Genomic DNA, 128,533 nt, shown 5'->3' on the forward strand with positions numbered 1-128,533 from the left:
TTCGTCTTGGCCATCTGTGATTTTGATCGATTCAACGTACAAGACAAACAAGTACAAGTTCCCACTGGTTGAGATGGTTGGGATGGCTCCAACGAACCAGAACTTTCTGATTGGTTATGCAGTCATGAAGGATGAGACGGCTGCGAGTTACCGTTGGGTGTTGGAAAAGTTGAGAAACTACATCGGCCCAAATGTACAGCCATCGGCCATCGTAAGTGATTGTGAGGGAGGTCTTTTTGCCCCTATAGCGGAGCTGTTTCCGGAGTCGAGCCATTTACTGTGCACATGGCACATCAACAACTGCGTGAAAGTCAAAGCCTACAATCTTTTCAACAAGAATTTAGTAACAGCAGAGACATTGGTAAATGGTAAGTGGCGGAAGATCATGCAAGCTACCACAGAGGCAGAGTACGATCGAGCCTTGGAAAACTTCAAGGATGCGTACAAGTGGTGCCCGCCAATCGTAGACTATGTGATGCATCAGTGGGTACCTCAGAGGGAAAAGTTTGTCAAATATTGGACGAACCAAGTTCTTCATTTTGGGAACACTACGACATGCAGAGTCGAGAGCGCTCATAGAGCTTTGAAGGACTGGATTGATTCTTCCACGGCTGCTCTGGATACACTGTTCGAGAGAATAAACAAGGCTATTGATACTCAGAGGAACGGCATCAAGAACTATCTTGAGGACTCCAGACGACGACATGGCATGTTGTATGGCCATTTCATATTTAAGATTCTCCACGGTCGTGTGTCACACCACTGTCTGGGCCCCGAGCTCTCCATTGAGTAGATCGTACTCCTCACGACGTCAATACTCTTCCCCGCACCAGGTCTAAATTGCGATGCCTAACTCCAAGTAAATAACGAAACATAATAACGAAAACAAATTAAAAAAAGTCGAAAATAAACACAAAAGCAAATAAACAAGTCACGGAAATAAAATTATAAACATAAAAAATATAAATATATACAAGACAATATACATATAAACATAAGAAATATAAACATAAACATATACCAAAAACAAAAAATATAAACTACAAACAAAAAAAAAACAAACATAAACAAAAACAAAAACAAAAAATATTACCAAAAACAAAAAATATAAATACAAAAAAGGACGAAAATAAACACAAAAGCAAATAAACAAGTAACGGAAATAAAATTATAAACATAAAAAATAAAAATATAAACAACACAATATAAATAAAAACATAAAAAATATAAATATAAACATAAAAAAATATAAATATGAACAAAACAATATACCAAAAACAAAATATATAACCAAAAACAAAAAATATAAACAACAAACTAAAAAATGAAAAACATAAACAAAAACAAAAAATCAAAAATGCAAAGAAAAAACCAAAAACAAAAAACTAACAAAACTTAAAAAATTTAAAATTGCAAAAACTTAAAAAAAGAAGAACATCAAAATTTTAAAGAAAATTTATAAAAAAAAAAGGGAACTTATAATTTTTTTACATACAAAAATATAATTCAAAAAAAAAAAAAAATACATAGGAACATAAAATTAAAAATTAAAACCAGATACAATTTTTTTTTTTTTTTTTTAAAAAAAAATAGAACATAAAATTAAAACAAATAAAAAAACAAAATTTAAAAAAAAAAAGATAAAAAAAAAAAGGGAACATACAATTTAAAAAAAAGAAAAACAAATTTTTTTAAAAAAAAAAAAAAAAATTCGAAAATAAAATTTAAAATTAAAAAAAAACAAAAAAAAAATTTAAAAAAAAAAAAAGAAGGAGGCGCCTAGGCAAGACGCCCGTACGGTGGTGGCGGCGCCTAGCCCAGACGCCACTACCACGGCCGTGGCGCCTAGCCTCTGCGCCGCCGCCGTGGTAGTGGCGTCTGGGCTAGGCGCCGCCACCACCGTATGGGCGTCTTGCCTAGGCGCTTCCTCCGTGGTGGTGGCGTCTCGCCTTGGCGCCCCACCGTCGCCGGAGGTTTTTTTTTTAAAAAAAAAATTACAAAAATTAAAAAAATTACCTTCTGGCCGGCAAACCGCCTTCCGCCCACCGCCGGTGCCGCCACTTCCTTGCCGGGCCGCCTCGACATAGCTCTGGAAATAATTTAGAGAGAGAAAGTGGAAGTAGAGAGTAGAGAGAGAAATTGTGTGTTTTTTAGTATGAGGGCAAAAGTGTCATTTCACTCTTATTTTGTGGGCTTTATGTAGGAATTTGCGGGCGATGTTTAACAGTTCACAGTCGTTAACCCCAACCCTTACGTCAACCCTCCGACAGCCTTCCCCCGGAACGCCAGTCAACCCAACATCTTCCCTAGCGCCGGCCGACCCATCCTCCTCCACCGCTTAGGCTGATCCACCACCCCTCTTTATTTCCCACCGCGACCACCCACATCTCTCTAAATCCTAATTCCCGACAGCCCTCCCCCCTCCCTTCCACCACCACCAAATGGATCGGATGTTGTTATGCCTTCTTTGATCTTTTCTTTTGATTGAATGCATAGCCTCCTGCGCATATTAATAGCAACAATAGAACGGAAAATCCGATCCATTTGGTGGTGCTGAAAGGGAGGGGGAAGGCTACAGTGGTTAGGGTTTAGAGAAAGATGGGTGGTCGCGACAGGGGTAAGGGGGGTTGGGTCGGCCGGCGCGGGGGGAAGAGGCTGGGTTGGCAGGTGCGAGGGAGTGGTCTGGTCAGTCGGCGCTCCGGGAAAAGGCTACCGGGGGGTTGGTGTGGGGGGTTGGGGTGGGTTAGTTATTTTCTTAATTTTTTTTTTTTGGGTTTAAGTTTTATTATTTTTTAAAAAATATTTTTCACCAATCACAAAAGTGACACGTAGACTTTAACCTATCAAAACTGGTTACCAACAGGTTAAGGACCAATAGAAGAAAATGTCCTATAAAGGTGGGATTATTAGATAATAATCAAAAGGTGAGATTATTAATAGCCAACCAATCAAAGGTGGGATTATTAGAATCAATTTTTCCTATTTTATTTCATTCATCCAATCAAATTTCTCTCATTTAAAATCTCTCACAACACTTTTTATTTTCATCACTATTTTATTTAAATTATTATATAAAACATTTAACATTTTTTTAATTTTTATTTTAGCAACTTGAGAATAAATTTTTCATGGCACAAAGATAATCATAGAGTACCAGTCACCAAAAAAAAAAAGGTACCATACTACCATTGTCCAATATTGCATGTGTAAAATTAAGTTATTTTTTTCATGCTTTGTGTTGGCTAAGTGCCTAAGTGTTAGCATACTATTTTGCTTGTTTTGTTAGCATCTCATTTTGCCAAAACTCTTCTGATGATGCTAGATTTGTAATTTGGACCCTTGTTTAAAGGGTTTTAATTTATCTTCCTTTTTATGTTAAAAAAAAGGTGCCTAAGTGTTAGAATCCGACTCCTTTTGATGTATTAAATGTCCTTTCAATGCTTTCCTAGAGTTTACTTATGATTTCTAGGTCCTAGATCCCATTATTGTGTTATTGTCAGTTCAATGTTTACTAGAGATTCTTTATGTAAACCATTTAAAGCTCTTTAGAGGGCGAATGATTAATGAAATCCAAAAGCCTTCTACCAAGTGTTGTTAAACCTTTATAGATATTGTGTCTTACTTGCATAATAGCTCCCCTCCACACCAACTTGATGCTATAAGAACTTGTGGTTCGGACCTGCTTGTGCGGCTGCACAAGCCTCGACCACCCGCACTCCGTCGCCAAAAGACGTGAGTGCTCTCGAGATTTAATTGCCCGCTTGTATTGCTTTGTTTTCACAAGCCCCACTTCCACACTTAGGCTAGCGTTCTTGCCGCCAAAAGGCTAAAGCGCGCTGCATATTCTGGTGTTCAAAATCCCGGACCGTGACACAAAGCCTGACCTACAAGTTACTTGAAGTATCACAATTTAGGGTAGACCAAGCATGACGTCATTTCACGTGCCTATCGTGTTAGATTGTGTCGTATATTCAGTCTTATCTTATTTATCCAAAATTAAAGGGCCTTAGAATGTTTATGTGCTCAAATAGTTATAAGATTATTTCTTAATTTACCTGTTATGTTGTTAAATAAAAGTAGAATATAAGAATCTCTATAAAATAAATTTATTACGTTATATTAATAGGAATAATTAATATGATTCCAATGATACCAACTCTTAAGTTTTAGGAAGAAATCTAATACTCTGTGATAAGATTAAACTAACTGTAACTAATAGAAAACAAACATAAATTGAATACGAAATCTCTCAACTGCACATGCACCTTAAATTTTAGTTACTTCCTTTTATTTTGAAGATTATATCACATAAATCCTTGACAAAAGTATCAAATTATAAAATCATCAAAAATAGCAGAGTCCCCATTTTCACAAGCAAAGCCCAATAAGAAGTTTCAAAAAACTTCAAAATTATAAAATCAGCAAAATACATTAAAATTGCAGTATTTTCTAAAGAAAAAAAATGAGAACACATTGGAAAAAAAAAGAAGAAAAAAAAAAACCGGAAAAGATCGCATTAAGGCTTCTTGTCGTTCAAGTTTGAAGCTTCGAAATTCTCTCTCATCCCTTTCCCCACTTCCAACCAAAACACTCAAGAACCCACCTTTAATCTGTCCTTTCAATTTCACCCAGGTATTTCGCTCCTTTTTTTTTTTTTATTTTTTATTTTTTTTTTAATTTTATTTTAAATCAATTTTTTTATAATAATAAAAAAACAAAAACCCTTTTCCCTTTAATTTTTTTTTTTTTTTTTTTTTTTAATTTTTTTTTTGATGATTCTGGTTGTTTTTATTTCTAAATTTTAATTTTTGCCTTGTTGATTGAAGGTTTTGGTTGTTTTTTATCTATGCTTTGAATTTTGAAATACGAAGTATAGACCTAAAATTCTCTTGATTGCCGTTATTCATTTTTGGATTGTGATTGTTTTGTTGATTCAATTAGGTTTTTCTTTTCAGGTTCATGAATTGTATCATCATTTGCGTTATGCAGAAATTGGAGTAGTCAATTTTAAAATCCAATGATAATTTTACTCTTGGTTTGGAAATATGGTTTAGTTTGAGCACTTGGGTTATGATTAATTTTGGGTTTGAGTGAAGTTGGCATTTGCATTGTTATAGTTTGTCATTTGATCGGAATTTTAGCAAGTTTTTGATTGATGGGTATTCGTTAAAAGATGGATTCTTTTTAGTTTGATGTTGGGTTGATGGGTCCTGAAGTAGATATGAGTGGGAAATTCGATACTCCGATGGAGGTTTCGCCGGTCAGTATGAAGGATAATAGTACTGTTAAGTTGTCTGAGGAGAAGTTGGTTGTTTGTACTAGTAACTGTGAGGATCACGGGTTCGTTGATGCTCCTGTTGCTAAAACCCCGGAAGAGAACCCGATTACGACGTGTGCTAGTAGCTATGAGGATAGTGGTTTTCACATGGATGTTTCTGGGGTTGACTGTGATCAAGGTATGGCTTCTAATGGGAATAATGTGGATGTGGAGGTTGATATTGTGGAGAATGTGGAATCCGATGAGGAAATGGTGTCCGAGAGGGAATCTTTGGATGCAACAGAGAACTCGAGCTCATTCGGGTGTACAGATTCTGAGACTGGAACTGCTGGGGCATCAAATGATGTTGAAGTTGAGTCTGAAGTGCGGAATGATAATTCATCATTGATGGAATTCGATGGATTTAATGATCTGTTTAAAACCAGGTATAGCTCTTGCGTGATGACATATATGAAATTTTATGAGAAACAAGCGAAGTTGGAGGAGATAGAAAATCTCTTGATGTTTTGTTGCTTAATATCTCCTCTCTGCCTATTTATTAATCTGTTTTTATTTTGCGAGTATGTAAACATGAAATACTTGGTAAGTGGTCTTTTTTCTTCTTCTATATGTCCTTGCATTGATTATCAATATGACACTTTTTTGTGATGAAGTGTAAATAAATTTAATATTTCTGCCTGGATAGTCATTTTGAGATTCACCATTGCATATGTTGGGATCTAATTGACATTGTAGAGTCGATCTGGTCATTCAAGAACAAAAGAGTTATGTTTTGTTGGATCTTTTTGGTTTCTTACACAGATCACCATCTCCGAGCACGTTTCCTGCAGTCCTTCTGACTTAGCATGTGATGATTGTCTAACTCTTTCATCTTAGGACTATATCCATTTGATACCCCTTTTATATGAGGCTTACGCAGATTGCGATTAAGTGGCTGTCTTATATTAGGACTTGTAGCTCTGATCCTTCCCCTACCTTGCTGTATCCATGTTGTACCAGTCTCATTCTCGTGTAGGACATGGGTGTGACCCTTTATTTAGCAGGACACCTTGGGAAAACTAGACATGATAATTTTCAGAAACCATGTTCGAGTCCGACACTTTTGGTGAGCAGTATCATAGAAAGATGTGATGGACCTTATGGGTTAACATAAGGGAATGGAAGTTGCTGTGCTACGGACCAAATCATTTTGCTATTTATCTCTTTATCACTAATTTAGACTGGCTGAAGCAGGGCATTAATTTGCGGGCGTATCACCACATCACGACCGCATTGTAAAGTTTTTGACTTTGGCAAGACTGTACTATTAGGCCCCGGCAGCCGGAGTCACAGACTACATTTCCTGTGAAAGTGGCTTTATGACCATAATTGCAAATCAATTACATCCGAGATTTAAATTCCTGAGATCACGTGAATCTCTATTTGGCAAGATTTTGCGGAGTAATTTTTGAGCGTATGTGCTGGAAATATTCATTTACCATACATAGCTCCTTGGGAGAGGGCTGGGTTGATCCTTCTTGCAACTCATCTCAAGCTTGGGATAAGACAAGGGGTGAGCCACTCTATTGTCTTTCAGTTAATCTTACTTATCCTAGAAAGTGGCTCTGACTTCTGAGACCTTAGTTTCCTCTGGTTCTTAGGGTTTTGAAGCTTAATCCACACCTGTCTCGCTAATAAGGACGCTGATGCTCAAAAGTCCCTTTCTCTCAATTTCACAGCTTATGTTGATTAATATGAACTGTTTGTCAGATCTGGGAAGAACTTGTGTTTTTAACTAGAATTTGCTCTGAATTCAATGACCTGTTACCAATCTGCTACTTATCTTTGATAATCTTCATGATATGAAGGGTCCTCTGCCTTTTTTTTTTCCCCTTTCTCTCTTCCTTCCTTCCTTCATTTCTTTCTTTCTGTTTAACATTTTTTTAAAGAAGTTTATTATGTTGATGACTGATCATATCTATTGGCCCCAATATGTACTAGATTTTTATTGTATCTCCATGTGTTAGGATGTTATGGTGTAATTCTTGTTCTTCACATGCTCAGGAAGAAGAAATTAACAGCTCAGTGGAGAAAGTTTGTGCGCCCACTGATGTGGCGGTGTAAATGGGTTGAGCTACAGATTAGGGAACTACGCTCCCAAGCTTCCAAGTATGACCGTGAGCTTGCAGAATGTGCTAAAACAAAGCAGTGTGAGTTGGAGAAATATGCTACTGAAGACCTTGCAGTGAAGTCAGCTCCTTCTGTTTGCCAGAATCGGCCAGTAAGGGTTATGAAGAGGAAGAAACGGAAAAGAGTTGAAGAAACAACAGACTTGGCTGCCTACTCATCATGTCATAGCTTGTTCTCATATTTTGGTATAGCTATATTTTTTAAATATTAATATGGTTTTTAGGGAAGGTAAGGATGGCCTCTAACCCCATCAGTAACTTACATCATGAGGTTGAGTTACATGGGATTTTAGACCCCTTACTGAAACTCATTTTTCGCTCCTGACTCTTATACAAAATTTCTTTTGCAGTAAATAAGAGGCGTTCTGGTGATTCAGCTTATTTGGATGATGATCATGGCAATACTGGTGAGTATAAAACTTGTGTTAATAAATTGTGGCTTAGATGAGTATGGTTCTGCTCTCTATACAAACTTGTGATATATGTGGAATCTTTTGTTCAGAATGATCCATGGTGTTGTGTTAGACTTGTATGTTAATCATTTATCAGTGATGAAAAGCATCATGTCTTTCCCTCTTTGAAGCTTCATAGACCTTTCTGTGAGGTGTTTAATTTGGATGAAAATATAAGTTTTTGGATTTTTTGTTCTTTATGAAGCATCCTGTGAAGTAAAATCCAAAGCTTTTTTTAATTAGAAAACTGCTTCCCATTGTGACTTTTTGGCGTTCTCGCTTTGGCCCATGATTTCTTGCACTTCTACCCCATTGTGACTTTTTGGTGTTCTCGCTTTGGCCCATGATTTCTTGCACTTCTACCCCATTGTGACTTTTTGGTGTTCTCGCTTTGGCCCATGATTTCTTGCACTTCTATAATCTTATCTTGATCTTTGGATGGAAGTTTTTTGTTGGGATTGAAATATGGAATTTTAAAGTGACCTTTTCTGCCATATATATATTTTTTTTAAAAATAATGTTTCATATTTCTTCTTAAGATGGGCTGCTTGTCCTTTCATCTTTGCCATGCTACTCTTCTTTTCCAGATAAATGTGATCTTTTGCTATTTTTTACTACTAATTACTCATACATTTCATTAATTAACTTCATCCTGTCTTCCCAAACTCTTGTGACTTGTGAATTAAACTGGCTTTGGTTATTCTTTGTATGTTCTCTGCAGAAAAGACTACTTCTGGCGTTGGTGAATTTGGCATTAATGGTGAATGGTCATTCCTTGATTTCAAGGATAGTGATTCCTTTGAAAATATATTACGGAATATTGAAGTGGCTCAAATGCATGTCCGCCAGCTGAGATCAAGAATTGATAAGGTGGTCAGGGAAACTGCTGAAATTTCAAGCTTTGCTCCTGGTAAAGCATTGGTAAATTCTGGCCCTAGTTCAATTTTGGCCCAAGTAGATGGTGAAAATTTTCAGATAGGATCTCTGCCTACTACTACTCGGCAGACATTGGAAAATAAGATGATCATGCCTGAAAATGTAGTCTCTGGCCATAGGGAAGTAAACCCGGCTAACATGATTGCAACTGCTGACCAGCAGCAATTTGGGAGGAAATGTGGCAAGGTTAGTCATATACTCATCTTTATCATGAATATTCGTTATGGTCATGTTTGCATGGATATCAGGAAAATGTTAGTGCCAAGATTGCAAATTATAATTTAGCAACTGGGAAGTTCTTAAACTATTTGCATGACAGTAGGACTTGACAAGCTGTTTATAATGATAGTCTTCTCTCATGCTGATTAACTTTTATGTAATGTTTGTCTGTAGATTGATAAGAAGATTCTTGTCGCTAATCAACCAGTGAAGAAAGAGTTTAATCATACTGAAGTTGTTGGGACTCGACCTACTGCAGAACTTCATTCGGGAACTGAAGTGAAACCAGAGAATGTTGAACATGTCCCAGATCCCAACTCTCCCAGCAAAATGACAGTAAGTCAAGAGCAACTGGCTGTAAAAGTACGGTCCAAGTTGACTACCCCCAAGAACAAAAAAAAGCGTGGGAGACGCAAGGCTCGAACTGGTAGGTGGAGCCGAAAATCATCTGGTTAATGATAAGTAAATAATAGGCAATTGCTATTTGATTTTATATTATAGTAGTTGGTTAGTGTTCTACTTTTAGATATAACCTGAAAGAAAGACCTGGAGATGAAGGATAGAAAGTGCGGGCGGTATAAGAAGGCTGAATCTATCGCTTTTCCTTGATCCAGGCATTTGTACATGCTTTTTGAATCTCTTCAAATACCAAATACCTCCTCCATGTTAAATTAAGTAAATTCTTTTTTACAGGCATGATGGGTACGGTGTTCCCCTCTCTCTCTCTCTCTCGCGATAAAATATTGCTGTTTATTCTAATGCAGGGTAATATTATACCGAAAAAGTTGATGTAATTATCTTATAAATCTAGAAACTTAAAAGTTAATTGTATTACTTGAAACTTAAAGTTAATTGTATTTCTTAAGTGCTCTAACATAGTGGTAAAAATTTGCACTTGGGTATTTGACCTATACCTCTTTTTACTTACAACACTTCTCATTTTACGCATGATAATGCATTATTTTAATCACTAATATTTTAAAGTAAAAACATAGAAATTTGATACTTGTATTATATATTGAGACGAATATTGCAATATCCCACATAAACATATTCTTCATTAATTGTGAAATTATTAAAACTAGTCCGAGCATGTGTAGTGCGTATTCAGAGTGTTGCAAGTGAAAAAACGGAGCAACTATATCTTAATACTCCGTAGAATTTGTTAAGTGTTAACTAAAACATCTATTGTTATGAAGTTGGTTGAATAAAGTAATATGAAAGGCAGTTTTTGATCAAATTTCCCAAATACATGAGTGTACAAACAGATGTTTTTATTAATGCTAGAAAGGTAGATATATACATGAACTACTGCTCAGTTCACAAGTGGACAAGAAAAACAATCAACCTAGGTGTTTTGTTGCCCTCTTTGTTCATTTCGGCGAACCATTCTCCTGTGTAACACATTCCTTGATACCTGGGCTGAGATGATAGCCAAAAATGTAGCAGTCGGAACAAAGAGGACATCAGGTACTACTTTGATGATCTTAAGTGCCGGGACTCTCTCTCCGGCTTTCTTTGCTACCATGGCAGCTGGTGGCGTCACCAAACCTGTTATTAGTGTCATTTTTTGTGGCTTGTTGAGGCTTACCGTTCTGCTTATAAAGTCTACAAAGATTTGCTTCTTCTTTTCTGCATTATCACCAGCAGCTGTCCATTCATCGTAGCATTTCTGCTTTTGAAGTTTTTGTTAATATCATGGATGACGTGGTATAAACTATCTACGGAGTAACAATATGAGATGAGAATCATGAGAATAGCGTTCATTTACCTTTATCTCCTGGTTAGAGGGTACATCATAATGTTTACCAGGCAATGCCGAGTTGAAAGTGCTGTTGAGATCATTAAGGGACAGGTTAATCATCTTATATAGTAGTAATGAACAATTTAATTTAATCCTCTGTTTGGAAATTCACATTTCAAAAGCTTGTTTGATATAAAAGGTAGGCTTTGGTACGTACTTGTATATATCAAGAAATGCTATGTGGAATTGTGAAAATTCACTGGTTTCCTTCGTAATAAAACTGTTGTAGAGTGATCCCGTAATCAAGTTCACCATCTGTGTTGTTGGTGACCCTAACATTTATCATAGATTTAAAGCAAGTACAAAATCAGAATAGAAAGAGATTAAACCACATAATAGAATTGATATGCTTTACTGAGGAAAAATAATTGATTGCATGAACATTCCGATGAAAATCAGGGTAGCGTGGGAAGGAGCAGACCTTTTCCCAATAAGAAGCTAGTAGCAAGACCCATTTTTGCGCTAAATTGTACAAACTTGAGGAGATGACGATAATAAGAAATCCCTAAACAAAGATAAAGAAGACATGGGAGGGATAGATTAATATAAAAGGGAAACTTTTATGGAGAAAATGGTATGTTACACTTACGGGTTTAGTTTAAGAAAGGAATCCCATTCCCATCTTTTAGTTCTAGTTATCTGATTCCTGGCCTTTGGCTTGAAGGCAGGATCAAGGAAAGAATTTTTCAAGTGTCTTTTGACATCTTACCTCAGGTTATTCCTATCTCAAAGAAAGGATTTTACAGAAAGTGAGACCAAAGCAAACTATTGTTCCAATACCGCAAAAAAAGAGACAGAACACTTGTATTACAACATCAAGAGAAAAGAAGATAGTAATGCGAGTTATCAGTAAGATTTGAATGCATATGCAGAACTTCAGAAAGCATAACATACCAGCTAATAAGTTGTGATGTCCAGTTTTCCTCCATTCCACACTGCAACTTTCTTGCTAAGGTAAGCAAAAATCATAATATTAACTTCAAAAGATGGTATCCAGCGTAAGGGTATGCAGATTACAAGCAAGCATGTATGCATAATCACAATTAGACAAACTCACTTCTGTCAATAATGAAATGGTTATTGGTTGTAAAAGCGATGATCAGCTCCACTTATACTTCACCACCTTCATTCACCACTATAATCGGTCTAGCCATCTAACTACATCTGTTCTTTTAAAATCTTAGATCATAGAGAGGACATTACCAGAAATCAAGTGTGTAAAGAACTAATGAACAGTTTACTGACCAAACATTATCAAGTTTGCAACGTTACTTCAGCAATACACGATTCCAACATGTTCTCGTCATCTATCTTCTTCATGTGCATTTGAAGCTGCTTTAATACTGGAAGTATATTCTCCTGATGAGGGTGCATTATGCTCCCTGACATAAACTCACAAACCATGCCATCAGCTTCAATAGCACTGCAACCAGCTTCCTTTTTTACACCAATTGTTCTCATATACCCTTTTATTTCCCGCATTTCTATCCATTTTCTTTCCATGGCATACAAGTTCCTTAGTAAAACATAGTTCCCAGAACTTAATGAGTTCTTTTCAACTGCTCGTTTCAAAACTCTCACTGCACTAGGCAAATCTTTCCAGTTCACACAACCAGAAAGGAAGGAACTAATGACTATCTCATTCGCCTCATATGGCATGAATTCTAACAATTTCTCAGCTTCATCCAAACTACCTATCCTACACAAAAGATCTATCACACAGCCATAGTGCTCAATTGTAGGGGCTAGTCCGAAGCTCTCCATTGCATTGAGCCACTTCTTTCCCTCCTCAACCAAACCACTATGGCTGCAAGCTGACAAAACACCAATCATTGTTATTGCATTTGGTGTGTAACCTCTATATATCATGTTCTCAAACTCATTTACTGCTTCCCTTCCCTTGCCATTGACTGCAAGCCCATTTATAATAGCATTCCAACAAGAAGTTGCCTTCTCAGGAATCTCTTCAAAAACACGTCTGGCTTTGTCTATATCTCCACATTTTGCATACATATCTATCAGTGAAGTGCATATCTTGATAGATTTGTCAAGCCTTTTCCTTTTCACATATTGATGAACCCAGCATCCGAAATCTAATGCACCCAATTCAGCTACTGCCGGAAGAATGCTGATGATAGTGACTTCATCAGCTTCAAGCACTGCATTCAACTGCAATTCACGGAACAACTTCACAGCTTCGCGTGGTTGTTTGTTCCTGCAATAACCACTAATCATCGCGTTCCAAGAAACAAGACTCTTCCTAGGCATAGAGTCAAAAAACAACCTAGCCGACTCAATGTCATCATTTTCACAAAACCCAGAAATCATACTCGTCCACGAGATCACATTCCTTTCCGGCATTGCATTAAACAAACTCCGAGCCAAATTCATGTCACCGACCTTGACAAATGCACCAATTATCGCGTTATAACCTGATGCATCCTTCCCAGGCATCTCATCAAAATATTTCCAAGCATTGTCAATATCCTCTACCCTTGCAAACCCACAAACCATAGCAGTCCAAGACACAACATTTCTCACAGACATTTCATCAAACACCTTCCTTGCAGAAACCATATCACACATTTTCCCATACATATCAACCATAGACGTCGAAACAAACAAATCCAATCCACACCCAGTTCTAATTACATGATTATGAAGCTGTTGACCTTCCCAATTGTACAAATTCAACCCACAAGATTTCGTCAAAAACAAATATGTATAATTATCAGGAACAAATTGCGTCGTTCTCCTCAAATCTCTAAAAAGAATCAAAGCATCAGTAACTTGATGATTATCAATATGGGATTTAATCATGACATTACAAAGAAAAGAATCGTTTCTTTGAGGAATTTGATCGAACACTTGGCGTGCATGTCGAATGCCGGGACTTGCTGATGAAGGTGAAGAACAGGCAGCTATGAATTTGGTGAGTATACTTAGATTAGAATCAAGGGTATTGCGGAGAATGAAAGCATGGATTTGAAGGAGTGATCGAGCATTCTGCCATTGTTGGAGGAAAGAGAAACATTTTCTTTCTTTGGGACTCCATAACCCAGAAACTGAGTTCATCACTCTCTTTAACTGCTTTAAGCGGGAAAGTTTTGAACCTTTGTGTATGAGTTGATACTTATAAAATTGTTTTTGAAAAAATAAAATAAAGAAGTGGTCATTTCTGTTGAGAAACATGATTGAATTGAACTTCACATGTGGTAATTAAAGTCAATGAAGACTTTACTAAGTACAATAATTTGTATAAAGTACAATAATGTATATTATTATATTCAATTATTTTGGCTATATAAATGAAAGTTCACGTATTGTGAACTCAAGTTGAAAAACAAGAAAAGAGTTTTCCTACCATTCTACTACTTACTTCCTATCTTCATCCCTTCACTGATAAATATCTTACCATCAGTAAAATATTTTTAACACGTTATCAGCACGAGCTTTCAGTCAGGTATATTTATACCTACTTCTAAAAATTTATAACAAATAATACTATCTACTTCTAAATGTTTCGAGGAGTATGCTCTATAGTTGCCCATATTTGGGATCCTCTATACCAGAAACTCAAACATTTGTTGTATTATATATACCTCAAAAACAACGGTGAAAGTTCTCTTTTGTTTATTCATGTTGATATTTCTTTGTTTGATCCATGTTGATATTACATACTCATTTTACGTAAATTTTTATCTTAGTTATTATAATTGCTAAGTAGTAGCTTTGCATGCATATTATTATTAACTAGATTAACAAAAAGATGCAGCCTTTTTATACTTATTATTTTTCTTACTTTTACATACTTTTTGTGTTTCTTTCCGTTTTCGAACCCATGATCTTTTATAAATATTAGGGCTCTCGGACCACTATGGCTTGCATTCCCAGTGTGATAACCTTTTACAATTATAAATATATATATTTAGACCATAATTTTTGTCAGTATATTAGATTGTTATATGATATTTTTACAGTTGTACAGAACAGTAACGGATAAACCTACCTCTATAAAAGACGGATTTTCCCCCCAATTTCACCACAAATCCTTTATCTCTTCCCACTTTTTATCCAAAAATCACCTAATTTTTTTTTTCACCCCCTTCTTCTCCGATATGTTCCCCGACGACGGCAACCAAAACACCCACAACTTCACTTTTGAGGAAGATTTAATGAAGATAAAACAATATTTCCTTCTAATTACGGCGCTTGTAATTTTATTAGTAGCAATATTAATTTTTGTCATTATGTATAAGTAAAACTCACTTATTTTGTCGTTTTAGTATATTAAAAGCTTGTTTTTGTTTTATTATGTATGTTTGTTGTTATTAATCATCATTGTATAATATTACCGTTATCATTATAATTATTGTTACTACTGTCATTGTTGTCGTTTTGCTGTTTTTTTTTTTGCAACTAACATGATTAATTTTTGTCTAATCATATAATTACTCACAATAATAAATCAAGGGGGAGAAAAGACTATATTACTTATGGTTTATTATTATTAAATTTAATTATCACGTGTCTTATTAACTTAAATATAAATATGGAAGAACTAAACATGTGAGTTGTACATATAATTTGTTATTATAATCTAATTATCACGAAATTTGTTGTAGCTAAAATGGGAGACCTTATGAAAAGACAGTTCAGCATCTTAGATTTATCTGGAAAGAAATTTCTGGAATGGAAAGTGGACGCAATGATGAATTTGAAAGCTCAAGGCTTGGAGCACACTGTTAAAGAAAATAAAAGTCCCCCTGGTCAAACAACTGATACTACCACTTCTGCAATGACGGTTGAAAAACCCATTACCGAACAAGAAAAGGCAAAAGTCTTAGTGTTACTAAGGCATCATTTACATGAAGGCCTTAAAACTGAGTACATGATGGTTGAAGATCCCAAAGAATTATGGGATTGCCTTAATGAAAGATTTGGACACCACAAAAGGGTGCTCCTTCCTAAGGCATTATTTGACTGGACAAATTTACGGTTCCAGGATTTCAAATCTGTAATAGATTACAATTCAACCATACATGAGATAGTATCTATATTGAGATACTGTGATCATCCAGTCACCGATGAACAAATGATTGAAAAAAACACTCACTACCTTTCATGCAAGCAACATACTGTTGCAAGAACAATATCGTGAAAGAGGTTTTAAGAAGTTTAATGAATTAATGAGTGTATTGCTTGTTGCGGAACAAAATAGCGATCTTTTGTTGAAAAATCATAATCTCAGACCAACTGGGTCTTTGGCCACTCATCATGAGGCAAATGCAACAAATTCCTATCCACCCGAGTCAAATGCTACAAGAAGAGGTGGACGTGGAAATTACAATGGCCGTGGAAGAGGTCGTGGAAATTATCGCGGACGCGGCCGTGGTCGTGGTAGAAATAATTTTCAAAGAAACAGTAATTTCAAAAATTTTGAAAAACAGAAGGGACAGTTATCTGGAAGCCACAAACAAACTCCTTCGAAAGGAAAAGACACATGTTACAGATGTGGCATGACAGGACATTGGGGACGTACTTGTCGAACGGCCAAACATTTGGTAGACCTTTACCAGGCTTCTGTAAAAGGCAAAGAGAAAAATGCAGAAGCAAATTATGTTAATGAGGAAAATGCTCCTTGTCCCAGCCTTGATGTGTCTGATTATTTCATGGATATACTGAAATTGGAAATGATTTCATTCTCGGAGAAAACAACAATACTTAGGTTTCTCATCTACTAATGTAACATATGCTATGTTTTAATGTATTTTCTTAGTTCCCTGTATTTTAATGTACTTTTAATCTCTATCATCAATAAAAGTTTGTATGATATTATTCTAAACTAATCTCAAATTTATTTTATGAAGATATGGATCTACCTGAAGTTAGTTCCGAATATCAATGCCTTTTGGACAGGGGAACAACGCACACTATCTTAAAAGATAGAAATTATTTTTCACAACTAAAGTTGTTTCAAGCAAATGTAAACACCATTTCCGGGTCAGCAAAATTAATTGAAGGATCTGGAAAGGCTTGTATAATGCTTCCAAATGGAACAAAATTAATAATCAATAATTCTTTATATTTGAGTAAATCTCGAAGAAATCTCATAAGCTTTAAAGATGTACGCCAAAATGGCTATCATCTAGAAACAATGACAACAGATCAAAAAGAGTATGTATGCCTCACGGCAGAAAAACATGGCAAGAAACATATATATGAGAAATTGCCAGCATATTCTTCGGGGTTATATCGTATAAACATACGACCCGTGGAAATCAATATGGTATCTAACCAGAAGTTAGATGACAAACATTTGATTATTTTATGGCATGATCGTTTGGGACATCCAGCAACTGGGATGATGCAAAGAATAGTAGCACATTCAGTTGGACATTCAATAAGAAATGTCAAAATTCCCCGATCAGATGAATTAACATGCTCTGCATGTTCACTTGGCAAATTAATAATAAGGCCATCTATGAACAAAATTGCTACTGAATCTCCAAAATTCTTGGAAAGAATTCAGGGAGATATATGTGGGCCAATTAATCCAGCATGTGGACCATTTCGATATTTCATGGTTTTAATTGATGGCTCTACACGATGGTCACATGTTAGTCTACTTTCAAGTAGAAATGTTGCCTTTGCAAAATTACTTGCCCAAATCATCAAATTAAGAGCACAATTCCCAGATCATACAATAAAGAAAATAAGACTTGACAATGCTGGGGAATTTACATCCCAAACATTTAATGATTATTGTATGTCAATTGGAATTGATGTTGAACACCCAGTAGCTCATGTTCATACACAAAATGGTCTAGCTGAATCACTAATTAAGAGATTACAATTGATTGCAAGACCATTATTAATGAGGTCAAGATTGCCATCATCTGCTTGGGGACATGCTATAATACATGCAGCAGCGCTAATTAGATTGAGACCTACAGCTTATCATAAATTCTCATCACTACAACTTGTTTGTGGTCGAGAACCAAGTATCTCACATCTAAAAATCTTTGGTTGTGCTGTATATGTTCCCATTGCTCCACCCCAACGAACAAAAATGGGTCCACAAAGAAGGCTGGGAATTTATGTCGGGTTTGAATCCCCCTCTATAATTAAATACCTTGAACCATGGACTGGTGACTTATTTACGGCTAGATTTGCGGACTGTCACTTTAATGAAACAGTATTCCCAGCCTTAGGGGGAGAGAAAGTGGACCCACATAAGAAAGAAATTGAACTCATTTGGAATGCAACACAACTGTTGATGTTAGACCCACGAACAAATATGTGTGAACAAGAAGTTAAGAAAATTGTTCATTTACAAAGTGTTGCAAATCAATTGCCTGATGCATTTGTAGACACAAAGAAGGTGACAAAATCACATATACCAGCAGAAAATGCCCCTGCACGTATTGAAATCCCAACTGGTAATAAGGCCATAGAAAATGAATCTTAGGCACGCAGAAAGCGTGGAAGACCACTTGGTTCAAAAGATTCTAAGCCAAGAAAATTGAAAAGATTGGATGTAATAGAAAATGAGACTAATGATGTTCCCCCGTCAGAAGGTCAAGAAAAACCAAATGTGGATGAAAGTAAAGAAAATGATGATAATCCAAAAGGGGACGAACAAGAAGACAACCCTACGGGGAATGAACAAGATGTTCAAAACATCGATAACAATGAAATTTCAATGAATTACGTCTCTACAAAGACTCAGTGGAATAGGAAAGATGTTATCGTTAATGAAACATTTGCAAATTCCATCGTAATCGACATCGTGTCTGATGAAAATGATGTTGAACCAAGAACTGTAGAAGAATGTCGACGTAGGAGTGATTGGCCAAAGTGGAAGGAGGCAATGCTGGCTGAGTTAAAGTCACTTGAAAAACGAGAAGTTTTTGGGAAAATAACCCTTACACCAGCAGGTATAAAACCCGTTGGATACAAATGGGTATTTGTGAGAAAACGTAATGAGAAAAATGAAATAGTTAGATACAAGGCAAGACTTGTAGCCCAAGGATTTTCTCAAATTCCAGGGATTGATTATGAAGAAACATATTCTCCAGTGGTTGATGCAACTACATTAAGATTTCTGGTAAGTTTGACAGTCACAAAAGGACTGCAAATGCGATTAATGGATGTAGTGACTGCGTATTTGTATGGGTCACTCGATACGGACATTTACATGAAATTCCCCGAAGGACTAAGACTACCAGAAAACCACAAGCCTAGACAACTGCTTTCCATAAAACTAAAAAGGTCACTTTATGGATTGAAACAATCTGGAAGGATGTAGTACAACCGTCTGAGTGAATACCTTATGAGAGAAGGATTCAAAAACAACCAAGTTAGTCCCTGTGTTTTCATAAAGCGATCACAATCAGGATTCGCTATCATTGCAGTTTATGTTGATGATTTAAATATCATCGGAACCCCAAATGAACTTGAGAAAACTGCAAAATACTTGATGAAAGAATTTGAGATGAAAGACCTTGGGAAAACTAAATTTTGCCTTGGACTACAAATTGAGCACTTGAGTCATGGCATTTTTTTCCATCAATCAAACTATACAGAAAGAGTTTTGAAACGTTTCTTCATGGACAAAGCAACCCCAACCAACTTCCCAATGGTTGTTCGTTCTTTGAATATGAAAAATGATCCATTTAGATCCCGAGAAGAAAATGAAGAGATTTTTGGTCCAGAAGTACCATACTTAAGTGCAATTGGAGCCTTAATGTACTTAGCTAACAATACTAGACCCGACATAGCTTTCTCTGTGAATTTGTTAGCCAGACACAGCAATGCACCAACATATAGGCATTGGAAGGGAGTTCGACACTTACTCCGGTACCTACGAGGGACACAAGACCTTGGTTTATATTACCAACCAAAACAAGATGCTGCTCTCATTGGGTATGCAGACGCTGGATACTTATCAGATCCTCAAAATGCCAAGTCACAAAATGGATATGTGTTCACTTATGGCGGCACTGCAATATCATGGAAATCAACAAAGCAGACATTGACCGCGACATCATCAAATCATGCAGAGTTGATAGCCCTTCGATCAGGTTTTTATCCCACCGGGTTTTTCCTGACAAGGTTTTTAACGAGGCAGTATACCAAAGCATATAATACTATATCGTTGTACTCTTTTTCCCTAGCTATGGTATTTACCCCATAAGGGTTTTACCTAGCAAGGTTTTTAATGAGGCAACTTGTACCCCATTCCATGTGAACGTTCAAAGGGGGAGTGTTGAGAAACATGATTGAATTGAACTTCACATGTGGTAATTAAAGTCAATGAAGACTTTACTAAGTACAATAATTTGTATAAAGTACAATAATGTATATTATTATATTCAATTATTTTGGCTATATAAATGAAAGTTCACGTATTGTGAACTCAAGTTGAAAAACAAGAAAAGAGTTTTCCTACCATTCTACTACTTACTTCCTATCTTCATCCTTTCACTGATAAATATCTTACCATCAGTAAAATATTTTTAACAATTTCATTATATTCAATTATTTTTCACTACTTTCAGAAATAAAGTATATTATAAAATATTAATATATGACTGAAAAAGTCTTGGCGTATTGACAAAGATTGAGGGCTTGTATATGATATGATAGGTTACAGGTTCGAGTCTCCTTTAATTCTTCCATTTGTAATTTGTAATGTGTTTGTGACTCATTCGCATAAAAAAAAACTACTAATACATAACATATTCTATATTGTATTCATATTTCACAATTTCCGTCTTATATGGCATTACATTCAATCTCCTCCCTGGCCCATTGATGTAATTTTATATCAAAGGTATAATTTGGACACCTTGTTATATTTGCAAGATGTCAACCATAGTTCAAATTACTCTTCAAGGACTTCAACTACTTGTTAGTTACTAGTTTACTACCAACACATATTGTATGTGAGGCTGTAGCGTTTTAGTACAAAGTAGAGCATGCATACAAATCATTTGTTGGTAAGAGAAACTCTATCATTCCTTCAATTCTTTAACTGTTAGTAATTGAATTATTGTAGTATAAGTACAAAAGGGACAAAAAAGTCAACATTAAAGGCTATATATATTATTACGTTGACTTAGATTGAGGGAATGTTTCATCGTTTATTTTAGACTTTGACTTCAACTTCTTATAGTAATATTCATGTCCACTGAATTTACAGTAAATTTTGTAAACATCCCAAAATAATAGTCAAGGAGCTAGCTTAGCTAGCTACTAGCTTGGACAACTTGGACTACTATATAAAGACATGCAATTATATGCATCAATGCATGCATTAATGCATATATTATAATTTTGCAAGCATCACAAAACTCTTAATAGTTCTGATTTCTCCCCTATAGTATGTAATTATCAAATAAAATGAAGGATTTTATAGCAAAGATAGCTAGGAAGAAGGGCGAAAACTCGTCGAGATCATTGTCTCGATATTCAAGGTTATCTTGTGATATTGCTAGGGATGGTGATGCTAGACATGAAATTAGAAGAGGGTATGTGCCGGTTATGGTAGGCTTTAGTGAGGAGCAACAAGAAAGGTTTATGGTGCCTTGTGGGTGGATGAACCATCCTTGTATTGTAGAGTTGCTTCAATTATCTGCTAATGAGTTTGGGTATCAACAACAAGGTGTTATTCATATACCTTATGAACCAAGTCATTTTAGAGTTATTATGGAGAATATATCATCTTCGAAAAAGTAAGTGACCATATAATCTATAATGGATCGCAATATGAGTTGGGTAGTTTAATTCGTGTAAAAATCATTAGATATAAATTTAATTAGCGTTTATAAAGGGGATTAGACGACTTTTAGCGCATTTATCGCTTTTACGAGTTTTTTTATAATTGACTCGTTTGACTAGTTGTATAGTTTTTGTGAATTATAATATATAGGAATGACACTTCTAGTGTTAGTTGTTCCTTCGTCATTAATTATCTTTTATCTTCTTTTTATTTCGTCAAATCATTCAGTTTATAGATCATCATTGATGTAAAAATGTTGATCAACAGATGATTGATCAATCAAGATGCATGATCGTTATAAAATATGTGCGCCTTTTTTTTTTTTTTTTTTTTTTTTTAAGGCATGTGCACCTTTATTGTATATATGCTTTATTGTGCAAAAAATGTGGTCGAACCTTGAGCTCAACATCACAATTCACAACTTTGCATCCTCACCATTGTCCCATGCCACGACTTTTATTGTTTCAGGTTGTGTCACTAGCCGGCCCTATTCATTGTCAATATTTAACTTGTACGTGGACAAACTCTTCTCCAACATTCTTAAGTAGGATTTGTTCAACTCCAAGAAGATTTATTATTCCACGTGTCCTTGAAACATATCACGTGCAGCTACTTGGTTAATATCTGCATGGCCCAAGATTGCAAATTGCTTTGGGCCATACCCGCTACTTGGGCTAACTCCATGGCCCAATGGCAGCAGACTCAAATGCAAAATGGAGACACTGACATACCGACATACATACATCAACATAATGCGCTTTTACAATTAAAAAAATTAATCATCAATTTTTATTTATTTATTTATTTTTACCTTTGTGGTTTAAAATGTTAACGTTTCAACCAGTGAATTCTTTTAATATTGTTAGAAATAGGAAGACTTTTCAATGACTACATAAAAATTTAGCCATTATAACTACTTTCAATCTCAATCGTTTAAATATCAATGATTAATATTGTCCATTTATATATTTGAGTTCTTAATTATAAAGAATTTTTTAAACTACTTTATTTTTACCCCAAAAAAAAAAAAAAAAACTGCTTGTTGCCGCCGTTGATGTAATTCCAACATCCAAGGTTTCAACCTTCAACCTAAATCTCCATTAAATAGGTATGGAGGAACAATATAATTAACATGGATAACATTAAAGTATAACCAAACAATCAATGGGAAACTGCCAAACAAACTTGAAAAAAGGGATACGATTTTATACATATACGAACTATATGGGTAATTGTAGAGCTGGACATCGTGTCGTGTCGGGTCGTCACGAGTCGTGCCGGGCCTAGGTGATGGCGGACTATGCCACCAAATGGCACACCCCAATCCACGGCCCGGCCCACGTACCTAGCGGGCCGGGTCGCGTGCCAGCCTTTTATTTTTATTATTAATTAATTAATTTTAATATTTTTATTATTTTTATTTTTATTATTTATAGTTCTTTATATTATTATGGTTCTTTTTATTATTTTTTTAGTTTTATAATATTTATTTTTATTATTTATAGTTTTTTTTTTAATTATTTTCATTATTATGAGTCGTGCTGGCGGGTCAAAAGTTCGTGCCGCGCGCGCGCTTGTGCCTATTTTTTTTTCTCACGGCCCGGCCCATCCCTCGTTCCTCGTACCGTGTCGTGCCGCTAGCAGGCTCATGTCGTGTTGGGCCGCTAATGTGTCGTGCCCATGCCACCCGCGGGCTGCCCCGGCCCATGCCCAACTCTAGGTAATTGGATAGGATAATTACACAATTCGTAATTATTTAATTATTGCTCTCCATAACTCTCCCCGATCATTCTTGCACTTATTGGTAGATTTCATGTTTTGTTACTCATATACATACTTTGCAAAAAATCATCAATGGAGTAGTTTATTGTGTAGAGGATTATGAAAAAACAGTTAAAGAATATTTTTGGGTATTTTTATGGTCAATTTAAATCAATGATCCTAATTAATATAATGATAATCAAGGGTGCAAATTTTGTTTTTGCAGTGACTACAATAATTGCAAAATTGTCTCTTAGAAATATATGAAGTACATTGTATTCTTTTATGTAAGCACTTTTTGAAAAACCTTTTTACTCAATATTGATTTTTATTTAATACATGTGCGTTCATAATATTTTTTCTTAAAATCATTACTTTTACGAAATAAAATAAGTGTAAAAATTTTGCCCTCACAAATCCCATAAAAATGCAAATGAAAAGATACATGGGTCGAAGTATATAGCTAGATTACGTTTACAGTAAAAATTAATGAAATGCTAAATAGCGCCATAAAAAAATTATCAAATCGTCAAACATTTCATGTAAAGAAACATTCTTGTCCTTACTAAAAAACATTCCCATTTTCTTTCTTTAACAGTAGTCCATCCACCACAACCAAGCTAAGTCAACCATCACCAATCACGACACCAGTACAACCCACGCTACTAAGTCGACCACCACAACCCACAACAACCGTGTCAACCACCACCATCTACACCGGATTGCCACCACGACCGCGAAAGTCCACGAGAAATAATGGATCGTGATCAAGGTGGCTCATCGAAGAATGAACCGGAAACACCATAGTCGGCTTTTCAGCAGGTACGGCTTTTTTCTAGGGGTTTATAGGGGTTTGATTGGCCGGAGAAAAACCGGGAGTCACAAAGTGATTAACCGTCATAGTAACCAGTTTTGGGCTCCGGTTACCGTGGTCAACCGGAGCTAAAAACCAGTTACTGTCCACGGTAATCGGTTTTGACCTAGGGTTATCGTGACCGAACGCCTGCTTATGTGCCGCCGCTGGCTTTCGCCGCTACCAACTGCAGCCGGTAGCCTCTACTATTTGGTTGTGGTGGTTGGGGAGAAAAAATGGGTTAGGGTTTAAAAAGGGCAATAATGACCCTTTTCTTGAAATGATGCGGTTTTGATAAATTTAAATGGCAATGATATTTAACACTCCCAAATAAGACCATTAGTCAAAGTTCAATAATTATGCAAAAAGGTGATTATTAATAAATGAATGAAGTCGTTGAAGTTCATGTAATATGAAAAGTAGATCAAGCATCACATACGGAGCATAACAATTATAACATCTTTAACGTCTAACTCATAGTATAAGTGTATAACGTTTTTACTTGTTTAAAAGTCGGCTAACTGTTAGAAAATTAGCATCAAGCTAAGCGTGACATGTCCACTAAAAATCGATTTTCCAGTACTTAATCCACTAGGGCCAGTGGATAGCAAGTAATCTCACTTCCATAATCACTTTCTCCATTTAAGATTAATTTAGCACGTGGTTATTAGAAGGAGTTAATCATCATTAGAACATGATAACTTTATAACTTAATGTTTAGAAAAGTAAAAAAGTGCACAAGTCGACATTGATTGGGATGATTAGAGCAGTCGAAGACTAGAAGCCTGCTATATTTGACTCATGAAGTAAGATCCAGTTACTTTCTATAAATATATACTTGTAAAAAGTCAATAGACCAATAATCTTACTCAGAAATTTACATACAAGTATTTATTTAATAAGTGAAATACAATTGGCTAACAATTTTTCCAAATAAGTGGCAAGAATTTTAATATACATCGCTATCTACGTCTAAACAAGACTCAAAATCTCAAATAACGAGGAAAGGTAGGTTGTAATTTGGTGCTATGTCGATAGAGAGACTTTTGCGTGACACCGGACTCACCGCGAGTCTAATATATCTGACAATAGTATTCTAATATCTGACAATAATATTCTAATATCTGACATTAATAATCTAATGTCATATATTAGATTATTAATGTCAAATATTAGATTATTAATGTTAGATATTAGAATATTAATGTCATATATTAGCATATTATTGTCAGATATTAGATTATTATTATTGTCAGATATATTGGACTCACCGTGAGTCCGACTCACCCAATTTTAATCGATGTCAATAAGATATTGATATACGAAATTACGAAGTTCTCGAAGTTAATAGGATAGTTGGATCAAACAATAATATACTTCCTTTGTTCCATAAATAATGCACCATTTGAATGGTTGACATTATTCAATTTACTCAACCATTTTTAATTACATATTTACATATTATTATATTCATTTTAGTATAGTTTTTATAATATTACAAAAATTATAATTGAAATTTCACATATAATTAAAGATTTGGAATTTAAATTGTGCATTAGGATGCGTAAAGTAGTATGAATGATAATACTTCAATTGTTTATTTTGTTGTTCCCGTTTCATATTCTATACAATGTCTAATGTTCGCATGCATATAAGCTTATTAAAGATGAATTGTTTTTTTGTATTGTTTTTTAACATATGGTTTTTACACTATTTATATATTAATTTTAACCAGAATTTATTGTTTATATAAAAATAATGAATGTTATAGTATATACGTAGTATGTAGTAGGCCGGCGTGTGATTAGTGTCAATGTTTGTCTTAAAAAAAAATTCTTCATATTATAATTTTTAAAATAACGAAATAAATCCATGATCAAAGCTTTGCATGAAATAGCATATAAGTGTAAGAAAATTGTACTAAAAAAAATAAAACGGATGAAGTATTGCTCTTATAATATAAATGGTTCATCTTTAAATTTGAGTGTATAGTATAGATGAAATGTTCTATACGGGCAAATATTAGAGAAACATAGGAAGTATAAAATTTTCATCAAAAACATACTTCCTCCGTTTTTAAATACTTGCAAGTCATTTATAAAAACTTGTAACACTTTCCTAAAATGGAAATGTCACAACACTTGGAAGTTGGAACACACTATAACTGGAAAGTTAATTATTTTGAGGAAAAGTTGTACAGTTTCCCTTATTTAAAGTACAAGCACGACCCACTAAATTATACTTCTAACAATCTCTCACCCCCATTTTAAAGTATATTAAATCATGTAAACCCCAATTTCTTAAATACCGTAAAAAGGTGTGTGTTGCAACTATTAAAAAAATGGAGGAAGTATATTATAAAGTACCAAGAAATATGAGAAGTTATCATAATAGAATGTGTTACTATTAGCTAACTAATTACAATAAAGGGTTTTTCCCCTTTTGATCCGTTGGATGCTTGATGTCGAAATTAGTGAATACTTTTATATATTTTGTTCATCTTTGACTAGATTTCTTCAAACTTGTAAGCTATGCATTTCAACAAAGCAGTAATACTAATACATCTAACTTAATCTCTATTTGTATATACAAGAAAACGACATATATATCCAAGTGGCAATTTTTAAATCGACTCCTCTATATATATATATACAACAAACATGCACTCATTTTTCAAACAACTAACACAAAAACAAAAACACATTCATTCCTTTTCTTCTTCGATCACTATCAAGTATCAACTACTATCACCAACTATGAAGAACTTGATAAGAAGGATAAGTAGGAAGAAGGAGCAATCTTCATCTATGTCGCCACCTCGATACTCAAGATTAAGTTGTGAGGAAGTGATGAATAATAATCATCCTAGACGTGAAACTCGAAAAGGGCGTGTGCCTATTATGGTAGGCAAGTGTGAGGAAGAAGAAGAGAGATTTATGTTACCTCTTGGTTGGATGAATCATCCTATTATTGTTGATTTGCTTCAATTATCTGCCAATGAATTTGGTTATCATCAAGAAGGTGTTATTCATATACCTTGTGAAACATGTCATTTTAGACTTCTTTTGGAAAATATTTCTTCCAATTAATAAGGGAGTAATATATTTATGATTAGCTTAATCATTAGATCGACTATGGTACATATATTTTTATGGTAATTAGGTTTTTTTTTCCTCCTAATCAAGATAATTTTTGTAATATTTCTATTTAAAATTGAAGCACAGGCGCACAATGATTGGAGATCATCCTTGTTCCTTTCTTTGTATATTGGAGTAGTGCAATATATAAAGTCTCTACCAAATATGTAGAATTGAACTACAATGATGAATTTTTCATCTTCTCTTATATTATTGGTTCACCTTATTTCATGCTTTGTTCACCTTATTTCAGCATATTTACTTAATATAATAAGTCCGAATAAATTCACAGCAGAGTATATGACAAGTATATATATACGGTGCATTTAAGTTCAAATTTGTTTTTCACATGAGTAATGAGCTAGCTAGTAAGACAAATTGAATTTACAACTGAATAAATTACGGATCATATCGGAGTATAATATGTACAGTTTTGCTAAGTTTAGACATTTTAAGTACATTCAGATAAGTTTAATTAAATTCAAATAATTAAGTTAAATTAAGTGAAAATCAAGTAAATAGACCATATACTTAGTTTTACATTAGAGGAAAAAATACCACTTAATTATCAGTGTATTATAACTAATTAGTTATAATATTACGATCGAGTTAAACTGAACAAGAAACTTGAACAACTCAATAATTATGACATGCAAATAAAATACTTTGAGTTTTTCAATTCTAATGAGATAACACAAATTCTTGATTAAGGCTGACTTTCAATAAGTTATTGTAAGACGGGTAAAGTTACCCTTAAAATCTTATATATTACAAAAGTTACCATTTTCCTAATATACATTCTACCCGTAAAAAATACTTATAAATTTATATAACGCATTAGATTAATCATATTAGCCTTCATGACATGCATGTATTCATTAAAAATTACACATTATTAAAATACAATCAAATTCATTATAATTAAAAGTCAACCTTAAAGGGATTAAAGTTACCATAGAAACTGTGAAAGTTACCCTTAAATTAATCGTCTTACAATAAAATTAAAGTAAGTTTGCTTTATACAAGACTTATTGATATGATATATCCTAAAATTCAAATAAGATAGTTATGTATTTACTCCTAGAGAAAATGTTGATTTGTAAGAGAATCGAACTTTCCTTCTTATTGGGTTTTCTAATTTAATTAAGACACATATTTTACTCTAGCTGCTAATGTGATAGATATGGGTTGGACTTCATCGATCATTAGAAGAGAGAGTGTAGTTCATAAAACGACCAAATTAAAAAAAGTTCCATCCCTAACAATATGATATTTGGGGCTTCCTAGCACTCGTACTAATTCAGTCAAATATTCCCTTACTAAACGCTGTTTTTATTATCTTCTCCGTATTAGGGAAACACCAAACATTCAGTCAAATATAAGTAGATGTTTTCGACCCATATAAAAAATAATTCCCGTGGTTATGTGAAAAACTAAAACTTTGTGAGTGAAATTTGTTAAACTTACGCACACGTATTTTCCTAGTATCACCTAATATTTTTATAATCTATAATATGGCACATGCACTAAATTAAAATTTAGATTTAGGTGCGTGGATGACCTGATAAGCTGATATGTTTGATATAAGAATATACTTCCCTTACTTCGTTTAACATTTATAACTTGGGATTCAAGATTGGTGGTATGTTGACTGGGCTATGCCGGCTATCAATGCTCCATGACATAGGTTTTAACTTCTAAGCTAATTCCATTAGATTAGTTGAGTAATGTTTTGAGATGATTTCGTGATATTCAAAAGCTGAGATCAAATCTTATTGACATTACTTATCCACTTGACTTTTCATACCCCAAAAAAATTTATACCAAGTATTCAAGATTGTGTAAAAGCAAATTAAACCTTCCTTTATCCCTATTTATTGTGACCACGTATAATTAGTCTGAAAGTAGAATTGTGATATGCTACAACTAACCAAAAATCATATAGAGAAAAATATAATTAATAGACTATAAAGAAAAGTAGCACAAACGTTAAAAGACGAAGAAGTAATTCCTAAAAAAAAAAAAAAAAAAAAAAGAAAGAAAGGACGAAGAAGTAACAAACAAAACACTTCGCCCCACGAATGAAGGCTATGGCCTCTCAGGCCCACAATAGATGCCCTTATGTAATTACGTTGCAATTGTGAATTTTCCCATATTGGCAATAAAATCTAAAGCAGCTGAAAAAAGTTCAAATTAGATGACTACATAAGACTAAATAACGATGGTGAGCTAAGAATGATTTTTATTCAAATAACGATGGTGAGAATGATTTTTAATTGACTGTTTATTTGTTCTTGGTATTTGACTCGGACCACTTCATCTTTCAAACTTGTGAGCTATGCGATTCCACAAAATATTATTTTATATGCGCGACGACAATATTATATTATTATACACAAAGTATTTAATTTATTTATATATAAGCCTAAGGTTGAGATCAAACTCGAGAATTGTAACATAAATTTATAAACTAAGCTATATATAAAACACATGCATGCATATTTTTTTTTTCTATCCTTCATTCAACAAATATAAACTAAGGACGACTAATAGATCATCGTCATTCCTACCAATACTACTACTATACGATCATATTAATGTCGAGGACTCGATATTCAAGGGTATGTTGTGAAGAAGTTGATCATAGAAAACATGAAGTTAGAAAAGGGTATGTGCCGGTTATGGTAGGGAAGTGTGTGGAGGAAGAAGACAGGTTTATGGTGCCTCTTGGGTGGATGAACCATCCTTGTATTGTTTCTTTGCTTCAATTATCGGCTAATGAGTTCGGGTATCATCAACAAGGTGTCATTCAAATTCCTTGTGAGCCAAGTTACTTTATACTTGTTTTGGAGAATATTTCTTCCAATTCAAAGGGATTTTAAGATTCATTATTTGGTTAGTTTAATTTAGTTAAATTAGTTATTTGGTCTCGTTAATTTTGGTGTTATTCACATGCATTAGATCAGACAATTTACTAGCTAATTTGTAAAGTTGAGATAATTAGTAATAGGTGTTTTGTATAAGAGATAGGGATATCGATCATTGAAAGCCATCTTTGTAAATTGTATGTTGTATCATCATACATATACTCTTATACCTAGTCATATGTGTGTAGTTTATATGGAAACATATTTATTTATTATTTTTGTTAGTACTTCATTTTTCTCTTTTAATAATATCGAGCATAATTTCTTTTACTTTGTAACATATATACGGTGAGCCTTTTTCTCTTTTACTAATATAATAATTAGCTCTTTTTACTCTCTTCGTTTCGAAATAAGTGACGCACGCAATTTCCAAGATATAATAGATTATTAGATTTATTGCTAGCTTATTAAGCAACCCTGGCTTAAGTTGTTCTGTCTTTTATTTAAAGATGTACGTTCCATTGTAATTTTTTATGTCAAACTTTAAAAACTTTAGCACTAATTCTTAAGAAATTAAATAATAGTCATATGAGATATTGTCAGATTCATTTTAATAATGTCTACTAGTATGATATCAAAGTTTTACAATTTTTACGAGTATATTAATTAAAAGTATTTATTATGTATTAAACGGGTCATCTAAAAGATAATAGATGAAGAAAAATGATGTATCTTTGAACGACAAAGGGAGTAGTAGTGAGTTGCCACACATTTGTCGGACATGTAGCAAATTTTAATTCTAGGTTTAAATTCATCAAAATCTTTGACTCGGACTTCAAAAATTTGAAACCAAGGTGTACATTACATAATACTTCGTATTACAATTAAATATGGACAAGATAAAGACAACAAAGGGACTATTTTGACGGCTATATATGACAAGAAAAAAGACGCTAAATTTAATTGAATTAACAAATATGAAATATGGAAACTACATACTCAATAGGCCAAAACCCATTTCATTCTTTCTCTCCTCCATAATTATCAACCAAAACCGGTTTGATAGAATTTGATACTATTATAACACCATTATATACTTGTATATATTACTGTTGATGATAATGATCACACTGATGATCAAGCCTCTGCCACGTAGGAGGCATTCTGTTACAAGCATGCTGACATGGAAAGATTACTCGGATCTAGAAGAAGTTTGTCAGAGCAAATTAGTTTGTTACAGCAAGTTGCAAGTTGTAATAGTTTGTATACATACACTTCTCTTGTAATGATTTCATTTTCAATCTAATGAAAATCAAACGCTCTATTTTCTCTTTCTTCTTCCTCATTTTACTGTAATTTCAGCAGACTTCAATAATTACCCACAAGGCCGCAATTATGAAGAATTTGATAGTAATTAAGGATCACATATTCATATGTAGGAAGAAAGAACAATCTTTATGGAAATCGACACCTCGATACTCGTGATTTTATGATAATCATCGAAGACATGAAGCTCGAAGAGTGGTGCCTCTAGCATGGATGAACCATCTATCCTTGTATTGTTAATTTGCTTCAATTAGATGCTAATGAATTTCTTGTACCCCGTAATTAGATAATCAATTTTTTTTGTATATTCCTTTTTTTGTTTGAAAAAGGTTAACATCAATTTATAATATTTACTTTTTTTAAATAATATTTTAATCTATAATTTACAAAACTATATATATTATATGTAGTTTAATGTATTCATCAGTTAATTTAAAACGAGTCTAACAAGATTTCACATGATTGAGTGATCGATCGACTATATTATTTCACATATAAAAAAGACCTTATCGTTAAAATATTCAATTATGACGAAAAGAAAATCCTATAACGACGTTGGGAAGGAAAGACAAAGACCAAACTACCAAAGACAACTTACTTACTTCACTAAACTGCTATTAAAAGAGGGCCCCAAGCACTACTCCGGTATGAAAGGAAAAGGGAAAGATCAGAATTCGATATAAATAATTTGATGATTAGCAATCGAAGCAGGTTATTTATGACTAATTTAGGAGGAGATGTTGTTCATGTAAACACTTTCTAATAATAATAATAATAATAATAATAAATCTTGTTTCATGGAAAATTATTAAGAGGATACGATTTGGCCTACCAAATCTAAGTGGTCCAGTCGTGTTAAACTACAATATAATGTGGATTCCAAGCTCTCCAAAGTAGGAAAGAAAAGTTGGTTTCAAGATTAATTATTTATTTTTGTGTGTAAATAGAGGGCAATTATTGTCAATAAATCAATTAAGCAGACACATTAAGATTTTATGTACACTTTGAATTCTTGAACCTTGACTAGTCCTTGAGAGAGATTATTATACACACCTGGGTGCACCGTACATCTATGAGTATTTTGTTCTCATTTTGATGATTGTTTCTCATTTAATCATCAAATAGAGAGTAAATATTAACTTTAGGTTAGTTGGGTGTACGATACACCCGGGTGTATATAAGTATATAACCAAATTCTAAGTCCTTGAAACTTTGACAACTAATTTACTTCATATTCACCATTATTATTTACAGATTAACGAGTGTTAATAATTTGACTTTTTTTCAACAAATAAAAAAAAATGTCGATCCATCTAGTGCATTTTGTGGGTTGGGATTATAGTACAACAGAATAAAACTCGAAATTATTCTCAAAAAATTGTTCTAATTTAGAACCCATGGCTCAAATTTATTTGTTCAGTAGAAATATACTCCGTTCTTTTGATTGTTTATTTATGCCATTAGTAGTATAACGAATTCAAGTTAGAAGTTTCTATTTTTATCAGCTGGGATACGAGTCATACGACCCTTGTCTTTTGATTGGCTTCGGTAGAATTTTGTTGACTGTATTTCAATGCTCTATCTTTGACTTTTCAAACTAACTTCTAACCCACACGTGTCCACTAATTCAAGAAAACGAGAACCGACTATCCAATAAAGAGCTATCTAATTTAAAACCGCTATATATATACATGCACATACTTGCATTATTATTCAAGCAACCTAAAAAACACATTGCATAACAAAAACTTTCTCTCCTTCAATACTATTGTTAATCCACAACAATACTAATAATGAAGGATTTGATCGGAAAGATAGTAAGGAAGAAGGAGCAATCTTCATCGTGTTCGCCCCCTCAATACTCAAGATTATCATCATGTTGTGAGGATGAAGTGAAGAACAAACATCAAAGAAAACATGATCAAGTGGCTAAAAAAAGAGGGTACGTGCCTATTATGGTAGGGAAAAGTGAGGAAGAAGAAGAGAGATTTATGGTGCCTCTTGGTTGGATGAACCATCCTTGTATTGTTGAATTGTTACGTGTATCCGCCAACGAGTTTGGGTATCATCAACAAGGTGTTTCACAAATTCCTTGTGAACCACATCATTTTAGAGTTGTCATGGAGAGTATTTCTTGTAAATAGAATTTACGGAATCTTTAATGTAAACTCTGTAATTTTTACTATTTTTTCGAAATTAATTTTAGATGTAGTATCATTTATTTGTTGATCGATTTAGGTACTTTGTGTATATAAAGTATTGATATGTGTATAAGAAAAATTATCAGTTTTAGAATTGAATTTTAATTAGTACTATAAGATACAGTGAGCATTGGTGATCATTTTTTTTTAATTATTAGTAAATTTTTTCTTGATTTTCTTTGATTTTTATTTTATATATTGTAGCTAAAATAATTATTCATTGAATTTTACTTTTTCTTTATTGAAGAATTTGAATTACAGATAATGGAAAAAGTCCCTCCGTTTGCAAATTAATTAACTAATTAAGAATGATTAGCTTATTTTGACGAGCATTATTATTGGTTAGCTTCTTTATTTGCAAGTGGATTATCTCTATTATTAATTAGGGCAAGCTAATCCAAAGCATGACTATTCGTAATTGCGTAGGTCAAAGGCAACTTTAATTAATTATACACTAGCCCCAAAATTCGAACTCCAAATTTGTGACAATATTGAAAATGTATTACCCAAAAAAGGATTCGGAGGGAAAAGAATTTAGATTATACATATACATACAAGCTCAAAGGACCAAGTTATTATATCGAACACCAATAGGCAATAATTAATTAGGAGGGATAACTCTTTGAGCTCATATTGAGTTATTTCATTCACATTCGTCAATATGGGAATACATCTCTAGTCAAATGTGGGTTGATCATGGGAGCTAATCAACATTATCGATATTATTATTGTAGGAGCATATAAAAAGAATTAGTCGCAGTATGACTTGATTATGCACCGTAAAATCTGTATACGATTTAGGGGATATACAACGAAAATATTGATCGATAAATCGATTGTTGCTTTGAAATAATATTGATCGAATTGAATCAACTGGTCGTGGTCAAAGAAATTAAACTTGTCGTGACAGTGTGTGACATTACACAAATCTGTATGATCAGTTTGTAATATATAGTTACTTCCAATTAGACATTATTGGTATTTTTCCCATAAAATAAAAAAATATATATGTATATAAAAAGCAATACCAAAATGAAATTTTGTTATGAAATTTCAAATAAAACTAATGAAAATTTAAATAAATAATTAATTATATTGACAATAAATCAATTAAGTAGACACATTAAGAATTTATGTACACCTTGAGTTCTTGAATCTTGACTAGTCCCTGAAACTTTGCCAATTAATCTACTTGATATTCACCATTATTTACAGATTACAAGCTTAATTATAAATTAGTAGCATTGGATAATGTTTACATTGTTAACAATATTATCATTAAAATTGCATCAAAAACAAGGAACAAAAACAATATTACTAAAAAAAACGAGACAATTTCTTTATACAAGTATATATTTATAGTATGAGACTCACTGGAGGGGGAAACAAGAGAAAATTTTCAAATGGGCAAAATCCCTAAAATACTTTGTTCAACCTCATTTAAGATAGAATTAATTTTAACATCTTGGAATTGAGAATATTTAAGAATAACTAGTGTCAACAATTTGGCTAGTTTTTTTTTTTTTTTTTTTTTTTTTTTTTTAAATACTGTCGAGATCGACCTCTAGTGCATTTTTGGTATGGGATTATATACCGCAGAAATAAAACTCGGAATAATTTCTCAAAAAATGCTCAAATTTTGAACCCATGGCTCAAATTTTATTTGCTCAATAGAAATATAGCTTTTGCTTGTTTGTTTATGCTACTACACCATTATTAGTAGTATAACGAATTCAAATTAGAAGTTTCTATTTTTAGCAACCGGGATACCCTTAGCTTTTGATTGGCTTCAGTAGAATTTTGTTGACTGTGTTTCAATGCTCTATCTTTGACTCAAATATCTTTTCAAACTTGTAACGAACTAACCCACACGTGTCCACTAATACAAGAAAACGACAACCGACTATCCAGTAAGGAGCTACATATCTAAAACATATATATATATATATATATATATATATATATATATATATATATATATAGTATGGATCATGTGAAAACAAATGTTAGGGTGAAAACTGAAAACGATTCATCCTAGCCGTAGATTATAATCTAGCGGATGACATCTAACGTTTATATACTAATTTTCTCTCTCCTCCCACGAAACAATTTCTCTCTCCTCCGTTATTTTCTTCCTCCTCTCCCTCCTCTCTCCTGCTTTCTCTCTCCTAATTTCTCGACATTTTTTTCCCCAATTTTCACGCTATTTTTTTCAAATTCAGCTTCAATTACTTTGATTTCAGCAATTTTTCAGCTCTACGATCTATTATCAGGTGAGTTCTTTGTGTTAATTTCGCTATTTTTTGCATGATTTGAGGTTTTAAGGTTTTTGAAATTTTCATCAATTTTGTTCGATTTTGTTTGATTTTGCGATTTTCTGTTCGATTTTGTTCAATTTAGTTCGATTTCATGTTTTACTAATCGATTAACTTTAGTTTCTTCCTTAATTTCATTGATTTGTTCGGTTCAGTTGAGTTTTTCCACCGTTTTTAACTAATTTGAAGTTCAACTTGTTGATTTGATTGATTTTTGCAGTGGAAGAAGAAGCGTATGAGGAGATTGAAGAGGAAGCACCGATAGATGAGACGGAGATCTAAGTAGAAGAAGATCTACAGCTTTCACGATTTTTCACTCGCATTGAGAATTAGCTTTCTGATATTTGTGACGGTATTTTGAAGCTTCAGGACATTAAGCTTATTCCTCCTGCTAGTAGTGGTGATTCTAAGGTCTTTTATTTGAAGATGATGGGAGATTATCATAGGTATTTGCGGCTGAGTTTAAGACTGGTGCTGAGAGGAAAGAAGCCGCTGAGAGTATTCTCACAGCCTACAAGGTTGCTCAGGTTTAATTAATTTTTTCCTTTTTTTTGTTTGGTAGATATGTTAATTAGGGTTTGGATTTGGTTTTTGTTTGTGATTTTTGCGTTGATTTGCTATGATATTTGCATTTTGCTGGAATCATTGAGGAATATTCAAGAATTTGATAAGCTCTTTATGAGTTTCTACTTCAAGAACAACTCATCTTCTGTGAGTGGCTCTTGTTTTACCATCTTTATAGGCTCCTGGTGCTTCTGTTGTTGATTACAAGAGTTATTATCGCATTCCTCTTGGACATCTGCAGTGTAAAATGTGAAGGATTAGTATCTATTTCTTTTTCGTTAAAACATATAAATTAGTTTTGAAAATCTGTTTTTCTTGATCAGATATTAGGAAGATAATATTTGATGAACTATAGGATGTTTGATAAGCTTGTTTGTTTCTTTCTTTAACCAAGAGCATTGATGGTTGTTCTTGCAATTGTGGTTTAAATGGTGTTTGAACATGGTAATATATATGTGTAAGAATCAAATGGAAAAAAGAATATGGACAAGAAATGAATAGATTTGTTTGGATCAGAAACTCGTAGAGGATACATATCCTCTAGTCTCTGATGGTATATTCTTTTATTGGGGAATTGGAGTCTTTTTTTAAGAATTGCTCTTGAAAATTTTAGGCATGTAATTGCTTACCTTTTTCTATTATCTGATGCATGATTTGTACTTCACCAGGTATCAATTTTTCCCTTTGATCTTCAATAACTGTTGATACTTTATTATCATCCTGAAACATGCAGGGTAAAGGACATGTTAGTTAAATGGTAGAAGTGTGTCTTTAGAAATTTATTTCTAGAACTCGAGTATGCTAGTTTGCGTTATTGCGAGCTCTATCATTCCTGATCTTACCTTGTCAGCTGGAGTTAGTGTAGTAACCTTCTTCAGCCTTTGTGAAGATTTATCTTTGATTGTATGATTTTTGGTGCCTGCTTGTTCAATATCTACATTTTATCGAGATTCCTCATATACAGGTGGCTTGCTCGTATCATGATTTCCTGGTATGCTTTCATTTGCCTCTGCTTCTGTCCTTAAAACGTTGATCTTGTCAAGCTTGTTTTGCTTCAGTCTGTATGAAGTCTGTATGATGTTGGTCTGTGATGTTGGTATGCTTTTATTGGCTGTTTTGGCATGTTGAAAGCCTATTAGCTCAATTGGTCGAGCACTGTGTAATCACGGGATGTAGGTTCGAATCCTACATGGACTTTTTTAATACTTATTTTTATATTTATTGACCTCTGGGTAAATGGTGTCAAATTGATATAATTACCCGAAGTTCATATATAGTTACCTTATTTTCGATATAATGACCTTAGAATTATGGAAATGCTTTAAATTTTGTTTCAGTCACCTTATTTTTATATATAGTGATCTTTATTTTTGTATATAGTGACCTTTATGTAAATGGTGTCAAAAACTCAGTCGATATAGTTACTTTATTTTTGTATATAGTGACCTTTATGTAAATGCTGTAAAAATTGTTATAGTTATCCTATTTTTGTATACAGTGACCTCTATGTAAATATGGTCAAAATTGAAATAGTTACCCTTTTTTTGTATATAGTGACCTTAATGTAAATATTGTAAAAATTGATATAGCTACCCTATTTTTGTATATAGTTACGTTATTTTTATATATAGTGAATCTATGTAAATATCGTCAATTTAGATGAAGTTACCTTATTTTAAGCATGTAGTGACCTTTTAAACGGTTGAATTGATTATATGTAAGGTTGGAATGATCTTAGGGCTTTAGAACCGTCTGATCTTTTGTGCTAGTAATGAATGGCTAAGATTGCTTGTTTTTAGTTTTCACCATAAGCTCTGTTTTTAGCGGAACCCCCCCGTATATATATATATATGTGTGTTAGAAGATAAATATGAATGCCTATAATTATTTGATTTGATTTCACAATGTTCACACAAGTCCAAAAACTTGTGAACTTGTGTGGCATTATATGTAAAACTCTTGGCTATATAAGCCATGTTACCGGAGCAATATACATAATCAATTTCTCCATCTTCTCTTACTCCTTTATAAAACTTTCTATCGGTAAAACTTTAACACGTTATCAGCACCAGTTTTCAGTCAGGTATATTTATACCTACTTATAAAAATTTATAACAAATAATACTATCTACTTCTAACTGTTTCGAGGAGTATGCTCTATAGTTGCCCATATTTGGGATCCTCTATAACAGAAACTCAAACATTTACTATATATATACCTCAAAAACAACGGTGAAAGTTCTCTTACTTGTGAATTTACTACTATCATCTTTTGTTTATTCATGTTGATGTTTCTTTGTTTGATCCATGTTGATATTACATACTCATTTTACGTAAATTTTTATCTTAGTTATTATAATTGCTAAGTAGTAGCTTTGCATGCATATTATTATTAACTAGATTAACAAAAAGATGCAGCCTTTTTTATACTTATTATTTTTCTTACTTTTACATACTTTTTTTGTGTTTCTTTCCGTTTTCGAACCCATGATCTTTTATAGATATTAGGGCTCTCGGACCACTATGGCTTGCATTCCCAGTGTGATAACTTTTTACAATTATAAATATATATATTTAGACCATAATTTTTGTCAGTATATTAGATTGTTATATGATATTTTTACAGTTGTACAAAACAGTAACAGATAAACCTACCTCGGTAGATTTTCCCCCGATTTTCACCACAAATCTCTTATCCTCTCTTTATCCAAAAATCACCCAAAAATTATTCACCCCTTCTTCTCCAATATGTTCCCCGACGGCGACCAAAACATCCAAAACACCCACACCTTCACCTTTGAGGAAGATTTAAAGAAAATAAAACAATATTTTCTCCTAATTACGGCGCTTGTAGTTCTGTTAGTAGCAATATTAATTTTTGTCATAATGTACAAGTGAAGTTTGTTTATTTTGTCGGTTAAAAGCATGTTTTGTTTTATTATGTTGTTTTGTTGTTTTAAATCATCATTGTATAATATTACCATTATTATTATAATTATTGTTACTACTATTGTTGTTGTCGTTTTGCTGCTTATACGACTAATATGATTTTTTTTATATAGTTATATAATTACTCACAATAATAAACCAAGGGGGGAGAAAGAACTATTTTATTTATGTCTTATTATTGTTAAAAAAAAAAAATTAATTATCATGTGTTTCATTAACAAACTAAAAATATGGAAGAATTAAACACATGTGATATACGTATGATTATAAACTAATTATCACGTAATTTGTTGTAGTTAAAATGGGAGATCTTGTGAAAAGACAATTCAACATTCTAGATTTATCTGGAAAGAAATTTTTGGAATGGAAAGTGGATGCCATGATGAATTTAAAAGCTCAAGGGTTGGAGCATATTGTTAATAAAAGTCCCCCTGGTCAAACAACTGATACTACCACTTCTGCAATGACGGTTGAAAAACCCATTACCGAACAAGAAAAGGCAAAAGCCTTAGTGTTACTAAGGCATCATTTACATGAAGGCCTTAAAACTGAGTACATGATGGTTGAAGATCCCAAAGAATTATGGGACTGCCTTAATGAAAGATTTGGACACCACAAAAGGGTGCTCCTTCCTAAGGCATTATTTGACTGGACAAATTTACGGTTCCAGGATTTCAAATCTGTAATAGATTACAATTCAACCATACATGAGATAGTATCTATATTGAGATACTGTGATCATCCAGTCACCGATGAACAAATGATTGAAAAAACACTCACTACCTTTCATGCAAGCAACATACTGTTGCAAGAACAATATCGTGAAAGAGGTTTTAAGAAGTTTAATGAATTAATGAGTGTATTGCTTGTTGCGGAACAAAATAGCGATCTTTTGTTGAAAAATCATAATCTCAGACCAATTGGGTCTTTGGCCACTCATCATGAGGCAAATGCAACAAGTTCTTATCCACTCGAGGCAAATGCTGCACGAAGAGGTGGACGTGGAAATTACAATGGCCGTGGAAAAGGCCGTGGAAATTATCGCGGACGAGGCCGAGGACGTGGTAGAAACAATTTTCAAAGAAACAGTAATTTCAAAAATTTTGAAAAACAGAAGGGACATTCATCTGGAAGCCACAAACAAACTCTTTCAAAAGGAAAAGACACATGTTACAGATGTGGCATGACAGGACATTGGGGACGTACTTGTCGTACGGCCAAACATTTGGTAGACCTTTACCAGGCTTCTGTAAAAGGCAAAGAGAAAAATGCAGAAGCAAATTATGTTAATGAAGAAAATGCTCTATGTCCTACCCTTGATGTGTCCGATTTCTTCATGGACAATGCTGAAACTGGGAATGATTTCATCTTTGGAGAAAATAACAATGCTTAATTAACCCATCTACTGATGTAATATATACTACGTTTTAATGAATTTTCTGATATGTATTTTAAATGATTAGTCATGTACTCTTAATTTCTATCATAAATAAAAGAATGTATGATATTATTCTAAACTAATCTCAAATTTATTTTATGAAGATATGGATCTACCTGAAGTTAGTTCCGAATATCAATGCCTTTTGGACAGTGGAACAACACACACTATCTTAAAGGAAAGGAAATATTTTTCACAACTAAAGTTGTTTCAGGCAAATGTAAACACTATCTCCGGGTCATCAAAATTAATTGAAGGATCTGGAAAGGCTTGTATAATGCTTCCAAATGGAACAAAATTAATAATCAATAATTCTTTATATTTGAGTAAATCTCGAAGAAATCTCATAAGCTTTAAAGATGTACGCCAAAATGGCTATCATCTAGAAACAATGACAACAGATCAAAAAGAGTATGTATGCCTCACGGCAGAAAAACATGGCAAGAAACATATATATGAGAAATTGCCAGCATATTCTTCGGGGTTATATCGTATAAACATACGACCCGTGGAAATCAATATGGTATCTAACCAGAAGTTAGATGACAGACATTTGATTATTTTATGGCATGATCGTTTGGGACATCCAGCAACTGGGATGATGCAAAGAATAGTAGCACATTCAGTTGGACATTCAATAAGAAATGTCAAAATTCCCCGATCAGATGAATTAACATGCTCTGCATGTTCACTTGGCAAATTAATAATAAGGCCATCTATGAACAAAATTGCTACTGAATCTCCAAAATTCTTGGAAAGAATTCAGGGAGATATATGTGGGCCAATTAATCCAGCATGTGGACCATTTCGATATTTCATGGTTTTAATTGATGGCTCTACACGATGGTCACATGTTAGTCTACTTTCAAGTAGAAATGTTGCCTTTGCAAAATTACTTGCCCAAATCATCAAATTAAGAGCACAATTCCCAGATCATACAATAAAGAAAATAAGACTTGACAATGCTGGGGAATTTACATCCCAAACATTTAATGATTATTGTATGTCAATTGGAATTGATGTTGAACACCCAGTAGCTCATGTTCATACACAAAATGGTCTAGCTGAATCACTAATTAAGAGATTACAATTGATTGCAAGACCATTATTAATGAGGTCAAGATTGCCATCATCTGCTTGGGGACATGCTATAATACATGCAGCAGCGCTAATTAGATTGAGACCTACAGCTTATCATAAATTCTCACCACTACAACTTGTTTGTGGTCGAGAACCAAGTATCTCACATCTAAAAATCTTTGGTTGTGCTGTATATGTTCCCATTGCTCCACCCCAACGAACAAAAATGGGTCCACAAAGAAGGCTGGGAATTTATGTCGGGTTTGAATCCCCCTCTATAATTAAATACCTTGAACCATTGACTGGTGACTTATTTACGGCTAGATTTGCGGACTGTCACTTTAATGAAACAGTATTCCCAGCCTTAGGGGGAGAGAAAGTGGACCCACATAAGAAAGAAATTGAACTCATTTGGAATGCAACACAACTGTTGATGTTAGACCCACGAACAAATATGTGTGAACAAGAAGTTAAGAAAATTGTTCATTTACAAAGTGTTGCAAATCAATTGCCTGATGCATTTGTAGACGCAAAGAAGGTGACAAAATCACATATACCAGCAGAAAATGCCCCTGCACGTATTGAAATCCCAACTGGTAATAAGGCCATAGAAAATGAATCTCAGGCACGCAGAAAGCGTGGAAGACCACTTGGTTCAAAAGATTCTAAGCCAAGAAAATTGAAAAGATTGGATGTAATAGAAAATGAGACTAATGATGTTCCCCCGTCAGAAGGTCAAGAAAAACCAAATGTGGATGAAAGTAAAGAAAATGATGATAATCCAAAAGGGGACGAACAAGAAGACAACCCTACGGGGAATGAACAAGATGTTCAAAACATCGATAACAATGAAATTTCAATGAATTACGTCTCTACAAAGACTCAGTGGAATAGGAAAGATGTTATCGTTAATGAAACATTTGCAAATTCCATCGCAATCGACATCGTGTCTGATGAAAATGATGTTGAACCAAGAACTGTAGAAGAATGTCGACGTATGAGTGATTGGCCAAAGTGGAAGGAGGCAATGCTGGCTGAGTTAAAGTCACTTGAAAAACGAGAAGTTTTTGGGAAAATAACCCTTACACCAGCAGGTATAAAACCCGTTGGATACAAATGGGTATTTGTGAGAAAACGTAATGAGAAAAATGAAATAGTTAGATACAAGGCAAGACTTGTAGCCCAAGGATTTTCTCAAATTCCAGGGATTGATTATGAAGAAACATATTCTCCAGTGGTTGATGCAACTACATTAAGATTTCTGGTAAGTTTGGCAGTCACAAAAGGACTGCAAATGCGATTAATAGATGTAGTGACTGCGTATTTGTATGGGTCACTCGATACGGACATTTACATGAAAGTCCCCGAAGGACTAAAACTACCAGAAAACCACAAGCCTAGACAACTGCTTTCCATAAAACTAAAAAGGTCACTTTATGGATTGAAACAATCTGGAAGGATGTGGTACAACCGTCTGAGTGAATACCTTATGAGAGAAGGATTCAAAAACAACCAAGTTAGTCCCTGTGTTTTCATAAAGCGATCACAATCAGGATTCGCTATCATTGCAGTTTATGTTGATGATTTAAATATCATCGGAACCCCAAATGAACTCGAGAAAACTGCAAAATACATGATGAAAGAATTTGAGATGAAAGACCTTGGGAAAACTAAATTTTGCCTTGCACTACAAATTGAGCACTTGAGTCATGGCATTTTTGTCCATCAATCAAACTATACAGAAAGAGTTTTGAAACGTTTCTTCATGGACAAAGCAACCCCAACCAACTTCCCAATGGTTGTTCGTTCTTTGAATATGAAAAATGATCCATTTAGACCCCGAGAAGAAAATGAAGAGATTTTGGGTCCAGAAGTACCATACTTAAGTGCAATTGGAGCCTTAATGTACTTAGCTAACAATACTAGACCCGACATAGCTTTCTCTGTGAATTTGTTAGCCAGGCACATCAATGCACCAACATATAGGCATTGGAAGGGAGTTCGACACTTACTCCGGTACCTACGAGGGACACAAGACCTTGGTTTATATTACCAACCAAAACAAGATGCTGCTCTCATTGGGTATGCAGACGCTGGATACTTATCAGATCCTCAAAATGCCAAGTCACAAAATGGATATGTATTCACTTATGGCGGCACTGCAATATCATGGAAATCAACAAAGCAGACATTGACCGCGACATCATCAAATCATGCAGAGTTGATAGCCCTCTATGAAGCAGGACGGGAATGTGTGTGGCTGAGGTCGATGATCAGTAATATCCAAAAGGAGTGTGGAATGAACGCAATAACAGAAGACCCAACCATCATCTTTGAAGGCAATACAACATGTATCGCTCAAGTAACTGAAGGATATATTAAGGGAGATAAAACGAAACATATTGCCCCAAAACTGTTCTTCACACATGATCTGCAAAAGGACGAGGAAATAAATATCCAGCAAATTCAGTCTTGTGAAAATCTTGCCGACCTTTTCACCAAATCACTTCCTTCGAAGAAATTTGAACAGTTAGTTCACAAAATCGGAATGCGACATCTTCGTGAACTATGCTGAGATCAGGGGGAGTATTATATGTACTGCACTCTTTTTCCCTTCGATCAGGTTTTTATCCCACCGGGTTTTTCCTGACAAGGTTTTTAACGAGGCAGTATACCAAAGCATATAATACTATATCGTTGTACTCTTTTTCCCTAGCTATGGTATTTACCCCATAAGGGTTTTACCTAGCAAGGTTTTTAATGAGGCAACAAATACCTTTCTGTATAATAAGTATGGGCATTCAAGGGGGAGTGTTAGAAGATAAATATGAATGCCTATAATTATTTGATTTGATTTCACAATGTTCACACAAGTCCAAAGACTTGTGAACTTGTGTGGCATTATATGTAAAACTCTTGGCTATATAGCCATGTTACCGGAGCAATATACATAATCAATTTCTCCATCTTCTCTTACTCCTTTATAAAACTTTCTATCGGTAAAACTTTATATATATATATATATATATATATATATATATATATATATATATATATATATATACTTGCATTATTATTGAAGCAAACCTAAAATAAATCACACAATTACTTTCTCTCTTGATTTCAATATTATTGTTAATCCACAACAATAATAATAATAATGAAGGGTTTGATCGGAAAGTTAGTAAGGAAGAAGGAGCAATCTTCATCGTGTTCGCCGCCTCCATACTCAAGATTATCATCATGTTGCGAGGATGAAGTGAAGAACAAACATCAAAGACATAATCAAGCTAAAAAGAAAGGGTATGTACCTATTATGGTAGGGAAAAGTGAGGAAGAAGAAGAAAGATTTATGGTGCCTCTTGGTTGGATGAACCATCCTTGTATTGTTGAATTGTTACGTGTATCCGCCAACGAGTTCGGGTATCATCAACAAGGTGTTCTACAAATTCCTTGTGAACCGCAACATTTTAGAGTTGTTATGGAGAGTCTTTCTTGCAAATAGAATTAACGGAATCTTTAATGTAAAAGTTGTAATTTTTTCTTTTCTTTTGAAATTAATTTTAGAAGATGTAGTATCATTTATCTGTTGATTTAATTTATTTTTTTGAAGCAATCATTTATTTGTTGATCGATTTAGGTAATTTGTGTTATAAAGTATTGATATATGTATAAGAAAGGGTATTAGTTTTAGAATTGAATTTAATCAGTACTATAAGATACAGTGAGCAATGCATTGGTGATCATTTTTATTATTCATTACAAGTAATTTTTTCTTGATTTTCTTTCATCTTTATTTTATATATTGAAGCTAAAATAATTATTCATTGATTTTTACTTTTTCTTCTTTGAAGAATTTGAACTATATATGGGAAAAAAAAAGTCCCTCCGATTGCAAATTAATTAACTAATCAAGAATGATTAGCTTATTTTGACGAGAATGATTATTGATTAGGTTCTTTATTTGCTAGTGGATTATCTCCATTAGGGCAAGCTAATTCAAAGCATGACTATGCGTTGGCCGAAAGCAATTTAAATTATACACTAGCCCAAGATTTTGAACTTCAAGTTTGTGAAAATATTGAAAATGGACTGCCCAAAAAGGATTCGGAGGGGGAGAATAATTTAGGTTACATGAAGTGTATATATATACTAGTTCAAAGGATCGAGTTTATTTTCACATCATAAAACCAATAGGCAATTAAGAGGGATGGATAACTCTTTGAGCCTTTAGTGACTTATTTCATCCACATTCTTTAATGTGGGAAAACACCTACGGTCAAATGTGGGTTGATAATAGAAGGAGAAATACAATAAAATATTGATCGATAAATTGATTGTTGCATTGAAATATTAACTCGATCGAATTGAATCAATTGGTCGTGTTTGAAGAACGAACTAAAACTTGTCGTGACACTACGCCAGTCTATACGATCAATTTATAGTACGTACTTCCAACTAGCAATAATTGATATTTCCCAACAATATAACAATAAAAATAAATTAAATTAGCAATACGAAAATGGAATTTCATTGTGAAATTTCAATTAAAACTCATAAAAAATCAACAAAGTATTTAAGGTGTTTTTTTTTTCTTTTTTTTTTATGGGAACTAATTAATTAAGCTAATTGACATAAAAGTTTCTAGTTAGCGAGTCAAAACTTGGACCCAACAAATTATAACGTCTTTCCATAATCAAGTGAGTTGGTTGCATAAAAAATAAATAATCAAATGAGTTGGTTTCTAAAGAAATATCACATGATAATCAGTTTCTACTTGACAATATTATTTTAGTATCTAAAGGGATGATAATCCTTATTGTTACAACTTAAAAAATATTTGTAAAGTTAATTCCTAGTATGAAAAGAAAAAGGAGGATTACGTCAATATATTGATTAGCAGTCGAAGCATGCATGTTAATTTTGACTAATTATGAAAAAGTCTTAATTCATATACGAATCTTGCTCGGAAATATCATGATTATTATAAATTAGCAGGATGATTAGTTTAGTGCACCATATTTAATTAAGTGGTAGGGACGTATAATCTATATTAGATTTCAAGCTCATTTGGAAAGTATGGTTAAAACATTTTCTTGGTTTGACTAATATTGTTAGGTCATCTAGGAAATAGACATATAGAAAAATATTTTTATTCAAATGAGCACAAGAACAATACAAATTTATCACAGTATTACTTTATAAATAGGGTAGGGGATTTGAACTTATGACTTATCGTACATACTCTCAATCTTAATCAGTAAGTGAAGACTTAGCTTATTGGTACAATAAAATTAAACATATTAGTAGTGCTGAGTTAGATTCCACTTTCGATCACCAACCTTTATTAAAGGTGGTCTTATTTCACCTAGTGAGTGATCCAAGTTTTTCATACAGAATAATACGGAGTAACACATAATTAAAGTTGCATTGATTTATTTTTCGATTTTAACTAGAAACCTTTTGTAATTTGTTCAGTCCCACTATCGTACCCGCATTGCAATAAAGGATTAAGAGTCTCTTAAACTAATTTAAAATTACTTTTATTTTTTTAAATCATTATTAAAGGTTTAAATTTTGTTCATTTTTTTTTAAAAAAAAATCATCATCTTTGACTAGGACTTCCAAATTTCCAATTAAAGTTAATAAACCACGAGGGTTCATATATAAAATGCAACCAATGAGATATTATATTAAGACGGCTATATAAAGGTGTTTTATTGTGAGCATATATAATATATACACACTAGCTCCACTAGTCCACTACACAAATTGAAGCATATATTTACAAACAACCCAATAACTAATTCAAACATACATTCTCTCATCTCCCTCCTTCAATTTTATTCAAGATCAAAGACAACAACTGATACACCATCTACTTTACTACTACGTACATACAATGAAGGATTTGTTAGGAAGAATAATTAAGAAGAAGGAAGGATCTTCATCGATGTCGCCTCCTCGATATTCGAGGCTAGGTTGTGAGGAAGTGAATAATGATGATGATCAAAGGCAAGAAGCTCAAAAAAGAGGGTACATACCTATTATGGTAGGCAAGTGTGAGGAGGAAGAAGAGAGATTTATGGTGCCTCTTGGTTGGATGAAACATCCTTCTATTGTTGATTTGCTTCAATTAGCCGCTAATGAATTTGGATATCATCAACAAGGTGTCATCCATATTCCTTGTAAGCCACATCAATTTAGAGTCGTTATAGAGAAAATTTCTTGTAGATAGAACGGAGTTAGCTTAGGAGATTTGAACTTGTGACTAGCGGTCAAATAATATACGAATTTTGTACATGTTTTGCCCTATGTAATTTAATTAGTATTGTTTCAAGCTTTACTGCCATTTTGTAAAGAAAAAGATTGAATTATTTGTAAAGATTGAATGTATTAGTTATGATCGATGGTGGTACACCAGCAACAATTGAAACAAATGAATAATAATCACTGATTTTTTTATATTAGTATTTTACTTATTCTTTTAATTTTCATCAATCTCTTAATTACTATTGTAAACTGGAAGAAACAATCAATCATTTTGCATTTGCAAAATACAGACGTAACGAAAAGCTACACATTATTGTGATAAAAGAGGCAAAATTTATTAATCAAGTATTACAAGAAATAATCAGGCTCATCACCCATGCATGCTATACAAACTCATCATCCATGTGTGTCATATAATGATATAAACTCTTCCCCTGAAAGGGTTTTTCTTTAAAGTCTCCCGTCAATAAAATAAAACTGAAAAAATGGAATAGCTAGAGGTCAAATAATACTATCTTCGTTCTATATATTTATGTGACAAAGGTACTTCAATTTAAATTTTTTCCCCCTAATGTTCACATGTGTGCTTTTAGAAGAAAGCCTATGTAAATTAAAATCATGAGATTAATTTAGATGCTGAGAAACTTGAGACTAGAGAGCACTAAACAACTAATGGTAAAATTACTACATTTACTACAATTGAAATTATTGAATTAATTCATTAATGACGGACAATTTGCCAATTCATTTGCATTTCACTTCTATAACATGATAAACAACACCGTAATTATTTGATAAACCCATTGTTTATTTTATTTTATTGATTAAAATGCAATCATTATGTCATCATTTGACATTACTATTTGGATTTTGTATTTTTGTGTGACAATTTCTTACTACAAATCATACTTCGTCTCATCTTAAGCGTCACAAAATATTTGAATATAACTATTAAAAAATAAAAAGTAGAGAGAGAATATGAGGAAGGAATCTACCTTGGGAGTAAACATGAATTAGAGCTTTTTAAAAAAATTACCATTAATTATAAATGTTGTAAATTAATTTGAAACATCTTACACAAATATATACGACGAATAATTTAGAATGAAGGAAATAAAAAAAAACCAAGCATTATTGGTATAAAGTTGATTCATTCTCTCAATTCTCAGTATTATAACTGACGACATTATCATATAACTTTAATTATCCTTTTTTATGCTGGATTATTTGTCAAACTAGGAAGGCTACTAGATTAATTAAGTAGTTTGGATTATATAAATTGCTCTTTAGTCAAACTAGAAGACTGTAGGCAAAGTAATTTGGATAACACTTGTGTTGGTATAGAGATTCACACAGCTAAAATCGAGACAAGATTAATTTTAAGTCTTCAATAATGCCGGTTTTAAAATTTAAAACGTCAATATTTTTAAGGTTATTTCAAAGGTTGGTAAATTTAGTTATCATTCTTCATTTGATGGTAGCGTAAATTTTGGCCAATTGACATTATCTATAGCTATTATTGTTTGTCAGAGTAGTCGATGAGGACATGCAAAGTGACCAATAATATAAGACCCCTAATTAACCAGATCATATATTTACGAAAGCCTCCAAAGATCGAGTACTCCATTTATAATGTGTGAAAATTAGTCATATATGCATTATCCTAATCTTCTATATATATACGCATTACGTACTCATAATGTCGTAAAATAAATCATATTAAATTGATAATTTAAATTTTTATAATTAGCACAGGACTCCTAATATGTTTGTTATGGCCTTGACTATTAGCATACTCAAATGTAATCTAAACATTTTTAAAAGTATAGTGTTTAATAGGCACTACACATACATATGACTAATTTTGGAGAAAAAAAACTATTTTTAAGTAAAGTACGTCGTCATTCTCAGGTAAAATGTGTAAACTAGGAATAATTGACAAAGAAATGATCATCTCATGTTTACCGAAAAATGCTTAGCTTCTAGATTAATTTTAGATAATTGTATCTTTCAACTAGATGAAAACCCGTGCGATACACAATTTTTCATACATATATCTCAAGAAAAGATATTTTCCTATATACTCTAAGTTTTTTTTTTTTTAATAATTATTTGATTTATTTTACAATTTAATAATTTCAGATAAAAAAAAATAAACAAAAATAAATAATAATTTAATTAAAATGATATTGCCAATTACAAAAGTATAATTTTTTTAATGTAATTTATAATGCGACTTAATTTATTGTTGTTTTGTATTTTATTCGTTGTTGTTAGTTATATGACAATAATATGATATCTTTCAAAAAAAGAAAAAAAAAATTGTAAATATGATATTTCATTGATTACTTATTAGGATAAAATCTTTAATGTGAAAAGATAATAATTTTTATTTTTAAAATAATTTAAATCCTAAATCATTATTCATTGCTTTTTACACTTGAAATTAAACTCTCAAATCTATATATCATTTTGTATATTTCTTGTGATCTCTTGATCTCTAACAAATTATCTGTCTTTTCAATTTTTTAGACATAAAATGTTTAAAGAAGGTAAAGTTTTTTTTATTGCGTTATAAGTTTTAAAAAAAAAATTTATGAAAAAAACATCTTATTAATCGGGTATTTAGATAAAACCATTAATTTCATAAGATAATTTTTTTTTAATTATTTAAATCCTAATATCCCACGATTTTTTATACATAAAACCTCATAAAAATAATTTTTGTAATTAGATCAAACTCATAATATTTTTAATTACTTTTATTTAATTTATTCCCCTAATAAATATTTTGATAAGAACATTAAAAATAATAGTTATTAGATGTAATATTTCGATGTAAAAAAATTTGTATTAAAAAAACATTTCGATAGGATCACCAACTTTGTTCATTGCCATATCTCTTCCATTTGATAAAAGTGGATAAATTAAACATGTTAGCAAAAATAAACATTATATAAAATTAATCATTATAGTCTTATAAAATAAATTAAATTATTTACTAGAAAGTGAATAATTGTTGTGAAATTAATCTAAAAATTGTAATTATAAAAAATTAAATCTATGCATTGGAATTTTTTTATCGTCCCTAATCGCCCAAACAATAGTATTTTGGAAAATTGAATCATTATTTTGTTGTCGTTGACAATATTGCTTCTTATTTGTAACGACTGAAAAGTATCTAATGAAGTAAACTTTTCCTTCAATCAATTTTGAACAAAATTGTAGAACAAAGTTGACTTTAATTGAGGCATGAACGTCATTACCCTGTAATTAAAAATAAAAAATTAAGTTAATTTTATGACTTAATTAAGCTACCTAAATCACAAAAAATTTGGTTTAATCATAAATTAATTGATAAAAACTAAAAGGTTCATTAAAAGATTTAATAAATATAAACGATTTATAAAGATATAATACCTCCTCATCCAATAGGATCACCAGGTGAGAAACTCGTACTTTGATATTCCAAAGATTCTTGCTTGAATATAATTCTCTGATTAAATTAGATCTGCATGTAAAAACAAAATTCAGTAAACAAAACATAAACATATAATCATTAAGTATCCCAAATAAACACAATTTAAGCAATAATCACAAATATACATTTAAACATGGGTTTTAAAAATTAGGCTAAGAATTACCCAGCCATTGATGACCTAATAAAACTGGCACAAAATTAATGACAAAAAATTTGCTTGGTTTGGTTTGTATTGATACGAAATTTTGTTGGTGTCATGTGATGCGTCAATTTATAATGGTAAATATCACAAATTTTAATTTAATTATAATTAAGGAGTAATTTTTATTTCTTATCATAAACACTATTAAAATTTATCTTATAATAGTAGGTATATAAATCCTATATCTAAAGATGATTATTTTAAAAGATAATTTTTAGTTTTTAAAATAAATTAAGTCCTAATAAATCAATATTCGTTGTTTTTACTTACGTGGCAAAATCCTTAAATCTCATTCGTCACTTTTGTTTAGGTGGCAAATGAATTTTTTAATTCCAAAATAAAATAGAAATCTAATTTTTAATTGGTCGAAAATATACTTTTGCTTATATGGCGCGCCGAATGATCTTGAAAAATGCCTACTTTATTTATATAATATATTAGATTTGCATGTCTTACTAGTCTTTTAGTATTAGACAATGATGGTACTCACTAGTGTAAAAAGTGGACATTTAATTTATTTACAATTTCATTGAAATTTCAAAAATGGAGGTGATTTGGTGTATAAGATCAGATGACATGATAAATTGATGCGTCTCATAATTTATGTTGTATGTATAGTCAAACACATTTATCCTATTTGGCTCACTAAAGAAAGGGTAAATTCAAGTTTCTTTATGAGATAAATCTGTGAATATATCTCTTCTCACAATCTAATCATTTTTTTTTTAAAATAATAAAAGTAAAATAATAAAGGGGCACAAAAATCCATGTATAAAGTTGTGAGAGGAGATAAATTGGAATTGTTAATCTCTAAGATTAACTTGGGCTCTCTAAAGAAAACTAAATTTTTATTAAATTCCTGTGTATTAATAAAGGTATTTTGGTGATAGATATGACAGCGTAACAATATAAAGATATGGAAAAAAAGGATCATTTTGTTTTATGTATGTGTATATCCCTAGAATTGTTCTTAAGTGTGCGTAATTTATTTATTTATTTATTTTTATATTTTGACATTTCTTGCCATTATTTTACCAATAAATAACTAGGTACATTGTTAGGAATTTTTTTTTTCCAGATAATACGACTATACGAGGATGAGACAATAACCTACGATAATCTATTATCGTTTTTGACAGGATGTTCATATTGTTGATCAATACTCCCTCCATTTTTTTATTAAGCTAGAGTTACTATTTTCGTCCGTTTTTTTATAAGCTAGAGTTCTATTTTTAGAAATCTCTTACAATTTAATAATATATATTTACCCACTAATGTCCCCACTCTTTCGTTCTCACTTTATCATTTCTCACTCTTCCAATGGTCCTCACTCCCTCACACACCACTTCACATTTTAATAAAATAATAACCTTATCTACCCCACTAACATCTTATTTTATTAAAACATCTAAACCTCCGCGCAATCTCATCTCTAACCTATAAAAAAAACGGAGTAATTTTTAATCAATTGTATAATTTGTATTCATATATACTTAATTTCTCAATCGATCACGTACACAAGTGAAATAATATATCAAGTAATTGGTTATTTCACTCACTCGCTCTCAAGTCTGAACTGGTCATAATTCGAATCAATGGATCTTAGCTTGGAAGAAGGAAGGAAAATGGCAGAGCGGGGATAGGTTTCTCTACAAAGTTCAACACATGCATTTTTGGAGGGAGGGATTACGTATGGCGTGTTTGGGATAATATTTTACTAGCTAATCACAGATTCGGAACTACTAGTAACATCTCTATGTAGCGACCTTATAATACACATCTCTATGAAATGAGCTATCCAGAACATACAACACCAAGTATTTAGGTAGGTGGGTAGGTATCATGTACAACAGGCGCATGAGTTAGCTAATTCTAGTCTTATTTACTTTCGTTGTTTAATTTTTTTGTGCGTTTCCCGCACGATTGTTTAATTTAAAAGAAAAAAACTAGTAAATCAATAGATTATTATTATGAGATTTATACAATCAAACGACAATTATTAAGGAATGGGGAGAGCGAGAGGCTAGTATTATTATTGCATTAAGCACCTATCCTACAATACAAGTGTACAACTAAGCTTTATTACAAAGTATTATTATCTACTACGTACGTATTTTTTGTTGGATTGACCTAGCTCATACATAGACATGCATGTACCTAATTTAGGCTAATAATCTCAAGTATAAGTCCCTAACCTTCTTGATCTAAGACTAGTCTCACTCCAATTAAGAGTCGGCCCCCATTTATATCCTATATTAACAAAGATGAGTATTTATATCCTCACAAATATTGTTAAAATATTATAGCTTTCCTTTGGTGATGACGTGGACAAATATTGTCATACACTCGTCAAAAACTTCTGTAACTGCCCCCAAAGTGAAACCCACCTCTCTCCCTGACAATGGAGGAATGAAGCCAAATTAAAAAGAGATGAAGACCCACCTCTCTCCCTTTGACAATGTAAAAACAAAGCAAAAAAGAGATAAAGATCTTGAACCCTTTGACAATGGAGGAATTGAACAAAGTCAAAAAGAGAAGACTCACCCACCTCTCTTCTTCACAAGCATTATTCTCTCTCCTCTGCCTCATTAAATTCCACTGTCACGCCAATTAGCCCGATCCGCTCCCATACTTAAACAACAAGGTGCGTCGAGTCTCAAACACTACCAGAGGCGAATCTCAAACACAAATTAAATGAAAACCCTAATTAAAAAGGAGTAAAGGATATAATTAACCCCAAAGGGTAGGTGTTCAACCCCTCCATTGTTTTCGCCATTAAAGACAATCTTTCACTGCTTCTCCATTGAAGATGAGCTTTCTCTATTGAAGGCAGCCACAAGAGTTAACGCAGTTGGTTCTCCAAGTTATTCTATTGTTTATAAGCTTTATTGAAATTACATTGATACCCTTAGTTTACAACCAAAAAATGACGAAAATAACCTTATATTAACAAGTTTTGTTAATATAGGATACCAACTTGTATTTTCTCCTCCGATCAATGCTTTTTTTTTTTTTTTTTTTTTTACAAGGCCACAAGGGTGTGTTCGATGGAAAGATTTACCACCCTCTAAGGCACTCTTATCTTATTCTCGGTGTATAAGCTAGCTTAGGTTTTGAAAAACGTATGTTTCTTATACTTTCTCCATTCTTTTATTTTAGTATGTATTGCACCATGTTGACTTTTACACTATTCAATCATATATTGTTCTTTGACTATCTATTGTGATTTGTATGTAATGAATAATATAGTCATGTGGGATATTGTTTGAATCGTTCTGATGATTTGTACTTTCAATATATATATCATTTTTTAAAAATTTTATTTATTAAACGTTAAATATATAAACAATCAAAGTTGTGCACTGGCATGCAAATAATGTGAAAGTTAATAAGCTGCAATATTAAAGAACGGAGAAAGTAGCTTAGTTAATTTTATCTTAGATGAGGGAAGCTAAGGGAGAAACTCGGGGGGCGGGTGGGGGAGGGTAGTTATCATATTGAACAAGTCATGCCAACTTAGGACATGTGATGATTTAATTTTAAAGAACGACTGATATGCTAAGATTGCTTGTTATGTCTTATGTTCTTGAATGTGTAAATTCGTCATCTTTGACTTTGAATTATGTTGAATCTTCAAATGCATGTTCATTTACATCATATGACAAAAATAATATATACTTTGTGCTTCGTTACATTTACTTGATAAAATAAAATAAAAAATACACACGAAAAAGACAGCCAAGGACCAACAAGGCAACAACGGCTATATATATCACAAATTTGCAAAATATATATGCAAAAAATAGCCATGCATATATAATATTTATCTCTATCTTCTTCAATGTTAACCAAAAAACCAAGGAGTAAGTTTTACGTTCTTGCATAACTCTTACAAGAATGGGGTTGATAGGAAAGATAGTGAGAAAAAGAGAGCAGTATTTATCGATGTATTCACCATCACGAAGAGAGTAATAATAATCATCTTAAACATGAAGTTAGACGAGGGTATGTGCCTGTTTTGGTAGGCAAGTGTGAGGAAGAAGAAGAGAGGTTTATGGTACCTTTAGGGTGGATGAAGCATCCTTCTATTGTTGATTTGCTTCAATTATCCGCTAGCGAATTTGGGTATCATCAACAAGGTGTTATTCAAATTCCTTGTGAAACGCTTCATTTTTTAGTTGTTATGGAGAAATTTTCTTCCAAAAAGAAGGGTCTAAGATTATGAATTTGTTACCTCGTTGGTTCTTGGGAATATTACTTTCATAAATTATTTTATATACGACGATATAGTATAGTAAGTTATATTAGTTATTTAGTTGGCTTTACTTAAAAGGCCGGGAGAATATGTTATATTTTTATAGTGTACAGAATACAAAATAAGACCGTAATTTTCACCAATTAAACCAGGTCTTGTTTTCTCTACAAATTCATATTATGATAAACGACGATCATCATATCTATTGTTTCACCCTTTAAAAATTGAGGAGAGGTGTAATATATAGAGTATAGAACAAGGATATGTATGATTAAATTAAATCTAAATCCCTTAGTTATCGGATGAAGTAATGTAATGGTGTATTCTACGGATGATGTAAATAATGGTCTTAGCTTGTTACTTATTGGCTTAGCTTGGAAGTCAATTTCAAAGAGATTCAGATTACTGCTATAGTTTATATGTATGTTTTAAAGGTGAGGTTGGACCGTTGGAACCTTGGATGTAGTAATTAAGTCACATGAAGACTATATGATGTTGATTTATTCAAATTAAGATAAGACTAATCATTATGATAACTTTCTTTTTTTTTGGTCGTAGAAACTATGTCTCTCCTAATTTTCAAATTTATATATTAAAATACTACCCATTTTATTTGAAATGTTAAAATCTTCAATATAATTGGTAGTGTTCATGTGATTTGAAAATCATATACGTAGTATATAATATTTTGCTACAAAATATCTTTCGCAAATCACTAGCCAAACCTAGAGTGCCACGTGGCATATGATGAATTTGCTTGACATTTGTCCTATTATAATAAAGTTTAGAATTGCGAGGAAAAAAAATCAAATTAAATAAGGTATGTTCAAACAAAGCAAATTTCAATATCAAACGCATTCACAAATTCAAGCAAAATAAATTTAGATTAGAAAAATTCAACTCATCGAAGCGAACACACATCCTTAAATGGTCCATATTTAAGTTTTTTTTATTTTTTATTTTTTTAGGGGCGTAGAATTAATAAAGGATTTTATAGTCTATATTCATCAAATTAAATAGAATTACCTCGCCAACTTGTCAAGCAGTGGCGGATCTACGAAGGAACCCGGGGTAGCACGTGATACCCCAAAAATTTAAAAAAAAAAAATATATTTTGGTCGAAAAAATCAACCTACGTAAGTTGCTAAATAATATACTTCGCAATAGATGATTAGATAGTGCTCTAGTGGTTAAAGTGGGTTATGTTAATCTACATGGTTGCGGGGTTTGAGGCCCTTCCCCATCCATTTTTGTTTTTATTTTCTATTGTTTGAGAAGGCTGCTATTGCTCAATTAAATTTTCTACTTTCTTCCACATTTTTTTTTCAATTAGATTGATAAAGATTAGATCCTTCAATTGATAATCAACAATAGTTAAGAAATCAACAATAATATTGATATTGTAATTTTATTCATTCTTCACAATTTTTAGAAAGATACTACTCTTTCTATTCCTTTTTACTCCATATTCTTTACTTATTAGATCTTCGCCCTTCACCTTTACTTTTACATTTTATTCATTTTCACAATTTTTAAAAAGATAATAATCTCTCTATTTTTTTTTTATTCTGTAGTATTAAATTTTGGTCACCATTCACTTTTATTTTTACGTATCTTTTTAAATTTATTAAATCTTGGCCATTCACCTTTACTTTTACATTTTATTCATTTTCATAATTTTAAAAAGATATTAATCTATCTATTTTTTTTTTATTCTATAGTATTAAATTTTGGTCACCATTCACTTTTATTTTACGTCTCTTTCTAAATTTATTATATACTTGTAAAACTTTTGACATCATGATTAATAGTTACAGGGTGCAAAGTAATTCATGTCATATAAGGAGTAATTTTTAATCGTTGCATTATATTAATACCTAAAAATTATTTGTGCAAGTAAAAATAAAATAAAATAAGTCGATTTTTTTTTAATTGTCTAGTGCTACTCCTAGTAAGCAATCCTGGATCCGCCACTGTCGTCAAGTGGCCTCATTTGGCACTAAGCAAATGAAAATGAATAAATGATCACTTTTGTAACAAGTTCAACAAGGACAACAACTATAGCTTTCGATCCATTAGGGCTCAGGCTCACAATTTCTTTATTTTGTCTTCAAGGAAAATCATTGTTAAGATAAGGAGTAAATAAACCAAAAATTGACATTTACTCTAGCACTCTGGCTGTTAGTTTAAACCGATAATAAATTTCCTCTTTAATTATCAATTCATGTTACTGTTTAAAACTATGTGTCAATATATTATTGCGATTAATTAAAAACGAAAGCTCTAAAAGTACTTTAAATGTGAAAAGAAAAACGACCTTGCTCTTAATAATTTTTATTAATTCATTTTAGTACATCACGCAATTTGTTCAAATAAAACGGTTCAAACTATCATTGTCTATCTTTGGTGAACAACATTAGTTTAATAAACACTCTACGATAATAATCACTCTATTTCATCATTGTCATATCTTGACTTGATTAGTTGATTGTTTTATACTTTGTGAGTTGCGACACTTTTCTACTAGACGAAGAAGACTAGACTAGAGTAGATGTGTCATGTACATGTGTTAAACATGTTGGTCGTTACGGAGGAGTATTTGTTTGACGAGCAAGTTAATAATCTTTTTTAGTCTATGTTATAATATTTTTACATGTAAATGACATTATACATTCAAATTAGTTGATTATACAATGAACACACTCTTAAACCTCTTTCGTTTGACTTTGATAGTTCATAAACAATAGAATATATGGTTTGTGCCTAGCTTGAATGATGTCCACGGACCACAAAATACCCATGGTCCAACAACTAACGTGTCTCACATACCCGTGCGGGGTTATGGGGAGCTCAAGCTAGCTTGACCCATGCCAACTGCATCACTATGAAAAAACAACTTATTACTCCCTTTGTTCTCAAGTGATTTTGCCTAGCTATTTGACTTTTTAGGTTAAAACTTATACTTCGTATATCTTTGACTATAAAATCTGACCAAAATATATATCAAATGTAACTTTTTTTTTTTAAAGCAATCAAAATGTAACTTGTGCGACTTAACTACTATTCACCTCGGTATGCCAAAACAAAGTATAATTTTTCCATTATACTTTCGCTATTTTTACACTTGTAATACAATTTCTTGACAAACTTCATACTTTCTGCTTATCGTTAGTAAAAATATGAAACAAGGATATCATTAACAAAATAGTGCATTAGAGATCATGAAAATTAAATTGATATATTAATAATGGTAAACATGGTAGAGGTGATCAACAACAACTTAACCTTATGGCAAAAAAAAAATACGGGTTTAGGCATCCTAAAAACGTATTTTTAGTACAAAACTCAAGCTCGGCCCAAAAAAAAAACCCAAAGTCTCGTTTAATCCGACAAACTCGACACTATTATGTGGTATTGGACAAAAGATGTTGTACTAAGACCTGACGTGGTTGGATTATTGATCACCTCTAAACATATTTTCCTTTTTTTATTATTACTTGACGTCTTGATGATGAATCATATTTATATAGAGTTTATTGACATGTTTATGCTAAGTTTATAGTTGCTTTTTAGGTCTTTTTGTCTCTTTTTAGGTCGCAAATGCATAAGTTATTTGTTTTGTACGCTATTATGCTCCGTTTGTGTTTTTCTTAATGTTTCAGGTGATTTCATAGTCATTTGGCGCTTTCAAAGTGTTTGGAGTTGATTCGGATGATATTTGGATGGAAGCCGATGAATTGAGTTTATTAATCAAAGATCCCATGCTCGTAGACATCAATTTTGATTAGTGTGTACATGAGGAATGAATAGCATCCACAAGGATCGTTATGCACTTTTCGGAATTGAATTTGAGTTTAAAACGAAGTTAAACGATGATGAAAGATATGTCAAAATAGACCTTTGCTCACTCTTTTGGTCATAACTTGAGTTCTACATATCGGATTGCAATGATTCAAATTGGGTTGGAAACTAGACTTGAAGATTTTTCCAAGGATAGGTCACATGCCCCAATAAAATCCATAGAACAGGAGTTACAGCCCCTGGAAGACGACCCTGCAAACCAGCGAGCCACGAGCGAGCTTCTGCTTGGCCCGCTGGATATCCAGCGGCCGCTGGTTTGGGCGTCCACAGCAGCAGCTCGTGATGGGCCTCATCTCACCTTCGCAAGCTTCGTCGACTACGATTTTGCATGTCGCCTTAGTCGACCAATCATAATATGACTTATGCAATTGCTATTTTTCTGATTTTATTTTATTTACTTATCTTTAGATTAGTTTTAGGATAATATAAATACTCCAAGGGATTTTATTTTTCCCTCATGCCGTTTTTTACCTTTTATTATTTTATGTTCGTTGGTTTTCTCTTGAACCCTAGTTTCTCATGGCATCTCCATGGATTCTTCCATGGATAATTCTTGGGTTTATTATTTCAATTCATTGAGGTATTTTATTTCTAGTTCTTGCTTTTAATTATGTTTTATTCCTTAAAACTAGTTTTTATTATTTATTTCATGTTTGAGTAGTTTAATTTCTAGGGTTTGGGAATCCATGTTTATATAATGAATCTTAATTGATGTTATTAATATTTTGATTATTGATTTATCTAATTGATAGTGTTTTATTGTTAATCTTGCAACCTGATCAATTTTTTGATTAATTATTGTTAATAAGAGTTTGAATCGAAAGATCTTACTTTTAGAGGCTTACCTACAATTAGCAATTCTGAGTATGTTAGCGACCGAACTACATGTGTTGAATTGATCAGAGAGCGTTAAGACCGACCTTAGGCTTAGCAATTGCTCTAGATAATTGATTGATTGAATTATTATTGATATTTGATAGATTTAGAACTATAAACATGGTGAACCATAACCCTAGGTCTTTTTATTAATTGTTTTATTCTTATTTTAATTTAGACTTTATTTTTATCCAAATTTCGTGACATAATTTAGTTTCTCCGTACCTTGAAAGCTAGATTGAATACCATCTCCCTGTGGATTCGACCCTACTTACCCTACTACATTGTTAGTTGGTTTTGTTAGGAATTTATTTTTGACAGGCAACCTATCACCTGACCTATTGCAAATAGGCACAATCGCAAAAAATATCAGGAAACTTGTCAAGTAATAAAAAGAAAAGTTTTACTTGTGTCAAGTAAAAAAGAATGGAAGCCATTGGAGTCTTTGTGTTACTCCATATTTTTTTGAATATGTCTTGTGTACAACGGGTATACATTAATTTTATTGTAAAACAGTTAGTTTGAGCGTAACTTAACTATTTTTATGGTAACTTTAACTATTTAAAGGGTAACTTTTAATTTGTCGCTGGTTTGAATTTTTATTTTAATGTGTAATTTCTTATAGATACGTGATTACATACTATAAAGACTAGTATGATTAATCTAATACATTATAAGTTTTTTGTAAGATAAAATTTATTAATAAAAAAATATAATTTTGCAATATAAAAAGTAACTTTAAGTATTTTTAACATAACTTTAACTCGTTTTACAATAAATTAACGTACACCCGCCTTTTTGGAGAATTTATGTATTTTTTTTATTCGTATAGTATTTTTTATTTTTATACCCCTGAGTAATTCGCTTATTCACAATATACCCATGAAACTTTCCAAATACACCATATACCCCCGAGTTTAACAAAAATGCCCCAAATACCCAAATGACTAACAGACGTCAACTCTGTTAGTCATAAGGGCTAATTGTGCCACGTGGCATCTACTGATTGGTTGTTTTTAAATCTATTTATTTAATAATTTAAAAAATTAAAAAAAAATCAAAAATTAAAAAAAAAATTAAAAAAAAAATCAACCTAAACCCCAGCCACCTGCTCACCTTCCCCGCCCCACCACCACCAGCCCCGACCAACCTATTTCCCTACTCCAGTGCCGACCACACTCCCTCCCATCGGTGCCAGCCCTCCCCCACACCGGCGATCGCCCCACGACCTTACTAACCCGAAAAATCGAAACCCTAAATTTTGATTTTGGGGTTTTATGATTTCGAGGTGGTGGTTTGTGTAACACCCCCAAATCTCCCTCTACAAATACTAGTATAATACGTATAATTATACCGTAGAGATAGACTTAGGCGTATTACCGCTGCGTGATTACACAAGGCTACTCAAACTTACTAATCAAAACCAATACTTTGCAGCGGAAACTTAAACTCTTTCTTTATTAATAATAATATAAATAGTAACCATTGTCATGAGTACTCATAATTAAACCAAGACTAACAATCCTAATCTAAGTGAAGAACATTCTCGGGACTCCCATATGCATAATTCTTGACTCCACCTGAAAATTAGTCAACACCGCTTACCATTACGGTAAACAGGGAGAACCAAAACAAATAAGAAATATGGGTTAGCAAAAAAATGCTAAGTACATAAGTGCAAGAAAAGTAAATTCAATTTATTCGCAAACATGTTTTTAAAACCAATTCCAATAATCAATCTAGTGAATTCCAAAACTCATGATTAAACCAATTCTCAATAATTCAATAATTTGATGAAACGATTAATAAAACCAATTTATCTTTTGAAAACCAATTCCTCTTTTTTAAAACCAAATTCTCAATATTCTCAAAATAATTCCAATAACTCAATAATAATGATTAGTCAAATCAATTATTTTCGAAAAATCAATCTCCTCTCTAAGTGTGCACACACCCCAATCTAGTCCCCTACTATTTCAAGTCTATTCTTGGAGAAAGACTAGGTCATATGAAGTCCATAACCTTCAATGAATCCGCATAGTGGGATTAATATAATAATTATGCTTTTGAGAAAACTTTTGAAATAATTCAATAAACCTCTTTAACTCAATAATTCCGATAAATACCTCAAACTCCTTTATAATTAAATTCAACATGATTTTAAAATCAACCTTTTAATAAATACTTGAGAATTAGATCTCATATTAATAACTTTTCAAAATCAATAATTCTTCCTTTGAAAAATCCTTTTATTTAATTCCTCAAACTTTTCAAATCAATTTCTTTATTCAAACATGATAGTAATTCAAACAACTCAAAACATAATATAAAATCAATCCTCCAATTTATTTATCAAATAAACCAATTATTTAAACATGCTTTTATTTCATAAATCATAATTTAATTCAATCATCATAAAAATCATGCAAAACATGCTTATTCAACCCAATCAATTTCAAAAGTATCTAGCCACCTAACGTACCTTTGGTCCTTGCTTAGCAAACACAAAAAAACTTCAAGCACTTGGATCAAACACACCCTACAAATAAATATAACCTTAATTAATATAAGGTTAAAAAATAATCACAACAATTAAATTAAAAACCCCCAACTCTATATGTACATGAACCTTTTAAATTATTTTTCATAAACATGAATAAAAATTTGATTTTATTTTATTAAAACTACTCATAATAATTTTTATAAATCCCCCATAACAATAATAATTAATTAAGAGAAGAGAAGAAGAAAAGGTAGAAAACCAAGGAAAAGAGAGAGAAAAAGGTGGCGGCAAGGTGGGGCAGCCTTCCGGCAGGTGGCTGGAGGTGGCGACTGGCATCGAGGAGGGTAGCAGCCGACGTGGAGGTGGTGGTCGTGGTGATTGGTGGTGGTGGCGCAAAAAAGAAAAAGAAAAGAGAAAATTAAAGAGAGAGATTAAGAGAGAATTAGAGAATTTGGTGTGAGTGTTTAGCCATGAATCAATGGGTATTTATAGGCTAGCCCATGCATGAAATACGGTAAGAGAATGTAGGAAGAATTATGGTAAAAAGAATTAAGGAAATTACTAGGAGAAGAGTGTTATTAAGGAAATATGGAAAGTTTGAGATTAAAGTGATTAAGAATAATAAAATTAAGGAAAGTATGTTGTCATGAAAAATAATATGGCAAAGGAGGTTTACTCGGGGAATAATCAAGGATGGAATAAGGTAGGGAAATAAGATGATCAAATATTTAGGAGGTGAGAAATAAAAATTAAGGAAAATGATAGATTCTGAGGAAGATAATTAAAAATACAAATTACCAAAATAATTCCCCCATAAATCAACCAAGAGGGCCGAAAATATGGAGCTTCCATAGCTCAAATTTTCGGACCTCCTTAGTGTATTTTAGGAAATTAATTGCTAGATTTAAGGATTAAAAATAATTGTGTAAATAATATATATTGTATAAAATAATTAATTAAGAGAATACCATTTATTCACTAAATAAATTAACTAAGAAAATCAGATTTTACACACTAGGAAAATCCGAAATTAATAGCCACTTAATAGGAATTTTCGGACCTCCTAATTTAAATAATAAAATATAATTTTTGCTTAATTAAACTATCCGAAATATGTATAAATAATCAGGTTTTTAAAATAAAATAAATGGATAATAAATCTTATTCAAAATCCAAAAATAATAATTAAGTTTTAAAAGACTTTTGGCGCCAAAATTCAAATATCATTTTGGCTCCAAAATTCAATAGTAGAATAAATTACTAAAATACCCTTTTTAGAAAATAATAATTAATTAATTAATTAGAAAATACGTTTCAAAAATATGGGGTATTACAGTTTGGGGGGGGGGGGGGGAAAGGGGCGGAGATGGTACGGGGAGGGGCGAATTGGGTTTGTCGGTTCGAGGGGGTTTGGGCCGTCGGCAAGTAGGGAGGGAGGTTTTTTTGTGGGAGAGAGAAGGGTTTTAGGTAGCGGGGATGGTGATTTGGGGGAAGGGGAAAGGCGATTTCAGGGGTTAGGGTCCGGCCGACGCCAGCGTAGGGGTTCGGGGGGATTTGCGCCTGCGATAGCGTAGGGCTTAGGGGAGGCAACGGTGGAGGCGGCGGTAGCGGTGGCTGCGGTTTTGGGGTTGGGTTTTTTTTTTACAAAAAAAAAAGTTAATTTTTGATTTTTAATTATTTTTAATAGTTAATTAAATAAAAAAACAACCAATCAGGATATGCCACGTGACACAATTAACCCCTAATGACTAACGGAGTTAACATTCGTTAGTCATTTGGGTATTTGGGGCATTTTTGTTAAAATCAGGGGTATGTGGTGTGTTTAGAAAGTTTCATGTTTGGTGAAATAAGTCAATAACCGTTTTTATTATTATACTTTATAATTTTATTTACTCACATTCACCGACATACGAATAAAAAAAAAAAAATCAATTTATCCATACTTCACCTCTTCGTCAAATAAACCACCAATTACAATTTACAATCGTCGGAAAACCTCAAACCCCTAACCCTAGAAAAATCCCCAATTTCTCTCCTGCAATTCCCAATTCTTCACAACCCTAACCCTAAAAAATGTCGATCAGCTTGAGGAAAGCCAACACTCGTCTTCCTCCTGAGGTGAACAGGGTTCTCTACGTTCGTAATCTTCCCTTCAACATAACCAGCGAAGAGATGTACGACATTTTCGGAAAGTACGGAGCAATTCGTCAAATTCGTGTCGGAACTAATAAGGATACTCGAGGAACAGCGTTCGTAGTTTACGAGGATATTTATGATGCTAAAACTGCTGTTGATCATCTTTCTGGGTTTAATGTCGCGAATCGTTATCTTATTGTGTTGTATTATCAGCCTGCTAAGATGAACAAGAAGATTGATTTCAAGAAGAAGGAGGAAGATCTTGTCAAACTGCAGGAGAAATATGGTGTTTCTACTAAAGATAAGTGATATATTTTTTTTTTCTGGGTTTAGGTTTTTCTTTTACGAATTGTATGTAAAATGTGGTTGAATTAATGGTATTGTATTTTCTGAGGATTGATACTGGTAATACTTACAATCTTAGTGCTATATTTTCCGAGGATTATTAAATTCTGCGTTATTGTTTGATAATTCTTGTTTTGATTAAACCAGTAACTTCCGACATTATAATTTGAAGAATTGCAAACTAAAATAAGGAAAAGTAATGATGAATTTTAGGAAGAAAGATGGAGCAGAGACGGTACGATGAGAAAGGGAGAATTGTTACTCTCTAGTGAAATCACCCCTGTAGTTTGCATTAAGCTACTACGGAGTATATGTTTGTTATTGTACATGATGTCTTTTAGGAGCGTTTATCGCGCTATCTCTGTTTTGGGATCATCTGTTTTATTTTTGTTCTTAGTTAGTTTTTGTGGATTTTGATGGGGTTTTTAACCTATAAATTTTGTTTGGTTTTGATTGCTTATGGTTGTGCAAGATGGTCTAGCACGTCTTGTGTTATTTTTTGGGTTATAATTTATGAAGTGATCAATAGGTGATGGAGGATGAGGTTAGGATTGAATGGATTCATTGTGGTACGCCATATGTTTGGGGGACATTTTACATTGATACCTTATGGCTTGTGCTAATGATGAACTACATCATTTGTTTTGTTGCTTTTGTCTAGATTGTTTCATGTTTTATACTCGAGGCATTTTGAAGTGATATTATTGTGAGGACTTATTTCATTTTTTTTGGTATCATTACTCTTTTGGAAGTAAATTTGTATGGATTTTCGGATATTTAGCTTGATATAATTTGTGGGTCTTTTAGATATAGGCTATGTACTTTACTTAGGAGTAATGCATGTACGGACCTCCCTAGATCTTGTCTTAGTGAGACCTGATAGTCATGCTGTGATTTTGTTGCAGTAGTTAGCTCAACATTAGTTATAGAATTCCTAGTGCTTTTGAGAACAGAGAACTGAGAGACTAAATGTCTTTTGTTATGTTCAAGTTGGAAATTTCAATGTTTTTGGAACCAAAAACAAGCTTTTTTGTAACTAGGAAAGATACCTTTTTCCCCCTCTGCTTTAGGGTCATGTCTAGTATAAGAGCTCACTATGCAACATATCTAGTTCAACCTTTGAAATCTCCAAACTGTGTCACTGTGTGTGTTGGAGTTCAATGATGATGATGGTGGTTATTCACTCTTTGGGATATTATTGCTGAGAAGTACGAGAATGGAGGGAATAGGGTTTAGAATTGAAGTAACTAAGCATCATTTATATAGTGAGGCTCGACCCCAGATTGCCAAGTTGGTGATTATTGGAACCATCTCTTGTAGCTCTTCACTACTAATACAACAAAATTCCAAAATAGCAACATAACTTAACTTTATACACCTATTTGTAGACTTGTAATGATTCCAAATCAACCTATATGACACCGGGGGACACCCTAAACATTCATGTCAATTTTGGAAAAATTTCCTACCATTGCCAAGTAAGCGTGGATTTAGCCTTCAATTTTGGACTTTTTGGACTCAGAAAAGAAATTTGTCGGGGTGCTTCCTATGTACCCTACGACACCCTAGGACTCCATTTGCTTCCACTTTGCCTTCAAATTGTCAATTTAGCCATTTGCAATTTACGTCTCCCTTCATAACTTAAGGCCACCCCAAGACTTTATATAGACTTGATGTTGAATTACTTTGAATAGTCAATATTTTTTTTACTGTTTAAAATGATATTAATATTGACTTTACCCTCATCAAGAATTCTCATGATTCTCAAATGAAAGGAAATATGTTGTGTGAGGAAAGTGGTACTTCAGATTCAATGGATTTTTTATTTTTTTTTTAATTGTTTAATGCATCTAGTATGCACTTATGTTCTAAGTGTAATAACTATACATATGTTCTGTAAATCCTAATAGCTTCTTTTTGATGGATTTTTTGATTTTGTCAAAATAATTGTTGATTTGAGTTTATGAAAAGCACATATGTGTTTGTAGGTTTTTGACTGAGTTGTGAAAACTTTTTGCTGTTTCATTTGTAGGGTTTTTTATTTGATAGGGCTTTTTCCTTTCTTTTATTAAGCAAGGAATTATGAACTTAGTGCCGTGCATATGAATGGATTGGTGTGTGAAGGGTTGTTGTCCAATTCCCACTACCTATAATTTGAGTGGAGGGATCTTCCTTTTGGTGTTTCAAGGTAGCTCTTCAGTTTCTGTGAGATCGTGTTATTGTAAGTTATCCCCCATAACTGTAGTATTGCTGAATCAACTACTTAGCTCACCACTGCCCAATTCCTTCCACACCTCCATGGCTCCATCTTTATTTACCCCTTTTTTGTTTTAGACCATATTGCCCCTTGAATTATTCCTCATTTCTCACCGTTCCAGGCTGGTCTTTTCTGTTATTAATCGTCTTCTTATCAAGTTCCATACTAGTAATAGCAGTAGGATCTTCTGAATTTCTCATGCAATAATTTTTTTTTTTTTTTTTCCGCATTAGTAATCTCCGCTAATTTGCAGATAAGTTCACATACCTTGAATGTTAGGTCACTCTGTTACTGAAGGTTGTCATCATGGAATTCTATGCTGTTAAGCATCAATATGAAGGGTAGCTCTTCAGTGTAATTAAGTAATTAGTAAGGTAGTTAGTAGCTTTAAGGAAAAGATAGGTTTATGTAGGATGTAGTGTTAGTCAGCTTCTAGAGAGTTATTTGTGAAATAATCAAGCCCTCTTGAATGCCTGAAAATATCCTTGAATGCCTGAAATTATCCTTTATTTTCTGTTAAGTTCGGCTCATCAATTAAAAGCACCTTGTTAATTCTCCCATTCATGGTATCCAAGTTAAGTCGGTTCTTAGCATCTGTTCAATTTGGTATAAACTTTTTATATACAAAAGCTAGGTAGGTGTTTTGAAGAAATAGGGTTTAAAGACTTTAAACTTTAAAGTTATGCAGCTTGGTGTTAATGCTAGTATGCTAATACCTGTATTGAGAGTGATAAGAGTACAAATATTGAGAACATGGTAATGTTACTGAGTATCTATTTGTTGGTGTGTTCTCAGAGTCTTATAGGTTGTTGGTCATGAGGTCAAAAACGATCTTGTAAATATGCGAGCAAGAATGGTGCTTGGTGGTCTAAGTTGTATACTTGTATGTTATCTTTTTAATTTACATCTAAATGATTCTGCAGCAAAAGTTGATTTGTGTGGAAGTTTTGGTTTATTATTTTGTAATTTGTATAATGTTATTATTACCTTCACAGTGGCTTGATTGGAATGCTATATAACAGTTGTGATTCATTTGTTCCTGGTCCAAAGTATTATAGTCCTGTTTGGTTTAGGCCACTCTTTGGTGGTCTATGACTATGTAAGTTCTTAGACTGTCAAAGATTTTGGGGCCAATGCTATAAAGCATACTAATTATATATGGGTGTAAATGAGCCTACCGGATTCGTTAACTATTTGAGCTTAACTACGATATTTTAGGAGTTCGACTCGAGAAACTCGTGAATGAATTTATTTTTTTTGTTTGTCATCAATCAATCAAAGCCTTAATCCCATAAGTGGGGTCGGCAAATGAACCAAAAGTAATCATTTCGTATAGTCATCGACAAAAATCTTCCTCCTTCATCCCTTACGATCTAATGCCTCATCCTCATACTAATCCATATCCTTCATATCCTTCCTATTTTCCTAACTCCTTTTCGGTCTCCCTCTCCCTCGTTTAACCTCTCCATGGTCCTACTCTTCCACTCTTCGTAGCAGTGCACCCTCGGGTCTTCGTTTTACATGTCCAAATCAAAGCAGTCGATTTTTTCTTAGTTTGTCTGTAATGCTTGTCATCCCTACTTTCTTGTGAATAACCTCATTTCTAATTATATCTCTTAGAGTTTTCCTGCACATCCACCTTAACATATGCATTTTCGTGACCTCCATCTTAATGTGCTCCTTCTTAGAAGCCCATCCTTTTGTTTGTAATATATAACTTAATTTATTAATTAAAATTAAACAATATTGGTGAGAGATTTGTATAAATTAGAACAATTACAACATTTAAGAGGAATGAAATTTCCAAACTCAAGCTGAGGTTTATATTATGGCGTTGAATTGTATAATTGAAGCTTGAAATGCTCGGGATTCGGCTCAAGTTCAAATGCAAGTGTAACCAGTTGAGCCAAATTTGGTCTCTCTTGATAAGCCCCCTTAAAAGTCCACGGTTGGTGTATGCCCTATATGGTGCAAATTTTGGAAACTACTGTAATACATATGGAGGTAAACCACACCAGCTGCTGTAGTCTGTTGCTTTGCTGAAATCTGGTCTGCTCTGTCGGAAGCTTAAAAGAACAGGGCCTAATACATATTGATACCCACTTGATTTATCCTTAGTTCCTTACCTGTTAATTTGACCTTAATATAACAATCACGGATTGAGAATCTTTTTAGAGAAGCAAAGCAACAAGGTTTAGGCTGGTAGAGAGTAGGTATCAAGCCCTGTAACTTGATTTTTTATTGCTAATTAATTACAATTGTCTTGTGTTTAACTGCATAATAATTAATAACCCAAGTGGCTACGGCTATGATGTAATCATATATTTTCTCCATAATACTTTTGATTATACCTGTATATATAACTCAACGTAATGTAGATGTTGTAAATTTATTTTGTAGTCTAAACTAATACGAGTACGAGACATATAATAATGATTTGATTTTACTACACTGATTATGTAATGTAAGCTATGTTTGTACGATTTTGGTTTAACTTTGTTGTCGAATTACGGTGAGAATCGTCTCGCAACTTTTAGTTTTGAATTTTACTTTTATACCTTCTAACTTTATTTCCTACCTCACATAGTCACATGATAAACAACAAATCTAGCTACTCGGGTCAATCTCACTTGTATCGCGTATGTAATTAACAGCGTATGTAATTCCCCCTCCTTTCTTCCATTACAACAACCATGCAAAGATAGCAAGAAACATTGCTACTCTTCCCTACTAACATGTACAACAATTATATCATGCAAAGAAAGCAAGAAACTTTGTTACTCTTCCATGAAAAAAAGCATGTCTCTCCACTTTGATATAAAACAAACCACCTTAGCAAATTGCATATCTTTTCAAGACATAAAATGATCAACAATATGAATATATCAATATGATCATAAAAATTACAATTATAGACAGTACAATACTTTATCAAAATAACCAACCACTGCACAATATAACCTATAAAATCCCCACTGATTGGTCCATCTCACAACAAAGTCAATTTCACAATTAACACACTCACTTTTTCCCCTTAGGTAAAAAATACCTGAATTTTTTTCACTTCTCAGGAAAAAACAGAGTTTTCTGTACTTTTTTTTGGTCTTTTTTTTTTTTTCTAACTAAACTACTAAACTTAAAAACTAAAATTTACCCTTGATTTTCCTTACCAAAAGGTTGAATTCCTGTAAAAGAAACCCTACCAAAACCCAAATGACCAACTTGGTACAACTCAAATAATACTTTATCAGCTTCAAATGCAGCACAAAAGCTTCTTCTTTCTTCCAACTCTTGATTATTATTGTTAATATTATCACCTTCTTTTCCAAATTCAAAGATAATATCTGATTTACTCTGACTTAATCTCCCTGAAATCAGACTAATATCCCTGCTGTTGATATCAATACTAGTTCCAGTTTCGCCGATTTTGCAGCATTTTCTCTTCCTGTTCTTCCTTTTCCTCAGACATCTCCTGCCTACTAAATAAGGTACTTTAACAAAGGCAAGAGCTAACAGACTGACGAGAGCGAGAGGGCAGCAACAGACAGCAACACAGTCAGCAACCAAGGCTGCAGCACATGATCTGCACTGCTTCCCTGAACACTCTACTGATGAATCCCCGGCCTCTTCGGATGTGAAACGAGGCCGGGGCCGGGTCTTTCCCTTGTTCTCTTCCATTTAAGGGTGGTTACTGTAATATTGTGGCTATATATAATCCTGCAGGAATCAGGAAAAACTATACTGCTAAGTAAAAAATATGAATAAATGGGTGTTTTTTCTAGGGAGTAGAGAAGTGTTTTTTTTTTTTAAGGATGTTGTAATCAAACATAACATACAATAAGGAATGAAGGAAAGACTCATTCTTTTTTTACTACCCCTCAAAGTAAAAAAAAAAAAAACATATATAAAAAAATTTATAAAAATAAAGAATAAAAATTAACCTTGGTAATTCCAAAAGGGTAGGGCTACAAAATATTTATGATTGAGGATGAGGACATAAGTACGAGTACATGCCCACCTTAGAATGTGGTTAAATGATTTCTTCACAAATAAGGTTAAGAAAGACAATGGCTTAAGTCCCACACCAAATACTTGTAGAAATGGAAAATTAAACTATGAAAGCACATGTATTTTGGTTATAAAAAGGGGTAATGAAATAAAGTGGCAACTAGCTCAATTATTTGAATCCACATTTATTATGTATATGTGTATTTAGTGTATGTTTTCTTCTTGATTATTGAGAAACTTTTGTTAATGATGATAGTGTAGTTACCTTTTCTATAGTAGTATGAAATTAGTGTTATCAAGAGAAACTCAACTTTATTCTATATGTAAGGAGGTCCTCGATCTTAAGGATTATTCAGTCTCATATTTTCGTGGTATATTGGACTTGTGATACACAACTTTTGGTAGTATTTGGCGGTTGTACTTTAATTGACTCGATCATACTTTAGGGAGTATAATTTTGCTGATTTTTAGATCAACTTATCATACCTTATTCTTTATCATTGTTTGCTCAAAGTATTACATTCCAACAAGAAGTTAAACAAAAAGGGCTTATTACTCTCATTTATCACCTACAAGGCTACAAAGTAAAAGTGTCCCAATTCAATCTTATATTCACAAAAGCAAACTCTAATACCTAAAAGAGCTTTATACTCTTACACAAAGTTGAATGTGACTTCGATGTGAAAAAACATGAAAAAAGGTGAAATTATAAAGGCATGAAAAATGGAAATTTCATGGAATACTACGATGTCCAAATTACTGAACGAAGATTTGTTATCATACAACAAGTTACTCTTCTTGTTTCATAGTTTAAGTTATCTGAAAATAGATATTTACACAAGGGTTAAGAGTCCTCAAAAGGGTAAAGAAAAGAAGAACAATATACTCTTAAGTCTTAACAAGAGAGGGTAAAAATGAAGGTTAAAAAGAGAGAACATGAAATATTTTTATTTAATGCAATGTTTCAATATGACTTATGAAAATTATAAATTTTTTTTTTCAAATTCTATGAAAAACCTAATAAGACAACTTCGAAATGAAATCAATCTTCTTTTTTTCTTTCTTTTTTTTTTTTTTTTGAAATTACCTTAATGTAAAATAGAGAGATTATATTTTTTCTCATTGAAATATAATTATACAAGGGCAATGTATATGTATGTATGTTAGTGTGCATCAAATAGTAGATCCACATACAACTTGGAAACTCCCTATTTTATGAAAAACTTCCCAAGGATGGTAATTTCATCCATCTCTTCATGTCCCTTACCCTATTAAGCTTTCCTACAACTTACTTCACTTTCTTCTTTAATTCTATTTAAACCACTATTTAATCCCTTTTTTTTTTGCATCTAATTATTTATGGGACATTTTTTTTTTTTTTACCCAAATCCTTTGTTTTTCTGTTCTTAAATCTTGCCATTTTTTTCCTATTGTGATCATCATTTTTTTTAAAGTTTTACTGTCTGTCTTCTGTAAACAAATTTTTAAAAAGTAATTCTAAAATTTTTTCCTTGCTTAAATGACTTTTTTTTTTTAAATAGACTTAAGTGATGACATTGATGATTTACAACAAATGTGATTACAAAGGTGAAAGGTAGCTAAAATAAGTATGAGGCTATACTAATTTGTCAATTAGTTAGCTTACTTTAAAGGTTCTTGGTGAAATAATAATTAAGCTAATTAACTAAAATTGGGCTACAACAATTCAATAAGTCAACAATTCTTCACTTTATAACAAATCTCAACCAACAAAATTGTCTTTCATTTTAATTTTGCCCTTTTGTCCATATACTTTGATGACAATTCAATAAATAACACAATTATTTGAGCAATTGCTTTATTACCTAACATTTCTAATGCCATTACTTCAATTTTCCTATAATAATCCTTTTTTGATCTATTTTGAGATGTGTTAAAAATATATTGTCTGTTATTATAAATAGAAAAGAAAAAAAGCTACCCTTTACTCGTGCACTTTGGACCCACTTTCTGTATTTGGATCTATATCAGTAATTTTTCTCATAATTACTACAATTTTTTTCTTATTAATTTTATTTCGGTTTTTTCACCATATACCCCTAAATTTTTTTAAATTCATCATATACCCCTGAGTTTTCACAAAAATACACCGTATACCCTTAATGACTAATGATTGTTATTTTCATCGGTCATCAATAAAATAATACTAAAACAGACACCAGGAACGACACGTGTCACTTCCCGATGTAGTTTTTTCCCTCCAAAACTTATTTCCAAAAAAAAAAAAAAAAAAAAAAATTAGTAATGAAAGTCATTCTATATATTTTTTTGTTCACTATGTATTTATGGAAATAACTAAATAAATGATTATAACAGACTTAAATAACTAGACTTTATAGTACTAGATTATAAGACAACATTCCTTTTTCTCCAACCCCCGAAACCACCCACATTCCTTTTTCTCACCCCCAAAATCACTCCTAATTTCCTTTTCTCATCCTCAAAATCAATCATACGGATATGGTTATGGAGATTTGGAGTGGTTTCGGGGGTTGGAGAAAAGAGAGGAGTGATTTCGGGGATGGGGGAGAGAGATCTAAGGTGGTTTTGATGCATAATTAACCAAATTTCACTCATCTTGTTGTCATTAGGGGTATATGGTGAATTTTTGTAACAACTCAAGAGTATATGGTGAATTTGAAAATTTTCAGGGGGATATGGTGAATAAACAAAAAACTCAGGGGTATATGGCGAAAAAACCGATTTTATTTTTGTATTCACTTTTAACTTGTTATCTTATATTTTTGTCACAAAATACTACATTTTTTTCTTATTAATTTTATTTCTCTATTAACTTTTAACTCATTACTCGTATCTTATATTTTTGCGACAAAATCTAATCAACCCATGTTAAATGATTTTTGGGACAGAGAGAACAATCACCTTACTCCATTATTTATTACTCATTGAATTACCAACATGTTAACTTTCAACTAGTTAATGAACATGGATAACTTTGCCCATACTCATTGACATGATCCAAAATAAGACCCAAACTTAGAACGCATGACTTGATTTTGACCGGTGACGGAAATTATTGAAGTGATTATTATTTATTAATTCATCATAATAAATTAATTAATACGGAGTAATAAATATGAATATTTCATACAAGTCACACAACACGATTCAAAACTAAATAAGGATTGAATCAACTTAATATGTCCGAGCTTGATTCAAACAACCCGTTTATCATCTCAAATCATAAACTTCAATTTTTCTAATAAATCCAACAATAAATGGGAGCATTACATAAAATTTCCACATGCATTGATATGAAAATAAACCCAAAGTGGACCCACTTAGTATTTTCCTACCAACATTGTTAAAGTTTACCATAAGTAGAAACTTGAAAATCGACAAATGCAAAAAGAAATCCATCAATCAATAAAATGATAGTCACACTCAAAAAAAAATACGTAGTACAACAATATTACTGTTACTTAAAATAAATTTGATAACATTATTTATTTTCTAGTGTACTTACCTTTCACTCTCAACAAAAATGTTCAACTTCAACTGCATTTAAATCACTGTCACTGTAGCTCCTGTTGCTATCACACTCATCAGGCTTAAATTCATAGAATGTCGTCGTTTCGCAAATCAATCACCAGTTTAACCCACTCATTGTAGAATGGTTGAAACGAAACGACGACGAAGGAGATAGGAGCAAAACACTAAAGTAATTTCAAAGCGAGGTTACTAACTATGATATCACATCGAGCTCAAAATCTGAGAAATCTTAAAGAAGGGTATAGAGAGAAAAGTAAAAATTAGATCTTGTAATAACATAATTTTGTGGGGTTATTTTCTCTCTCTTTGGAATACAATGTGTGAAGATGCGTCAAGTACTGAGAAAGGGGGACATTTTTTAAATGGTTGCATAGTAACTCTAATACTGACTCTTTTTCTAAAATCTGTGATTTATTTTTTTAATTTAATCGTTTTATAAATTCTTCATTAACAACAAAGCATTTTTTGGGAATCTTCCAATTAGTTTAAACAATTGGGTAGAAATTAAAAGAGAGAGAAACAAAAACTGCATGTTTTATGTCTCCCAATGACACCAATATCATTTTTTTTCTCTATTTTTCAACTCACTCACACACCTGTTTTTCTGTTTGTTTATCCTTATTTTTTTTTGTAAATTCTTCTTCTTTTTTTTTTCTAATTTTTTTGGCAACCCTTTTTGGTCAATGATAACTGATGAGGAATCTTGCTAAAATTTCACTAATTTTTTGATGCATGAACCAAGCCCCAGGTATCTTCTAATTGTTTGTCTGCTATTTTTGGTAAGTTTTTTGTTCTGGATTTTTAAAATTTTAATGTGGGTACTAATTCTTTTGGTTATTTGGTGGGAAATTTCCTTGCAATTTAATTGTGTTTGTATATATTTTGTTGATTAGTGTATTATTTAATTTTTACTGTACTGAACTGTGATTAATCTTGTCTTTTACAGTATATATCAGTATTACACATCTCTTCATGTGTGCAATTTTTGATGAAATCTTGATGTGAAATTATTGGTTACTGCTATTATTGGTGTAATAGTTGGAATAATGAGTAAAATCTACCTTTGATCTTAGGCTTACATGGGTTTTAATGGATGAAGTAAAAATCTTCTGAACCTAATGATGGAAACTTATAGTTATAGGAGAGTCTGAAGCAATCATGTATATCTAGTATAGTTCTAAGGCTTGCTGTGTTAAGCAATGATAGGCCGCGAATTTATGTCATGTAATAGAGCAAAGTATGGAATTACATGTGGTGCACTAGTTGACATTTGAGGATGATATTAGATGCCAGGAATTCGTATATATTTATTTGGATTATGAATCTAACTGGTGAGATTCATACTCGAGGGCTAGAAGATTCCATTGACTATGAGGGAGTACAACTGTTGTCAGGTGGACTAGATTTGGGTTTTGCTAAACAAACAAGTACATGTGAGGAAAAGTTAAGGCAGTATTTTTATAATTAGCTAGTGTCAGATGCTGAGTATTTCTTGATTAGTTGGCACTTCTTGTCTATTTGGTCTTTGAGTGTGATTGGTTACAGGAATGGAGTTAAGGGAAGTGATCCGATGGAGTCTAAGAAAGATAGAGCTGGTGTTTGATGTTATAGGTATGGCCTATTTACTTAGATGTCTTTGACGCGATTTAGGTGCAGTTCATTTAGTGGGTGCATTTGCTGAGGTAGCTAGTGTTATTCCAGGGTATTTCTCAAAGTGAATGATCTGCAACAAATGTGATTTTAGGATAAGCAACACTGTAATGTGCATAATCTTAGAACGGACATGACTACATGCTACATATGATAGGATTACTCGAGTTTGATAGTGGTTCCTTTTTTTTCGATTCTAATTGTTGAGAGGTCTCAATTTGAAGACAAATGATTACTAACAAGAGTATAGTTTTGTGTTAGATTGGTTTGAACCTTTTGTGGGTTGTGCTAGTAATAGTGTTTTTATCTAATATTCAGTCACCTGGTTAGCTCATTAAACAGTTTCATCCACATCTGTTGGAATGAAGTTCGAACGAAATTAGAAATTTGACCCTCCCAAACACTCTTCTTTGTGCCGTAGATATGAAGAGCAGGATATCTTATTGTCAAAGTTATGTCCTTTTTGTAATTCAAGGCCTGAAGCGGCTCAATGCAATCTGCAGGTTAGCAGGATATCTTTTTTGTGCACTAGTTGACATTTGAGGCTGATATTAGATGCCAGGAATTCGTCGAGTTTGATGATGCAATGGTGTATATGTTAATTTGGATTATGAATCTAACTGGCGAGATGCATATTCGAGGGCTAGAAGATTCAATTGACTATAAGGGAGTACAACTGTTGTCAGATGGACTAGATTTGGGTTTTGCTAAACAAACAAGTACATGTGAGGAAAAGTATGGCAGTTTTTTTATTATTAGCTAGTGTCAGATGCTGTGTATTTCTTGATTAGTTGGCACTTCTTGTCTATTTGGTCTTTGAGTGTGATTGGTTACAGGAATGGATTTGAGGGAAGTGATCTGATGGAGTCTAAGGAAGTTAGAGCCCGTCTTTGATGGCATAGGTATAGCATATTCACTCGGATGTATTTGAGGATCCAGGTGCAGTTCATTTAGCAGATCCATCTGCTGAGGTAGTGTTATTCCCGAGTGTTTCTTGAAGAAAATGTTCTGCAGCAAATATGATTTTAGGATAAGTCAGACGGTGATGTGCTTAATCTTAGAATGATTGGACGGCCAACTTATATGCTGTATGAGAGGATTAGTTGAGTTTGATGGAGGTTCCTTATTGTATCGACTATCGAGGGCCTAATTGTTAAGAGTGTGAATATGAAGACAAATGATTACCAACAATCAAGGAAAGTTTGGTATTAGATTGGTTTGGTACTTTGGTGGGCTGTACTGGTAATAGTGATTTCATTTAATAATTTTTCACCTGGTTAGCTCATTACAAGGATTCATCAAATTTGTTGGAATGAAGCTCAGATGAAATAGAGATTGGACCCTCTCAAACACTCTTGTTCCCTTTATGTCCTTTGTGTTATTAAATGCCTGAAGTGGCTCAATGCAATCTGCACAAGGTTAGCATATACAGGCTGCTGTGCAGATTAAAGTGGATCTGTATGGTACTGCAGATGCTATCGAAAGAGAGAAGGATTGGCTTGGATGAGGGATCCCGAATAAAAGCTTAAGAGATTTTGAGGAAGAGGGATCCCGTAGTATGAGAGGAGCTAATCCATAGAAATCGATCTTCTTTGCTGTGTATACTCATGGATTCTACTTTTACACCATCTAACAAATAGTAAAAAATTATGTCTTGCATACAATAAAATAATATTAATCCCACTTGTTTAGAGCTGGCAACTCTGTTAAATGGGTTGTGCTGGTGTCAAAGAAGTTCAGCTCGACCCCCTTTATATCGATTGCCCTTAGATCTTCATACCGGGTAGAATTATTAACATAGTAACTGCTGGAGTTCTACTTCAAAACCTACGTGGTACTGACCGTACAGTTCTTGTGGTTCCAAAAGAATCAAGGGCAAAAAGTGATGAAGTAGTTTACACCTGTAGGGCATGTAAAGGTGCTTGTAGGATCATCATAGGCATAACTATAAGCTTGAGGGCACTGATTCTTGAAGTATAGTGACTGATTTGTTGGTGGGCATGTTTGCGGTGTCTTGTATTCCCCAGTACAACAATATTGCGGCTGGTTAAATGCCAAACATGCACTCTTACAACCTATGGTACTCCCTTTAGTATCCTTAAAAGACAATGAATCTGGGCACTGAGTGTTCAAATCGGCTGCACAGCTTGTAGCAGGACACTCATTAGTGACGCCTTGTGGGACCACAGATAACGGTAAGTTGAAGCCATCAACGAGGCTGATATCATAAAAGTCCTTGTTCATGCTTCCTCCTAGAGTGAATTCTGCTAAGGTTGCAGGTGGAGCTCCTCCTTTTCCATTACATGATTTCTCACCAGAGCCACAGTCCCCTGTGCTGCACCTGGAAAACAATAACAGCGTAGATATAGCATGGGTTTGTAAAATTGGTAGTGATTATCATAAAAATGATCTCTTTAAAGGAAAATCAACATTGTAGCGTAGGAAGACTGATAATATAGAATATCTACATAACTGTTGAGACCTCATATTTTGTGTGTTACATGTACACTGTTATGTCAATTGATTGTGAAATACTTGTAGAACCTTTTTCGGGCTAGTAAGGTTGAGACACTATCATCTTTGTGTTTCAGTCTTTGAGATACTCCTTTCAGTGAAGCAGTGATGCTGCAGGACATGCTTTCAGTATAGAGTACATTTAAGTTTCACCCGGATCAAGTTTCAATTGAGTTGATATTTAGTATCTCGTGAGTTGCCTTAACTTATTAATACTCATATTTTCTTGTTGCTAGATACTTGGTTAAGCCTGATGATTTAGTTTTGGAAGTAACAAACATCGAAGGCATTGATTCAAAGAGTTAGAGTACTAACCTAAATTTGCCCGTGGCATCAGAGTGGCAAAGTGAGCGTGCCCAAAACCTGCCAGACCAAGGAGTCGGTGCATCAAGAGTAAATGTGGCACCATTAGGAAGCTCAAATCCTGTCGACGATAATATTGGGCTGCTTGCGCCAGAGAGAGTCCCTGGCCATATGGTATATGGGCAGTTGTTTTTGAATGTAAAGGCAATGGACTCTACCCCTGCATTTTGCATCCCAAAGTGAGAAAAACAGTTGTAAATATAAATATGATTTGTGATCATTAGTGCTTTCCGGCTTACAAAATGACAAATACTGTACACCGGACTTACCATTATAAGAACTGTTGTTATTTCCCCTAAAGATAACGACTAATGGACTATATGCTTTCACTTTCATGTGAAAGCTTCATTTCACAGACCACAACCACTTACAGTGTATGTTAATAGGGGACAAATAATTACTCGTAATAGTAATATCATGTGAACTTATCAAACACCGCCGTTGGTTTAATTGTTCATGCAATTGCATTGAGAAAATGAGTCAATTTAAACAACAATATTCTTATACTGTAATCTTTAACAACAAATTTTAATACATTTGTGATTTAGAATGCATTATTTGATAATAATCTATCACCAAACACCTCTGTAGAATATATATTTTCCTTTAAAACACTATCGTTTCTTGGGGGAAAAAAAGGAGGGATTGAGAGCTAGGACTCGAGTATTTGACAGTCGACATACATGCTGTTTAATCGTGCAAAAGCGAGTAAAAGTGATACATTACAGGAAATAGACATGTCTGGATAGGAAAGAATAACACAAAGGAGCAAAGAAAATGAAGAAGATTGAAGCTAAGCATGCATCAAATGATGAAATACTAGACAAAAAGCGCAAAAAAGTTACAGTTTTTTCAACACCCAAATACAAGATTACCTCTGAGATTGTTGACAGTAATCAGGATTAAGATGATGAATAATACTAGCAATGGTGCTTCCATTAGCATTAATACATGAACCAAATCTTTGGTGGTTGCCTCTTTCTTTCTATCTTACTTAGTAGTTAGATAGAGAGATGGAATAAATTAAGGTTTTGCGAGAAGAAGTGTTGTTTTCTATATATTCGTACTATATATATTTACAGGACGAATGTAGTAAAGCTGGTTTTAAAAGGTTAGTGTAAACACAAAAGTTTTTCTAAATGGGGTACAACTTATAAAAACTACCATTCCATTCTCAACCACTATTGATAACAAATTTCATGTGATGGCAACCTACAAAAGTAAAAAGTTTGTAGATGTATGTTCTATCAATAAGCTCATATGTAAAAAGTTCATCAGGTGAACCCAAGCTCAATATACAGGTTAGATTTGAGCACCGCTGAAATTGTGAAACAGAACTCACTTCGGCCTCCTTAATGTTCAGAAACCAGAGATAACCGAAACTACACAGCAGTAACATATTGCATAATTAAGAAGAATGCATCATGATGATAACAAGAACATCTGAAGAACAATCACTAAGAATTTCGCACCAAGATTCATTACAAGAACACCCTAATCTCCTTTGATTGCAATGTAACATTGAATTTAATGCCACACTAAACTATCAGCCGAACACCAATGGCCAACTGCACGCCTACCTCGTATTTTTCTCCTAAATCTTTCCAAACAAATTTTACAATTCATATAGTTTTTACAAACTCCCTGCAAATCTTCCTGTCTTTGAAATGTTTAGCTAATAAATTTACAACTTCCACTGCTACATACTTCGTATTAAACTAGTCTACTGGGTCACAAAGATCATCATAAGATTCATTAGCTACACAAGTACACATATGTAGACATCGGATATAAAATGCTTCAAACAGGACTTTTTACACGTATCTGAATATGCAAGCGTCATCCATGCAACCCTATAAGATCATTTCTGCGCCGGCCAACATTAAATCACTGGCTGAAAACCTGAAACCAATTTAATTTACCATCATATCACAAAAGCAGAGGGTAAAGGTTTCAAATATAACAAGTATAAAGGTATACCATTGATGGGATTGATAAAAGAATATACAAGACCCATGGGACAGTCATCTTTGCTGCTTAAGTAGACGCTCAAAGTCCTCCAATTGTGTTTTCAGAAAAACGTGTTCATGTCTCATCCTTTCAAGCTGGGCCTCAACCACAAGCATCTCGTCCTTAAGCAAGTTTGCTCGTTTTTCCATCCAAGCCATTGTTTCTGCTGCTCTATGACCAACCCCTAGCCCCACAGAGCTTGTGTGATCTGTTTGAGGAATTACATACACTGGTTGCGGTCTACTTAATAGCACAACAATGCTGAGCTGCAGTGAGGCACAGTAAAATATCAACGAGGGGGAGTTGATGAGTGCTACTCCAATAGAACAGGCAAATATATCTCTCAGTCGTATCAGAATATCTTCTTCAAGTGAGTCTAGCCGTGGCTAGTGCTCAGTGCTTACAGTGAGATTAGAATATAAGGAAAAAAAAATATGAACATTATCATACCTGCATTAAGAGGAGGATAATAGAAAATGCAATCACCAAAATTGGTTGGAGGTTGCCTTTACTTCTCAAAAAAGTGTAGAACTTTACTGCAATCTCTCTTGAAGTAGAAGTTATTGCTGTAGTAGCATGAAGCAGATTTTCACGTAAGCTATTTCTAATATGTTCATGAGTGCTCCAAGAGTTAGCTACATTATCAATTATCCCCTGAGGCTCACTCTTCCCATTAGAAGAAATTTCTGAGTGTTCTGCAGATCCTCCAGTGACTTGTTGATCATCTTGGCCATCCTGAATCGTGTTAGGTAGAGCACATTCTGCACACAAGAAGTCCACAAATGAAAATAAATAAATAAATAAATTGGGTGACTGCAATTGGAACACTTGATGCAGAAAATTAAACTGATTGTTGATCATTAAAATACAAGTATGCATAAAGTCATGCTAAGAACTGCTTGATATCAAAATGTCATTGTACCTTCTGGTTTCTCGATGTTCTTCTTCTTTAATAGTTCATGTGCCTGAAAGAAATTTTAAAAATAGATTCTTCACTGAGAATAAAACTATAAGGAACTCCAATATAAAGGCACAAGGGAAAGAGATAATACAAGTTCAATCCAGGTTGCGAAAACTTCTCGACACTCTTCCACGGTTGATTGCTCAATCTTACCTGTATGATAATAGCAAAGTTAATGCAACTAGCATCAATCAAATACATCCAGAAAAGTCTACAAGGGGGCAGAGATCAAAATCTGCATCCCAATCAAGGAATATAATGCTGGTAATACACAAATCCGGCAGACGATAAGTCAACCAATACAAGGGCTCTGCCGCTCCAGTTCTCACACACACACACACACACACACACACACACACACACAGAGAGAGTCAACAAACCTTTCCACATGGTTTTCTTAGAAAAAGACACACTTATAAACACTTGCAATGTACAACCTTCTGATTCACCACTGTCTTTCTGAACATCCCAGATTCCCTGAAAAGGCATTTGAAAATAAGTTTAATTAACAGAAGATTGCTAATTTGAAAAGAAAAAAAAACGCCAAGATGGATCCCCATAGCAACCCAATGCGATTCATAAAAATGGACAGAAACCAGTAACATCAGAAACCAAAGCCTCATCTCTTTAGACGTTATATTTTCTTTCCAAATTCAACAGCGCACCTCAAAGCTTTAACACAAGCTTGAGAAAATTCTGGTGTAACTCAACACAGGCATATCAAATTTAGAGTGGTACCTAATGTTAATGTGGGTACATCAATGTCACAAACAAAGACTAAAACAGAAACTATACAAGATGCTGGGCCTACTGGCTTCACCATCTCAAAAGACTATAGATACTATGTCATTGGCTAGTTGACTACACCTACCCCAAGGAAGTTCCTAGCAATTGATGACCACGAGTTCACCGTGTAAACCACAAAATATTCAGATCGTTCTGTTTAAGACTATGCATGTTATCCTTCTAGGACTGTTACCTCTAAACCAGCATCATTAAAAATTGAGACAATTATTTTGAAGTATGGGGGAGATTTACAGATAGAAAAAGGCCAACAACATAAACAAAAGACCAAAATCAAAACCTAATGTCTCTACAAAAAATCAGGACGCATATTACCTATATATATATGGAGAAAAATATTTAACTATGAAGACTGATCCGTTAAGTAAAATAAATCAGGAGCAAGGTTTACCTCAACAGTAAAGTAATCTGCATAAGGAACATCACTCACTTCCTGTGAAGTTCTGATAACAAGATGGCTGGCAAGATATTGAGAAAAATTAGTGTCAAAAACGACGGCCTACCGCATTACTTTTAATTGGCAGTCGTTATAAATCACTTATTGCAAAACAAAATTAAGCAGTGAAAGCCCTAAAGTACTTCCAATGAGTATAACATGATTTGATTGGGTAAAAAAAGTGAAATAATAAGCTTTTCTTCTTTTTTCTGTAGACAGTCCCAATGAATTCCCAGTAAATAATGATCTTCAAAAGAAATAATTTGGAATGTAAAGTCAAAAGAAGTTACAGTCTTATAGCCATTTAGTGTTTGTGATGATGACACATAAGCATTCCAAGAAACATGCAGTGCACGGTGTACCTGTCCTTGTACACCTGAAATTTTTGCGTCTCCTTGCAGCCACCACATTTTGCCCCTTAAGAAACAGAAAAAATCAGCATATTAGGCCATACTCATAAAAATCTCTAAATATGATACTGGATCAATAGAGATGTAGCATACCAAAATATATTTTCACCGGATGCTGAAAACTTTTCTCACGAGTATATCCAAACTTATCATGAGGCAACCATGAAGTGCACCTGAAATCTGTATTCATAGAAGCAATAAGTAACATGCTTCAGACAAACTAGGTAAAAGAGTTCTATAAACTAGCTTCCTTTCTTTCACATCTTTTTCTAGGCAGAGAAGCTCTTAAAAATTACTATCTCCCAATTCCCTCCTATATTGAATAATCAGGTTCCCTTCATATAAGGTTCAAATATACTATGTAAATTTCACATACACTGAAAGGAATACCTTTATCTCCGCATTTGTTATGGAAGGATTCAACAAAACCAACAGCTTCGTCAGAAATAAATAGATTGAAGAACTGCTCAACATTTATCTGCATTTCACAGGCATATGTGATGTAATATCAAATTAACGGAAATCAGCAACATATAACTGCTATAGATCACCATAGCACCACACAACAATCATCATAAGGAATGAGAATAAATACTTAGGTTGTACGTAAGAAGAAGAGCATAACATACCGGAAACTTGGACTCTGCAATCTTGGTGTAACTTTTAGGTACTGCACATTGGAGAGGCAACATCAGAAAATGTGAAGGATCATGAAGTGTAAATTTATACAAGGTAATCTATGCCTAAGAGTATAGATATATAGCATAACAATAAAAACTGAAAACAGGTACAATGTGCTCTTATTAGCCTTTCAACTAAAGATTGACAACTATGACAAGAGGCGAACAAAGCCTGCGTCAAACTTTTTGTTTCATTTTGTTGTCCTTTCACTATGAAATCATTTCACTTCTAAGTTCTTACTAATCAAAGTTATATACTTCCACCGTTTTTTTTTTTTTTACTTGCAACAGTTTGACTTTTACACTATTCACATATCTCACTTTGACTAACTTTAGTGATTTATAGGTTAGTAAAAATATAGTCAAGTGGGATCTTGTTATACTCGTCTTGATTTATACTTTCATAATATCAGATTTTTATAATTTTTACAAATTGGTAATTAAAGATATTAACAATTTAAATAGTGCATTGGCAAGCGTGAAAAGAGAAGTGTTGCAAGTATTAAAAAACAGAGGAAGTAGTTCACTAGCATGAAATTCAATTCTAAATGATCGAGTAACCTGAATCAACTCTTAACAAATTGGACAATTGATTATGTGAAATCTGCCACCAAGCTCTCTACTTAGAAGAAAAAGGAAGCATCTCTAGCAAACTAATCAACGTATTTCATAGAAGGAATGTAATATGTTTCCAGGATCTAACAATTTGAAGCATACAGCTGGAATCGACAAAAAAGAAATGCGAGTGATTTACTTTCAGGAGCATCCTGAGTTTCCAGGTTCCAATTGATGGACCGCAAAGAAGTAGAAGGTCCTGTATCATCATGTTTCTCTTCCATCACATGAGGAACTTCTGAGGCAGTTGACTTAGCATTATCAAGCACGTAATCTGGAGAAGGATTGGTATCTTCTGATGTAGACAACTCCAAATTCCTGAGAGGAGTCAAAGTAAGAAGGCCAAATAGCTGCATATCAAACAGAATTTCGAAGAGTTTCTCACAAATTACCTCTCATCTGTATCACAATCACTCGCAGGGGAATCAGAGAGGTTGGAATTTTCAGCCGGACTATCTCCATTTACCTGGGAATTGCTCTCGGATTTTGAATCCTAATAATTGACAGGGGTGCCAAAAGTGTTAATATACAAATTTGTATTGAAAAACCTAAGGTTCACATACAAATCCACAAAATTTTATAGCTGCAATAAAGTTGTATATTATTTCCAGCTAGTCATCGAAATCAAGTTCCTTGCCTAGTAACAGCAGCGTATGACATTGTATTTTAATAATCCTAAAAGATAATCCAACAGTCTTTGAAGGCAAGGTCAAGCAAAAACAGGTATATCATTTCACATAGTTGGAGTAAGATCATCTTTAAAGTTCTAGATCTCTCAAGCATCAAGTTCCAATTGTGTCAAAGAATCACTGTTATTTCTACCATTTCAATTATAACAAGCTAAAATTAAAATAACTTGTTAAGCTATGCATGCATCTTATTTATTGTGATGTATTGTTGTTGTATAAGTCACTTGAAGAACTCTGTGTTATTGTAGGAATCACAAGATCTATAAAATTTGAAAATTAGTAACTAAATAATGAATAAAATCTCGCCTTAAACCCTACCCCCCAAAGGAGGGAGAGAGAGAGAGAGAGGATTTATTTGAAAATATATATCCCATTTGAAGACAAATAAACCAAATATTGTAGAGCATAAAAAAATAATCAAGCTCCAAAAAGAGTCCTCTTTAATTAGACTTTCAATCTCTAATTCTCTACTGACAATTGTTTTTTGTTGGGATAAAATCTGCCATTAACATAATTTAATCACATAAGTGACTCAACCCAACCTAGCTACACTTCAGAGTTTGAATGAGCAAGTACAACTTCTTCCCCTCCTGAGAATTGAAAGATTATTCACTCCCATGATTAACTTTTCTCCACATCAAGCAAAATTTCACACACAAAATCTACCTCCCCCCCCCCCTTCTCTCTCCTTCCCAAAAAATAAATAAATAAAGACCACCAGACTCTCCAGATGGAAATGTGTCGCATGCAAAAAGGCCTGTACATAATGTTCCATAATGGTAAGTTTTAAGATAATAATAAGGGTATATAATTAAGCCCTTTTCCGGAAGACAGCATGCTTAAATTTGCATTTGATGGGAGAGAAACAACAGATCACATTGATGAAACTCATGTAACAGGATATCAACATTAATGAAATTCATGTATAACATGACTATGGAATGTGCTAGAGTTTGAATCAAAATCGTACTTCGTAATTCTCAACGACTAGTCTATAAACAATAGTGAATAAATGAAGTAATACCTGTTGATCTAATATCCTTTTAGAACCATTACTCTGATGTGACCATCCATCATCAATAAGCTTAAAAGCTTCATCACGGGACAAAAAAGAGGCGAAAAAGTGCTGCCAAACCATGAGAAATCATATAGAACAATCAAAACGAGACCTCATCTAAGTATCAATTTTCTAGCATCATAGGTCACACATAATGTTGAAAATTTAGTTACCTTCTTTCCAGCAGCCACAATTTCAATTGCATTAGGAAAGATTCCAGCAGTTTTTGCTCTCCGTACAGATGTGACTTCTTGAAGAGAGATTATTTTCTGGAGCAAAATAAAGCCCAACCACAAAGAAAGCCAAGTTCTAAGTGCAAATGTGAATAGCAAAACAACAGTAGGAAATGTGACAAAAGACTAGCCATCCCCTAATAGCATCAAGTGGTGGTACTAGCTACCCCCAGCTCCCCAAGACATCAGCATGAATACTGGGTAAGAGCATGATTTCAAATGTCAGACATGTCAAGGCTCAAATTTGTATAAATGGTGAAACTGTCCTAGTATTGGACACAGGTTCAGTAAAACATCATTTATAAGACATATTCCAATTTGAACAGACTAATTGCATTTTTCCTGTATTTTAACTTTATTTTTCTATGCAATTTCAGGCTCAAGAAAATGGAAGGGCAAGTTAAGGATTCCATCCACATGTCCCGAGAGTTGACTGTCTGACATGGGTACATAAAATCATAGGTTGCCCATTTGTTGTTTGGAATTTGTGTCTTAAAGAGTATAGGACTATAGGCAAAGTGGTATAACCTGTTAATAAACACCTATTGATACAAATGTGAATTCTCAAGGAGAGAAAGACAACTGTCAATTGCTCGGACTTCTAAGCTGCTCCAATTAGTTCAAATTTGTGATGTTTCAATAAATCATACTTCACGTTATCACTATATCACATATCATAGAGGTAAGAATAGCAAGTTACCTTTGTTTCAAATCCAAAGATGTTGGAGTAAAAGCATATGTAGTTCTCAAACAAGTACATATGCCCCTGCACAAACAATCACGGTGGCAAAATGCAAGGATAAGATTAGACACTGTTTTATCCATTTTGATGCAGAAACCAACTAAAAGCCAATAAATGATCAACAATTGAGATAACAAGACATATATTCACCGCACCCCTGATGGGAATAGCAATGTGTAAAAACTATCAAAAAGTAAATTAAAAAAAGGAAATTTTGATTTTTACCACCTTCAAATAACGACTTTGTCGAATTTACCACCTCCAAAAAAAAAAACATTTACTTTACCACCTCATAAAAAAATTAAACATCAGTTTTACCACCAATCACCTCCAGCTAACGGATTCCGTCCAAAAATCCGTTAGTGGGGCCTACCTTGCACACGTGTCGCCATATTATTGGTTAAGTTTTAAAAAAAATAAATAAAAAAAAACAAAATAAAAAATCCCCATCAAGCAACCGATGGTTGCTGCCACCGTCGGGACCCCCACCGCCGGACCGGCTACGACCAACCCCACCACCTAACCATTACAACCAGCCCCCACCACCTAACCGCTACCAGCCACCATCGGGACCCACAGCCACCGCACCGATTTCGACCTCAAAACCCTAGCCACCACCTAATAGCTACGACCAATCCCACCACCTAACCGCTACCACCGCACCGCACACCACATCCGCGCCGATTTCGACCCCCTTTCCACCAATTTCCGACCTCAAAACCCTAGTCAACACCTAATAGCTACGACCAACCCACCACCTAATCGCTACCACCGCACCGCACACCACAGCCGCACCGATTTCTACCCCTTTTCACCAATTTCCGACCTCAAAACCCTAGCCACCACCTAACAGCTACGACCAACCCCACCACCATCCAAACCCAGACCAGAAACAACCGCCACCCAGACGCGAAACCACCCCGACTCAAAACCACCACCACCCAAACCCAGACCAGAAACAACCGCCACCCAGACGCGAAACCACCCCGACTCAAAACCACCACCACCCACCAGAAACCACGCCAGCCAGACGCGAAACCATCGCGACTCGAAACCACCACCACCCAGACGCGAAACCCACACGAAATTCCGACCAACCGAGGTAGTTGATTTCGTTGCTGGTTGGTTGACATGGAAGATCGGGGAAGATGAAGAAGAAACGTCAAAAATGTGGGCCCTACTAACGGATTCATGGACGGAATCTGGTAGTTGGTGGTAAAATCGATTTTTTGGAAATTTTGGTGGTGGTAAAGTAAATCTTTTTTTTTTTGGAGGTGGTAAATTCAATTAAGTGGTTATTTGAAGGTGGTAAAAATCAAAATTTCCTTAAAAAAATATAATAATAATAAAGAAGGGAATAGAGTCAACCTCACCTGAAGAAGAATGTTTTCTTGTAATGCACAATTAAAATCCTGCAATAGAACCTGAAATAAAGAAAGTATCAAATGAGCTGTAAATCACCTCTGTAAATTGGTGAATAAAACTTATGATTTAAGGATATAATCTGCAATGAAAGTTTATCATGGTTTTAATTACAAACAAAAACTTTTGTAGTTGACTACTAATCTGAAGGATCATCAGAACTTGTACAATATTCATCAATTATCGAGCTAAGTCAGCAAACACTTATCAAACACGTGCAAGACTAATCTGAAAGATCATCACAAGTTGTAACTGCTGGGGAGAATCACAAACAGGAACAAATCCAAGTACACAGCCATAGACCAATATTGTTCCTCCATCTCAATACCTTTATGCTGGGGGTGGGGTGGGGTGGGGTGGGGTGGGGGAATAGCACATTAAAGTTGTATGTTGCAACCTGCCCCCATAGTTTGTCAACGTGATACTTCATGAGTCAAATACACCAACAAATCTCGTTTGTCAAGACCAAATGAATATCAAATAAAGATGGGCAAGGACCTCAAGATTTAAAAGTGCAAACTAAGGGGGATTTGTACTATTCTTCCATAAATGGCACGGGCACAAGTACAAGTGTACAACCTTGTGCTGGTTCAATGCTGAGATTATTTGTTGTGTGATCTTCAGCAAAAGACCATAATCGTTTCTAGAATCTGATTCCGAATACTCATAGGATTTGTTTCCTCTCATGTTCACTTCATAGATATATAAGAAAAATGTTTTAGGTGTAAATTTCTTGACGCATGTGTTTAATTTGTTAGCATATGCCAGGATACTAATTTTAATTTTGGCCAGAAGCCCAATTGGACTGCAGAATAGGCAGGAAGCAGAGTGCACAACTTACATTCCTTTTATGCAAGTACACAACTAAGAATTTTGATTACTTAGTAGTTAACTTAACTCCTCCCTAATCTCCAGCTCTAGTTGAGTCAGAAAAGGATGGTGCATCTTTACATTTAGAAAGTATGCGTCCATTGTATATATGTTCGTTGGAATCCCCAACTATGCAAGGAGCTGTGAGGTTCGGGTACATTCACACTCGAGGTGGCTCAACAATGTGACGCAAATGTGGTCGTACTTTACATTCTCAAGCAGTTATACACAATTCAAAAATTCCGAACTGACATGTTGATGATATTATTAATATGATCAAAATTAGGTTTGATCGCAAGTGATTGAGATTTTCATGTCAATTAATATACAATTTTCTTCCATTTCTACAATTGATATCAAACTTATATAACATTATTCCCTAACAATTGCATGAACATTCAACACCAAATTTCCTACCAGTAAAAAGCGAGTTGACTTACTTCTTCAGAAGGAAGACGAAAAAGCTGGCGATACTCCTCACTTTTAAGCAAATCCAAAGCCTACCAAAATCAATTATTCAATAATTCAACATCAAATTCAAAAAATCATCAAAAATTCAACAATTAGAAAGCGTTGATCAACTTCAAGCAACAGCGAAATCGCAAACAATAAAGGAAAAATCAAGAAAACAAACCTGAGAATCGGCATTTCTGGAGAAACTGGAAGCTCGAGTGATACGATCAGATAGGTCGGAGGAACTTCCGGCGACAGAAGATTCCGATGAGTGGCGCGGAGGAGAGAGAGCAGGAGAAGACACCATAGTTTGAGACGAAGGTGGACTGGCCAAAGCGGCCGCCATTGAAGGAGAGAGGAGAGAGAAAGTGAGGAAGAAGATGAGAGAGAAAGAGAGAGTAGTAGCAGTGAAGGAAGAAGGTTGGTTGGTGATGAGTATGAAGGTTGTAATTAACCGACAAACAGTTGATGAATTTTGGTGATGGTTCAAGAAATTAGGGAAGAAGGAATTTGTTGAAATGTTGATGTTAGACTTTGTTTGTTGTAATGGTGAACTCCCTTTTTTTGTCTTAAAAGTTAGAAAGTGTGTGCAAAGTTTATTTGGAGTAATATTTACACGAAATAGAGTATTCGAGTACAATTTGGGCATTTACGTTGTTAAGATTAGGTGAGTATGTCTTTAAATTTTTAAATTAGATCGTATGTAAATTATTAGATTGAAGGCTACATTTATCATATGTTAGGATATTATTTGAGATTGAGGCAACCCCCATTAATCTTAATGATAGACATTTGTTGTTTATCTAATGGTAATATCATAAATAAAAGGAGCAGTGGCACTAACGCATCAGATTGATGGTGCTCATGTTTGTTGTTTAGTTGTATTATTTTGCTGAAATGGACATTCCACTGGCAGAAGCTTCCTCCACCATTGAAGCCCCCTCCTTTTCTCTTCCCTGATCTCCACCTTCCTTCCACTGACACTTCCATCAACAACCCCATGATCTCTAGAATTAAATGAAAATCCTATGAAATTTTGTGAAATTCAGGGCATGGACAACCCCAAAGGGTAAGGGTGACCATGTCCTCCATGCTGCAAAGTGGCGTTTAAGGATATGCTTCATGGTGGCGGCGACAATGATGGGTTTCGATGAGCAAATGGGAAGATCAGAGGTGGCGGTGATGGGTTTCGGAGAAGAAAAGGGGACATCGGACGAAATGGTGCTTCGTCGACGAAAAAAAAAAAAACAAGGTGGTAGTGGTCGCGGCTGGGTAGGAGATGAGGGGGTGATGTAGCTTGTTTTTATTGGGTAAGATGGAGTAAGGTGGTGGTGACTCATCAAATGAGTGATGAGTCAGCAGTTATGTTGCTTTTATTTATGATTCGACCACTAGATTAACAAACTTTGTTGATCAAAAGATCAACTTGTTGTATTTCCCCTGAGATTATGATCGTAGATTGTAATACCTTATACATATTTTAATTTAAATAAGTATTTCTTAAAGTATTTAAATAAGTTGAAATGAAACATTTATGATGTTTTATTAATTTAAAGAGTTTTGTTTTTAATTAAAGGTCCAATTTATTTATTTAATAATTTTGGGAATACTTTATTTTATAATTTAAAAACTTGGGGGCATATTATTATTTTATAAAAGGAAATTTAAAGTCAGTGGTATTTAAGAAAAGTCAAAATACTAGTTTGAATAGGAAATGAATCATTAAGGATAGAAAGGAAATTTAATCTTAAAAGGGTTTTTAGAGAGAGGGTATAAATACCCATCACATGGGCAAATTGAACCTTGCCCAAAGTGGAAAATACCCAAAGGTAACTCTCTTCTCTCTCTTATTTTCCCCTTCCCCTTTATTTTTATTTTGTTTCATCACCACCCACAAACACACCATCACCAGCCGGCCACCACCACCAGTACTCGCCGGTAGCGGCGGCCACCTGGCGGGTGCGGCAGCAGCCTGGCCTTGGTGGTCGTGCGCCCCTTTCAAAAAAATAAATTCCTTCTTTTGATTTTTTAATTAAATTCACCCCTGATCTAATTATTGTTTTTGGCTTTTGTGATGATTTTTATGATGTTTGATTTTAAATATGATGTATATGAATTTTCAGATTTGGATTTGAATTAAAAAGCCCCAAATTACAAACCCTGGGTTTCTAGGTTTATGTATGTTGATGGAAATTGCTTATGGGTGATTTAAATTATTGAAATAAGTGTTTTAAAACACATTTACAACAATTTTAAATGATTTAATAAAGCTGAAATTTTTATATATAAGCTATAATTATGTTTCTTGAAAGGATTTTTAATTACCCATTAATTGGAAATAAAAGTAAGGGTTTTAAACCAAATTTCAGCTTGTTTTAAAGGATTTATGAGTGATTTAAGGAGTGTATATATTGCTGGAAATTTGTGTGGAATAGGTATTAATGCCTCTTTGTAATTTTGGATTGTAGGAGAATTTCAAGTGAGTGATTTCATTTAGTCGTGGCAATTTTGAGATCACATTCAAGGTACGTTCACGTACTTAGTAATTATTTGAGTATGTAGAAGCATGCTAGGCTTTGATTAATTAATTACAAGGTAGTATCATGATAGGTATTAATTAGAATTGTTGTATGGATTGATGTTGGTGAATGATTTGTGATGTATGAATTATTTATGATGAATTGGTGATTGGAATTAATTATGTTGGCATGTTGGATATGAACCACACTTTTAATATTAGCATGATTAAAGGCATGTTTAATTAAACTAAATGTTTAATTTGGTTTGGAATATTGAAAGGGAATTTTTATTATGGTTCATATTATTTTTATTGATACTTTAATTTAAGCATGGGAATTGAGCTATTAAGTGTCTTAGTACACGGGAATAAATTATAGTGCGGTGCCTATGTGCACTTAAGGTGATTCTAACACCGAGGGATAGGATTTGCGACGCATTATGTGTTTAAGGTGTGTTTGACACTGAGGTAGATTAAAAATGATTCAATATAAAATTTATGTGGTCACTAATTATTTAAGAATTAAATTGGTATGTTTGATTGCTTAAATGATTATAATGATTGATTGTGTTATGGTTTGCGAGTCATCACCAAATCCAATAATATGTAAACAACGTAAATTGAAAGAGAATATGCATTAAAACTCCTGGAACGTATATACCTCGAGTATGAACATATGGGGGGAGTTATGCGACTTTATATTTGTCCATAACTTCTACTGGGAGTACACGACGCTGTATTTTCCATTTTATTATTATTATTATGCGCAGGACATCCGTTACTTCATGTGACATTTGCCTACCCGGTTGGCTCCCGGTGTAGTTTACCTCAATTTATTTGGGGCAGGGATTTGGTTGGAAACCCGTTCGATGCGTAATCAAATTAAATGGACATTGATATTTGTCTAGTTAAATGTTGAATGTCTTGTATGCTTGTTTACAGGTGCAACAAGGTAAGTTGTGTGATGATAGGATGAAAGCATGTTAGTGTGTTTTATTACGCTTAATTATGTACTCAGCATTGCTGATTGTGTGTTTGTATGTTTGTTTGGTATTGTCTTTATCTTGTCCCTACGACAACCCATTTATAATGGCGAGTAGTGGAAACAAGTAAAGAGGAACTTTTCAGGTGATGGAGCATTTTCATGATGGGCATGAGTGAAGAGCGAATCATGCTTAGTTTCCATAGGGATATGATGTGTTTTAATTGCTTTAATTATTATTTATTTTATCATGCTTGTGAAACTTACGCAAAGGGTTTTGAGAGTATTGTTCGGTTTTCATGAGGGCCTACAATGGTTCCAAGTTGTAGGTTGACTTTGTTTGACTTTACTTTCTTTCAGTTTGACTTTTTAAGTTGACTTGTTTGAATGGTTTTAAAGAGAGTATTTCGCTGTGTGTCTTTGATAATTGCCTTAGCCGTTTTCACGGTGGCGGTAATGTCTTAGATTTTTCCTATTTTGTATTCTAAAAAGAGCAAAACAAGTATTTTTAAGGAAGGGAATTTCTAGGGTGTTACACATATATAAATGTTTGTATTATTAAGAGGAGTTTTGACTTTTTTTCGACTTAAGATATATTATGATATATTTTATAAGCTTTCAAACAAGGCCCCTAATATGTTCTATATATAATTTCCTTTTCTTCCATATTATTACATAGAAAAATAAAAATCATTTTGGACTGATCCAAACCTTCCATCCATATTTTGGATTGTTTACCAAACTTGGTCCAACCATCATCGATTCGGTCTCCACGTCTTGAACTGTCAAATTTTGGTCTTTGATTCGAGCTGAAGTTGGACCGATGAACAAATTTAGTCATGCATATCAAGTCGACCCATGAGCCAATTATGGTCGATCATCATAATAGCTCGGCCCAACACACATTACTACATTATCAAGTTGGGCCAACCCAATAATGCAAAGGGCTATGGGTTGGCACTTGGCACAACCCATTTTCATACTTGTAATCAAGTCATCAAGATGATTAAACTAAACAAGCACATAATTAGCATAATAGAGGAGAAAAAGTATGATTAATAAGTTAATTAGCACTACTATCCCTAACAAAGACTTTTGATGCACAAAACCCAAAATCCAAGTTTAAAAAGAATCATGAAAAAACCCACTCCACTCCATCCACCCCACCCACCACTCTTGATTGCTTTTGCTCCTCCTTCAACTTTTGCTAATTCCAACAATTTCTTATATTTTTCCCGGCTACTTTCATTATTCAAACCTTGTCTTTGCCACTTTTCTAAAAGCTAAGGTAGGGAAGAAATTTATGTCCCACCCAAATCAAATTAATTAATTTAAATTAAAATCATAATAATTATAAAATAAAATAACACACTTTTCTTTTTATGGGAATGTGAGTTGATGACCTACGGTTTTTGTAGTAAAATACTTTGAAGCTAATCATTTGAATCACTAACTCTTTTGGTTTTATGGGATTGAAGAATTCTTATGACCCACATTACAAGCTTTATTTTTCTTGATCTTGATCATCATCGTTACCACCAATTGTAGGAAATTTATACTTATATTTTTGGACAATCATATGATACTATATTGTTATTGTTTTTTTTATATCATCCCAATAATATGCCACATAGTAATACTTTAATAATATACTCATTTCATATTACCATTGACTTGACCATTATGGAAACACTCATATTTTCTTTGTTAAATAATAGCAAGAGGTATATGTATATTATATCTAGATTAAAAGGAAAAGGTTTTGAGTTTATAATTAGTAAAAATCCCTTTATATATAAGGTCTAAAATGTGTAGCTAGTTTGTGTGGGTTGGAAGCCACCTTCTACCGATTCCTTCAAACTCAACTTCGATGGGTTTGCTTCTATCATGTTGTTTACGATGCATGACAATAATATTAAAAATGTGTCGATTAGCGGCTATGCCTAAATCTTGTCCTACGTGGTTTTAGAATCATTTGCTTGATAAATTGTGAATGCTTTATAATGGTGGATCTCATATTCATATTAAAGACAATTCAATAATAAGATAATATTTGAGGAACATTTGAAAAACAATACAATTAATGTAGGATATTAAAATTATTCTCCGGTGGTTTGAAAAAAATTGAATTCATCACACAGGCATATGTACAAAGAAGCTCATTATTGAGTGACAAATTCTCTTTATTACATTAATGGTAAACTAATTTTTGTAGTCATTTGTATTATGCAAATCAATCGTTTTCTTGTAATAATTTTTACTCCAAATATAACAAACCTATTTATGAGTTTTTGCATGTTATATATTTTCCAAACATTATACTGCCTTAAATTAACCGTAAATAACAAAAAAATGAGAAATTTGGACATTGACATATCATATGACAATGCCTAACTGCACGCGACCATGTCTCTTTGCTGGTGAATATGACTTAAACAGGATAATTGTACTCTTCTTCCATGCTTCCATACTACAGTTTTTGTAAAATTCTTAAGATTTTTATTTTTTAATTTTTTGGTCATTTACCGAGCATGTTACATAATTAGGAGAATAACATTGATTACCTAAGCGAATCATTCTTTTAGACAACTATAGTGACAAGTACTAGTAATAAAAATACAAAATTAAGAAAGATAATTAATTGAATGAAAATAGGTTAAATTGATAGATTCCCTAAAGAAAAAAAAAAAGTTTAAATTGATAGAATGTTTTTAAAGGATGTACTCTTTAAGCATGTAAGAAAATAGGGTGTATGAAAGAATGTGAGGATAAGGGATTCAAAGTGTGATTGTATGAAGCTTTATATACGTAGTATTTTGTTTTGGGATGCAAAGTTGTAACTTGTAAAAATGAATTGGATTGGTGGATAAGTTTTTGTTTTTCCAAACCAATGGCTTGTTGCCCATACATTTGAGATTTGTTGCGACAACTTTTAGCTATTTTTTTAAACAAGTTAAGGAAGTGACATGGAGTACCGATTGCATAAGAGGAGTAAGTCATATATTGATTTGAGTTGATTTTAAAAGGTTTTATCCATAATAATACAAAGTACCATATTATGAATATTCAAATCACCCTCCATTTCTTTGGTCAATTAGGTATGTAATGCAAAAGCCATACCTAGTAGCTTACTAAAAATTGAAGTTTTGGGACAATTTTAAATAGACATGTGGCAAATAAGTTTTGGGGGATAATTTTATTTGATGCTTTTCTTATGCATTTCATAGTTATGAAAAGTAATCATGTAATGATGTAGTTATAGTAACCAATGCATCAAAATAATTCAATATCCTTTTCAAGACAATGAAATCTTATTGCCATAAAAGCATCTTCATTTTGTAATTTTGCAAAACATAAAGCCAAAAAATATATATATATATATAAGCGGATGTAAAAAAGCCACGCAGAATGTGATCCGTCAATTTCCTAAACAAACACCGTATAACGATCTTAACTCCTAATCCAAAACAATCCCTCCTCCATCGTTATCCAAAATTACATCACTACCCTCATTAATGTATCACCACCCAAAATCACCTTACTAGCCTGACTTAATAGCTAGTATCGTAATGGACTTAATTTTATTAGTAAGGAATCTAGGGATAACAAACTTAAAATGATGGACTAGAGTTAAGGTGATCGATGGAGAACAAGTTAGCCAGATAGCGAGTTATCCAACCCCAATCCCATCCCCTTCTCCCATAACATTGAGAAAGAAAGAGAGAGAGGGAGGAGTAGTAATTATCTGTATGAAAAGAAGTGTAGCACAAAGAAGAAACATTAATGGGGTCCATCTACCCCACAATGGATGGAATTCCTTCCTTTTCTCATACTGGAATCACAATCACTGATCCCACTTCTCTTTCCTTTTTAACTTTCTCTCTCCTCCATTCTTGTGCTGTTAGAATGAACACATGACCACCTTCTCTCCCTCCTTTTGCAGCTCCCATGAAAAAACAATTCAAAGGTAAACATTTTATAATTATTATTATTATAAATATTCAAAAAAAAATAAAAATTGATAAAGTTAAAGGAGCTTGTTTTGTATGTACTGTTTGAGTGTGAGTTTATAGCAGCAGTACCCAACACAACAACAACTTCAGCTTTTCCTTTTTCTTTGTTTATTTACATTCACATTTTTATTTTTCCCAATTTTTCTCTTTCCTTTTCTTTTAAGACTTGAATTTTCTCTCCAACTCTTCAAAGTTGGTTTTCTCTCAATTTATTTTCTCTAAATTTGTTTAGGAATTCAAGTGGGTTTCTGTAGATCCACATTTTGTGAAGGTAGCAGCAATTTGAAGGGTTTTGATGTATGGCCACTTCACTAATCATTGACTAAGCTTCATAATTTTGTTTAGTTTTTGCTAATTTTGAGTTTTTGTTTGATAAAGTTTTCTAGGTTTATGGTTCTGGTTTTAGTTTTGTGTCAGCATTTTGGGTTTTTAACTGTATTTCCATTTCATTAATCAGTAATTAAACTTGATAATTGTGTTTAGATTGTGCTAATTATGTGTATTTGTTTGATGGGTTTTTCAGGTTTTTATTTTATTTTTGTTTAGTTGGTAATGTATGCCCACTTCATTAATTTCTAATTAAGCTTGATAATATTGATTAGTTTCTGCTAATTTTGCGTATTTGTTTCATGGGGTTTTTCTGGTTTTTCAAATTTGTGTCAGTATTTTGGTATTTTTATTCCTTTTGTTTTGTGTGTAATTTTATTTGTGACCTAATCGAAGTATAATCAGAGAATCTGTCACTTTTTCTTCTTTAGGGAATCATGGGTTTTGCTTTTTTTTGCATAGATTGTTCTTTCTGTAGGTGATATTCATAGTATATTATTATGTCATGATTGTGACCCAAGTTAAGCATTTGATGGCCTCCTACTATGTTGCTTTAATCTGTGTTCTTCTTTTCATGTCGAAATTCGAAGTTTTAATGCTCTTATTAGAGTTGGATATGGTGGGTTTTGTATTGTGTGCATGATTATACATCACAAATCTAAGTAAGAAGCTAAGCTTGTAGTATCGTAAAATTTTCTTCCCATATTTGTGTTTGGATTTTTTTTCTGGCTTTTAGCATCACAAGTAAATTTGCTAGTTTCCAACTTTCTAAGTATAGATGATTATGTCTAAATCTGTTTTTTTATGATGATATTTTGTTTTGAGGTTTTCACAGTAATTTTGTTGCTGTATGCAGAGCTGGTTTTGCGGTTGTAGCTGTTTGTGATGGTATTTGTTCATCCAATATGGAGAGGATCCCGGAATTGAAGTCGCTTCCAGTTCACTTGTCTTCTGCTAGTGTGATAGTAGGGAATAAAGTTATTTCTGCTAGAGAACAGTTGAGTCGATCCAAGGGACGAGATGCTCAGGACTTGGATTTTCCTGTGCCTACGAGACCATGGAAGGGAAAAATATCCCTGCAAGAACAGGACGATCTGATGTTAGATGTTATCACATCGAATCATAGTGTTGATTCTGTTGATGATGGTGTTGGCTCAAGCTCCTTTTCAGGTGCTAGTCATCCTCCGGAACCTGTTGATACTGATTTGATGAGACCAGTGTATGTGCCAATCAGTCAGAAGAAGTCAGATGCTGTATCCTTGGTGAAGAGCATGTCTGTGAAGGGTCCTTTTATTGATGATCTTTCAATCCAAGCTCCTCCAAAAAAAACCAATCCCAGCTGCTCTCTCTCCTACTGACAGCTTGGCGGAAGAACCAAATGACTTGAACACAATATCTTCTCCATTTCTGGTTCCTCGTGCTTCACAAAATACAGAAGCCTCTCTCCCTCCAGATACCGATGAAAAAGAATGTGTTTGGGATGCTTCATTGCCACCAAGTCCACTAAGTAGTGTTGATAGTTGCGTAGTTAGATCTATGAGCATTGCTAATAGTTGTGCCAGCACTTATAGGAGTGATGGCATTACGAGCGATGGAATGCTAAGCTTTGAAAGGAATTGTGAGAGTACAAAATGCAGTATTCGAGGCGGAGACTCTCTTGAAAGTGCCAAAACTAGCATGAGTCGAGCAAGTGATAGTAGTGGCCTCAGTGATGATAGTAATTGGAGCAACCTTACTGGAAGTGCTAATAAGCCACACAAAGGGAATGATCCTAGATGGAAGGCTATCCTGGCCATCAGAGCTCGGGATGGAATATTGGGTATGAGCCACTTTAGGCTACTCAAGAGGCTTGGTTGTGGTGACATTGGAAGTGTTTATTTGTCTGAGCTGAGTGGCACCCGTTGCTATTTTGCTATGAAGGTAATGGACAAAGCATCTCTTGCTGCTAGGAAGAAGTTGAGTAGAGCTCAAACAGAAAGAGAGATTCTGCAACTGCTTGATCATCCATTTTTACCGACTTTGTATACACATTTTGAGACTGACAGGTTTTCCTGTTTGGTCATGGAGTATTGTCCAGGAGGTGACCTTCACACCTTAAAGACAACGCCAGCCAGGCAAACATTTTTCCGAGTATGCAGCAAGGTATGATTCAAAACATAAACGCAGTTGTCGTGTGAATATTATATGGTTCTACTGCTTCAAGAATGATATTGTGCTATCTATTTTGCTACATATGACAACACTATGCTGCTGGTACAATTCCTTGTATTTGTATATATTTAAAAAGCATTTTTCCCATTTCCTCTTCTCTTTTTCTGCAAAACTTTCACCAAGAGGTACCAGTGCTGTAAGCTTTCGCTATTTAGTGGAGTTTCAGTATGATTACTGGTTAGACTTTTTATAGGATCAATATCAGTGGTTGAGATGGATGGTTTTGAGATCCAGTGATTGTATCAGCTAATCTCAGAATTCCATGGAAACAATTCATATGGAGGGTTCTGATATGTAAAAAACTTTTAATTAGAGTCTTTGAAGTATGCCTTCTTCTTTGGATACCATTATGGATGTTACTTGTGAGCTAGAATAGGTCTTCTGTTCTCTCACATTGAGGCATCTTTCTACTTTCCATTCATTGTTATTGATTGTTCTGAAGTTAGTTGAAAGGACTTGAATCACTTGATCAGAATATTATTGCTTTTTAATAAAATTGCGAATTCTATCTTGCTCATGAAAATGATTAAGTTTTCACGAGTAGAATGGTGGTTGTATTTGTTTCTTGGAGTTCCTTGTTTCTTACTCTGTTCCTTTTCCTCCCTATCGTATAGGTTTTATGCTGCTGAAGTCTTGTTGGCTCTTGAGTATCTTCACATGCTTGGAGTTATCTACAGAGACTTGAAACCAGAAAATGTCTTGGTTCGTGATGACGGGCATATCATGCTTTCTGATTTTGACCTTTCCTTGCGTTGCACCGTCTCCCCCACCCTAGTAAAAAGTTCCTCTGATTCTGGCCCTCCAAATGCATTCTGTGTACAGCCAGCTTGTATTGAACCTTCAGCAGTTTGCATCCAACCTGCGTGTTTCCTTCCTGGAATCTTTCCTAAGAAGAGCAAGAAAAAAACCAAACAACTAAAGAATGAGCCTGGATTTCTATCCAGAACTCTTCCTGAGCTTGTTGCTGAGCCAACCCAAGCCCGGTCCATGTCTTTTGTTGGAACCCACGAATACTTGGCCCCGGAAATTATAAAGGGAGAAGGCCACGGAAGTGCTGTTGACTGGTGGACATTTGGAGTTTTTCTGCACGAACTACTCTATGGAAAAACCCCCTTCAAGGGCTCAGGAAATCGTGCCACTCTCTTTAACGTTGTGGGGCAGCAACTGAAATTTCCAGATTCTCCAGCAACAAGCTATGCAAGTCGAGATTTGATTAGAGGATTGCTTGTGAAAGAACCACAAAACAGACTTGGAGTAAAGAGGGGTGCCACCGAAATCAAGCAACACCCATTCTTCGAAGGGGTTAACTGGGCTCTGATACGCTGCAGCACACCTCCAGAGATACCAAGACCAATGGAGATGGAGTTGCCAGGTAAGTTTGGGCCGGTTGACACCGCAGGTGTAGGTGCAGGTGCAGGTGTAGGTGTAGGAGCTGGTGTTGGTGTTGGTGTTGGTAGTGTCAGTAAAAGAATGGCCAATACCGACATGAAGCCAGGCGGCGGTAAATATTTGGACTTTGAATTCTTTTAGTGTAATGCATACAGGACAAACTTTGGCTGTGTTTTGGTAGATCTTTGTATTGTCCTGTGAAAATTTGCACGCACATGTTTTGCTATGTGCATTTTGAGCACCTAGTTAGGAACATTCCAATTGCAATGCCAATCATCTGGAAATCTATATAATTTTTTCAGTTAGATCATAGTACATTATCTAATGGCCAATATTATTAAATAACTAAATACTTCATTATATATCAACTACAGACTGTCATAGTTTCATTTCTTCTCATCATCTTGCTAATGGGCATGTTTTAGGTTAGAATATATCAAGAACCAAGATCAATAGATCAATAATTATGATTGTGCACCTAAAAATTCAGGGTGAAACGGTGTCACTCGATGTAATTATGGCTGTGAACCAGAAAAACAAGGGTTGCATACAAGCATTGACAGGCTAAAGTCGCATCACCTATTCAAAAATAATTCCTTACTTATGAGAATTATACTAAAGGCTATAATTAAACTAAGGGATTAATCAATAATAAAAAGCCTAGGGTATAGGTTCACCAATAAATAATATTTCAAGGTAAAACACAATAATCAATCGTCAATGCATAAACTAACCAGATTATAAAGAGCTTTCGCTATGTATTATAATCATAAAATTAATCTACCTTTATTAAATCGCATTTCTTGAATCTTGACTTAACCATTTATAAATTAACCTGCCTATTGAAACTAAGCCTTAAACATCAATTCTCATCTATCGAATCTCGAATCAATATTGCATAAGTCATACAATTAAACAAGGCATAATCTAATTGCATAGCATTAAATCAATCAATAGGAAATCAATCAAGCATTGACAATCAACGATATTAAACTACCCCTTCATATTATTTATGGATCCCCACAACCCTAGAATTAAACTACTTGTGCATAATTGAAACTAAACTAATCAAAGCAATTAAACAAAGCATAATAAATCAAAGCAACTAAATTACTGAAAATAAAAGGGGAAGAGATCGTTACCAAAGTAAACGGAAATAACGAATTGCGTAAAACTCAAGGTATAGAGAGAAAACAAGAGTATTAACTAAAAACTAAGAATTAACTAACTGAGAAGAGATCCTCAATCCCGCTTAACAAAGCGTATTTATACTTAAGCTCGGAAACCTAAGCTAAAACAAAGATTAAAAATCGCTAAACAATCTCAGAAACACGCGCCCGGTCGGGCGCGCCTTCGGGCGAAGAAGTGCCCTTCTTCTATATGCCTCGCCCGGCCGAGCGCGCCTCAGACGAGGGCTTACCCGGTCGGGCGAGCTCTCAGGCAAGCTGGACCTCTTCACTTGGGCTATGTTCTTGGCCCAATTTGCATTTCCTCTTTGGGTCTTTAAGACTCGGTCCAATGCCACGAACTCTTCTTCTTCACCGAGCCCTTAATCACCGGTTTGATTGCTCCAACGCGGCCTTGGGCTACGGAATATGGTCATAATAATGCGATCCCACTCCAATGCTCGTAGTGGCTCAAATAAGTACGGGAAAATGCTTCAAATCTGCAATTTCCTATAAAACAATACCACACCTACGGAAACACTAGAAAACGCATATTAGTAATAAAAGTGGCTCCAAAGAGCCAATAATACTCCTAAATATGACCAAGGGACGGGGGTAAATCTTTATATAAAATGAACATATCAAACCCCCCCAAGCCAAACCTTTGCTTGTCCCTAAGCAAAGCAATGAATAAATAAATCAATACTTCACCCCAAATACATTTTAAACTAATATATACGATTCAAGGCAAATCCGACAAATATGTATCAAAATCAATCAACCAAATCCATCCAACTGCCCATCTTCCCTAACAATTGTCAAATAGAGCAAACCACAAGAGCATATAGAATTCAAGGCCAGTGCTCACACACTCTTCTCTCATTTAATGTGGCGAGTAAAATATGTACTCGATCGCTCTCCAACCACCCCTTTATATGTGAACAATGCCCTCCCAACTCACGCACTCGTGTGTTTAAAAGACAAGCACTCAACCTAGTAGTTGACTCGGAATATGTCAAATCATTCTTTGCATTGATAAACAACTAAATTCACATCTATTTCGGTGTTTTTGGAGTCCCTCGGGAGAGTTACAATTCCAAGAGTGCGCGTCGACCGTGTGTACCAAAATTTGATAAGCTGTCATCGAGCCTACCTAAGATAAAAACCTAACTTGGTCTCTCTAATGGGTAGAAAGGGTAAGTAAGGGTCGATCCCACAAGGACTAAGGGGAGCACTAACAAATATCGATTTGTGATAAGCTAAGTCAAGTCTTTTTGGGTTATGAGTTATGAAGAAAAACTACAAACAATAATAAAGAGGATCTCGGGAAGGTATCCACCAATTAAGTCGTTCACAAACTACAATTTAACATACAAGACATAGCAATTCGGGGATAAATTAGGGGAAGTCATCTAAGGCACCCAACTACTCTCTCAAGCTAGAGGGATTACTTGAATCATGAATACAACCTACTCTCGTGGTTACAAAGCATAAAACAAGTGTTAAAGCATAATCACGATGACATAAACATTCCCTTGATCGGAAATTCCTATTCTCATGGCATTTCGGGTCAATCAAGCATAAGGGAGCTAACTCAAGTTCATCTCTCGATCCTTCGTTGAGAAAGCTTAGATAAATAGTTCTAGCAATGGCCACTTACAAGAACTAACAATGAAACCACTTAAGCTCAACTAATTAACATCCCACATTAGCTAAATCAACACATACAAACAAGTATTTGTGAATTCATCAATGATTTCAACAATCCCAAGTAAAAGAACTACTCACAAATCATAATAAATTGCAAAACTAAAGGAATTAACAACTAAGAACATGAAACAAACACTAATCTAACATAAAAAAGTAATTAAGGATGAAAAGATACAAAAATAAGTAAATAGAATAACAAAATAGGAGAGAGAGTAAGAAATTCTCATTGATATTGCAAGGAGTATCCAAATCTTCAAGTCTCCTTCCTTCAATTCTTCATATTCCAAGCTTTCAACAAGATTTTCTCACTTTCTCTCTCTAGAAAATGAGAGTTTCTCTCTCTAAAAAACCCTAACCTAAGCTAAAAATAAACTAAGAAGATCCCCCCCTTACAAATGAAGCTAAAGGGATATTATATAACCCCCAAGTAAAAGGACGGAGAAACCAAGAATCGGCCCGTCTACAGGTCGGCACGGACGTGCCAAAGGTTGCACGGACGTGCAGACCTGTTAAAATGAGAACAATAGCTACTGCCTGACCTTGCACGGACGTGCATCAATTGGCACGGACGTGCATGAATTGGCACGGACGTGCATCAATTGGCACGGACGTGCAGCTTTTTCTGGCGAAACAACTTCATTTCGGAAGGTCATAACTTCTTCATTACTCATCGGAAAAAGGCATGTGACTAGTCGTTGGAAAGCTCTTGAGATGAAATTTAATCTCCAATTTGAATCACTTCAAAATGTTGAGTGGAACAAAAGTTATGGTCAGTTGAAGTTGACCTTAGTGCAAAAATCCTTCCAAAACTTTCCAAAAGCTTTTCATTTCTCTTTAAGGCACTCATCCTTCCTCCTTAATTGCTCTATCAACCAAGCTTTCCATTCTCCTTGTTCACTCATGCTTGATCACGTCCATATATAGTGCTAAAAATAGCTACGTTACATCAAAAAACATTAACAACCCGTGAAGCATGGATGGTACAAAATTTGTATAAAAATAGGATAAATAATGAACTTTGATGTCGAATAATCACGAAAACAAGGTTCAAAAGTACCCTAAAATCATACCAAATAACAAGTTATCAACCTGCAAAACCACGGAAACTCCGGTTGGGTGGAGTTCCGCCTCCGACGATTAAGTTACAACGTTTCCAGATGTATCAAAATGCGGAATGTAAAGGTTTTTTCTCTCGGATTCCGAGAGAATTCCGCAATTAATATTGCTCGGTTTTTATGTGTATATTTATGAATGTGTGATAAATGAGGATTTTCATCTATTTATAGTGAGAGGAGATCAATTCTCCTTTCATTGGTTAGAGTGCCACGTGTCACCAGTGGATTGGTTCTCTTAGAACCCCTCTGATGTTGACACGTGTTAGCACATGATTTGTCCACGTGGACAAGGGTATTTTTACCCTAAACATTTTTCCCTCACAGGTGTGACGTGGCTTGCCATGTGGCACCTGTGACAGGTGTCATGCTCTGAGAAGGTAACGTTTCGTCTCCTTCTCTCTCTCTGTTTTTTTTTTTTTTTTTGAATTCGAATTGGGAAGGTGACGGTTCGCCTTCTGGGGTTCTTTATAAGTAGAGACCCCCCTCCTCTCATTTTCATACTTTGCAAATTTTTGTTGAGAGAATTTTCTGAGAGAGAGAGCGCTTTGATACCGGCTACTATTTTATTCAAAACCGCCTGTCTCTTCTTCACTCAAACGGCTACAGTCTGGGTACCCATTACTCAAAACTCATAGGTACCGCCTGATCATACTCAATTCCTTCCCTTTGCTCTCAATATACCCTCATCCGGTCTACTGTCTGGGGTATCATTAAGCAAGATTTCTGAGAAACGGTTGGGTTGCTCAACAATTTTCAGTTACTCTTGAAGAGGGTACATCCGGGCAACCGTCTGGGTATCTAGCAAGCAACAAAAAGATTTCCGGCTGCTGATCCGCATAGCCTACTTTCCCCTCACTCAAAGCATCTTCAAGGTACCGTCTCTACCCCTTGCAACTTTTTTGAGTTTTTCCGGTTGTATAGCTTGTAAAGAATAATGGACTCACCCAACACACACACGGCACGGCCTAGGACAGTTGTCAGCCGGTCACCGGATACGGCTGAGTCTAGGACTGGGGATGTCTTCTGGGGGTGTTTGGACTACCCTTACTCTTCTGCAAATCCGACCGTCTCTGTTCATGTGCAGGATAGAATAGCTCGGACGAGACGGGCGGCTGTAGACCCCGAATACCAGTCATACGGCTCAGCCGAAGCTCCGGCTGACATTGTACATTATGACTAGCTGGGCGTACCTAGCACGCCCAGAGATGATATCTTGAACGAATCCGAGGATACAGGCGGTGAAGAGACCGTCCAACAATCAGACTCTACAGAGTCTACTATGGAACCGGATGCCCCCCAAGAGGATGAGGAGAATATAAATGGCCCTCTATCAACAATCCAACAGAGGCGCACATGACCGCCAGGGATGTGGTCACTCTAAATGCCACCTTACCCGGATTTTTACAAAAGCGCCCGGTTGGGGTAGGATGGGAGATTGTTGTGCCGCCTGTAGAGGCAACCGTCGTTTGGGATGACGAACTTGACCATGCCGACAATTATTTCGGCTGTTATGAGGCGGCATTCAAAGCCGGCCTCGGTTCCCCCTCCATGATATAATGAAAGCCATTCAAAGGGGTTACGACCTTGGCGTTTGGCAGTTAACACCCAACTCTTAGGTGAATATACTAGGATATATAGCTGCCTGCGAGATGCAGGACATAACGCCTAGCTGGGAGGCGTTTTCACATATGCACTATCTCAGTCGTGCCCCAGGTGGCTGGAATGCGTGGTATACATTGACCACACATCCGGAATACATGATGACGCTTGACAAGCCGTCAAAATGGAGCAGTTGGAAGAGCAAGTTTTACTTGGTTTCTTCCCCATCGTTGTGTCAGAACCACCGGCTGCGTCGCTTCAACACACACCCGGCTCTCCTCAGAAAGAAATGCGCCCTTCCTAGAGTACTGGAAGAGGCTTGGACACAAATAATGGAGACAGGGCTCTTCAAGAAGATCTCCCTGCCTTTGGATGTTGGGACTGAAGTCATTGTCCCCAAGAACTGGGTCCCTCATCCAAGCTGGCTAAAGGACGAGGCGTTCTTTTCCGCCTGTGGCCTTAACACAATGTTTAGCAGACGTATGTTGACCGATAACCGACACTTTATACCGCCTGCATCATTCTTGAATGACATTTGACTTGTTGATTTTCTTCTTCGCAGAGAAAGGATTAGAGATGGTGCCTCCCGAGAAGACGCCTACTAAATCTAATGCACAAATTCGGAAGGATCAGTTAGAAAAGAAAAGGGCCCAGCTGGCGGCAAAGGATGATAGGGTAAGTGCCGGCTGAGCTCTTTTACCATTTGTATGGTTTGATGTCAACTCTGATATTTAACCGGTTGCTTTTGTTGCTTTTTCAATCGGGGAACAAGAATGTTCCTCGCTCTTTTACAAAGATGTTAAAGGGACCAGGTGAGGAGCCCGCCCAGCCTGCTTCTAAATCCAGAAGGGTACCGGCTGCCCCTACCACTTCAGGAAGGCCGCCTATGCCTGAGAGGCCTACCTCAAGAAGCAAGAGCCTGAAAGACCTTGGCCTAAGCACAGGGCCGGCTGAGGTTGGAACGAGGGAGCCTGAAACTCCTTCAAGCCGGCTGCTTGCTGTAACGTCTGGTTCCAACGCGGCTGGGGGTGGGATGACCCCTCAGCCTGAAAATGAAGGTATGGCTCTCACCTTTGACCCCCCCTGGCCGCTTGGGCCTATGCAAGTCAAGTCCCAAGCTTCCCAATCAGGGGATTCTACAGGCAGCCGTCAGAATGTAGGTGTCGTCTATGCTCAATACTTAACGAATAAATCTATTGATGTAGATGCCTTTTCTCGTTGTCCTGACCTCCAACAGTACGTCAAGAGGATGCTGAGGAGCCTCACCCGGTCCGAAAAGGAGGCGGTGCTTGGTGTACACCAGGTCAACATTGACCGCATCAACTCACTGCTCGCTGAGGTAATTGGCCGGTTGGGGTGTTTTTGTACAATTTCTCTTTTGCCGGTTGTAGCATAATTGAAAGGCTAACCCCTTTCTGGCTGGCTTTACAGGTGATGCTAAGGGTAGACGGCATGAAGGTCCCCTTGCGGAAGAAGCAGGAGGAGGTAAGGGGTGCCAATAGAAGGGTAGCCGATCTCATAGATGTTACCCAATAAAACACTTTAATGTATGAGATTAAAACTAAAAGCCAAGAGATGAAACAGGAGGAGCTTATCAAGGAGCTCACGGCTGCTGCTGAGACGGATGATAGGTCCTATTTTGCACATGTTTTAGGTGGGTATCTAAGCTCATTTGATTACAAAATTAGAGATCTTTGGTGCATATTTGCATTATTTGCTTAAGTTGTGCTTTACTACTCTTCGTTTGTGTGTTTTGATGAATTTCAGGTGATTTATATGAAAATGGAGTATGGTTGGCTAATCTTGAGTATAATAATCATGGAGTATGAAAACATATTGCTTAAGAATATCAAATCATGTGTTCGAGACGAACTTGAGTGAAAATGAAGCAAAACGTTGATGAAATACTTGACAAATATGACACCTGTTCACTATTATGCTCATAACTTTTGGTATACAAATGATAATGGAGTGATTCAAATTGCATTGAAAAGTAAACTTGAAGACCTTACCAACGATGTATTACACGCCTCAAACGAAGCTCCGGATATGAAGTTATGACTGATTTAAGATGAGTGATACGCGCAGCAGAGCAGGCACGTCCGTGCCCCAGCACCAGGCACGTCTGTGCCTGGAAGTCAGTAGCCACAGCAGTTTATGCACGCATAGAGGCACGTCCGTGCCTCCTGGAGTCCTTGTGCGCCAAGAAAAGATGTTTATCTTTTTATCTTCCTAGGCCTATATATACATTAAGTTGTGTTTTATTATGAATTAAGTTTTATTTTATTCTCTAATTCACATTATTAAGAACTAGTTCTCTCTATTTTATTTTCTTTACTTTTGTAATTCAAGATTCAAGATTTATACTTTCCACCTTCAATTTAATTCAAGATTCGGTATTTTCTTTTAATCTCTTGTTTCTTAATTATGTTTTCTTTAATTATTTTTGTTATTGTTTATTTCATTATGAGTGAGTAGATTTCCTATTCCAAGATCTAGGGTAGCCCAATTATAATTGATGCATGAATTAATTCTTTAAATTATCTAATAATTATTGCAATTGCTTATGCTAAATTGATTGTGATTATGCCAATGCTAGATTAGACGTAATTTTAGTATTGCGATTATTCCATTGTTTCTATTATAACGAGAGTTGGGTTTAAACGGATTTGAGTAAATCAATTTAGGGTTTGATTTTCAACACGAGAGTAGTTGGGTTTGATAATTGGGAAGTGAGAGTAATGTGTTTAATGTCTCTAATATGCATGATACCATGAGAATAGGCTTGATTGTATGTTAGGGAAGCCATTGATACTCGAGAGAGGTCCTTGGTATTTATTAGGGTTTACTTTTCCCCGTTCAATTGGAATCGTATGTTAGGGGTAGAAATATAATTGCATCATTCGTAATTGTGGTGATAATTGATCTTGGATGTTTTAATTACTTGATTTCTTCATATTCTTTAGTTTAATTTCGATTTTTCCACATTAGTTACTTAATTATTCGATTATTATTGATTTCTGCTTAGTAAGAATTTGAGTCTATTTAATTATTTTTGAACCTTAGTCTCTTGGGATTTGACCCTTGCTTATCGGTCTACATAGTAGTGGTTAGTTAGGTTATTTTTGTTAGGTACGCGACACGCCTACCAACGGCCAACAAGAAGGCGACTGACTTTGAGTTGCAAGTTAAAAACCTCCAAGCTGATGTCAAAGCATTGGGGGAGGCTGACAAGGAGAATGCTGAGCTGCAGGCAGACGTCTCCCGGTTGTAGAACGAGCTGGCCCAGACTCAGGTGGATCACAAAGCTAAGTTGGAAGCTGAGCAAGATCGGCTGATCTCCGAGAATGAGCGCGACTGTGAAGAGCGCATGAAGATGGCCTGGTCTTTGATCCACCCGGACACCGACTGGGCTTTCTTTGACCTGCGATACAAGTATGCCACTGAGGTGTTCGATGCCCAGGTTCTCGGAACAGAGAAGCCGGCTCCCTTTGAGGAATGGGACGACATTGCTGAGGAAGAAGAGAAGGAGCAGGCGGAAGAACGAGCGCCGGGTGAGACTAACGAAGCTCAAGCCCAGCAAAGTCAAGACGTTCCTCCTTCCGGCCAGGGCCAGACGTCTCAGCGTCAGCAGCAACAGTGATTTGATTGTTTTTCTTTTCTACCTCCGGCCTGCGAGCCGTGTACTTTTGATGTTTCTACTTTCCCCGGACATATGTCCAGCTGACAATCATTTTCATTAATAGAACTTGCCGACTGAGTCGGTTTTGTCTGATAATTTGCCTCGATTTTTGCAATTTTTCTAATTTGCTTTGTTTCAATTTTTGCACTTTGACTTAGTATATGCGGTATGCCGGATGCATTGGCTCTGCCTGCCGCTAGACGGTTGTTTGCTTAATATTTCCCAACTCTAATTAGGCAGCCGTCCAAACAAGCATCCGGACGAATAGATAGGCGGTCATTGACCGTATTTCAAGAAGTAAAATTATTCTAAGTTGGATTAGCAGACGGTGCCGGCTACGGCTAACCTAGACTATTCGTTTAACCGGCTACGAAATACCCTTTGGGTAACTTTCCATCGCCATTTCTTAGAATACAGGCGGCCATTAGCCGGGTGTCTGCATCATAACCAGGTTATGAATTAATGGCCAAGGTTTTGACCGTGCTTAATTTGGGTTGGTAACTGGCTGTAGTGCCTTTGGGCAAAGGCCGGTTACATTCGACCAAGATTTTAGTTACCGTCTGTGTTGCTTTGAAGCAACGACCGGTTAAGTTTGACCCATATATTAATTACCGTCTGTGTTGCTTTGAAGCAACGACCAGTTGTATCTAGGTTTCAATTGATCATTCAAATGGTCGTGAGTTATCTTTAACCTAGACAGTCGGTTAAAGCCGCTTGAGTTATGATTTATGGAACAATATACCACCCAAATAGGAGATGCTCTCTTCGACGAATTCACCCAAATGGGCGTCGCCGGTTGCCTGCTCATGTTGGAGCAGGCGGTTTGAAAACTATCCGGCCATTGGCCTTATAAATAGCTGCTAAGTTTGATACTTAGCTTATGTCTACTCAGTTTAGAGCAGACGGTTGCCCAGTTGTGCATTGCACAGATGGGACTTTGTACAAAAGACAATGAAAATAAAGCATTCTTTCATTAATATACTCTATTTACAAAGATTTACAAGTCTTTAGAAGTAGTACTTTTTCAAGTTATCTACATTCCAAGTTCTAGCTAGTTGCCTGTCGTCTGGAGTTTCCAGGCTGTAGGTGTCGTCTCTAACTTCTTCAAAAATCCGGTAGGGGCACTCCCAATTAGGGGTTAACTTTCCTTGCTCATTGGTCCTACCGGTTGCCTCCATTTTCCATAACACAAAGTCCCCCACTTTAAGGGGTCATTTGTGTACTCTTCTGTTGTAGGCCCTCGTCATTATCAGATGGTATATCTCATGACGCAAGGCGGTATTGCCCCTGCGCTCCGGGAGTGAATCCAATGCTAGACGCATGGTCTCCCAATTAGCCTCTTCATTATAGAGCATGATTCGAAGTGTTGGCTCATAATGTTCAATAGGCAAGACGACTTCAGTGTCGTATGTCATGAGAAACGAGGTTTCACCAGTTGCCCTTTTTTCAGTTGTTCTGATGGCCCATAGAACATGAGGCAACTCATCTGCCCATGGACCGCCAGCCCTTTCAAATTTCTTTTTAATGCTGTCTGAGATGAGCTTGTTGAAGGCTTCAACTTGGACGTTTGCTTGAGGACGACCGACTGATGCAAAACAATGTGAGATCCCTTGATCTCTCAACCAGCTCTTGAGGGTAGGCGTTTCAAACTGAGGGCCATTGTCAAAGACCATAGAGTTTTGCCGCCTATATGTGATGCACAAAAGCCCGAGTGCAGATCCTCTAGAACTTCTTTCCCCCTTTCAGGGATAACAAATTTAAGCAGCGGCTGGAGGTAACCCTTCCTTAAGAGTTCTCCCTTATAGATCTCAAAACTTGTGGCTCGCTTCTTCAATGAAGCCGCTTCTGAAGGGGCATCCGGCAAAGTGTCGTTTGCCACATAAGCTCGGATGACATCCATCCAGGTAGATCTTCCGTCAAGAACTCCAATGGGATCATGTTCAATGCTTCTTTTTTCCAAGACTTCCCAAAAGACTGACCTAGGCGCATCACAAGAGGCGGATGATGCCAACTTAGACAGTGCATCTGCCTGGTTATTTTTTGACCTGGGCACCTGACTTAAATGAAATTCGTCAAGTGTCCCGGCCTCGTCTTTGACCGCCTACAGATATTTTATCATAGCCGGATGGGTGGCCTCGTAGTTAACCATGGTATTGGCTAACGATCAACTGCGAATCAAAGCAGGCGTCAACTTTTCTTGCCCCTGCCGCCTTACACATGCGGATACCGGCTAGCTGGGCCTCATACTCCGCCTAATTATTCGAGGCTTGAAACTTGAACCGTAGTGCGTATTCATACTTGTCCCTTTCCGGAGACTTGCAAATTACGCCTGCACCACAACCGTTCATCGTAGAGCTCCCATCTATATAAACCTTCCAGACCTGATCAATATTGTCCGACTGAGCCGGCCTTGTCATTTCCACAATGAAGTCGGCGAACGTCTGACCCTTCACTGCCTTTCTTGGTTCGAAGGTGATTTCTAGACTTTGCATTTCAATAGCCCACCGGAGCATTCTGCTGGATGACTCCAAGGTTGTCATTGGCCGCTTGAGGGGTTGGTCTGTGTAGACCACCACCGGATGTGCCAAGAAGTATGGTTTCAACTTCTTGATTGACATGAACAGGGAAAGGCCAAATTATTCAACCAAGGGGTACCGCAGCTCATCCTTTCGAAGAACATGGCTAATGAAATAGATCGGGAGCTGAATGTCGTCTCTCTCAACTAGGAGAACGGCACTGAGGGCATGATTTGAGACGGCCAAATACATATAGAGGACCTCTCCTTCTAGAGGGCTGACCAACCGTGGCAATGAGTGGAGGTGCACTTTCAATTTCTGGAATGCCGCCTCAGCATTTCCCCCCCCCCCATTCAAATCTAATCTTCTTTTTTATTTCCTGGAAGAAGTAGAGACACTTGTCGCCTGACCGGCTGAGGAATCTCCCCAATGCTGCCAGACAACAAGTAAGTTTTTGGACTTCCTTGACAGTGCGGGGTGACTTCTGTCAATTACCGCCTGTACCTTTTCTGGGTTGACTTCTATCCCCTTTTGATCAATCAAAAATCCGAGAAACTTCCCAGACTCAACACCAAAGACACACTTCTTGGGATTAAGCATGACCTTGTGCCGCCTGAGAGTGGTGAGTGTTTCTCGGAGGTCAGCAAGGTGATCCGTCTGTAGCTTAGATTTGACTATCATGTCATCAATGTACGCCTCTACATTCCTCCCAATTTGATTAATGAAGATTGTATTAATCTTTCGTTGGAAGGTAGCAGGCGCGTTCTTCGGCCCAAACGACATCACCGTATAACAGAATAACCCTTGATCAGTGACGAATGTCGTCTTCTCTTGATCTTTTTTCCACTAGGGCATCTGATGGAAGATTAGATAGGCGTCCATGAAGCTCATCAAGACATGACCGGCTATAGAGTCGACCAGACTGTCGATCTTTAGAAGTGGATAGCTATCCTTCGGATATGCCTTGTTCAGATCTGTGTAATCAACACACATCCGCCAGGTACCATTCGACTATTTAACAAGGACAACGTTTGCAACCCAATCCGGGTGGTAGCATTGCCGAATGAACCCGACATCCATCAGCTTCTTGACCTCGGCGACTGCTGCCTGAGATCTTTCCTCGCCATGATTCCTTTTCTTTTGCCTAATCGGCTTCTTTTTTGGACCCGCAGCGAGTTTGTGGACAGCAAGATCCGGGCTGACGCCTGGCATCTATACCACTTCAAAGGAAAAAATGTCTTTGAATTCTTTCAGCAGTTGGTGCAAATCTGCGCCCAACTTGGCAAGAGCAACCGTCCCCACTTTAACGGTTTGTTTGGGACGGCTGTCGTCAAGAACAATGTCAATGTTTTCTCCAGCCGGCTGGGGACAAAGATCGTCTGACCGTTCCTCGATCAGTGATTGCTATTTCTTTTCTTCTTTGACGACCACCAGGTGGTCCGCCTTTCTCTTTTTGCCGGTTGCTTTGGGAGCAGGCGCGGCTTCGTTGAAGTCATCAAGGTCAACAGGGTCCTCGCCTTGGCTGGCTGCGGCCACAGTAGGCTTGACGTCTGAGAGATAACACTCCCTTGCCGTCTTTTGATCCCCATTCAGGGAACCCAATGATCCATCATCCCTCTCAAATTTGATCAGCATGAGAAATGGGATGATGACTGCCTTGGACTCGTTGAGGGTTAGACGGCCCAAAACCAGATTATAGGCGGTCAATTCCTTGACCACCAAGAACTTGACGACCATGTGCCGTCCCTCCCTCTTTTCTCTTAGCCGGATGGGTAGGTTAATCCTCCCCACCGGATGCACTACTCCTCCCCCAAAACCAACTAAGGGGTGAGAGACTTTGTGCATGCTGCTAGACTTGTATTTGAGCTTCGCCAAGCACCGATAGCTTATAAGGTCAGACGAGCTCCCGGTATCGATAAGGATCCGGCCCACTCGTTGGTTGGCAACCTTGCATTCGATGACTATGGGGTCATCATGAGGTCGCCTGACCTTGCCCCGATCTTTTTCAGAGATGACGACCTCAGGGAAGGTGTCTTTCAACGCCTGGCCCTCATCCACTGAGTTGACCTCCAACTTTCTGATATTGTCCTTGGTGCCCCGGATGGTAGGACCACCTCCCGCGAAACCGCCTGCTATAGTAAAGATTTGCTCTTCATCAGTGTCAGAGCTTATAGCAAGGTTGTCAAGCTTCTTGGACGGCTATCCACTGTTTGTTTTGGGGTTACCCTTGAACTTCAACATAAAGGACTTCAAAGTCCCCTCACCAGCCAGACGGTCCAGTAACCGCCTGAGGCTATAGCAGCCATTGGTGTTATGGCCTATATCCTCATGGAAATGACAGTACTTGCTCTTATCCCAGCTTTTGATGGGACTTTTCATTGTAGTCGGTTTTTCAATGGTCAACCGGTCTTTGATCTCCATGAGGATGGAGGAGCAGTCCTTGTTGAACTCGTACTTGGGGACGTACGGCTTCAACTCTCTCTTTTTCTTCTAGGACAGCTGACTAGAATGGTCCGCCACCCAGACTTCTTTTCTTTTCTTGCTCTCTTCTTTTTTATCCGGCTGAGCAGATCGGCTCTCCTCTTTGTCGGACTTTTTACGGCCCGACGGTTGCTTGATGGCACAGAGCTTCGTCGCTTGTATATAGGCTTCGGCTTCCATCAATGCTTCTTGAAGGGTAGCAACCCTCTTTCTGACCAAGTCGAACTTAAAGGTCGACTCGTCCTTCAGACCCTTGAAGAAGTCCGTGTAGGCAACTTCGTCAGACAACCCCTGAATCTAAATTCTCATCAGATTGAACCGCCTGACATAAGACCTTAGTCCTTCTCTATTTCCCTGCTGAATAGCTCCCAAGTCGAGACTTGTCTTTTTGGCGGGGATGTTCATAGAGAAGTTGTACGCGAATAGGTATGTAAGCGTCTTAAAGTTGTTGATCCACCCAGCATGCAGATTGCCAAACCATCGTTGGGCTATACCCTTCAGCTTAGCCGAAAAGCATCGACACCAGGCGGCGTCATCCAACCCTTGTAAGTACATGAGGTTGGTGCAAGCCATTAGGTGGTCTTCCGGCTTGGTGGTACCGTCATAGGTACCGACCAACACGTTCTTAACCTTGGCTGGCTGAGCCGCCTCGATTATCTCCCTGGAGAACGTCGACGGCTGTTCCCTAAGGTTTAGCAGCCAAAGCTGCCAGTCCATGGGCTGGACATTTTGTGTCGCCTGACCCCCAAAGAGGATCGGCTGCATGTATGGTGATCCATACGGGCATGTTTGGCTGTTGGGGCACATACGGAGCCGGCTGGATAATCTGAGGGCCAGTACATGCGAACATGTCGCGTGACTGACTCTCTCGGTTTGTTTCCGAATAATTCATTGAAGTATTCTGGAAACTGTCTGGGTAAGTCGACGTTGAGGCCGACTCAAACAATTGCTGGCTTCTCCTCTGCTGGATTAACATCCGGGCATCTGAGTAAGTCCTTTTTGATCCATCCGGCTGAACTTGTCGGATGACCTTCCTTTGCCCTAATTCATGGAAACGGAGTTTTGACAGGTCGATCATGGGGCCATCCGCCCCCTTTGGTTTAGGGTGAGGAGTAGGCACACGATCTTTCACATGCTTATTTCCGGAGGGAGAAGGCTTATTGGCCGACTAACCCTTGTTGGTGCCAGTTGACTTGTTTATCAGGTCCTTAATCTCCCCTTTGAAACTCGTCATGAATTTCATGAGTTCGTCTCTAGTTATGGGTGCAGCACCCTCAGTCGCCTGGGGTCGCCCAGCCGGCTTGACGGTTGGGCTGCTAGCCTGCTAGGACCAGCTTTGTCTTCGCCCCGTTCCCTTGTTTCCTTGGAACGGGTGCGTCTTGTTCTGAATGACTCGTCCGGGGCCACGTAGGTGTCGACCTCAAAGTCTTCACCACTATCTTGGTCCGTGTGGACCTCAGTTTTGGCCGTAGGCCGTTTACCTTCAGTAGGCGGTACAGACTCTATGGATACCATATTAGAAGTACTCTCCCCACAGACGCCGCCAAATGTTTCGGGGTTTTTGGAGTCCCTCGGGAGAGTTACAATTCCAAGAGTGCGCGTCGACCGTCTGTACCTCCAAAACCACGGAAACTCCGGTTGTGTGGAGTTCCGCCTCCAACGATCAAGTTAGAACGTTTCCGGATGTATCAAAGTGCGGAATCTAAAGGTTTTTTCTCTCGAATTCTGAGAGAATTCCGCAATTAATGTTGCTCGGGTCTTATGTGTATATTTATGAATGTGTGATAAATGAGGATTTTCCTCTATTTATAGTGAGAGGAGATCAGTTCTCCTTTCATTGGTTAGAGTGCCACGTGTCACCTGTGGATTGGTTATCTTAGAAACCCTCTGATGTTGACACGTGTCAGCACATGATTTGTCCACGTGGACAAGGGGTATTTTTACCCTAAACAACATCCATACAACTTTATGCACAAAGGTTAAAAGGTCTTCAAGCTTGTAATGTAAGGTTAGGGTAAAAGGTAGGATAAATTTGGGAAAATGTGACAGTAAAGCCATGCTCTTAGGGAGCCAAATCCTAATAAAAACCAAGGTCAAAAATAAATAATGACCAATCATTTCTAACACAACTCAACTCTACCAAAAATTCACCAAACATCCAATTATATTAAAGTTCCCAACACTTACAACTGCACTCATATATACAAAATATAACTCTATAGAACTTGAGTGAACAAACAAACTTTGAACTCTTTTTTTCTTTCTTTCTTTTGAGCAACCGTTCATTAGAACACTTGAACATTAAAACAATTTTTTTTCTTTTGCTCTTTTTTTCTTTTCATCTCACATTGGAATTTTTTCAACTTTGAACAACAATTTCTCAATTTTTTTCCAATCTACAAAAATAAGAACAATAAATAACTTCTCAAATCCACCCAAAACTGTGCAAATTATGTGCACACTACAACTCCCTCACCTTACTCACTATTAGCTCCCCCAAGCCAAGCTTGGGACTAGTAACCAATGGGGCTTAAATAGGCTTGTAATGTGGCTAATTAAACAAAAAAAAGGGCACAAGCAACAACATGGGTAGCAAAAGGGAACAAATGTATCTAATATAATCTGAAGGCCACCTAAAAGAACAAATGCCTTTGTCCTCCTCAATGTGCATAATAATGAGTCATACAAACATTACTCAAAGTTGAAAACAAATACTCAACTTCATTGACATACCAAGAACTAACACATATTCCTCACCAAATCAACTAGTCAAGCACTATACTCACAAGTAGTTGGACAAAATTGACGCATGTTAAAGTTTCAAGGGAATCAAATATCAAATCATGATCAACTTATTCGCGATATTTATCATCAACTACCAAGAGTCAAAACAATTTTCATCAAGGGGCATAGGGAAGCATGATTTATTATTCATTGGAACGTATTTTTGGATTTTTTTATTTTTTTGAAAGCATTAAATCTAAACTAAGAAAGCAATAAACTAAACTAGGCACACCAAAGAAAATAAAAAGAAAAGGAAAAGAAAGAGTACTTATATATACAAGAAATTCCCCCCAAACTAAATCAGACAATGTCCTCATTGGCTTAAAGGGAAGTCAGTAACCCAAGTGACTACCCCTCATTAGGGGTGTTCAAAAAAAACCCGACCCATTTGTTCCGTCCCGAATTCCCGATGACCCACAAAATACCCAACCGAAAATTTTTAAAATTTTCAGTTTTTTTCGGGTTGGGTACCCGTCCCGATAAAATAGCTCTTTCGTGGGCCGGGACATGGGACAAACTTTGCAATAATCGGGTACCCGGATACGCGTTTTAAAAAAAAAATGTTTAACTACCAGCCCACTAGCCCAGTACTCCAGTAGCTCACTTACTAAATCTTGGTTCCAAACTCACAATAACATAATTCCCAAAATAAAAAACACCCAGCAATCCAGCAATATTGCGCTTTGCGCCTCCCTCGTCCCATTTCTCGCTCTTCTTCTACAGAATTTCATATCTAGTACTCTACAATCTACATCTCCTCAAACATCCGTCAATTCCGTCCAAATATCAATCAAAGTCGACTTAATTCATCCTCAAACTTCAGGTTATTTTAATTTGTACTATTTTTGTGGTATTTTAGGGAAAGAGAATGAAGATAGAAAATCAACTCTAAAATTTCCAAGAAAGGAGACTTTTTGTGTAATTCATGTTCATTTTCCTGCCCAAATGATTATTAAGTATAATTCTATACTTTGTTGGCGATTTTTGCAATTGCAATGACTAATCTTAAACTTGATGACGGCTGGTGATTGTGTTTTAGGGTGTGGTGATGGCAGCTTGTTAGTGAGTTAGTCCATATATAGTCCAGTCTATAATCTATATGCCTCATATATCTGTAATATAAATTACATTTGTCATTTTTACATGAGATTTGATGACTGCTTCTGTCAACGGAGTCACTATCCACTAAATGCATTAGACTAGATCAATGTAGTCTAGTTTATTGTTGAAGTAGTACTAGTATTCGTTGTAATAATCTCAACTGGTATTTTAATACTATAATTAAATTCTATGACTTTGACAACTTAATTGCTCATCTATTAAGTTTATTTCAGTTGAATTTTACTAATTTCTTGTCCACCAAATAAAAGTAAATAAAATTCGGGTACCCGAATTATCCGGGACAGGACACGGGCCAACTTATCAACTACCCGAAGATCCGGGTCCGGATTTTCGGGTACCCGGATATGAACACCCCTACCTCTCATCATCAAACTCGTAGCCACCACCATCCCAAACATCACAATTCAGCACTTTGGTACAATGTTGGACAAAAAGGAAACAAATTGTTAGTAGGAAAAGAGGCAAAGACGAGTTAGGTTCACTATTTCGCTCATAATTTTTTTTATACAAATGATAATGCAGTTATTCTAATTTCATTAGAAAGAAGACTTGAAGAGCTTTCCAACAATAGGTCATATGCAAATTTTCGTTGAGAAACGCAAAGAATATGGCGTCTTGAAGTTGGCCCGTTTTACTGTCCGCTCACGGGCCCGGTCGGGCAGGTTGGACTCTTTTTCCGATACTCGTTCTCGCGCCCGGTCGGGCGAAGCTTCGCCCGGAAGGTCAATATGTAGGAAAAAATCCTCTTTTCTTCCTCGCCCGGTCGGACGGGTCTCACCCGGTCGGGCGATTTGTGGTCGCATACGGACTTCCCGAGCGCGCTTCAGCACTATGAGTCCGATTTTCTTCAATTTGCTCATTTTTCTCCACTTTTTCATCTTCAAACCCAAGCCCTACACAATTCAAAGCTCTTTCTATAACATCCACTTCATCTTTCCATGTAGTAGCTTTTCCTGTGGAAGATGTAACACAAAATATCGCCTTTGAGGGATCTCTCACGAGAGCTTGGGGCTTATTAGAAGAACTATTTACATAAACCACATCAATACTAAAGCACTTTTCCTCTAACATGGGGCTTTTAGGGGCATTATTTAGATTAAAAGTAATATTATCATCCCCTACACATAGTGTAATTTTGCCACTTTTCACATCTATTATTGCCCCAGCAGTATGAAGGAATGGTCTACCTAAAATAATCGGAATTTGCAAATCTTCCTCCATATCAAGAACAACAAAATCAACAGGTATATAAAATTTACCTACTCTGACAAGAACATCCTCTAAGACACCTAAAGGGTATTTGATAGAACGATCTGCCATTTGTAGAGTAATATTGGTAGCTTTTAATTTACCCATATTTAATTTAGAGCTCACAGATAATGGCATAACACTTAAACTATCACCCAAGATCACATAAAGCTTTATCAATCATCAGATTACCAATATGACATGGAATAGAAAAACTACCAGGATCTTTTAATTTAGGTGAAAATTTATTCTGTAATATAGCACTACATTCTTCAGTAAAAGCAAATGTCTCTACCTCACTAATAGATCTCTTTCTGGTTAAGATTTCTTTAATAAATTTAGAATATGTAGGAACTTGAGTAATTAATTCTGTGAAAGGAACTGTTACCTGCAAATTCTTAACAACCTCCAGAAACTTACCAAACTGTTTATCTAACTTACTCTTAAGATGTCTATTTGGGAATGGAAGTTTGATATAACTAGTTTCTGCACATCCCCGCTCTTGCCTTGAGTTGTAACTTTCTTTGGAGTTGTACGCTGCAATGTATCATCAGAAATGTTAGTTTTACTCTGGGGCCTTGCTGGACTAGTAACAACAATTATTTGGTATAACAGAATCCAGATTAGCAATTTTTGTAATGATAGGTTCATCATCTTTGGGCATAGAAGGCCCATCGTATTTTGAACCACTTGTCAGAGTAATTGCATTCACGTGATCTGTAGGTTGCACTGGCTGGGATGGTAGGGCTCCCTGCTGGCGAGTTCGCAGAGAAGAGGAAAGTTGCGCAATTTGATTATCCATGATCTTATTATGTGCTAGTTACGAGCCAATTTGCGCATCTCTAATATGCATCTGTTTCTGCATATTAACTAACATCGTTTTGATTTCTGATAAGCCAGAGTCAGAAGGAGGAGTAATAGCCTGTTGTGGTCTCTGATGTGGAGGTTGGTAGTACCTCTGCTGTGGTTGTTGTACCTGTGGTGGGGGATTAAGTACATTCGTACTACTATACGACATATTTTGGTTAATTTTCAACCCTGCATTGTAGTTGTTAGAGTACGGATTAATTTTCTTATAGGACTGAAAAGCATTAATCTTCTCAAGCGAACTCTCACATTCCTGCGCCCAATGACCTATAAGACCATAATTTTCACAAATTATTGCAGACTTGGTGCCAACAGCAGAAACATTAGCAACGGGAGATGAATTAGAATTATTAATATTGTCTAGTTTCTGGCTAATAGCAGCCAGTTGTGCTTGCAAAAAGGATATAGAACAACTTGGTGTTTTCCCTTATTTGCAAATCCTCTAGGATTCCTATATTGGGAATTATGAATAGCCATCTCTTCAACAACATTGCTCGCTATGTTCACATCCAAATTCATAAATCATCCGTTAGCTGCAGAGTCTAAAATCATTCTTGAATTACATCCAAGCTCGTTGTAGAAAGCTTGCATTATCTGCCACTGTGCTAGCCCATGATGGGGGCATTCTCTCTGCAAATCCTTAAATCTTTCCCAAGCTTCATATAAAGATCCATCAGCTTCTTGGGAAATTTTTTGGATCAAACTCCTTAACAAAGTTGTCCTCTCTGCAGGGTAGTATTTATTATAGAAATTCAAAGCAAGAGTTTCCCAGTCAGTAATACCAAGTGAAGTTCTATTCAAACCATTGTACCACAATTAGCTTTACCACATAAAGAAAAAGGGAAAAAGAATCTCCCTGATTTGGTCCTGCGTGACCCCAGCTTGTCTAATAGTGTTGCAATATTGGCAAAAATCCAAGATATGAAGATTTGGATCTTCACCCTTAGCTCCGCTGAATTGCTTCCTTTCAATCATAGTAATAAACTGGGGTTTAATCTCGAATTGTACCCCCTCGAGATTTGGTGTGGGAGCAAGGTGTGGAAAATCTGCTAGGGATGACTGCGAATAATCGCTGAGCTTGCGAGGTGGTTGAGCCGTCATCTCTTATTCTAAATCTGAAGAAACTTCTGTGTCGCTAGAATCAGATGGGGATTCCAAAGGTATAGTACCCTCGGAAGTAACTTGTACCTATCTAAAAAGATTCTTCTGTCTATGAAAAGAACGTTCGTTTTTAGGATCGAATGGAATGTAACCTGATCTAGAACTCCTGGGCATAAACAAAGAACTAAACAGACAAATATGAGAAAATGTCCCAAAGAACTTGCGTTCTCTAAGACTAAAGAAAATAATCTAGACTACAGAAACAATTAGAAATAAAAATAAAACCGTTTCCCCGACAACGGCGCCAAATTTTGACAGGCTAAAGTCGTATCACCTATTCAAAAGTAATTCCTAAAATCACTAACTAAAATAGATAGGGAAGCAGGGTCGAATCCACAGGGAAACAATGTTTTTTTATCCTTAATAAATTATTATAATCTAAATTATCACGAAACAAGTAAGAATTGTGAGAATTATACTAAAGGCTATAATTAAACTAAGGGATTAATCAATAATAAAAAGCCTAGGGTATAGGTTCACCAATAAATAATATTCCGGGGTAAAACACAATAATCAATCATCAATGCATAAATTAACCAGATTAGAAAGGGCTTTCGCTACGTATTATAATCCCAAAATTAATCTACCGGTATTAAATCACATCTCTCGAATCTTAAACTTAACTAAACACCTTTGAATTTTTTTTATTTGAACTTACAAACTCTTATCTAAACTTATCTTTCGAGATGTAAATGGGAATACCTTCCTTGCCTCCTTTGGATACATACTACATAGGTTGAGCTGATCACCGAGATGAAAGTCAACTAAGTTGAGATTAAGGTGATATGTGAATGCTAATGGAAGGTAATATTACTAATTAATTCTCTTAGTGGAAGTTAATGATGATCCACATAATTAGGACAAAGATCCAGAAAATGAGGTGTGATGTCTTAATTGGATAAAAAAAAAAAAACTCTATTCATCCACAAGCTGGTAAAGTATCCAAGATTCTCCATATGTTTGGTATCTGCTAGTCTGCTACTAACCAAGATACAAACAAGAGAAAACCCCATTATATAAAAGGATTGGAAATTTTTGTCAGTGGCTACTTTTCAGTTTAATCATTTAAATTTATTGAATTTCTAGAATAAGGGTAATTAGGATCCACCAACTACTTGTTAATTCTGATTGATGATCTACTAATTCTTTCATGATTTGCCACACCTTAGCAATTTCTACCGTACGAAATTGATGTATCTTGTGCATGGTACAAGTAAGGTTATTTTTAAACATTGACTTTCAAACCATTTTACAATTTAACAAGTTCGAGCAAGTGATCTTATACTAAACCGTCATATTTATCATGTTAATAACTTTGTCGCTAGCAAATGCTTTTGTTGAATTAACAATTAAGTAACTTCATAAGAGGGTTAGAATGTCGGATTTCAAATGTTTTTACTCCGTACCACTTTACAATTAAGTTCAAACAAACAATAACCCCTACTCTGCTAACAACTCTTGTTTATTCTATACCTTCATTTTTAATCCTAAATCCTTTTCCTTGCAATATGTACTCCCTCCGTTTTTTATTTTTTTATTTGCATCATTTTCCTTTTATGGATGTTTTTTTTAAATGCATCACTTTTATATTTAGTAATTTTATACTATATTTTATCATTTTTCTCTCTTACTTTAAACCACACTTAAATTATTTTATCATTTCTTTCTTTTCTATGGTCCCCACTAAAATAATAAAAATATATATCTTCTCTCACATACATTCTTTGTCCCCATCTTATTTTATTATAATAATTTATTCACCTACTCATAATATTATAGTGATACAAATAAAAAAAAAAAACAGAAAATGAAGGAGTACAAATAATATATGTAAAATAACAATGCAATGTTAATTTTGTCTGCAAGTAAAAACAAGCATGCCTTATTTATAAAATGATGGACCACCAAACAATGAAAGAGGTTAAAACATAAAATTACAGAGGCATTAATAATGGAAGCTGAAAATTGCACCAACCAATTCTTACAAAAGGCCAGAAATGAAAGGGTTGGTTGCTGGTTTTTAAGTGTCCAAATTTGAGACATAACCTGCGTCTTCTTTGGACCTTATTCCTTTAAATAGTGTCCAAACATTTTGCTCCATTTTTTGCATTCTTGGCGTTTTTCTCTGACATACTGCAGTCTGCATAATCCTTGGTTTTCGTAATCTTCCTTGATTTGGGTTGATTGTGATTCAACTCATATTATACACATTTCACATTGTTTACCTCGTGCTTATATTAGAGTTAATTAAGCTGATAAATCATAGATTAAATGGGTGTAATCGCGTGCTTGCTCTGCTTGTTACGAACTGTCTTCTTACGCAGTTAGCTTGGCTCTGTTGCTCGTAAACTCATATGAGGGGAGCTGATACGCATACAGCTGTTGTATGTGGTCCCACCATATAACACCAATAAAAATTCGCCACATCAGCATTAACCAAAAAAAGAAGAGGGAAAAATAGGGGGGAAATAATTCACCCATAATGGCACCATAAAGCAAATTGAGCGGGATTCTTGTTGGGTGAAATTGTTGGCGCCATACTGAGCATTAATTACAATGTTATTATTTTTTTTCTACAAATTTTACCCATAATATATTAATAATATTCCTTCAATATTACAGTAAGAAAAAATAAAGGTTGAAGATGATGAACATACCACCGGAGAAGATGACAAAATTTACTAACGCCGGCAAATTTTCTGGTTAAGTAACTAAATATTTGAATTTGCGAGCTTGTTCAATCCAAGTTAAAGAAAATTGGTTTTGTTTAACAATCCACCATGTTCGATTTAGTTTTAATTTTTATTTAAATTTTTCTTTCATCCACCATGTTTTTGGGTTTTTCATATTATGATCAAAACTCCTATACATGTCCTCAATTTTGTGAACAAGTACTCATGTGAAAGGGTGGTGGTTTCAAATTTCTCTCTCCTCTCCTTTCTTTGTTTCAAACTTGGGGATTACTACGTTGAATTCCTTTTCAAACTTGGGGATCTAATGGGGATTACACTAGTGTTGCAAGCGGCGGTGGTAATGGGGTACGGTGTTGAATTTGGGTGGTGGCCGATTTAAATGACGTATTCGACAGTGAATAGTGACTGCTATGTCACAATAAATCACATGGGATTAGACATAGGTTAAATTATATACGTAAGGAAGGGATCGAACTTGAAATAATATACAATTATTGTATTTTATGTTCATCAAATTTGCAGAATTATTAACGAATATTACGAAATTCGCCTTTTAACATTTTGCAAACTTTTTGTATCGGCCTTATGTGATATATCAATAAGAGTAGTTACAAATCAATATGGTTCTGTTACTAGAAAAAATGCAAACATACTAAAATGTCCAAATTGTAGTGTTATTAAGTACATATTTACCAAATATTGATTTAAAATTAAATTAAAATGTGTTGGATACAAAAGATGAAAAGAACATGATGTATTATATTAATAAACAAAAGGTGTATTGTAAAAGTAAAAGGTGTAATATACATATGACCTTATGATATATAATTAATTTAAACTCTAAAATTCCACTCGCTAATTTGATTAATTATAATCCTACTTGAATTGGCGCCATATAATCTCTATCATGTGTGGATTTCACGTGACGCTTTAAAATTTTTAGATAATTATAATCCTACGTGACGTTGTATCATCTCGTGAAGAAACTATCCTTTTTTTTTTTAAATCGGAAGAAACTATCCTTTATATTACCTCCGTTCCTGAAAGTTCGACTCACTTACTATTCATGTGGTCAAAATAAAATAACTTTGATCATATGTTATGATTTATACAATAGATTTAAATTAGCGTGAGGGATCTTATTAGATTCCCCTTAT

At 34.9% G+C, this 128,533-nt stretch overlaps 13 protein-coding genes and 1 pseudogene across 18 annotated transcripts; 10 read left to right on the forward strand and 4 right to left on the reverse strand.

The window, feature by feature from the left end:
- The first annotated feature begins 4,252 nt into the window (after positions 1–4,252).
- Positions 4,253–9,752, forward strand: LOC110721526. The gene is made up of 6 exons (XM_021900695.1): positions 4,253–4,632; positions 4,956–5,703; positions 7,322–7,632; positions 7,797–7,853; positions 8,620–9,020; positions 9,228–9,752. The coding sequence occupies exons 2-6, from the start codon at positions 5,204–5,206 to the stop codon at positions 9,507–9,509; spliced, it is 1,551 nt and encodes a 516-aa protein (XP_021756387.1). The 5' UTR covers positions 4,253–4,632; positions 4,956–5,203; the 3' UTR covers positions 9,510–9,752.
- A 514-nt stretch (positions 9,753–10,266) lies between these two features.
- LOC110721527 (pentatricopeptide repeat-containing protein At2g44880-like) lies at positions 10,267–13,973 on the reverse strand. 6 transcript variants are annotated; one of them, XM_021900698.1, is made up of 6 exons: positions 11,915–12,108; positions 11,752–11,802; positions 11,279–11,362; positions 11,015–11,129; positions 10,825–10,885; positions 10,267–10,725 (listed from the first exon to the last, which is right to left on the reverse strand). In XM_021900698.1, the coding sequence occupies exons 3-6, from the start codon at positions 11,310–11,312 to the stop codon at positions 10,402–10,404; spliced, it is 534 nt and encodes a 177-aa protein (XP_021756390.1). In that variant the 5' UTR covers positions 11,313–11,362; positions 11,752–11,802; positions 11,915–12,108; the 3' UTR covers positions 10,267–10,401. The 6 variants fall into 6 exon arrangements, with proteins under 6 accessions (XP_021756390.1, XP_021756391.1, XP_021756392.1 ...); XM_021900699.1 differs by lacking the exon at positions 11,279–11,362 and having other exon boundaries at positions 11,915–12,109; XM_021900700.1 differs by lacking the exon at positions 11,279–11,362 and having other exon boundaries at positions 11,752–11,806; positions 11,915–12,109.
- Positions 13,974–15,487: 1,514 nt separating this feature from the next.
- Positions 15,488–16,018, forward strand: LOC110721276. The gene has a single exon (XM_021900417.1). The coding sequence runs from the start codon at positions 15,488–15,490 to the stop codon at positions 16,016–16,018; it is 531 nt and encodes a 176-aa protein (XP_021756109.1).
- Positions 16,019–18,562: 2,544 nt separating this feature from the next.
- Positions 18,563–19,168, forward strand: LOC110721277. Its single transcript, XM_021900418.1, has 2 exons — positions 18,563–18,797; positions 18,909–19,168. The coding sequence occupies exons 1-2, from the start codon at positions 18,563–18,565 to the stop codon at positions 19,166–19,168; spliced, it is 495 nt and encodes a 164-aa protein (XP_021756110.1).
- Positions 19,169–21,264: 2,096 nt separating this feature from the next.
- Positions 21,265–21,914, forward strand: LOC110721279 (auxin-responsive protein SAUR40-like). The gene is made up of 2 exons (XM_021900419.1): positions 21,265–21,596; positions 21,911–21,914. Exons 1-2 carry the CDS (start codon positions 21,265–21,267, stop codon positions 21,912–21,914), a joined length of 336 nt encoding a protein of 111 aa, XP_021756111.1.
- A 5,099-nt stretch (positions 21,915–27,013) lies between these two features.
- LOC110721280 (auxin-responsive protein SAUR71-like) lies at positions 27,014–27,346 on the forward strand. Its single transcript, XM_021900420.1, has one exon. It carries the CDS (start codon positions 27,014–27,016, stop codon positions 27,344–27,346), a length of 333 nt encoding a protein of 110 aa, XP_021756112.1.
- Positions 27,347–33,380: 6,034 nt separating this feature from the next.
- LOC110721281 (auxin-responsive protein SAUR71-like) lies at positions 33,381–36,385 on the forward strand. Its single transcript, XM_021900422.1, has 3 exons — positions 33,381–33,714; positions 36,011–36,061; positions 36,324–36,385. The coding sequence occupies exons 1-3, from the start codon at positions 33,381–33,383 to the stop codon at positions 36,383–36,385; spliced, it is 447 nt and encodes a 148-aa protein (XP_021756114.1).
- Positions 36,386–39,917: 3,532 nt separating this feature from the next.
- Positions 39,918–41,009, forward strand: LOC110721282. Its single transcript, XM_021900423.1, has one exon. The coding sequence runs from the start codon at positions 39,918–39,920 to the stop codon at positions 41,007–41,009; it is 1,092 nt and encodes a 363-aa protein (XP_021756115.1).
- A 4,285-nt stretch (positions 41,010–45,294) lies between these two features.
- On the forward strand, positions 45,295–45,639 carry LOC110721283 (auxin-responsive protein SAUR71-like). Its single transcript, XM_021900424.1, has one exon. The coding sequence runs from the start codon at positions 45,295–45,297 to the stop codon at positions 45,637–45,639; it is 345 nt and encodes a 114-aa protein (XP_021756116.1).
- A 19,863-nt stretch (positions 45,640–65,502) lies between these two features.
- On the forward strand, positions 65,503–66,171 carry LOC110721529 (splicing factor 3B subunit 6-like protein). Its single transcript, XM_021900702.1, has one exon. The coding sequence runs from the start codon at positions 65,659–65,661 to the stop codon at positions 66,028–66,030; it is 372 nt and encodes a 123-aa protein (XP_021756394.1). The 5' UTR covers positions 65,503–65,658; the 3' UTR covers positions 66,031–66,171.
- A 4,915-nt stretch (positions 66,172–71,086) lies between these two features.
- Positions 71,087–72,543, reverse strand: LOC110721531. Its single transcript, XM_021900704.1, has one exon. It carries the CDS (start codon positions 71,999–72,001, stop codon positions 71,474–71,476), a length of 528 nt encoding a protein of 175 aa, XP_021756396.1. The 5' UTR covers positions 72,002–72,543; the 3' UTR covers positions 71,087–71,473.
- A 3,315-nt stretch (positions 72,544–75,858) lies between these two features.
- On the reverse strand, positions 75,859–81,349 carry LOC110721284 (thaumatin-like protein 1). The gene is made up of 6 exons (XM_021900425.1): positions 81,286–81,349; positions 81,094–81,151; positions 80,680–80,753; positions 80,363–80,570; positions 80,078–80,158; positions 75,859–79,922 (listed from the first exon to the last, which is right to left on the reverse strand). Exons 1-6 carry the CDS (start codon positions 81,347–81,349, stop codon positions 79,403–79,405), a joined length of 1,005 nt encoding a protein of 334 aa, XP_021756117.1. The 3' UTR covers positions 75,859–79,402.
- A 486-nt stretch (positions 81,350–81,835) lies between these two features.
- Positions 81,836–93,218, reverse strand: LOC110721530 (protein VASCULAR ASSOCIATED DEATH 1, chloroplastic-like). Its single transcript, XM_021900703.1, has 19 exons — positions 91,974–93,218; positions 91,780–91,839; positions 90,421–90,471; positions 89,006–89,071; positions 88,246–88,341; positions 88,040–88,141; positions 86,719–86,819; positions 86,466–86,644; positions 85,661–85,701; positions 85,422–85,509; positions 85,125–85,211; positions 84,984–85,038; positions 84,577–84,643; positions 83,762–83,858; positions 83,473–83,534; positions 83,343–83,385; positions 82,871–83,181; positions 82,391–82,686; positions 81,836–82,312 (listed from the first exon to the last, which is right to left on the reverse strand). Exons 1-18 carry the CDS (start codon positions 92,439–92,441, stop codon positions 82,435–82,437), a joined length of 2,226 nt encoding a protein of 741 aa, XP_021756395.1. The 5' UTR covers positions 92,442–93,218; the 3' UTR covers positions 81,836–82,312; positions 82,391–82,434.
- Positions 93,219–99,033: 5,815 nt separating this feature from the next.
- Positions 99,034–103,537, forward strand: LOC110721532 (annotated as a pseudogene).
- Positions 103,538–128,533: the final 24,996 nt, after the last annotated feature.

The sequence above is a fragment of the Chenopodium quinoa genome, unplaced genomic scaffold, assembly GCF_001683475.1.
Source record: "Chenopodium quinoa cultivar QQ74 unplaced genomic scaffold, ASM168347v1, whole genome shotgun sequence".
Classification (NCBI taxonomy): Eukaryota; Viridiplantae; Streptophyta; class Magnoliopsida; order Caryophyllales; family Amaranthaceae; genus Chenopodium; species Chenopodium quinoa.

What these genes read in the sequence shown, in the direction of transcription:
- LOC110721526 (XM_021900695.1), top strand. Translation starts at nt 5,204, where the DNA reads ATGGGTCCTGAAGTAGATATGAGTGGGAAATTCGATACTCCGATGGAG. An exon ending in AATGATCTGTTTAAAACCAG is followed by an intron (nt 5,704 to 7,321) that starts GTATAGCTCTTG and finishes TCACATGCTCAG; the next exon opens with GAAGAAGAAATTAACAGCTC. An exon ending in TGATGATCATGGCAATACTG is followed by an intron (nt 7,854 to 8,619) that starts GTGAGTATAAAA and finishes TGTTCTCTGCAG; the next exon opens with AAAAGACTACTTCTGGCGTT.
- LOC110721527 (XM_021900696.1), bottom strand. Translation starts at nt 13,932, where the DNA reads ATGAACTCAGTTTCTGGGTTATGGAGTCCCAAAGAAAGAAAATGTTTC.
- LOC110721276 (XM_021900417.1), top strand. Translation starts at nt 15,488, where the DNA reads ATGGGAGACCTTATGAAAAGACAGTTCAGCATCTTAGATTTATCTGGA.
- LOC110721277 (XM_021900418.1), top strand. Translation starts at nt 18,563, where the DNA reads ATGAATTACGTCTCTACAAAGACTCAGTGGAATAGGAAAGATGTTATC. An exon ending in AATAACCCTTACACCAGCAG is followed by an intron (nt 18,798 to 18,908) that starts GTATAAAACCCG and finishes CTCAAATTCCAG; the next exon opens with GGATTGATTATGAAGAAACA.
- LOC110721279 (XM_021900419.1), top strand. Translation starts at nt 21,265, where the DNA reads ATGAAGGATTTTATAGCAAAGATAGCTAGGAAGAAGGGCGAAAACTCG.
- LOC110721280 (XM_021900420.1), top strand. Translation starts at nt 27,014, where the DNA reads ATGAAGAACTTGATAAGAAGGATAAGTAGGAAGAAGGAGCAATCTTCA.
- LOC110721281 (XM_021900422.1), top strand. Translation starts at nt 33,381, where the DNA reads ATGAAGGATTTGATCGGAAAGATAGTAAGGAAGAAGGAGCAATCTTCA. An exon ending in TTTTAGAGTTGTCATGGAGA is followed by an intron (nt 33,715 to 36,010) that starts GTATTTCTTGTA and finishes TTTCAAATTCAG; the next exon opens with CTTCAATTACTTTGATTTCA. An exon ending in GCTCTACGATCTATTATCAG is followed by an intron (nt 36,062 to 36,323) that starts GTGAGTTCTTTG and finishes TGATTTTTGCAG; the next exon opens with TGGAAGAAGAAGCGTATGAG.
- LOC110721282 (XM_021900423.1), top strand. Translation starts at nt 39,918, where the DNA reads ATGGGAGATCTTGTGAAAAGACAATTCAACATTCTAGATTTATCTGGA.
- LOC110721283 (XM_021900424.1), top strand. Translation starts at nt 45,295, where the DNA reads ATGAAGGGTTTGATCGGAAAGTTAGTAAGGAAGAAGGAGCAATCTTCA.
- LOC110721529 (XM_021900702.1), top strand. Translation starts at nt 65,659, where the DNA reads ATGTCGATCAGCTTGAGGAAAGCCAACACTCGTCTTCCTCCTGAGGTG.
- LOC110721531 (XM_021900704.1), bottom strand. Translation starts at nt 72,001, where the DNA reads ATGGAAGAGAACAAGGGAAAGACCCGGCCCCGGCCTCGTTTCACATCC.
- LOC110721284 (XM_021900425.1), bottom strand. Translation starts at nt 81,349, where the DNA reads ATGGAAGCACCATTGCTAGTATTATTCATCATCTTAATCCTGATTACT. An exon ending in TACTGTCAACAATCTCAGAG is followed by an intron (nt 81,152 to 81,285) that starts GTAATCTTGTAT and finishes TTTCCTATCCAG; the next exon opens with ACATGTCTATTTCCTGTAAT. An exon ending in TAACAACAGTTCTTATAATG is followed by an intron (nt 80,571 to 80,679) that starts GTAAGTCCGGTG and finishes TGCAAAATGCAG; the next exon opens with GGGTAGAGTCCATTGCCTTT.
- LOC110721530 (XM_021900703.1), bottom strand. Translation starts at nt 92,441, where the DNA reads ATGCCCAAATTGTACTCGAATACTCTATTTCGTGTAAATATTACTCCA. An exon ending in CCAGAAATGCCGATTCTCAG is followed by an intron (nt 91,840 to 91,973) that starts GTTTGTTTTCTT and finishes TGATTTTGGTAG; the next exon opens with GCTTTGGATTTGCTTAAAAG. An exon ending in AACTCAGGATGCTCCTGAAA is followed by an intron (nt 85,702 to 86,465) that starts GTAAATCACTCG and finishes TCCAATGTGCAG; the next exon opens with TACCTAAAAGTTACACCAAG.